At 58.7% G+C, this 105,372-nt stretch overlaps 6 protein-coding genes and 1 long non-coding RNA gene across 10 annotated transcripts; 5 read left to right on the forward strand and 2 right to left on the reverse strand.

Moving 5' to 3' along the window:
* The first annotated feature begins 4,574 nt into the window (after positions 1-4,574).
* Positions 4,575-31,853, forward strand: SEMA6B (semaphorin 6B). Its single transcript, XM_055344948.1, is given in 18 exon segments — positions 4,575-4,624; positions 20,985-21,134; positions 21,281-21,404; positions 22,941-23,001; positions 23,135-23,197; positions 23,468-23,569; positions 23,986-24,076; positions 24,438-24,557; positions 24,992-25,080; positions 26,482-26,699; positions 27,530-27,661; positions 27,879-28,028; positions 28,334-28,516; positions 28,602-28,748; positions 29,467-29,544; positions 29,626-29,684; positions 29,913-30,196; positions 30,199-31,853. Coding segments are annotated over 17 exon segments (2,709 nt in total). The 5' UTR covers positions 4,575-4,624; positions 20,985-21,013; the 3' UTR covers positions 30,886-31,853.
* LOC129522596 (uncharacterized) lies at positions 18,108-26,460 on the reverse strand. The gene is made up of 4 exons (XR_008666912.1): positions 26,334-26,460; positions 24,638-24,719; positions 24,409-24,520; positions 18,108-18,339 (listed from the first exon to the last, which is right to left on the reverse strand). It is a non-coding gene; the product is annotated as an uncharacterized LOC129522596 (long non-coding RNA).
* A 4,662-nt stretch (positions 31,854-36,515) lies between the features above and the next one.
* Positions 36,516-39,326, forward strand: LRG1 (leucine rich alpha-2-glycoprotein 1). The gene is made up of 2 exons (XM_055343733.1): positions 36,516-36,637; positions 37,619-39,326. Exons 1-2 carry the CDS (start codon positions 36,585-36,587, stop codon positions 38,628-38,630), a joined length of 1,065 nt encoding a protein of 354 aa, XP_055199708.1. The 5' UTR covers positions 36,516-36,584; the 3' UTR covers positions 38,631-39,326.
* An 833-nt stretch (positions 39,327-40,159) lies between these two features.
* On the forward strand, positions 40,160-47,654 carry PLIN5 (perilipin 5). 2 transcript variants are annotated; one of them, XM_055343928.1, is made up of 8 exons: positions 40,160-40,201; positions 41,334-41,409; positions 41,910-42,105; positions 42,852-42,931; positions 43,301-43,481; positions 44,870-45,069; positions 46,313-46,432; positions 46,634-47,654. In XM_055343928.1, the coding sequence occupies exons 2-8, from the start codon at positions 41,350-41,352 to the stop codon at positions 47,162-47,164; spliced, it is 1,368 nt and encodes a 455-aa protein (XP_055199903.1). In that variant the 5' UTR covers positions 40,160-40,201; positions 41,334-41,349; the 3' UTR covers positions 47,165-47,654. The 2 variants fall into 2 exon arrangements, with proteins under 2 accessions (XP_055199903.1, XP_055199904.1); XM_055343929.1 differs by lacking the exon at positions 40,160-40,201 and adding an exon at positions 40,593-40,839.
* A 2,762-nt stretch (positions 47,655-50,416) lies between these two features.
* Positions 50,417-62,384, forward strand: PLIN4 (perilipin 4). Its single transcript, XM_055343106.1, has 8 exons — positions 50,417-50,530; positions 50,638-50,708; positions 51,198-51,333; positions 52,189-52,244; positions 54,220-58,525; positions 58,637-58,824; positions 60,840-60,926; positions 60,999-62,384. The coding sequence occupies exons 2-8, from the start codon at positions 50,658-50,660 to the stop codon at positions 61,329-61,331; spliced, it is 5,157 nt and encodes a 1,718-aa protein (XP_055199081.1). The 5' UTR covers positions 50,417-50,530; positions 50,638-50,657; the 3' UTR covers positions 61,332-62,384.
* Positions 62,385-62,540: 156 nt separating this feature from the next.
* HDGFL2 (HDGF like 2) lies at positions 62,541-85,635 on the reverse strand. The gene is made up of 16 exons (XM_055343107.1): positions 85,473-85,635; positions 82,566-82,642; positions 82,334-82,472; positions 74,992-75,183; positions 70,164-70,280; positions 69,989-70,060; positions 69,000-69,168; positions 68,824-68,899; positions 68,433-68,736; positions 67,123-67,214; positions 66,088-66,161; positions 65,822-65,892; positions 65,147-65,248; positions 64,693-64,906; positions 63,924-64,056; positions 62,541-63,526 (listed from the first exon to the last, which is right to left on the reverse strand). The coding sequence occupies exons 1-16, from the start codon at positions 85,542-85,544 to the stop codon at positions 63,424-63,426; spliced, it is 2,007 nt and encodes a 668-aa protein (XP_055199082.1). The 5' UTR covers positions 85,545-85,635; the 3' UTR covers positions 62,541-63,423.
* Positions 85,636-86,166: 531 nt separating this feature from the next.
* Positions 86,167-104,252, forward strand: UBXN6 (UBX domain protein 6). 3 transcript variants are annotated; one of them, XM_055344807.1, is made up of 10 exons: positions 86,167-86,187; positions 96,948-97,111; positions 97,472-97,536; positions 98,191-98,319; positions 101,057-101,154; positions 101,804-101,879; positions 102,536-102,620; positions 102,710-103,060; positions 103,166-103,314; positions 103,706-104,252. In XM_055344807.1, the coding sequence occupies exons 2-10, from the start codon at positions 97,024-97,026 to the stop codon at positions 103,832-103,834; spliced, it is 1,170 nt and encodes a 389-aa protein (XP_055200782.1). In that variant the 5' UTR covers positions 86,167-86,187; positions 96,948-97,023; the 3' UTR covers positions 103,835-104,252. The 3 variants fall into 3 exon arrangements, with proteins under 3 accessions (XP_055200782.1, XP_055200781.1, XP_055200783.1); XM_055344806.1 differs by lacking the exon at positions 86,167-86,187 and adding an exon at positions 94,133-94,293; XM_055344808.1 differs by lacking the exon at positions 86,167-86,187 and adding an exon at positions 95,538-96,385.
* The last annotated feature ends 1,120 nt before the right edge of the window (positions 104,253-105,372 follow it).

The following is a 105,372-nucleotide window of genomic DNA, read 5'->3' on the forward strand; positions in this document are numbered from 1 at the left end:
GACAGGAAGGGATGGTGCAGCTGTGGTGGAGGTGACATTTGTGCTGAGACCTGAGGGGCGCAGGGTAGGTCAGATTGGAGATGGGGGGGGGACAACATTCCAGACGGGAAGAACAGCAAGTGCAAAGGCTCAGAGGCAGGACAGGCTGGGTGGGTATAAGAGGACATATTCAAAGACACCTCAAGCCCTTGACGGCTAAACCCCAAAATTTCAGAGCCACCTCCTCTTCCTCCAGGAAAACCTCCTGGACCCTCAGTACTTCCAGATGAGAGTGACACCCAGTGGGGCTGAAGAAGCAAAAGAGGGAAGGTGTGTGCCAGGCTCAGAGGGGCCCAAACACAGGGGCCATCAAGACTCCACTCACTTGAGTGGCCCCAAATCACTTGCCTTAAGAGTCTTCCAGGGACGCCTGGAGGGCTCAGTGGTTGAGCGTCTTCCTTCTGCTCAGGGCGTCACCCTGGGGTCCTGGGATCCAGTCCCACATCAGGCTCCCGCAGGGAGCCTGCTTCTCCCTCTGCTTGTGTCTCTACCTCTCTCTGTCTCATGAATAAATAAATAAATAAATAAATAAATAAATAAATAAATAAATAAAATATTAAAAAAAAAAGCCTTCCAAACTAAGGGGTCCCTGAGCTCCTGGAAATTATTAAAAGCCTGGGGTTCAAGTTCCAGCTCCATTCCCTGCTATGTGAGCAGCCAAGCCATCCCCCTCCCCCCGGGGGGGGGCTGTTTCCACACCTGAAAATGGGGTGATAGTAGTACCCCTGCCTTAGAATCCTGGAGCTGCACACAGGAGCTCATTATTATTTTTTTTTTATTTATTTATGATAGTCACAGAGAGAGAGAGAGAGAGAGGCAGAGACACAGGCAGAGGGAGAAGCAGGCTCCATGCACCGGGAGCCCGACGTGGGATTCGATCCCGGGTCTCCAGGATCGCGCCCTGGGCCAAAGGCAGGCGCCAAACCGCTGCGCCACCCAGGGATCCCGGAGCTCATCATTAGAATCAGTAATGCGCGCACCGCCCGGGGCGTTCTCCGCCCGCAGGCCCCGGGGTGCTGTGTAGTCTCAGGACAGGGCCACACCCTCTCTGGGCTCCAGGTCCCCCGAATCCTTCAGGAGCTCCGGGAGGGTACTGGAACTTGGGGAAGGGTCCACAGGAGCAGTCCCAGCCCACCCGGCCCTGCCCTGCGAGGAGGAACGAGGGTCGAAGGGCAGGGGGGCAGGGGGGCAGGGGGGCAGGGCGGGGGCAGGGCGGCGTCCCCCACCCCCAGGAGCGCGCGCGCACACCCCCCTACCCACCCACAATGGGTTCTAGGCGGTTAGCTCTGCGGAGGGACCAGCTGGGCGGATTTAGCCGGCGCATCTGCCGCCCGAGCAGCTGCCGTTCTGGGGGGGCTGGAGGGGGATATGGGACTAGGGAAAAATCTGTCCGAGGAGAATCGCGTCTGCGCTGCCCAGCTGCCGCCTCGGGCTGGGGGGACACCCCGAATCCGCCGGACCCGCGCCCCTCCCGTGCCGCGGCCGCCCCCACGTGCCTCTGGGGGAGGGGGCGTCGGGGAGGCCCTGACGTCACACGCGGCCTCGGCCAATCGGAGCCGCCCTTCCCGAGCCCCCGGGGGATTCCCGGGCCCCGGCCGCTAGTCGGGGCGCGACCCGGCCGCGACGACCCCCGCACCCGGGCTTAAGAGAGGGCCCGCCCCGGTTAGGAAGGCCGGGCTGGGGCCCCCGGGGCCGCAGCGGGGCCGCGCGCCTGTCTGAGCCGCCGCCTCCGAGCCCGGCCCAGCGCCGCCCAGAGACGGGCAGGGGCCGGCGGGGGTCACACAGCGCGGGGGCCCGGCCGGGAGCGCTCGAGGGGGCGCGCTGGCCGCCGGGCGGGGCTCCCCTTCCCCGCAGGCGCCAGGCCAGCCTCGGCCTCGGGGCCCCCAAGGCCGCCCGGGCCCCTCCGGGTCTCCCCCGGCCCCCTCGGACCCCGGGCCGCAGCCCGGCCGCGCGGGGATGAAGGTGTCGGCGGACGCGGGCGCCCGCAAAACCCGCACTGGATTCCAGGGTCGGAGCGGGACGGGAGCGCGGCGCCGCTCCACCCGGCCGCTCAGGAGGGGAAACTGAGGCCTGGTTGAGCTCAGACTAATTGCTCAGACTGATACAATTAGGAGGGTGTTGCTGGTGCTCGTGACCTTGGGCGAGGCCCTTCCCCTCCCTGGGCCTCCCTAGCTCCCCCCGAGGGCAAACTGTGAACTTCCTGCCACCCCCTCCAGGTCAGGGCTCAGACAGTCAGGAGCCCAGGGCTGGGGGGGAGGGAGCAGCCCGGCCTGACCTTGCCTTGGTCCAGGGCATGAAAGACCCATTCATGTCCTCCCAAGCCTGGGTGGCAGCTGAGCCGCCTGCGGGGGTGGGGCCTCCCTCAGGGCTTTGTCCCAGGCAGGCCCCTGTGCCTAGGGTAACCTTTCCGCACCCCTCCCTTGCCCCATAAGCTTTGTCAGATCTATCTATGGTCCTTCTATGGTCCCCACGTCACCTCCCTGTGGTCCTCCTGGACCCTCACTGGGTCCCAGGGCCCCGCCTATCTCAGTCTGGACCTGGACCTTGAGATCTGCAGCCCCTGGTTCTTCTACGGCCCTGCTAGTCTGAAGATAGCAGCGAGTCAGTGTGTCTTTTTGGCTGCTCAGCCCAGGACTTGGCATACAGTGGGTGTCCAATAAATGTTTGTTGAAGGAGTAGATTACAAAGGAGTCCAGTCTGGCCAAGGCCACAGGCAAGAGAGGGCATGCGAAGGGGTGGGCACCACACACGAGTACTGGTGTGGAGGTGGGAAGAGGGTGCAGAGCCAGGGCGCCAAGCTCAACCGACTACTGACCTAGCCCCCTCCCTTGTCAGGCAGGCCTCCTTCTTCCAGCAGGACAGTGGGGGGGGGGGGGGCAGGGGCTGGTGGAGAGCAGGTGCTGGCTGATTTGCCTGGGACTCTGGCTCAGCCGGAAAGCGGATCAGGGCAAAACCACTAGCAGGAAGGCCTGGCAGCCTGCGGAGGTTTGTGGTCTCCCGGCCGGCCCCTGGCTGATGGCTGGGACCTGGAAGAACCGGATTGTCTCCGCAGATGCCAGGGAGGCTGCAGGTTGCCTGGGATCCAGTGTATCCTGAGGATTGGGGTTCGGAGTCTGATCCCCACTTCCATGCTGCGTGCATGGCCAATTGAGCCCCATGATGTGTCTGAGCCCCCAGACTGCTGGGAACCGTGGAGGGTAAAGAGGGTAAAGCATACATAAAAGGTGCTCAGTAGCCAGCAGCAAGACGACCAATGCTTACTTCCCATCCATGACCTCAGGCAAGCTTCTGGACGTTTCTGTGCCTCGGTGTCCTATCTGGGGCAGCCTCGTGGGGCTTCCATGAGGAATGAATGAGATGATTTATTTATTCAATGTTCAGGAGACACCGGGCATGCAGTGTGTATGCAAGAAGTGCTACTAGATAAATGCATAATAGCGAAACATTTGTTGAGCACCCACTGCATACTGGAGATGCCAGGGGAGCAGGACAGTACACAGCCCAGTGGGGGAGACATACGCATACCCGTCACACTCACGTGTGGAGGTGCTTTGGACAGAGAATAATACCACTAGGGCTCTGAGGGTTCTCTTGCTCTCCTAAGGTCACAGAGGGTCAGGGAGGTTACAGGGAGGTCTCCCAAACCTGAACACGGGTTTGTCTTGGAGTCCGAAAGGGGAGGGGGCAGGAGTGCTCCCCACTGGCTCAGGGAGGCCTGCTGCCCTCTGTGAACCCCATTCTGGACCAGGCTGTATGGGCGCTGGACAGAGGAGACAGGCCGTGCAGGGGGTGATTTCTGCAGTCCGCTCGCCTAGGTTCAAATCAGACAATTTCTGAGTGACCTTGGACGAGACGCCTTCCTGTGCCTCCATTTCTTCACGTGTCCACTGAGTGTTGTTGAACATGATGCCCGTGGACTGAATAAATGACCTCACATAGGAAAAGGGCTACATAGACCGAGGGGTTCATGACGCCGCATCATCTCCATCACCCCCTTGGGGATGGATCCTGGGGATGCGAGTCTGGCCAGCGGGAACGAGTCCTGGAAGTCGGTGGTGGGGGTGGAGGGAGATCACTTAGGCCCCCCGCCTAGACAAAAGCAGGGTGCCTCCTGTCGGGTCGCTCCCCCACCCCCACCTCCGCCTCCAGCGCCTCCTGCCGCCCACCCGGCTCCTCTCTCCGTTCCGCGCCGCCGTAGCTCCGGGCCGGGTTTTGCGTGGCTCCGGCCCGGCTTTGGTGGTGTGGGGGGGGTGCCCGAGGGGGGGCGGAGGTGGCGGAGCCGCGAGTCGCAGCGGCGGCCGCGGCGGGCGGAGGAGATGCGGCCGCGGCGCGCCCCGGGTCCGGCCGCCGCGCAGCGCCCCCCCCGGAGCCGACGCCAGCGCGCCGGGGGCCGGGGCTGAGCCCCCTCCCCCCAGCCAGGCGCCGCGGGCCGGGGGCGGGGAGAGCGCGCGCCCCCAGCCCCCTCCCCGCGCGGGATGCCCGGCTGAGCCGGCCGGGCCGGGACAGGTGCGCGCACGGCCCCCCCCGCCCGCGCCCTCCCGCCCTCGCGCTCCCTCCCGCGCACTCGCGGCGCGGCGGCTCCGAGGTAAGCGCCCCGGGGCGTCTGCGGAGGGGGCTGGGGGCGGCGCGGCCCCGGGGTGTCTGTCGGCACGCAGCGGGGGGTCGACTCGTCGGCCGGGGCGGCCGGGTCAGGCGCCGGGATGGGGGCCCTCGGGCCCCGCCGCCGGGAGGGGGATGGATGTGGCCGGCGCGGGGCTTTGGGGGGGGCCATCGCGGGAGGATCTGTCAGCGACGCAACTGGGGAGGGGGCTGGATGGGGGGTCGCCGTGTGGAACGGCGTCATGGGGGTCCGGTGGCGACGCTCCGGAGGGGCTGGGGCTGGGCCTGGGGCGCTGAATGAAGCACCATCATGGGGGAGTCTAATGGCACCGCAGCCGGGGGGGGGGGGGCTGGATTGTTGCCTGGGGGCCTGGATGTGCAGCTATAATGGGGGTTCTGTCGGCACCGCAGCGGGTGGAGACTGTCCGGGGGGGCCGTGGGAGGCACAATAACGGGGCTCGCGGCTGCGCCGCTGGGGAGCTGGATTGGGGCCCAGGTGGGGGGTTCGGGCCCGACAGGGGCCTGCTGGCCGGGGGCGCGGGGGGTGCTGGGGGGCGGAGCCCTGAGCGCCGAGTCGAGGCGGACCCGGGACCGGTGCGGTGGTCCTGGCCCGGCGCGACCCCTCCGCCCCGCTCCGCGTCCAGCCGCCGCACCTTGGGCGCCCCGAGCCCTCTCCTGCCGCACGCCCGGCCCGGGAGCGTCCGGGGGCCCGGGCGGCGGGGGAGGGGCCGCGGTGGGGGCAGAGAGCCCGCGGGCCCGGAGCCCCTCGCTGCAGTGGGGGCCTGGGGGTTCGGGGCCCCCCAAGAGCTGACAAAGGGACAAAGAAAGCGTCTCTCTCCGAGCGCGCCGGGAGAGGTGGGGGCGCCTAGTGGGGCCCCCCTCCTGCGGGCGCTGATTGGTCCCCGGGGCGGGGGTCACGTGCCCCCCCTCTCCGCCCTGCTCTCCCCCTGCGGGCGCCCTCCGAGTTTAGGGCACCTCCCAGAGGGGGCGCTGCTGTAGGACCCCCCCCCCCCCACCCAGCCACCCCTGCCCCTGCCTGGGACCAGTAGGTGCTAGAGCTGGGAGTATTTGTAAGAGTCCCGGGGCTGGAGGCGATTCACGGCCCCTCAGCCCCTGTTGGGCCCTCTGAGGTCTTTGGCGTTCTCCCCGCCTCGCCCCACCGCCACCCCCTCCCACCCCTAGGGTGTCATCTTTGACCTGCAGCCTGGAGGTCGACTGAGGCTTGGAGTTCTGGGGAGGGGCCTCCAAGCTTTGGGGATCTGGCTTTGGGGTTAAGGAGGAAAGTGGGAGGGTGGCCCGCAGAGGGGACCCCCCACCCCATTTACAGAATTGCTTTTCTTCCTATTTCTCCGCCTTCCCTCAGCTTCTCAAGGAGTCCCCTGGCTGGAGCATCCCCTCCTCCATGGGCTCCCCCCACCCAGCCTCTTTCCCACCTCCTAGGACACGCCCCTGGGTTCCTTTAGGGCTGAATCTGGGGATGTATCTGGGCAATTGCCCCAACTTCTATTTAGAATGAGTGCAGGATGTGGGGAGATGGCTGGGGCTCCGGGCGGGGTCCGGGCCCACATGGGAGGGGGCCCCAAGCTCTCGGGGAAGTTGGCTGGGAGGTCACTGTGGCCTATGGGAGATCCGTTCAATGCTGGGGAGGTGGCAGCCCTGAACTGGCCCATTCCCAAGAGTAGATGTGGAAACTGAGGCCCAAGAAATTGGCGCAGTGGGTAGAGAAGGAAGCCAGACCTCTCCCCTCCTTCTCCCAGACAGGGCTGGGGGGAAAGGAGCCGCCTCGCCAGCTGAAACCCAGGAGCCCTCCGGAAGGTTACCCCGGAGCCCACCCGCTGTCCACTCCAGGCTGCGTGGAAATGTAGACCCGAGCTCCGGGTGCCCCAGCCCTCTCTAAAAGAAAAACTTCGGCGTAGAGGGAAAAACTGGGGCTAAGAGGAGGAGCACAGCTGTGTGACCTCAGACAGGGGGCTAGCCCTCTCTGGGCTGCCATCTCCCCCGGAGGCGATCTTTGGGTTTAGGGCCTGAGTGGAGGGAGATGAGGCAAAGAGAGGTCACCCAAGGATGCCCTGGATTTGTACCTCCTCACTCTCCCGCCAGTTCCTGCCTTCCTTGTGCCGGGGCTGAGCACCCACGGGTCCTCAGGATCCTGTCACCTCCTCTGCTTTAAGGTGAGAAGGTGTCTCTGAGCAGAGGTATTGCTGCCCCGGGAGGGGCCCCCTCCACCTCTAGATTTTTCTGTCTGCCTCTGTCCACCGGGCTAAGAAAGTGCTGGAGACAGGCTGCAGGAGGGTTTGTCCACCGCAGTGGCTGCCCAGGGCTTGAGGCGGGAGTTGCCGGGTTACCTGGGGCTGGACCTAGAAGATAGAAATCAAGCTGTCCTTGGAGAGGTGACCCTGACGTCAGCCCGCAGAACAGGTGAGCTGGGTCCCTGGAGGCTGAAGGACATGCCGGGCGCTCCCGTCTCCTGGGAAGGTGGTATCCCTGGCTGACCCCGGGGTGTGGCCCATCTTGTGTGCCTGGCTCTTTGTCAGGAGATGCTGGGGGTCCAGACAGGCCTCGGCCAGGCCTCAGGACAGGTGGAATCAGGGACGGCTGCCTGGAGGAGGGGGAGCTGGAATTGGACTTGAGGGATGGGAAGGATGTTGCCAGGAGAAGAGGGGGCCCGGGATTCAAGGGAGAGGGCGAGGCAAGCATAGCCACGGCAGGGCGTGTTGGGGGAGCCCTGAGTGGCTGGACTATTTTCGGGGTGGGAGATAATGAGCAATTGGGCCTGAGAGCTGGAGAGCGGCCAAGAATGCCAAGTTGAGCTTGGGCTTTATCCCAAGAGCAGTTAGGAGCCACAGGGCGTTTTAGAGCAGAGGAGGGAACGGCAACGATTTAGACTTTAAGCACCTCAAGGGAAGGGTAGCTACCGGGAGATGGGCTCCTGGAAGCCCAGTGAGCTGCTTGGAGTGGTGGTGAGTTGCCTGTCCCGGGAGGCAGGCAAGTGAGGTTGATAGCCCTCTTTCCAGAATCCTGGAAAAACAAATCTGGTATCTGTCGGGGCCCAGGCGCCCCTCTACGTTGCTCTGAAATTCCCAGCTACTGTGGGTGTTTTGAACTGTAACATTTAAGAGACGGTGCTTCTGAGACTCTAAGCTGCTTAAGGGGCTGGGGATTCTCAGCTTGACTCGTCCAAGACCCGGACCCGGCAGTGATGAGGGCTGACTGGGAGCGGGGCCTCAGTGAGCACAAGTGGGGGGAACGTGAGGCTCAGGGCAGCCCCAGTCTCAGGCCCCAGCCCCCTGCCCCACACCCTGTGGTTGAAGCACCCCCCACCCCCCCAGACAGGTTCCGCGCCTGGGCCGACAGGGCTGGACCGGGCCATACTCTCTTGTCATCACGGCCGTGGGGGATGCTCAGGTACAGCGACGGGCATTAGGATGTGCTGTGGGGGGCACTTGAGAGGCCGGGGACCCCTTTTCCACTCCTTTAGGTGGGGTACGGGGCCGCAGCAGCCCCCCTCCACGACCCTCCCCTGGTGGTCGACCCCAGGGCCCTGCAGGGAGAGAGGCCCAGGCCAGTGAGGACTACGTTTCCCAGGATGCACCTTGCCTCCCAAGGGCGGACCTAGGGGAGAACTTCCCAACTGCAGGAGCCCAGAGGAGGATTATGGGTTCTCAGAGGAGCCTGGGGGAGACCTGGCCCCAGGGCAGCTGGGGATATCGGTCACCCCACAGAAGCTCCCGTGTGCCATGTCCCACGCTGGGTGACGGGGGGATCCCAGAGAAGAAGGCTTCAGCTCCAGTGCCAAGTTGGCCCTCGAGGGGCTTCCCGGCCCGGAGAAGGGGAAACAGGCGGACCCTGGCCCTCTCTGCCCCAAGGAGTCAGAGCCCAGGCACAAGGAGCAAATGGGGCTGGGGCACGTCGGTCTCTGCCCAGTGGATCAGAGAAGATGAGCAGAGGAGGGGCATCGAGGCTGGGGCTATGGTGGATGTGTAGGAGTTCGCAGCACAGGGGTGGCTACCTACTTTGAATAGTTTTAGAACTTTCTCCCTTTCTGGGAGGCCAAAGAGTCAGAGCCCCTGGGTGGTTGAGACAGCCTCCCTCACTGAATTATTGCCCTTAGACATTGCCCACTCGGGTCAGCCCCACCTGGGCTTGAGTCAAGCGTCTTTGCTCATTCACTCACGCACTCATGCCCCCTCTTGAGACTCGGCTTTCCCATTTGTAAAGCGTGGAGGCTGTTCTCTGTCCCTTAGGGCTGAACATTTAAAGACGAGGACACAAGGGACCCGCCAGGCCTAGTCCTATTGTTTTGCTTACTCCAGGGAAAATATTAACTTTGAAAACCAGGAACTTGTGGCCTCTGGCCCTGATCTGATTTAGAGCTGTGCCGTCTCTGCGCTCACTCGAGATGGTTTAATAAGCATCTGCCTATGCTCTTGGCTGCTGGGTGCTGGGTGCTGGGTACCCAGCCATGACCGAGGCCGACGCGGCCCGGCCTTTGTTGGACCCACAGCCAGGCGGGGACACATGGATCCTGACTAGGGAAATAAAGTAAATTGACTCTAACACGTTTTCCTGAAGATAATAACAGTGGACGATGTAGGCGGGGAGGGCGGGGCTGTTTAGCCAGTGGTGTCAAAGAGCGCGTCCCTGAGGAGCGCATCCAAGCAGAGGCCTGGAAAGTGGGATGCAGCCAGTCACGCAGGGATCTGGAGGAAGAGCATTCCAGGGAGAGGGTGTGGTCGGTGCAAAGGGCCTGGGGCAGGACCCTGCCGGCTGCATTGGGTGCATTGGAGGCCTGTGTGGCTGAGCTGGGCGAGTGAGCAAGCAAGCAAGCGAGGGAGGGGGAGGGGGAAGGAGAGGCAGGCTTTGCCAGGCCTTGGGGGCCTCAGGGGAGGACTTGGGCTCTACCGCCAGCCAGCGAGGCTTGAACCTTGGAGGGGTGGGGCCGAGGAGGGCGGCACCTGACTCGGGCGCTCAGGGCCCTCTTCTGGCTGCTGTGGGGGCATCGGTCTCCGGGCCACTAGGGCCAGAGCTGGGCGACTGGGTGGAGGCCTCCGTGCTGGCCCAGAGGAGCCACGATGGGGGCCAGCGGGGCAGAGGCAGGAGGGGGGCGAAGGTGGTGGATAGAGGAGGTGGGGGACTTACAGAGCGGGAGGAGGGAAACGGGGCCCCTTCCTCTGAGGGGAGCGGCCCACTGTGGCCCAGAGTGTGGGGTCTACACTGTATGGCCTGGATTCCAGGCCCAGCCTGGCCGCTTCCTAGGTTGTGCAACCTTGGGCCTGTTGCTCACCCACTCTGGGCCTCAGTTTCCCCAACTGTAAAGGGCTAAGAGGAACCCACCCCGCCCACCCCACTAGTACTTTGTGTAAGGCCCACAGCACAGGACTTGGAGCACGACAGATGCCCCTGGGTGTTCGCCGTCACTGTCCTTTGAGGGTCCGAGCCCCAGGCTCCGGGGGGAGATGGGGCACAGATTGGGGCGGCAAATTCTCTGAGGTCAGAAGACAGGGGCCTCGGGCCCCCACTATTTTTCTCCATTAATGTGCAGTTCTCACGCCCCATCCCCCAGGGCCCATGTCCCTCTGCCAGCATCTCTGCCATTCCTGAGCCCTGACTCACCCGGACTTGTGGTCCACTCTGACCCCAGGGCTGTCCCCCAGGACCTATCTCCCTGCCTTTGTCTTTCGAGTTCATTTGCCAGGTCTTCTGTTCCCAGCAACAGGCAGCCCAGCCCTGCCTGCTCCCCGCCCAGGAGTTCTCAGTGGGGTCCCACTTGGGGATACCTATGGCCTCCCACACAAGGCCTCTGGGGGAGGGGCAGGTGGGCTAGAGGAATCCTGAGTGGAGGGGTCGCCCACCTGGGAGACACGAGGGCTCCCAGAATCCCGAGAAAGGAGGGCTGGGCTCGCCATGCTGTTGGACCCCAAGGGCGAGAACCAGGTTGTCCTCCCCAGAGGGGAGCCCCCTAGCGCGAGCCTCTCCTGCCCTCTGCCCCCCAGGAGCAGGCCCAGCTCACCAACGCGGGGCTGCGGACGGGCCCGTTGGCCCCAGGCCTGCCCAGAATTCCCCATTTGGGAACCGGTGGGTGTCCGCCCCGTCCCTAGCCCCACTCTGGATTCCCTGGGCACCCCCAGCCCCCCTGGGCGGCCCCCTCCTGGCCCTCTAATTACCCGCTGGGTATAAATGACACTTTAATTTTCTCAGAATGGTCGCCGCATCATCGTGGAGAAGCCAGCCCCCCCTTCCCCGTTCCTAATTACAAGTTGCTGCTTCCGATTTGCCTCCTGGCGGCCCAATTTCCAAACAGTGATTAAAATTAATTACCCAGGAGCCCCCCCACCCCCTCCCCGTCTGGGCCTGGAGCCCCAGGGGCCAGTCCGTGGCCCCCCCTTGAGGTCCTGCCCCTGCCACCTGTTCTCCACGCCGCCGCCTCCCCACCCCGAGTGGCCCGGGGACAGGACGGCCTCTCTGGGGTCTCCGCGGCTTGCCCGCCGACGTGCATTTGGGCTCCGCAGCCCGTGCCCACGGGCACGCAGCAAGGGGCGGCATAAGCCAGTGGGCCCGGGGTCGGGGATCCCTGCTGCGCCCTTCCGTGCTGCGTGACCTTGGCCGGGTGGCTTCACTTCTCTGGGCCTGTCTTTCCATCCGTGACCTCCCTGGGCTGGCGTGGGCAGGAAATGAGTTCCTGCCGGGGGGCCGTCGGGGCCACAGGCTGTAGGGGCTTCGAGAAATCTTAGCCGCAGTCCCCGTGGGCGGACGTGGAAGGCGGCTCAGGAACTCTTGAGCACCGTCCTCTTCGAGAGAGACACTCAGCACGAATGGAGTGTTTCCTGAATGCCCAGCTCGGGCCGAGCCCTTGACACGCAGGACCCTGGCAGGGCGCGCTGAACCTCCTGCCGTGCCGGTACACAGTAGGTGCTCAGCAGAGTCTCCCATAGACAGCTCCCTTGCAGCTCCCTTACGGGTGGACTGTCGGTGCGTGGTCACCCTGCCGGTATTCAGGCAGCGCCTACTGTGTGCCTCGGAGCTGATTCACAGAGAGGGGCAGCAGGAGGCGCCACTGTACCCCAGGCCGGCGAGGGACGAGTTAACCGGCATCCAGCAGCTTCTGGAGGGTGAGGGGCCCCTCTCCGCAGCCCCTCCTCGGCCGCGGCCCCAGGGACTCCCTCTGGCTGCTGTGCCAAGTTCCTAGACAGCCCCGAAGGCCCCGGCTGGGCGGCCACAGCGGGCGGGGGGGGGGGGGGGACTGAGGCAGCTGGAGGAGGCAGCTGTAAGCAGAGCCGGTAACCAGACCTGGAAGGCGCGGGGGCCCGGCTGCGGGGCTGGGTTACCCGATCCCCCCGGGGACGCCGGGCCCCTGGAATCCTGGGGCAGGAGCTCCTTCTCTGGAACTGGAAGCATCCGCCCCCCACCCTGGCCCTGGCGGGTGGAGCAGTGGGCTCCTGGCCTGGCCCGGAGTCCCTGCCTCAGTCCCCTGCTGAGGCGCGGAGGGGCCCAGAGAGGGCGAGCGGCTGACCCAAGGCCGCCCAGCCGGGCCGCACGCGCGTACCGGGCCCTGTCGCGGTGCCTTCCGTGCTGGGCGAGGACGTTGAGGCTCGGTGTCTGGTCTGGTGCAGGGGGAGCCTCCCGGGTCTGGGACCTTCCCCCTGTAACGGTTCCAGCCCCCAGGCCTTTGCCCACATGGAGCACCCTGCCCCACATCCTCCCCGCTGTCCCGTGTCAGCCTCCAGGCCTCCGCTGGAATGTCCCTCCTCCAGGTACCCCCCCCAAGCCCGTACCTGAGCAGCCCCTTTGCCATATGCCACTACCTCCCCTGCCTGATGCACTTCTGCTTGGTCAATGTTATCACAAGTCCCCAAGTTCCGTTATTTGGTAACATGTGTCCCTTCCCATCTCCCCAGTGGATGGAGGGGCCTCAAGAAAGGCAGGGCTTGGCAACAGTCTTGGTTGCCGCTGTGTCCCCATGCCTGCGACAGTGCCCAGCACACAGCTGGCGCACAATAACTGCTCGTGGAATGAGTGAATGAATAGCTCCCAACGTGGGGTACACAGTTGGTCCCTGGGGTGATGGGGTTGGGTGGAGCTGAAGGAGGTGTGGTGGGCTGGGGGAGCCCAGGGAAACCGAGGCTGTGTCAGGGGCAGTCAAGGAAGGCTTCCTGGAAGAAGGCACACCCACACGTAGCCGATAGAGATGGCCAGCAGGAGTCGGCTGTGCGGCTTTGAGCAGCAAAAGCAAGGTTACCCTGCCTGGGTGGTTGAGGGGCTTCCCGGGGAGCAGCTGGGCCTTGAGAAGGCAGAAGATGTCCCCCTCGGGAAAGACCTGGATGTGGCACTGGGGACTTCGACACACACCTGGCAGGACAGGAGGGCAAGGGAAGGGTCAGGTCGTTCCCAGGGTGGGAGGGGTCCTCGAGTGTCACGCGCAGAAGTCCGCCCGCTCTTCGGTGGGCACTGGGGAGCCACTGCAGGCCTTTGAGCCTGGTGCGGGCTGCACTGGCCAAGAGGTGCAGGAGGGGAGCAGGACCAGAGGGGAGGGTGGCATCGCTCTTCAACCCCAATTCTCAAAAAGCCCAAGTGGGACGTGCCAGGCCCCCAGGCCTTTAGCCGGTGGGAGCTTCTGGAAGCAAGAGGGATTTAAGGTAGATTGAAAGTAGAACTTCTGTGCTCGGGCAGAGGGGATGGGGGGATCCTCCGCGGGGGCGGGTTCATCCTGGGGGCGCATGTGGCCAGAGCCTCCAATGTGCAGACAGAGCGCGGTGGTGACACTGGTGACACCACGGTGGTCCTGCTGGTCGCTCAGCCCTCCCCCTGGAGCTGCGGGATCTCGCGTGTCCCGCCCAAATCGAGATGCGCCCTTAGTGTAAAACACCTACCAGGCTCCGAGGATTAAGTGGGAAAACCAGCCCTTGAAATGCCTCCTTGATCGTTTTTTGTGTTGATTGCTGGTGGGAATAACGCTGTTTTGGATCTAGGGACTTAAATAAAACACATTATTTAAATGGCATTTCCCCTTTTGAAGGTGCCCCCCCACACACACCGGAAACTGCAAACGACCCAGGTCGAGGGGGCGGAGGCGCTGGTCTGGCTTGTGTCCTTTAGTCGTCGTAGCCACATCATAGGTTTGGGCTTGTGGTCACCTGCTGCTTAGAGGTGGGGAAACTGAGGCCCATATGGGGTGGGGGTGGGGGTGGGGGTTGGGGTGAGCGTGGGAGGGCTCACAGCCGAGAGGAGGCAGAGCCAGGCTTTGAACCCCGGGCCCAGCAGTTCCGGACGCTGTGCCGCTAACCTGGAGCTCTTCGGCCAACTGCGTTGTGTGTCTAACCTGCATTCTGGGACTCAGTTTCCCCAACCCACCAACGAGATTAGACCGGGGATCGGCCCGCCTGTGCCCACAGTTAGTTGAGGCCCTCGGAAACTGTTTGATGGCCAGAATGCCATCAAGTGGGGATGGGGGGTGGCGGGCAGCAGCTTCAGGGGGGCGGGGCGGGGGGTGCGCAGGCTGACACTCTGTGTGTCGTGCAGACGGCCTGCCAGTGCGGGGGCGCGTGGGGGCGCTGGGGCTGCATCTGTAGATACATGAGAACACACAGAGGGTGTTACATGCTGTGGATGTCGGGGCCTGTGGACACTGGGGGGGGCCCACACCTGTGGACACGTGCGTGTGCGGACGGGGCGGGCCAGGTGGAACCAGGGAGGAGCCCCGTCTGGATCCCCCTCCTGATGCTGACGCTTGTTCGTTCACCTACAAGCCCTGACTGAGCACCAGCAGTGTGCCACATGCGGTGGGGACAGGTCGTTGACCAAGACACACCCAAGACTGCTGTCCCGGGGCTCACCGTCCAGGGGGGGCAGACGGGCTCTGAACAGGCTATGTGGGTGATTGTTTTACTTGGGGATCGCCCGTGCACTAAGGGCACACGGGTCCCTGCGAGGTTGGGCGGGTCTGGGTGGGGCCCGGGGCTCTGCATTTCCAAGGGCTGCAGGTGAGGCCCCTGCTGCTGGTCTGAGGGGCCAGGTTCGGAGTAGCAAAGGGTCTAAATTGGACCCTCGGAGAGTGTAGGAAGGGTGGAGGCCCCCGAGGGGGCTGTGGCTTTGCAGCAGAGACCTGAGTGAGGAGGGATGTGGTTATCCTTCCCCGGGGGCCCTGGGGCAGGAGCACACCTGCCCTGTGGGAGGAGGCCCATGTGGCTGGAGCAGCGTGGGCGTGGGAGATGGGGAGGAGGGGGCTGGGGCCAGATCCTGCAGGGTCTTGGGAGCTGCAGGGGGAGGCTTTGCCCTGGGGCTGTGGGCAGAGGAGGGCAGGGCCTGACTTGATGGCTCACGGGCGCCGTCTGCTGGCCGCCACGGGGAGCCTGGACCAGGGCGTGGGGGACACTGCAATGGTCTGGGCAGGGACAGGGCAGGGGCAGGAGTCGTCGGGGCCTCACCGGGACCGCGCTGGGAAGGAGTGAGATTTCCGGATAAAAGTGAATGCAGAGCCGGCAGGACTGGGGGCTGGGGGCCAGGGTGTTGGGGGAGCGGGGCAGGACTCCAAGGCGGTGCCTGAGGCAGGGGTGACAGAGGGGGCACCAGTTGCGGGGGAGCCTCAGCTGCCAGTCGGGAGGTCACCTTGATCCCCACCTTCAGCATCGTTCAGGTGAAAGTACCGATAGGTTTTATGTGTTACCTGTTTGGAACTTACGAGCTGATCCTAAAGTTTACACCGAAGTGTCGGAGGCCAGAGGCCCGAAGAGGTGCTGGGTGGGACAGGTTTTCCAGAACGAAACTGGAACCTGTGTCAAAGTTATAGTAACTACAGGGACGCTGGGGTGGCTCAACAGTTGAGCGTCTGCCTTGGGTCCAGGGCGTGACCCCGGGTCCCGGCATCGAGTCCCGCATCAGCTCCCTGCATGGAGCCTGCTTCTCCCTCTGCCTGTGTCTCTGCCTCTGTGCGTGTGTGTGTCTCTCATGAATAAATAAATAAAATCTTAAAAACGAAAAAAGTTATAGTAACTACGGAGCGGGGAGGACAGGAAGGTGGTCGGGCCCGGGGGCTCCCCGAGGAGCAGAGGCGCTAAAGCAGAGCGGCCCTGAGGGATTTCTGCCCCCGCCTCGGTCTTCTCATCTGCACAGTGGGCTCAGGTGCTGAGAGGTGAAGCGCTGGTCGAGGCCGCAGCAGAGGCCCGGCCGCAGCGTGAGGCGACCTGATGGGGGCTGGTGTGCTACTGCTCCACGACTGTCCCTCCATGGGACGTGGACGAGTGTGGGCGTGGACGAGTGTCCCTGGGGCTGCAGGAGGAGGCACGCCCCTTCCATAGGCAGGCGAACACGAGGGGGCCTGGACACCCTCCACACTGCAAGGCGCACCTGCTGGCCACACGGCTCCCCCCCGCCCCCCATCTGGCCCTGGTGGTGGCTCTCCGTGGCCAGGTGCTTGGGCAGGTGGTGGCGCTTCTTCCGGGCAGGCAGGCGCTGGGTGGCTGCTGGCAGAGGCGCCTCGAGTTTCATGCAGAGGCAGATGGTCTTGGGGGGGCGGGGGCCGGGGAGAGGTGCTGGGGCCTCCAGGAGCCCCAGGTCGGGGGGGAAACTGAGGCCAGGTGTAGTGAGTTGGCCCCAAAGTGGCCCAGACTCCCCCCAAAAAGAGCACGTGGAGTTCAGTTCTGTGTTATAATCAAAATAATATTAACCGAGCAGGTTTCAGCTTCAGCTCTGCTGCCTCAGTTTCCCCATCTGTATGGGGGCATATTAACAGCACCCACTTCTCGGGTGTGTTGTGTGGATTAAATGAATTAATTTAGGTTTTTTCAATACCTGGCACATAGTAAGCACTTGGTGTTTGCTACCTTTATTATTTTTTGAGCTCCCACTGTATGCAGGGCCCTGTGCGCAGGGTGCTGGGGACACAGTGGTGGCCAAGACCCTGTCCTGCCCTCTCCAGAGGCTCATAGTCCAGTGGGGAAGACAGACAGCTGGGCAGTTAGAAGATGGGGTGATCAGGACGCTAAGGGGGAACACGTGGGAACCTGGAGGAAACCCATCTGGGCTGATCTGGGAAGGCTTCCTGGAGGAGGTGTCTGAGAAGAACAAGTACCAGGTTACTGGGAGCGGGAGGAAGGTGTGCCAGGCAGAGGGAACAGCACGCGCAGATGTCCAGAGGTGGAGACAGGATGGAGGGAGGAGGTGCTGGGACTTCATTTGGAGGACGCTGGGGAGCCATGGAAGGGTTTAGAGCAGAAGTTCTCACCTGGGGATGGGTTTGCCCCTCAGGGGACACTGGACAAATGTCTGGGGAAACCAGTGGTTGTCACATGGGGGGTTCTCCTGGCAGCAAAGGGTGGGGGCCGGGGATGCTGCTCAACACCCTGCAGTACCCAGGACGCCCCCCCCCCCCTGAGAGAATGGTCACGCTGGATGTCAGCAGTGCCCAGGGGAAGAGACCCTAGTTTAGAGCAGGGGAAAAACAGGTGAGATTTGCGTTCTAGAAAGATGCCTGTGCCACCTTGAGGAAGACAGAAGGGGCAGGACTGGGGGCCAGGAGACCAGGTAGGAGGTGGGGGCTGGGCTGCAGAGCCCTCAGGGCAGGGGAGGGGATGGGGGGGAAACACCCCACTCTTTGGCTGAGGGATGACTGGGCTGGTGGGAGAGCCAGGCTCGAGAAGCCCAGGCTGGGTCCCAGGGGTCCCTGGGTGGACCTGTGGGGCTGGGGCAGGTGGACAGAGGGAGCAAAGACTCCTTCCCAGCCTCTGGTTGCTGCATCACAAAGTTGAGAAAACCAGGAGGAAGAGTTAGTCACCATCCCGTCCCGTCCCATCCTGACCCAGGGCCTCGGGTGTTAGGTGACTGCTAGCCTCTCTGGGTCGAGGGTCGAGGGGCCGCGCTGGGTGTCGTTGATCTCATTGTGGCCATTAGGGTGCTCGACACCTAGGAGCAGAGCCCTGGGTTCCACCCGGCGGCCACATCCTCTCTGGTGGGACCACAGCCCCCAAATCACACCCTCCGCTCTCACGTCTGCAGAATGGGCTGGATGCTACCCCACTGCTGCTAGAGCCAGTGGGGGGCTCTGTGAGGTAATTCCTGGAAGCCCCCCAGCGCCAGCTTCTGGCATTTACTATGCCGACGGCAACAACAGGAATCGTAATAATCAGCATTTACTGAGCGCCTGCGGTGTGCCAGGTGCTGTGCTAATACCTGCCACGGGCCTGTGGGGTCCGGACTGCCCATGCCCATTTTACAGATGAGGGGATGGAGGCCCAGAGGCTGGCGGCAACCTGGCCAGGGTCACTCAGCCCATCAGTGGCGGAGTCGGGATTTGAACCCTTGCAGCCTGGCTCTGGAGTCCTGCCCCAGATGCTGCATGGCTAGTGAATGGAAGCTTTGTTTGGGAGTTTCTTTTTCTTTTATTTGTTATTTAATTTAATTAATTTAAAAAATTTTTAAGGCTTTTATTTCTTTTCTTTTCTTTTTTTTTTTTTAAGATTTCATTTATTCATTCATGAGAGACAGGGAGAGGAGAGGCAGAGACACAGGTAGAGGGAGAAGCAGGCTCCCTGCGGGGAGCCCGATGTGGGATTCGATCCTGGGACTCTGGGATCACGATCTGGGCCGAAGGCAGACTCTTAACCGCTGAGCCACCTGGGCATCTCTGGAAGTTTCTTAAGTTAAATATTATTCTGATAGAACGTGGAATAAAATGCACAGGGCATCACCTCACAGCACTTAGGATGGCAACTACAAAAAAAAAAAACAAAACAGAAAACAACATGTTAGCAAGGATGTGGAGAAATTGGAACCCTCGTGGGCTGCTGGTGGGAATGTGAGATTGGGGCAGCGCTGTGGCCAACAGTCTGGCAGGTCCTCAAAGAAGTTAAACATAGAATTAGCATGTGATCCTAGGCTTATACCCCCGAGAATCGAAGGACAGGCCTCCAGGAGATGTTCACAAACCCATGTTCATAGCAGCATTATTCACGACAGCCAAGAGGCGGAAGCAACCCACGTTTCCATCGACGGGTAGATGGATAAGCACAGGGCGGTCCATCTGCACCCGGAATCCCAACCCAGCCTCAGGGAGGAAGGGACCCCAACACCTGCCCCCGTATGAACAGACCCCGAGGACACCGGGCTCAGGGAGGGGACCCAGACCCAGAAGGACTCCTCCTGCAGGACCCCACTCCCAGGAGGTCCCCAGAGGAGGCCCGTGCACAGAGACAGAGGAGGTGGTGGGACCAGGGGTGGGGCAGGGGCAGGGGGTCAGTGCTTCCTGGGGACGGGGCCTCCGTGTGGGGAGACGGAAGGTTCCGGAGATGGTGGTCGGGGAGGCTGCGCGGCGGGGTGAGTGTGCTTCGTACCCTGAGCTGCGCCCTTGGAAATGGTCAGGATGATAAATTTATGTTATATATATTTAACACAATATAGGCTCAGCGGGTTAAGCATCTGCCTCCCTCTTGGGTCGTGGTCCCGGGGTCCTGAGATCGAGCCCCACACGAGGTCCCCTACTCAGCAGGGAGCCTGCTTCTCCCTCTCCCTCTGCTCCTCCCCCCTGCTCATGCTCTCTCTCTTTGTCAAATAAATAAATAAAATCTTTTCAAAAATTTAAAATTTAAAATACTAAAGAAAAATGGGGCAGCCCCGGTGGCTCCGCGGTTTAGTGCCACCTTCAGTCCAGGGGTCCTGGGATCGAGTCCCACGTCAGGCTCCCTGCATGGGGCCTGTTTTTCCCTCCGCCTGTGTCTCTGCCTCTCTCTGTGTGTCTCTCATGAATAAATAAATAAAATCTTAAAAAAAAAAAAAGAAAGAAAAATGTTGAAAAAAAGAAGGACAGAGCACCTGAGAAGCCTGGCTGACCCAGGCAGGTGTTGTGGCCGAGGAGGCTGGGCCTGAGAGTGGAGCAGGCTGCGGGATGCTGGAGGCCACCCGGGGGCCTTGACTGCTGTGCAGTGGCTGGGGGGTCCCTGGGAGCCATGGAAGGCTGCCGAGCAGGGGAGGAGCCAGGGAAGGAAACTCTTAAGGAAGCAGAGGCATGTCCCACGAACACGTAGGATCCGGGCGTCTGCTGAGTCACAAATCCAGGAAGTCCAGGGTCACGAAGAGGAAGCTCTGCTGCTCCATGCAAGGCTTTCCTGTTTTTTGGCTCTGAATCCTCAGAGGCAGGCACTGTAGGGCCAAAGTCCTCATACCACCTTCACCTCCAGAGGTTCAGAATCTCGGAGCTCTGAGGCCAGGACAGGGCGTGGAGATGTCCCTGCTGCGCGCATGGGGAAACTGAGGCACAGGCCTTGCCTGGGGCTTCCCGGAAGGACGAGGCCGTAGGTTCCTTACTCAGGACCACCAGACTGCACCCCTGCTGGCAGGGCTGTGGAGGGCTGGGTTCCAGAGGGTGAGTTCTGCTCACAATTCCACCGACTGTCGATCATCAACCGGAGGAAGCCTCCACGCCGCACACCACCGGGCAGGTTCTCCAGATTCCCTTGAAGAAAGCTCCCTTGAGAGGTAGTGAGGTGCCTGTCACACAGGTATTCCAGCAGAGGCCAGGAAGGCCGGAGTGGGGAAGGAAGTCAAACTTGCCGGGGTCCCTCTGAGGTCCCCCGCCAGCTGGAATATTCTACGATTCTAAAGTATAGCAGTTCCCAGATTGTAGTTTATAAAATTCTGAGAGACTTTAAAAAAAAACATTTTTTTGAGCCTTTCATTTTAAGATTGTTGTGGGGTTTTTTTTCTTTTTTAAAGATTTTATTTAATGATTAATTTATTTGAGAGGGAGAGAGAGAGCGCGCGAGCAAGCGGGGGTGAGGAGCAGAGGGAGAGGGACAAGCAGACTCAGTGCTGAGGCAAACACCGGGCTGGATCATCCTCCCCCCGTCCCCCAGAAACCACGACCTGAGCAGAAATCAAGGGTCACTTGCTTAACACCCACTGAGTCACCCAGGCGCCCCAGGATTGTTGTGTTTTAATTCTAAGAATCCTTGAATATATGTTTTAAGATTGAACTATTCAAGTTCGTATTTCGAAGTGTTGTGTGTATCATTCTTATGATGCTTTTTGATTCTTTAAAATCATTTAATTTAAAAGTCATTTAAATATTGTCATTATGGGGGTGGTGGTGGTGGTGGTTAGAACCTGTTTCCGGAGTTCTCACTACGATGTGGTCAGAAAGGTCTTTCTAAAAAAAAAAAAAAAAAGAACTTTCTGATGATTCCTTAAGTGCTGTCGTTACTATTACTGCCCGCTTGGCGTTATGTTTTGTTACTGCCCCCGGGATGTTCCTGGGGTTTGAAGGCCCAGGCCGCTGCGGCTCGCGCGCGCCATCTCTTGGCGGAGGGCGGGACTGCAGGCCGCGCCGCTCACCGCCAGCGCCCCCCCCCCCCCCCCCGCAGGTGTCACTTCTCGTCGCCCGGACCTCGCCATGCGGACCCCGCGAGCGCCCCCTCCTCGCCCGGCCCCACTGCTCCTACTGCTGCTACTGGGGGGAGCCAACGGCCTCTTCCCCGAGGAGCCGCCGCCGCTTAGTGTGGCCCCCAGGGACTGTGAGTGGGGGTCCTGGGGGAGCAGGTGACCCGAGGGAGGGTTCTTGCTCCCCAAAGCTGGGTCTGCTTGCCCACTTCCCTGGGGGGCTCACCAGACCAGGCTCACCCCAGCCCTGGATCACACTCCTCCCCAAACCCTCCCCCAGACCTGAACCACTACCCCGTGTTCGTGGGCAGCGGGCCAGGACGCCTGACCCCAGCAGAGGGTGCTGAAGACCTCCACATCCAGCGAGTCCTGCGGGTCAACAGGACCCTATTCATCGGGGACAGGTATGAGGGATTGTCGGGCAGAGTGTGCAGGGTGAGGTGTGGGGAGCAGGTGGTGGTATTTTGGGGGCGGTTGGATGCTGGGCCATGTTGTTTGCCTGGAGTACAAATTGGCCTCCTTGGGGCTTTATAAAGGGTGCCGTCTCAACTCCACTTGTGGTTACAGCCAGAGTCGGCTATGGTGTGTTTGCAGGTGGGGACAGCTCTTTGGTCAAAATTCACTGGGTTTCTAGAGGGTGCTGATGCGGGGCTCCAGGGATTCTCTGAGAAGGTGACATTTGAGTTGAGACCTGAGTCAATCATGGGGACATCTTGGGGGAGAGGGAGAAATCTGGGCAGAGAGCACAATCTATGCAAAGGTCCTGGGGCAGGATCCGGCCTGGTGTATTGGAAAAACATTAAGGATGCCCAACTGGCTGGGGCAGAGTGGGTGACGGAGAGAGAGGGAGGCGGGGAGGGCAGGGAAGGGACAGGCAGGTTGTGTGGGGCCTTGTGGGCCTCAGGGAGGACTTGGGCTTTTACCCCAGTGATGGAGAGCCCCGGAGGGCTGGGGGCAGAGGGCCGACCAGACTCAGGTGCTCATGGGCGCCCTCTGATGGCTGCTGAGGGAAGGACGGTCGAGGGCCTGAGCAGGGAGGCCAAAGCGAAGGCGACTGCGCTGTTCATGGTGGACTGGGGTGGTGGCCCCGGAGTGCACGAGAAGGGGGTAAATTCTTGGTGGGCATTAAAAGCAGAGCTGATGGTATTAGCTGATGTGTGGGAGAGGAGGAGAGGCAGCAACTTGAGGATGACTCCCAAGTTGTGGCCTTTGCCCCTCGAAGGACAGAGTGGCCTCAGCTGAGATGAGCTATGGGGCAGCGTGGCCAAGCTGAGTGACGGACGTCCCGGAACCCCGGCAAGGGGATCTCCAGGGTCAGCTGACCTCAGGGTGGGGCCAGGCTGGAGACAGGACTGTGGGCATAGACGGGGTTACTCCAGAGGAGACCCAGCCTGGGCACCGGGGGGAGGGGTGGGAGACCGAAGGGGCCAGATGGGGGCGGGGGAGCCGGATCCCTAAGGAGTTCCCAGGAGAAGGGGTACCAGCCAGTCAGACCCTGCAGTGGGGGCGAGGGGAACAGAGAAGTGACTGCTGGACTTGGCACGAGGTCGTCAGTGACCTTGACCGGGGCAATTTCTGCGGCGGGGGGTGTGAGGGAAGAACCTGGGGGAGACTGGAGGTGGTGGGAGGGGCACCTGATGGCACCCGATGGCAGGGCATTGGACAGTTCACGGGGTTGGGTGTAGGCCCCTAAGGCCATGGGGTGTGTAAGCACGAGCTGGCGTTGTCAAGGCGTTTGGAGTGTGCTAGAACCCGTGGGTCATTTTCGGGCGTGGGGATGCGTGCGACGCATGAGCAAGCACGCGAGGGCATGTTTGGTGTTGCAGTTGCCCGCAGCTGCGGCCCCGGCTCACCCCTGCGTGTGACCTGTTGGAGAACGGGGAGTGGGGGCCGGGGGGTGATGGAGGCCCCCATCCTCACTGACTGTGCCTCTGCCCTAGGGACAACCTGTACCGGGTGGAGCTGGAGCCCCCCACGACCACGGAGCTGCGGTACCAGCGGGTGAGGAGGGGGCACAGGTGGGAGGGGTGGGGGCAGCCCTGGAGGCTCCTGCGCGGGGGCCCTGACGCGATGCTGGGGAGCAGGAATCGGGCGCCAGGGATCCCGCTCCCCTCACCACTCCCTCTGCTCCCAGAAACTGACCTGGCGCTCCAACCCCAGTGACATCAACGTGTGTCGCATGAAGGGCAAGCAGGAGGTGAGTGCGCCCTGGCCACGCCTCCAGCCACGCCCCCACCCGGCCGGAGCCCTCGGGTTGCCATGGCCACGCCCCGAGCCTGGCCACGCCCCCAAGTGGTCCTCAGGCGTGGCCACGCCCAAAGCCCCGGTCAGTCCTGGAAGCTCAAAGTCCCCAGACGGGGGTCCCAGTCCTGGCCCCGCCCACACCCGCCCCCGCCCCTGTCTAGCCACGCCCACACCGTGGCCACGCCCACCCCACCAAGGCTTCTCTCTTCCCGCCCCACCCCAGGGCGAGTGTCGAAATTTTGTAAAGGTGCTGCTTCTTCGGGACGAATCCACGCTCTTCGTGTGCGGTTCCAACGCCTTCAACCCCGTGTGCGCCAACTACAGCGTGAGTCTCCCCCCGGGACGCCCCGCCTGCCCCAGGTCCAACCTCCTGGCCTAGGCTCACCTGCCCTCGACTGGCCGTGCCCTTTCCCCAGGCCACATCACCTCCTACGGGAAGCCTTACTGGATATGCCCTCCTCCGCCCCGCCCCCCCCAGAGCCCCCTAGGAGGCTTCCAGAGGAGATCCGGGAAGCCACAGCTACTTAAGCTAGAATCCAGTTATAGGATTAACAAGGATTGACTCTTAGACCTGTTCGCAGAAGAGTAAACTAAGCCCTAGACAGTTTAAGCGGTTGTCCAAGTCACACAAGCATCCGAGGTGGAGCCAAGATCCCTTAGGGCCCAGGGTGCTGGGAGAGCGGGGGGCTGCCCGGTGTGGCCCGGTGCACTGTCACTCAGGCCCTGTGCCCCCCCCCACAGATGGACACACTGCAGCCCCTCGGTGACAACATCAGCGGCATGGCCCGTTGCCCGTACGATCCCAAACATGCCAACGTTGCCCTCTTCTCTGGTGAGTGTCCCCCAGCGCTGACCGTCTGATGGGCCCCCAGCCCTGACCAGTGGTGGCATTTTCTATTCTTGGAGTTGGGTGATCATGAAGGTGGCTGGGAGGCCATCTGTCTGTCCAGCTGTGAAACACGCAGGATCTTGGCCACAGTCAGCGCTCAGCCAAGGTCAGGGCTCAGCTGGGGCAGCTGGAGATCAGCCTGGGCTTGGGCTTAGGTGGGGCCCAGGCTCAGCCTACGGACAGGAGCTCCCTTGGGCTCTGGGCTCAGTCTTGGAACAAGATCAAGTTGTGACCCACCCTGCCCCTGGCCTCTGTGATCTGACGCAACTTCTCACCTGCTTCCCCCCAACTCACGCCCATCCAGAAGGGATGCTCTTCACCGCCACGGTGACCGACTTCCTAGCCATCGATGCTGTCATCTACCGCAGCCTGGGGGACCGGCCCACTCTGCGAACCGTGAAACACGACTCCAAGTGGTTCAAAGGTGGGGCAGGCATTCATCGAATCCCCCCCCCCAGAAGAGACAGGAAGGGGACTCCCATCCCATCTTTGGAACCTACTGACCTCTTAGAAGATAAAGTAGAGGAAAGATGTCAGTTGGATCTGAAGTAGAACTTGCTGGAAATGGGTGGTTTAGAAGCTTGAACTGGAACCACAAGAGGGGTTCAACACATGAAGGAGGAAGGTGACAAAAATAGTGGATGTTGCTGTTTGTGGAGGGTAGACATAGTGATTTTGGGATCCTGACACCCAGCATTCCCCCCCCAAAAAAATCTTTGAGTCTATTTTATTTTGCCTGGGTAATCGGCCAGTGTCCCCGCTTCTCTGTAAAATAATTCACACGAGCTGATCTGTTCACACCCCAGAAACTCCATTCCTCATGTCAGAGGCTCGGTTCTGACCCCTCCTCTCCTACAGAGCCCTACTTTGTCCATGCCGTGGAGTGGGGCAGCCACATCTACTTCTTCTTCCGGGAGATCGCGATGGAGTTTAACTACTTAGAGAAGGTAAGTCCCATCTCTTCCACCCCCGAGAGGCCCTGGTGGTGGGGCATGTTGCTGAAAGGCTCTGGCCATGGGAAGCAGGGAGTAAAGGTGGCTCCCTGAATCTCCACCTGGGGCAAGGGGTTCCACCCTCCACCTCTGGTCCTCAAGCCACTGGACCTCCACTCCAGCCAGGACCAGGCTTCCGAGGCTGGAAGACATTATGGAGCGGCCTTGGTGGGCATAGCCCTGGGTGAGGTTCATGGGTTTGAAGGCAGGTAACACCTCTGGGGTTCCAGCCCTCGGGTGCTTGCTATGACCTGTCCACCCACCGTCTCTCAACCGTTTATCCATCCTTCCTCCACTGTCCATCCATCTACTCACCCTCCTACTCAGCCACCTTCTCATTTACCCATCTGTGTGTTCTTCAGCCCACCCATAATTCCATCAGTTCATGTATCCATCTTTCCATTTACCCATCTGCCCACCCATTGACTCAACCATCCTCCAGGTAGCCAGCCATCTGCTCGTCTGCCCTACCTGCCTTTCATCTCCTATTCACCTATTTATCCAGCTACCGGTGCATTCATTCATACAGCTAAACCATCCACCTCTCTGTCCTACTCATTAGCTCATTCACCTCCTGCTCGCGCTTCGGTATATCCAGTTATCTATCCCCCCTCCCCTATTCATGCCATTCAACCTTCTGTCTACCCATCCACTCATCCATCTACCCATGCACCCGCTCATCCATTGATCTATCCTTATGTCCTTCTTCATCTGCCCATCCACTACTCCTCCTCCATGCAACCACCCATTTATCCACCTACTGTCCAACCATCCATCAACCCACTCACCCATGCACCTACCCACCTATTCATCTCCCATCTGTCCATTCATCCATACACACACCCTTCTATCCATCCATGCATCATTATCTCCTTCAAATTCGTTCATCCATCCATCCATCCACGCAACCATCCACTACTCCATCCATCCTTCATCCTGCCATCCCTTCATCCTGCTCATCTATCCTATTCCTCAGTCCATCCAGGCAGGTGGACGGTGAAGTGTGCAGCCTTCCATTTACTACTATTGTGACCTTGGGCCAGTCACTTCTCTTTCTCTGGTCCTCAGTTTCCCCATCTGTACAATGGGGATATCGGCCCCCTCCTTTGTCGAGTTTGGGAGGAATGTAGGAGATGTTGAGAATTATGTGCCTGGTACCTAGTGATCGATCCATAAATACGTAAGATCCATGACACGTGGAGACTTACATTTGACACCCCCATGTTTCCACTGGGGAATGTGATGCTCAGAGGGGTATGGGGTCCCCATCTGGGGTCCCACAGTGAGCCAGGGATGGACCCCTCTGTCCTGGCCTGGGTGATGGCTCAGGTCCCCATCCGCCTGCTGTTGCTCCAGGTGGTGGTGTCCCGCGTGGCCCGGGTGTGCAAGAATGACCTGGGAGGCTCCCCTCGGGTGCTGGAGAAGCAGTGGACGTCCTTCCTGAAGGCGCGGCTCAACTGCTCTGTGCCTGGGGACTCCCACTTCTACTTTAACGTGCTGCAGGCCGTCACGGGTGTGGTCAGCCTGGGGGGCCGGCCCGTGGTCCTCGCTGTGTTCTCCACCCCCAGCAACAGGTCAGAGGGCGCCAAAGGGCACAAACTGCGGGCACGGGGTGGATGTGAGTGGAGAGGTTCTGCATTCAGCATATGTTCCCTGGGGCCTGGCCTGGGCAAGGTTGGACTCCTGAGCGGCATCAGCCCCAGGCTGGGGTAGGACAAGGCCAGATACCAACCCTCCATGGCCCTTTGGTCAGAAGTGGGCAGATGGGGGATGTCCTCCCCATCTGCCTTTAGAGGAGGGGGTCAGGAAGGGCTTCCTGGAGGAGGGGAGATTGGAACAAGGCACACTTGGGTATGAGATGGCAGGAAAGGGAAGAGCATTCCAAGTTGGAGGAATAGCATGTGCAAAGGCCCTGAGGCTGCAGTGAGGTTGGGATGTTTAAACAGTAGGGAGGAGGCCTCTGTGGTTGAAGAGGAGGGGGTGAGCAGAGGATATGAGGGCGGAGAGGGAATGAGCCACTGGGAGGAGCCTGGACTGCATCCTGAGAGCCCCAGGGAGCCATGGGAGAGTGAGGAGCAGAAGAGAGACAAGATCAGATTTGCATTTTTGGAAAGCCCCCTGGGGGATGGGTTGAAAGGGGGCAAGAGTGGCATCTGGCAGACTGGACATCCAGGCAAGTGACAATGGGTGGCCATGGAGGGATGCAGGTGGCCATGGAGGAGGTGACCTGTTGTCCAGTCGGGACCCTGTTGAGGAAGCAGAGTGACTGGATTGGCTGGGTGGCCTCTCTGGCCCAGGGGACTGAACATCCGACAGCTTCACGGGGACAGAGACTCTCCAGCACGCTTGACCAAGGCAGTGCCCTCCACCAGGCTCACCGCTGCCTCTCACCTAACTCCCCCAGCATCCCTGGCTCGGCTGTCTGCGCCTTTGACATGACTCAGGTGGCTGCTGTGTTTGAAGGCCGCTTCCGTGAGCAGAAGTCCCCTGAGTCCATCTGGACACCCGTGCCGGAGGACCAGGTGCCACGGCCCCGGTGAGAGCCCCCTTGATCCCAAAACGGGTGCCTGGGTGGGGTCCCGCCCCTAGGACGAAGGGCCGGGACTGCCAGGTGGTTATCTGTCGCTGCCCTTCAGCCGCGCCCATTAGACAGATGCAGAAAACCGAGGCCCTGCGGGCAAGTCCGCTGGCAAATCAGAGCCCCTGCGTAGGGATGTCCAGGTGCAGCCTGACCAGCACTTCTCCCCACCCAGGCCTGGGTGCTGTGCGGCTCCCGGCATGCAGTACAATGCCTCCAGCGCCTTCCCCGATGAGATCCTCAACTTTGTCAAGACCCACCCCCTGATGGACGAAGCGGTGCCCTCTCTGGGCCACGCGCCCTGGATCGTGCGGACTCTAATGCGGTCAGTCCCCATGCGTGGCTGGGGCCCTGGTGGGGCGGTGGATGGTGGGGAGAGCCCAGGCCAGGGCGGTGGGTGGGGAGGAAGAACGGGGCCCCGGTGGGCACGAGGGCAAGGTGGAGAGCGGTCCTGCTGCAGCCAGACCCTCAAGCCAGCCGGGTATGCAGCACCCCGGGGGGGGGGCACGTGATGGGGACGGCGGGGGACAGGCCCAGGCACCTTGCCTGGCATGGGTGTTGTCTCTACATGACCCAGGGCCCCACAGGGACTGTGGGACCAGCCTGACCCCCTGCCCACCCTGGCCCCAGGCACCAGCTGACGCGAGTGGCTGTGGACGTGGGCGCTGGCCCCTGGGGCAACCACACCGTTGTCTTCCTGGGTTCCGAGGTGGGCACCGTCCTCAAGTTCCTCATCTGGCCCAATGCCAGCACCTCAGGCACCACTGGGCCCAGTGTCTTCCTGGAGGAGTTTGAGACCTACCGGCCAGACAGGTGGGGTGGGTAGAGGTGGGGAGGTGGGCCCGGTGGGCAGGGCAATGGGGCCCGCCCTTGAGTCTCACAGTCTCCTCACCCCCAGGTGTGGACGGTCGGGCGGCGGTGAGGCAGGGCGCCGGCTCTTAAGCCTGGAGCTGGACGCAGCCTCAGGTGGCCTGCTGGCAGCCTTCCCCCGCTGTGTGGTCCGCGTGCCGGTGGCCCGCTGCCAGCAGTACTCAGGGTGCATGAAGTGAGTTCCCCCTGGGGCAGGTTGCAGAGGTGAGGGGGAAGCAAGGGGAAATGAGCATGGGAAGCCGGGAGAGCCACGTTCAAGTCCAGGGCTCAACAGTGTCCTGACTCCTTGAACAATGAGCCTGATGAGCTGGGCAGGGGATATAGCCTGTGCAAAGGCCCTGGGGCAGGATCGGGCCTTGTATGTTGGAAGAACAGCAAGGAGACCCGATTGGCTGGAGCAGAGTGAGCAAGGGGAAGAGAGGGAAGGGGGGGCCCGGGAGGGGAGGGGGGCGGTCCAGCAGGGTGTTGTGAGCCATAGGGAAGACTTGGGCTTTCAGGGGCGAGAGCCCTGGAGGGCTGTGGGCAGAGGAAGGTACGAGATCTGCCAGACATCTTTAAGAGCCGCCGGAGCAAAAGCCGGGGACCAGGAAGACAGCTGCCTCCCTGCCTTTAAGGGGTGGCCAGATCAGATGTAAAGTCCTGGCCCGCCCCTAGGCTCAGCGTGAGCCCTCAACACGGAGAGATCCTTCCCTGAGCCCCCCAGCATGGCAGTAGTGATGCCCGGCTCTGCCACTTGGGCAGAAGCCAACTGGCCCGAGCCTTACCTACGAAGTGGGGGGAATAAGTAGCCCCTAAGTGCAAAGATTTGTCACAGGGCCTCCCGGAGCTGACGGTAAGAGGTGCCTGTGAGGGCCGGCGGCTGATGCACCCGCTGGGTCACTTGTCTGCCCTAGGAACTGCATCGGCAGTCAGGACCCCTACTGCGGGTGGGCCCCCGACGGCTCCTGCATCTTCCTCAGCCCTGGCACCAGGTACAGGGGGGGAGACCGGTGGGGGGGCGAGGATCAGGCTTGGCCGGCGGATTCTGCTGACCGCCCTTCCTACCCCGTCAGAGGCACCTTCGAGCAGGACGTGTCCGGGGCCAGCACGGCGGGCTTAGGGGACTGTACAGGTGAGCGGGGGGAGAGGGGGGCCACCAGGGTGTCCTGGTGCTGCCCAGATGGGGGGTGGGGGTGGCCTCGGTCAGGGCCTTGGCGGGGCAGGGTCGCACTTCCAGGAGGGGTGGCAGGGGAGGGACAGGGAGCGGCCAAGAGGCGGGGGCGGGGCGGGGCGGGGCGGGGGGCCGGGCTGCCCCGCCCCCGCCCCCCGCGGCGCCCTGACGCCGCCCCCTCCCGCCCAGGGCTCCTGCGGGCCAGCCTGGCGGAGGAGCGCGCGGGGCTGGTGTCGGTGAACCTGCTGGTGACGTCGTCCGTGGCGGCCTTCGTGGTGGGCGCCGTGGTGTCCGGCTTCAGCGTGGGCTGGTACGTGGGCCTCCGCGAGCGGCGGGAGCTGGCGCGCCGCAAGGACAAGGAGGCCATCCTGGCCCACGGCGCCGGCGAGGCCGTGCTGAGCGTGAGCCGCCTGGGCGAGCGGCGGGCGGCCGGGCCCGGGGTCCGCGGCGTGGGCGGCGTGGGCGGCGTGGGCGGCGCCGGGGGGCCCCCGAGGCCCTGCTGGCCCCGCTGATGCAGAACGGCTGGGCCAAGGCCACGCTGCTGCAGGGCGGCCCCCACGACCTGGACTCGGGGCTGCTGCCCACGCCCGAGCAGACGCCGCTGCCGCAGAAGCGCCTGCCCGCGCCGCACCCCCACGGCCTGGGCGCGCGCGCCTGGGAGCACGGGCACCCGCTGCTCTCGGCCTCCGCCTCGTCGTCGCTGCTGCTGCTGGCGCCCGCCCGCGCCCCCGAGCCGCCGCCCGCGCCCCCCGCCGCCCCCGCCGCCCCCGCCGCCCCCGCCGCCCCCGCGCCCGGCGAGCCCGCCCCCGACGCGCGCCTCTACGCCCGGCCCGGCCGCGCCTCGCACGGCGACTTCCCGCTCACCCCGCACGCCAGCCCGGACCGCCGGCGCGTGGTGTCGGCGCCCACGGGCCCCTCGGACCCCGCCCCCGCCGCCGCCGACGGCCTCCCGCGGCCCTGGAGCCCGCCGCCCACCGGCAGCCTGCGGAGGCCCGGCCCCCACGGCCCGCCGCCCGCCGCCCTGCGCCGCACGCACACGTTCAACAGCGGCGAGGGCAGGCCCGGAGACCGCCCCCGCGGCCGCCACGCGCGGCCCGCCACGGACTTGGCGCACCTCCTCGCCTACGGGGGCACGGACAGGACTGCGCCCCCCGTGCCCTAGGCCGCGGCGCCCCGCCTCGGCGGTGCCAGCCACGGGAACCAGGAGGAGAGAGCCGGCCCAGCTCCAGTGGGTGCTCAAGACCCCCGCCCCGCCCGCGCGGGGGGCCCCTCGGCCACACGGAAGCACAACGAGCTCGCCCCCCGCGCCCCCCGCCCCGCCCGGGGCCGCGGGACACTGAGGCGGTCTGGGGTTGCGGGGGGGCGGGAGGAAGGTGCACCGGATTGGAGGTTGACCTGCGCGTGGATTTGGGTTTGTTTTCCAATTGGCGTTTCTTTTGCAGATTTCTATCCAATTGCACAACTCCGTTCTCGGGGTGTCACCGGGGGCTTGGAGGCGGCGGGGCCGGGGAGGGGCCGCACCTGCGGACCCAACCTCCCCACCCCCACCCCCCCTTCCAGGCCCCTCCTCAACCCAGGCTCCTGGCGTGTGTGGGTGTGTGTGTGTGTGTGCATGCCGTGTTCGTGTGCAAGGGGCCAGGAAGGGGAGGGAGGTGTGTGTGTGTGCGCGCCCACGAGGGCTGCTGCCGGCGTGTGTGTGTCGCGGCGGGCCAGCGTGCAGTGTACCTGTCTGTGTGCGAGGCGGTGGCCCCAGCGGCCTGGGCGTTGGCTGAGCCGGCGCCGGGGCTTCCAGAAGGCCGGGGGGCCTCCGAGGTGCCGGTCAGGAGTTTGAGGGGGAGACCAGAAGGGGTTTCGGGCAGGGGGCCGGGAGGGCCTGCCCAGAAGTCCTATCGGCAGCAGCTGTCTAAAGGGCTTGGTGGTCTGGGGGGCGGGGAAGGCGGGCGGGCCCCACTGTAAATACGGCCCCAGGGTGGTCAGAGGGTCCCATGCCACCCGTCCCCCTGTGACCTCTCCCTTGACCTCCAGCTGACCATGCATGCCAGCTGAGTGGCCAGCTGAGTCCTGGACCCTCTCTGGAGTTTGCCTCCCCCAACCCCCTCCCCATCAATAAAACTGTTTACAACCACCGGCCCCCATGGCTCTGGGTGTGCTCTGTCTCCTGGGGTGGGGGGCAGGACCCCAGTGTTACCCAGGGCAGTTGGGAGCGCCCTGTGGGACTCATGGCCACAAGCAGAATTCTGGGGGAACTGGGTGTGGAAATGGGAGAGGAGCCGGCATCTTCATCTGGATGGGCCAGTTTCTGATTCACACTTGAGCAAATATTTATTGTGCTCCTGCTGGAATGCCAGGCATGTTTGGGACCAAGATCCCTGTCCTCCGTGGAGTTCACAGCCTGGGGCAGTTGAGGTGTGGGGGGGTGGGGGGATCGACCCCATACACACAAATTAGGACCGGATTTGTGGTTCGTTTTTTTTTTTTTTAAGATTTTATTTATTCATGAGAGACACAGAAACACAGGCAGAGGAAGAAACAGGGGTCACGTAGGGGGCCAGATGTGGGACCCATCCCAGGTATCCAGGATCACACCCTGGGCTGAAGGCGGCGCTAAACCGCTGAGCCACTCGGGCTGCCCTAGGCCTGGATTTGAAGTAGTGACATGCGCAGTGAAAAAGCCAGATAACGAGTTAGGTCTGGGGTGATGGGGTGGGGGAGGGGGTGATCAAGGAGGACCTCTGGAGGAGGTGACACTTGAGCTGAGAGGTGACATGTGAGAAAGCAGCTGTGGGGAGTTGTGCAGGCAGAGGGAAGAGGCGGTGCAAGGCCTGCAGTGGGGACCTGCTTGGAGGAGGGGCAGAGCGACCACAGTGGCCCCCAGCAGCGCAGGGAGGGAGGGCTGGGCAGGAGCAGGTGCAGATGAGGAGAGAGCAGGGCCAGGGCTCCAGGTAGGCAGAGCCTCACAGGTGAGGAATGTAAAATTCTTTGGTTGTAAAATCCACATAAATCTACATCAATTCAAATACACCATTGGTACATTTATTTATTTACTTATTTATATTTTTATTTTATTTATTTTAATTTTTTTGGTACCGTTTCTTAAAGCACACAGCTCAATGGCCTGAAGTCCGTTCACACCGCCGGGCACCCACCCCCACCATCCATCCCCAGAACTTTCGCATCTTTCCAAAGTAAAACTCAGTCCCCATTAAACATTAACTCCCCACCTCCACCCCCACCCCAGCCTTACAGATTTTATTTAAGTGCGACAGGGAACCATCAGAGGGTTTTAAGCAGGGAGCAGGATCTGATTTCACTTTAAGAGATCTCTTCAGTTATGCCTTTACGTTCACACTCCTCCCTTCCCGCCCGCGTCCGTGAAGCACCTGCTGTGTGCTGGGCTCTGGGGACCGTGCAGTGGACAGGACAGATCCGGTTCCCCCTTGTGCTGGGGGACACTGTTAGTAAACAAAGCGACACAAAGCACCGTGATGACTTCCCATTGCTCCTCCTGAACCTGTGTCCGTTTCTCCAGCCTTATTGAGAGAGGTTTGATGGACGAGTTCCAGGCGCACAACCCAGTGATTTGATGTGTGCACGTATTGCACGAGGATTTCCACCATAGATGCGTCTCCTCCCGTAGGTCCCCGGGTGTGTGAGTGACGGGAATATTGCAGATCTACTCTCTCAGCAATTCTCAAGTATATAATACGGTGGGATCCCTGGGTGGCGCAGCGGTTTGGCGCCTGCCTTTGGCCCAGGGCACGATCCTGGAGATCCGGGATCGAATCCCATGTCAGGCTCCCGGTGCATGGAGCCTGCTTCTCGCTCTGCCTATGTCTCTGCCTCTCTCTCTCTCTCTCTCTGTGACTATCATAAATAAATTTAAAAAAAAAAGTATATAATACGGTAACGTTAACTGTAGTCACCACGCTGTACGTGACCCCTCCTGGGTGTATTCATCTTAGAACTGCACATTTGTCCCTCCCTCTCTCTCTCTCTAGTAAATAAATAAAATTTTAAAGAAAAAATGGGGTTGAGGGGTGGGGGCGCCTGGGTGGCTCAGTTGGTGAATTGTGACTTCTTCGGCTCAGGTCATGATCCCAGAGCCCTGGGATGGAGCCCTGCCTCAGGATCTCTGCTCAGCGAGGAGTCTGCTTCTCCCTCTCCCTCTGCCCCTTCTCCTGCTGGTGCTCTTCCTCTCTCTCTCTCTCTCTCTCTCTCTCTCACAAATAAATAAATGTTTTAAATCTAAAAAAAAAAAAACTGCACGTTTGTACCCTTAGACCAACATCTCCCCATTTCCTGCACCCCGTAGCGCCTGGCAGCCATCCTGCCATCCTGCTCTCAGTTATGGGTTTAATTCCACAAATAAATGAGAGTATAGGGTATCTGTCTTTCTCGGCCTGGTTTAATTCACTTAGGGTAATACCCTCAAGATTCAATCACATTGTTGCAAATGGCAGCATTTTCTTCTTTTTTATGCTTGAATAATATTCCAGTGTCTGTGCATCACATTTTCTATTTACTTATTTATTTATTTATTTATTTATTTATTTATTTATTTATTTATTTTTAAGATTTTATTTATTTATTCATGATAGACATAGAGAGATGGAGAGAGGGAGAAAGAGGCAGAGACACAGGCAGAGGGAGCAGCAGGCTCCATGCAGAGAGCCCGACATGGGACTCGATCCCGGGACCCCAGGATCACGCCCTGGACCAAAGGCAGGCGCCAAACTGCTGAGCCACCCAGGGATCCCCTCTTTTTTTTAAATCACATCTTCTTTATCCATCCGTCAATAACCCATAGGATGTTTCTATGTCTTGGCTATTGTGAATAATACTCTGACAAACAAACGAATACATATATCTTTTCAAGTTACCATTTTGTTTTCTTTGGATAAATACCCAGAAGTGAGATTGCTGGGTCATATATCTCTATTTTTAATTTTTTGAGGGCCCTCCCTCCACACTGTCTTCCCCAGCGGCTGCACCAATTTGCTTTCCCACTGGCAGTGTGCAAGGTTTCCCTTTTCTTTTCTTTTTTTTTCTTCTTTTCTTTTCTTTTTTCTTTCTTTTCTTTTCTCTTTTCTTTTTTTTTAAAGATTTTATTTATTTATTTATTCATGAGAGACAGAGAGAGAGAGAGAGAGAGAGAGAGAGAGAGAGAGGCAGAGACACAGGCAGAGGGAGACACAGGCTCCATGCAGGGAGCCTGACGTGGGACTTGATCCTGGGACTCCAGGATCATGCCCTGGGCCGAAGGCAGGCGCTAAACCTCTGAGCCACCCGGGGACCCCCAAGGGTTCCCTTTTCTCCGCAGCCTCGCCAACACTTGTTATTTCTTGTCTTCTTGATTCTAATTATTCTGACAAGTGTGAGGTAATAGCTCATTGTGGTTTTGATCTGCAATTTTCTGATGATGAGTGACGTTGAGCATTTTCATGTACCTATTGGCCATCTAGGTGTCTTCTTTGGAAAACTGTCTATTCAGCTCCTATGCCTACTTTTGTGGGTATGTGTTTTTGCGTGTCTGCCTCTACAGATCTGTTATTCTGTCTGACGTGTCCTGCTTTGTCCGTGTGTCTGTGTGATCCTACACATTTTCCCCTCCGTGTGGTATCTCTACCTGTGTATTCACGAGGATATCCATCTGTCTTTTTTTTTTTAGATTGTATTTATTTATTTGACAGAGAGAGACAGAGAGAGAGAGAGAGCACAAGGAGGAGGAGAAGCAGAGGGAGAGGGAGAAGCAGACTCCCCACTGAACGAGGAGCCTGATGTGGGGCTGCATCCCAGGATTATGACCTAAGCTGAAGGCAGACACTTAACCGACTGAGCCACCCAGGCCCCCCTCCATCTGTCTTTCTTTATGCCTGTCACGATCAGCCTGCATGTATGTCTCTGAACCTGTGTGTCCACAAGACAGAACTCATATTCATTCTTACAGCTCAATAGAGACAGAACTCCAGAGATTGGCCGGGGAGAAGAGGCTATGGCCAGACGTGACCAAAGTCTTGGGTGCACATCACACCTGAATGTTTAGAATGCGACAAGAATGAAAGCACTGGATAGCCAAACCGGTGAGGTGCAGCCAAAGCAGTTCTCAAAGGGAAATTTGTAGCTTCCAAATGCGTTAGGGAATGAGAAGGATCCAAAACAAACAGCACATTAGCTTCAGATGAAGAAAGAAAGAGCAGAAGGGGCCCTTGGAGATTGAGTTCAACTCCACGGATATGGAAACTGAGGCCAAGAAAACTGAAGCCACTTGCCCAAGATCACAAAATAAAGCCATTCCTAGCGGAGCTGGGAACCAGAGCCAGGTTCAGTGCCTCCCAGGCCATTGTTCAAAGACTGTGGAGGCTTTTGGCATTGCTTACATTTGAAATCTAATTTTTAGAAATTATTTCATTTTTTAAAAAGGCCAACAACATGTCATAAGTTCAACACAAATGCTTTTTGTTCTCTTTGTTGAGCTTCCTGGTTGCTCAAATTTAGTGCAAAGAGTATCTCTTGCTTAAAGAGCTGTCCCCTAAAAATGGTGCCTTGTGAACCCAACCTCTGATTCCTGGACTGGAGGAAGCGGGGATTCAGCCCCAGAGACTCTTGGGTGCCCACCCTCCAAAAGCAGGATTCAGGGAAATGAAAAACTGGGTAGAAGCAGGGAAGGAAGGGGCAGGCAACTCCCTGCTGCCCTCCCACTGCCAGGAAGCAGTTTTGCAACTTTGACGACTCCGTTTCCCCTGCCTGGCTCAGGTCCAGCCACTAACGGGAACAGGATGTGGGTAAGGACTTCCCTGTGGTTGGCGGCCTTGTCCTCGGTCCAAGGGTATAAGGCTACCTCACCGGGCCAAGGGAACACAGATGGAAAAGAGAGAGGCCATTATGTCCCCTTGGAGCCCAGAGCGAAGCCAGAGGTGAGTCTCCCCCACCCCGGGCCAGAGAGAGAGGTAGAAGACCCCAGCACTGCCCGACCAACACCCCATCAGAGGCCTGCTGGGCAGACCAGGAGGCGCAGAAGCCCCAGCCCTCCGAGGATTATGGTGCCAACTGTAAACCACTCCATCCCAAGGCCAAAAGCCTGCCCCAGATCTGCACAAAGCAGAATACACTTTTCAGGTTTAGAGTTCCTTTCTGAGGCCTGGATTGTTCCAAGCATTTTGGAGCAAGATGGAACAGGCCACAGAAATATAACCTTGCTGGGCAGCCCTGGTGGCGCAGCGGTTTAGCGCCGCCTGCAGCCCAGGGCGTGATCCTGGAGACCGTGGATCGAGTCCCACGTGAGGCTCCCTGCATGAAGCCTGCTTCTCCCTCTGCCTGTGTCTCTGCCTCTCTCTCTCTCTGCATCTCTATGAATAAATAAATAAAAATCTTTTTTAAAAAAAGAAATATAACCTTGCTGGTTCAGGGCCAGACAGAAAGAGACGGACCCCAGAGGGGGAACCTTGGGAAAGTCAGAGAAAACCTTCATGGAAAAGGAAGCATTGGAGCTGGGGCTTTGCAGGCTAAGTAGGAGTTCGCTGACTCTACCTTCAAAGTATGGAGCCAGGGAGATAGAAAATGACCCAGAAAACAAGCTAGAGCAGAAGAAATTAGCAAATGAGACTGTAAATAATTAACAGCCCGATGGGGCTGAGCTGCCAATGAAGAAGGGTAGCAGTTATGGGTCTGACTGAGAAACTCCTTTTTCAGAGTTAGACTGCTCTGGGGAATAGCAGCTACTTCTGGCAGTTGGGGGAGGGATGAGGGGGAGGCCAGGGGAGGAGCCGGAGGTGATGCCCTAGTCGAGGGGAGCAAGGAGGTGGCATGGTCCAGGATGGGGGAAAGTGGAGACAAGAAATAGCTGATTCTTGGGACACTTTCATCGAACTAGGTGTCTCTTCTGTCACTGTCTACAGCCCGGGAGGTCTGAGCTCCCATCTTTCTAGAACACTGCTCCTGCTGCTGTTATTCGTGGCCTCAGCCCAGGGGGTCACCCTGGACCGTGACACCTGCCTGGTGTTCCCGTCCAGCAACGGCAGCTCCGTCTCCTGCCACCCACCTGCCAAACTCCCTCACCGCTTCCCTTCCGACACCGTCCACCTGGTGGTGGAGTTCTTCAACCTCACCCAGCTTCGGGCTGACACCCTCCAGGGCGTCTCTAACCTCCAGGAGTTGCACCTCTCCACCAACCAGCTGGAGAGCCTCTCGCCCAAGCTCTTGCTGCCGGTGCCTCTGCTGAAAGTGCTCGACCTGACCCGCAATGCCCTGACCCATCTGCCCCCCGGCCTGTTCCGGGTCTCGGCTGCTCTCCACACCCTGGTACTGAAGGAAAACCGGCTGGACGTCCTGGAGCCCTCATGGCTGTGCGGGCTGAAAGCCCTGGGGCATCTGGACCTGTCCGGGAACCACCTCCAGACACTGCCCCCCGGGCTGCTGGCCAACTTCACCGCCCTGCGCATCCTTGACCTCAGTAATAACCAGTTGAAGACTCTGCCCCCTGACCTCCTGAGGGGCCCCCTGCAGTTGGAAAGGCTGCATCTGGAGGGCAACAGGTTGCAAGTGCTTGAAGAGGGGCTCCTGGCACCCCAGCCAGGCCTGCGCTACCTTTTCCTGAGTGACAACAAGTTGGCCACGGTGGCTGCCGGTGCCTTCCGAGGTCTGCAGCAGCTGGACATGCTTGACCTCTCCAACAACTCGCTCACCAGCGTGCCCAAGGGGCTCTGGACATCCCTGGGGCAGCCCACCCGGGACATGGAGGACGGCTTTGACATCTCTGGTAACCCCTGGATCTGTGATCACAACCTGGACGACCTCTATGGGTGGCTTGTGGCCAACAAAGACAAGATGTTCTCCAGGAACGACACCCGCTGCGCTCGGCCCGAACCCTTGAAGGGCCAGACGCTCCTAGAAGCAGCCGAGTCACACTGAGGCTGAGGCCTGGGGCTGCGGTGGGGAGACGGGCCTGGCAGGACGCTGCATGCTCCTTGGCAAATCATTCACCTTCAGCTTTCCGGAGCTGCTGGGGCTGGCTTGGCTCACGCTTCCTAAAACACACCGTGGGCTCTCTGGCCTCCTTGTACCCTCTTCCAAGAATCTTTCCTGGGGGCACCTGGCTGGCTTAGCTGGTAGGGCATGCAACTCTTCATCTCAGGGCCCCACACTGGGAATGGAGCCTACTTAAAAAAAAAAAAAAAAAAAAAAGAATGTCTCCCTATTTTCCAGATCTCCTGGTCTCCAGGCTCCCCCAGGCCTCCCGCTGGCCAAGCCCTGGCCACGCTGGGTTGTCTCTATCTGGCTCTGCTCCCCCACTTCAGGGGGCTCTCCAAATGCAGGGACTGGGACTGGGTTCCCTGGTAGCCAGCATCTCTCAGTTTGGAGACGGACCTGAGGGGTTAATAAGTGTGGAATGGGATTGGACTATTGGAATTCACTGTGTTCCCAGCATCTCCGAGGTTCTCTTCTTAGTCCTCCAGAGGAAGGAGAAGGAAAGAAGAGGCCTGATCCAGGGTCTGGGGTGTAGGACGTGAGCTTCCAAAGGGATAACAGTTGGGATCTGATGGCCCTCGGCTTCTCCTCTCCCTCCCCCCATCCAGGACTTAACTGGAAATAAAACTCTGACCATTGCCCAGAGTGTCATTTTACCGGTGGATTCCTGCCAGAGCTTGTGTCCTGGGGAAGGTTTAAATTAAACCAGATTGCTTCAGGTCTCCAAACAATTTGTCATGCTGGCCCATGGCAACCCAGGGGGATAGCCACCCAGGGCAGGCCTGGGCAGGTTGGGTGGAGCTCAAGGCATGGGCAGAGGCCTGGAGCCTGTGTTCTTCCAACTCGGAACCTTGAGCCACGTGTGGACACAGGGCTGGGCATGCTGGGAGCCAGAGTCCGATTTGGGGGGGACCCCTGGGTGTTTGGGGACATGCTCCCTGGAAGAATGGTCATGCCCATGATGGTGGTCATTCCATGATGATGAAAGCCAGGGAGGGGCCTGGAGTCTGGCAGAGCGGGGTTTGAATCAGATCCCTCAGTCTGCTCATCTGCAAAATGGGGATCCAAGGGCATGGGCCAGCCGGAATCCTGGCCGAGTTAAAGGACAGATATTTTAAAACAACAAGAAAGACCTTGAGGACTTACTCAAGGTCACGCCTCGGCCCGAAGTCGTGGGGGCAGTGATCGTCCTCTACCGTCTCCGCGATGACAGCAGGGTGACAGGTGGTCAGATCCGGCCAACGGAAGTAGCTCAAACCTGGGGCATCCAGCGTCCGCAAGTTACTATGACAACCGCGGAGCGCCCCCGGGAGCCCCAGAGAGGAGCGCGGGGTGGGGAGGGTGGGCTTGGAGCCCCGCCCCCCGGGGACACGCCTCCGCACGGCCCCTCCCCATTGGTCAGTACCCGAGGCCCCGCCCCCCGGCTGCTATAAGGGGGCCGGCGGTGGGCGGAGCCTGGAGCCCGAGTCCGGGGTCCGCCGCGGTGCTTGGGGGCAGGGGCTGCGCGCGCCCAGGTGAGTGCCCTGCGGAGGGCGTCCGGGAGAGCCCCGCAGGGCTGGGGGCTCCGGATCAGGTGGGCAGGAAGGGATCCAGCGGTGTGAGAGGGGAGGGGGATGACGGGCCGGAGCAGGTGGCCGAGACCCTTGGCCCAGTTGGCTGAAGCTGGGGACCCAGTTGGGCGGGGACCAGGGCTCCGAGGGCGCAGGGTGGGGATGGGGAAAGAACTGCGAGGGAGCGGGGAGTCTCAGCTCGAACTCCCCACCCTGAGTCTGCTTACATGAGTGGCCTTGGAATTGCCACGGCCGCCTCGGTTTCCCTGTAACTCTGTGCGTTTATTGGGAATCGGCAGCTTCCACCTCCACCCCTGCCCGGGCCTGCTTGTGCAGTTTGTCGGGGAAGGATGAGTTGGGGGCTGGGCAGGGGCAGCAGGGACCTCCCCTCCTTTGCAGAAGAGGAAACAGCTCAGAGAGGTGAAGGCATTTGCCCAAAGTCACACAGCAGGTAATGGCAGGATTTGAACCCAGGTCTTTCCATCTCCAGAGTCCATGCTTTGAATCACTACAATATCCCCACCTTGCAGAGCTCTCTAGTGTGCACCTACTGTGTACAGAGCCTGTGCATACATTGTCCATGTCCCTCGCGATGCTGGGAGGTAGGTATTATCATCATCCTATTTTTTTTAAGATTTATTTATTTGAAAAAAAGTATTTATTTATTTAAGAAACAGTATGCACAAGCCAGGGAGAGGCAGAGGGAGAGGGAGAGGATCCTCAAGCAGATGCCCCCCTGCGCGCAGAGCCCAACATGGGCTTCCAACTCAAGACCCTGAGATCGGGACCCCTGGGTGGCTCAGCGGTTGACCATCTGCCTTTGGCTCAGGGCGTGATCTCAGTCTGGGGGGTCGAGTCCCACATCGGGCTTCCTGCGAGGGGCCTGCTTCTCCCTCTGCCTGTGTCTCTGCTCCCCCCACCCCGATCTCTATGTCTATCATAAATAAATAAAATCTTTAAAAAAAAAAAAACAAAAAACTGAGGTCCCAAGAGAGAAGAGTACCTGCCCAAGCCCAGCAGGACAGACCCCAAGGCCTAGGTGGGACCCAGGAGGGCTGGTGTGGAGAGGCCCCTCTCACCCTGTCCTGCTTTGCAGGGTGTTTGCAGCAGGTATGTCAGACCACGAGGCTGCTCAGCCCCCCACAACCAGCTTGAGTGAGCAGGACCAGCAGGTGAGGGGCTGCCCCCCAGCAGAGCAGGGGCACAGGGAAGGGGGGTGGGGATATCACTTCTGGGACAGTTTCAGACCAGGTGCCCCCGCCCCTTCCTATCCTCGCTGGACCATGGAGGGGGCTCAGAGCTGCACAGTGAGGCCCCGGGGCGGGAAGCATTCCCCCACCCCCGCGCACCTCCACCTCTGGGTCTCTGCGGCTACCCGTCCCGTGTCCAGCACCTCGGCGCGCTCCACGGCAGCAGCACAAAGGACAGCAATCACGCCACATGTCTGCATCAGTCCCTGCTCCCCGCACTTCACGCATGTGGGCTCCACGTCTCACCCAGCCCTAGAAACCCATTTTACAGATGGGAAGGCCGAAGCCCCAAGTTAAGCCTGCAGTCCCTCAACCCTCCCGCCCGCCCCTCATCCTGGCCTGGGGAAGGAAAGCAGGACAGAGGTGCAGCGGAGCTCCCCACACCCTCAGGGGACCCCTCTGATGCCCCCACCTCCCCGCAGAACGCGGTACAGCGCGTGGTGGCCCTGCCCCTGGTCAGGACCACGTGCACCGCCGTCTTGGATGCTTACAGTGCTGCTAAGGACAGGCACCCGCTGCTGGGCTCCGCCTGCCGCCTGGCCGAGCACTGCGTGTGCGGCCTCACCACCCGGGCCCTGGACCACGCCCAGCCGCTGCTCAGCCACCTGCAGCCCCAGCGTGAGCACCCCCTGACCCCTGGGTCCTGCCCCACTGCCCCCCTCCATGCTCTGGAGTGCACCTGCTGAGGTGGGAGCCCCGCAGTCCCACCCATGTGGATGCCTTTAGTCCGTGCACCTGCTTGTACCCCATCCACCCGTCTGGTCCTTCCTCATCCCGCCAGCACCATCTCCCATTCCCTGCCCCCCCCGTCCCCCATTCTACCTACACCCCAGCCCCATCATCCCTCTCCGGTTTCATCTCCCGGACCTCCACCCTTAGCCGTTTGTGGAGGTCGTCCCTCATCCAGCGGCCTGGTGAACCTCCGGTTCCTTCCTGTCCACCTCCCTCCCCCATCTGTCTCTCTGTCGTTGCCCCCACGGCGACCTGAGCCCCACATCTCCCCAGGCACCTGTGCCAGCTGAGGGGCCCAACCTGGCAGAGGGGTGGGGGTGGGGTGGAAAGACCCCTGGCTTCTGGTGGACCGAGGTCCCATCCCAGCCCTGGGCCTCCCCACCTCCCCGGCCTCCTTCTCAGCCAGTTTGTGTGACCTTGAGCCTGCCCGCTGGGCCCTCCCAGCCGGCACTGGGCAGGAGTCACCTTGGCGCTGGCAGCAGCCAGGTGGCAGGGCTGAGGCCAGGAGGGCAGTGGGGGTGGGGCCCAGCCTTGTGTCTCCCCCCATACCCTCACAGACCCCCCACCCCACCCCGTGCCTCCCTCCATCCTCCCCGCCTCCCTTGCCCTCACTCCCTGCCTCTCCCCTCCAGTGGCCACAGTGAACAATCTCGCCTGCAGGGGGCTGGACAAGCTGGAGAAGCTGCCTTTTCTCCAGCAACCTTCGGACATGGTAGGGTGGGGACCCCTACGGTGGGGACCCGGAGAGGGGTGGCGGTGGGAGGGAGCAGCGCAGCCTCCTCCGGGACCAGCCCAGGACCTGGGCCCACAACACTGGGGCTGAGTCGGGTTTGGGGCCCACTCAACACCAGCCAAGTTACAATGATCAGCCCCCGCCGAGCTGACCGAGCACTGAAGATGTGGCAGTGGGTGCCCATAATCCCCTCAACAACCCCGGGAGGGGGAACCTCTATTTCCCCTCATTTTACAGAAGGGAAATTGAGGCCCCACGCCAGGAAGGGCCAGGGACCCCTGACACCCAGCCTTGAGGAGCTGGGTAAGAGAAGGGAGCCAGAACCTGGAGGGGGCCCCCTCCCACCAGGTGGTGACCTCAGCCAAGGACACGGTGGCCAGCGGTGTGACAGGCGTGGTGGGCCTGGCGCGTCAGGGCCGCCGCTGGAGTATAGACCTGAAGCGCTCCATGAGCCATGCCGTGGACGTCGTGCTGGGCAAGTCGGAGGAGCTGGTGGACCACTTCCTGCCCATGACTGAGGACGAGCTGGGTGAGGCTGGCCCCCCTCCCCACTGCTCCCCAGTCCCTCTCCCAGCCCGCATGCCCGGAGGTCACGGACCACAGAGCTCTGGCACTTTGCGCAGGGCCACACCGCAGTCCAGCGGGACGCAGGGCGGGGAGCCCAGCCCTGACGTCCCGTCCACCCCCGCAGCCCCCGACCCGCATCCTCCTAGAAATCAGACCACGCAGACCCTGAGAGGGCACGGGGCTTAAGCACGTGAGGGCCACAGCCTCGAACTGGCGGCCCTCCTGCTTGCAGCGCTGGCCTAGGCAGGGCCTAGAGTGCTCTAACTCATCCCGTGCATCTAACAATGAGATCGCGCCCTCCCGATCCCAAGCTGCGGCCTGTCCTCCAGCGCGAAACACTCGAGCTGAAAGGCATCTGCCCTCTCCTGGGGCGCCTGGCAGGCTCAGTCCGTGGGGTGGGCCACTCTTGATCTTGGGGCTGTGATTTTGAGTCCCATGTTGGGGATAGAGATTTCTTAAAAAATAAAATCTTAATTAAAAAAAAACCCAAACACACCATTCTCCAGCTTTCTACATCTTGCCTGACCCTGGAGACGATCTGACTTCTCAACCCCCTTGCCTTATAGCACTTGGGGGACGCGTCAAGGCCCTCCATCCTCCGCAGAAAGGCTGTGAGGCATTTATGAAACACCTACTGTGTGCCACACACTTGTCAAGTGTATTCCTTTTTTTATTTTTTAAGGATTTTATTTAGGGTAGCCTGGGTGGCTCAGTGGTTTAGCGCCTCCTTCAGCCCAGGGCCTAATCCTAAAACACGGGATGGAGCCCCATGTCAGGCTCCCTGCATGGAGCCTGCTTCTCCCTCTGCCTGTGTTTCTGCCCCTCTCTCTGTGTCTCTCATAATAAATAAATAAATAATCTTTTAAAAAATATATTTTATTTATTTATTCATCAGAGACACAGAGAGGCAGAGACATAGGCAGAGGGAGAGGGAGAAGCAGGCTCCATGCAAGGAGCCCGACGCAGGACTCGATCCCGGGACTCCAGGATCACGTCCTGGGCTGAAGGCGGACCGCTGAGCCACCCGGGGCTGCCCCATCAAGTGTATTCTTTTTTTTTTTTTTCATCAAGTGTATTCTTAACAGACCATTTAGTAGAGGGGTCAAGGGTGCCTGGGCTGGAATCCCAGGTCTGCCTCTTGCACATCGTCTCCCTCTGCCTCAGTGTTCCTCATCTGTAAATGGGGCTGATAGCAGTGCCCACGTCATAGGGTCTGGGGAAGGTTAAACGAATTGATAGCAGTAAAGGAAAATGATAAATTTGGGAGCCCATGGGCTTGTGAACCCAGAGGGAGGGTGAGCAGATGTGCAGAGGCGACCACGCTGACCTCTCCTCCGTCCCATCCTCCAGCGGCCCTGGCAGCCGAGGCCGAGGGCCCAGAAGTGGGCTCGGTGGAGGAGCAGAGGAGACATCAGGGCTACTTTGTGCGTTTGGGCTCCCTGTCAGCACGGCTCCGCCACCTGGCCTATGAACACTCCCTGGGGAAACTGAGGCAGAAGAAACACCACGCCCAAGACACGCTGGCCCAGCTGCAGGAGACGCTGGAGCTGGTGAGAGCCTCTGTCCACTCCCGCCCTGAGACGCAGGCCAGTAGGCATGGATTGAGTGCCAGCTGCGTACTTGGCCCTGAGCTGGTCTGCAGCGGGGAGGCACAGCCGGGCCCCGCTGCCTCCAGCCGCGTGTGTTCAGGGCTGGGGCAGAGCGGGGACACGGGGCTGGGGCAGCTCGGAGGTGGGGGTCAAGGCTCAGCCTGGGGAGACAGGAGGGGGTTTCGGGGGGAAGGAGAAGTAGGACCCGGAATTTATAGACCGGGTAGCTCAGGAGAGAAAGCACCGCTTCCCCCGTGCACCTGCCACCCATCCCAATCCTCCGCAGCCTGTAGGTTCTAGATGATTCCCTCACTGTCCATCCCTCCCTTTGAACTGCTGAGTTCAGATGCCCCTGGCCTGCTCCTCCTGTGTCTCAGCCTCCGTCCTTGCAGGGGGGTCAGGTCAAAGCCCGGGAGCAATCCTCCATTCCCCTCTCTCCTCCGCTCCCACGCCCCGCACAGCGGCCGGTGCTGCAGCTCTGCCCACAGCCCCCCCTTCCTCTTCCTGCGGCCTGGTCCAGCCGGTCCCCCAGCTCCATCCGGGACCCCGCTCTGCCCTCCCCGCAGCCGCCACCAGAGGGCGCCGATGAGCACCTGAGGCCGCTTACGTCCTCGGGCACGCTGTCCTCAAGGTGCATCCACGTTGCAGCAGGTGTCAGGATGTCCCTCCCTTCTAAGGCTGAATCCTATTTCCGGAGCGCGGATGGACTCCAATTTATTTCTATTTATCTTCTGATGCCTGCCTTGCCCTGGGCACCGAAGAGGGCGCAGTGGCCCCCTCAGGACACTCACAGCGCAGTAGGGGGATCAGGGTCATGATGGAGAACATGGAGGTGCTGTGGAATCTGCCCAGCCAGGAGGGGAGCAGGGAAGACTTCCTGGAGGCGGAGGCATCTACACTGAAACTTAAACTGGAGTGAGCCAGACAGGGCTATGGGGTGGAGGGAAACCTGTCCCTGGCAGATGGAGCAGCACGGCCAAAGTGAGTCTGAGCTTCAGGGGAACCACGGGGCGTAGGGTCTGGCCAAGAGCAGAGGAGAGACCGGGCAGGTGGGCCAGGCTAGATCAGTAGGCGGGGAAGGCTGCAGGGAAGAAGATGCTCTCTAGATGTTCATCGAGACCAGATCCAGGCTAGGGTGCTGGGCCCCCCACCCCCGAGCCCCCAAATCCTCCAGCTCTCACTACCACTGCCTCCGCCCCCTCAGATCAACCTCATGCAGTGCGGGGCGACCCCCACGGCCCCGGCCCGCCCTGGGAAGGTGCACGAGCTTTGGGAGGACTGGAACCAGCACGCCCCAGAGAACGGCCGCCGCCGCCGAAGCCAGGTAGGGTGGCGGGGAGAGGGTGACCAAGGGGTGTGTGTGGGGGGGAGGGGGGTGCCTTCTGGATCTGCCCAGGGTTGCCAGTGGCCGGGCTCCAGCTGTCTCAAAACAAGTGCTGAGGCCAGCTGTTGGGAGCATCCATGGGGAAACTGAGGCAGGCAGGGCGCTGGTCTGGGACACTGAGGCCCCGCCCCTCTGCCACAGGCGGAGCTGGAGACGCTGGTGCTGTCCCGCAGCTTGATGAGGGAGCTGCAGGGAACGGTGGACGCGCTGGAGACCAGTGTGCGGGGCCTGCCCCGGGGCGCCCAGGACAAGGTGGCCGAGGTGCGGCGCAGCGTGGACGCCCTGCAGTCCGCCTTCGCCGACGCCCGCTGCTTCGGGGACGTGCCGGCCGCCGCCCTGGCCGAGGGCCGAGGCAGCGTGGCCCGGGCGCATGCCTGCGTGGATGAGCTGCTGGAGCTGGTGCTGCAGGCCGTGCCGCTCCCCTGGCTGGTGGGGCCCTTCGCGCCCATCCTCGTGGAGCGGCCCGCGCCCCCGCCTGACCTGGAGGCCCTGGTGGACGAGGTGGTGGGGGGCCCTGACCCCCGCTGGGCTCACCTGGACTGGCCGGCGCAGCAGAGGGCCTGGGAGGCCCAGCACGGGGACGGGCCGGCCCCCCCGGAGGACGCTCCCCAGGAGGAACCCCCGCCCCCCGGCCGCCCCAAGCACACCCTGATGCCAGAGCTGGACTTCTGACCATGTGGGGCCAGCGGGGCAGCAGAGGCCACGAGGGCCAGTGTCCCGGGATCCCTGCTGCCCCCTCGTGGCCGCGCGTAGGCGCTGACAGCCCACGTGGTGACCTCGCCCTGGGGGACAGGGTTGGGGGTGGGGCGAGCTGAATTCAGAATCCCAGACCCGCTTCACTGCTCTCAGACTCTCCCCAGTCCTTCCCTGGACAATGGGGACTGGAATCCAGTTCGGGTCCCACTACCCCCAGCTGGGTTCAGCTGACTGCGGCCCCCATCCCTGCACCCCAAGAAGCACATCAAAACCCACAGAAGCACATGTTTTGCCCAGTGGCCTCTGGGGTTTTGAAATGTGAGCACCCCCCACTCCCCCGCCACCTTGTACATCCTCGACTCAGGGTCCCCGAGGATATGCAGCTGTATCAGCCGGACCTGCACGTCCACTTGCTTTGCCCTTTGGGGTTCGTGCTCTAGAATAAAGGTGCTTTGTGTTGTCCAAAGGCCTATGGCCTCTGTTCAGGCCTGGGGTGGGTCTTAGCTGCAGGGTGCCGGGTGTGCAGTTGCTCAGGTGTGGGACTGTGTGGCACAAGCCAAGGTTCAAGATTCGAAAGCAGTGAGAATGCCTCTCTGGCCAGCCTGCCAGCCTGTCTGGAGTCCCCCCCACCCCCACTAGCGCCCTCCCCACCTGGGTTAGGCACGTGGGTGTAGCTTCCTGGGATGGAAGCTGTTCACACTTTAGTATAAATGAATTTCTCGGAAACTGGAGAACAGGATCTGAGGGAAGAAGTAGTCAGATGGAGCAGCCCCTCCCATGCCAACCTCCCTGGACCCACAGGGGCTGATCCTGCTGAGTCCTCCAGCTGCACTGGCCAGGATGGGGGCACACAGAGGTAGGGGAAGGGCCACGGGCCAGTCTCTGGGGGGGCCCTCCCGTCCTTTGACTGAATTCTTGGCCGCCCCTCAGACTCCCCTGTGGCCGGGTGGGGTGTTAGGAAAGCACAGTGTAACGTGGTGAGGTCAGGGTGGCCCCTGGCTTCCCTAGGACCTGGCCCAGGGGCAGTGCCGGGAGGCTGAACTACCGCCCCCTAGCAGCTTCCCCTCCCGGCCCCTGCTCAGGACACTCCGTGGCTCCCACTTGCCCTCAGACCAAACATCCAAACTCCTCGCCGGGGCAGCTGAGAACTTCTGGTCCCTCCAGAGACGCTGCTGGAGTCCCACCGGACTGTGCACACCTCCCCACCTGGGGGCCTTCGCCCCGGCCGTGCCTGCAGTGCTCTCCCACCCCACCACCCATCTCGTGGACACATCCCATCCATCCTCAAGCCCCAGCCCCAATGCCACCTCCTCCAGGAAGCCTTCCCTCACCCCAGCGGTTTCCCTCTGTGCGGCGGCCGTGCTCGGTCCCGGGACATGCTTGGCGCTCGGGAGCTGCCATTCACTCATTCATTTGTTCACTCAACACATCCTGTTGTGCACCTGCTGTGTGCCAGGAGGGCAGCGAACCAGGTAAAAATCCTGCCCTCTGGGCCTTGATAGTGCAGCTGAGAGGCGACAAATAGGACAAATACATACATGATTTGCCTTAGTTTTAATAGATGACAAAGAACATGCAAAGGACGGAGGACGGGGGGCGTGTGAGGGCAGGGAGAGGGGTGTATATTTTTAAATTGGGGGAGTAGGTCTAAGAAGACCTCTTGGAGGAGGTGACATATAAGCAAAGGCCAATGGGGATTCTGGCAGGTGCAGCCCGTGCAAAGGCCCTGGGGCAGCACCGGGACTGGGTTGTTGGGGGAAGAGCAAGGAGGCCCATGTGTCTGGAGCAGGGTGAGTTGAGGCGATAGAGGAAGGAGGGGATGACAGGGAGGTGACAGGGGGCCAGGGTCGTGAGGAGGACTCAGGTCTCATCCGGGGAGATGGGAGCCCCAAAAAGCTGTGGGCAGAGGAGGGTGGATCCTGATGCGCGTGTTAATGATCACTTTTGCCGCCTTTGCTGGGCTTCTCCGCTCTCCCTGGGCTGTGGCAGCCCCGTGGGCAGGGGAGGGCACACCCAGTGTCCCCCCCCCCCGCCCCGCCACCTTTGGGAAGCATTGGCAGGAAGGACAGGATTGGGGGATATCTGCAGTTTGTTCCCCAAGTGTTTGGCAAACACAGCGGAGGCTCCAAGGAGATGACCTAGGGCTCATTGGGCCATGTCCAGACCCCCCTCCTCCCCGCTCGGTGCCCAGGGCCACCCACGGGGTCTGCCCCCCAATCCCCCAGCACGCAGCTGGGATCCCCATCCCAGGAGTGGGCAGGGGACACCTAGCACGGGGACGGCTGGCCTGTGCATCTGCCCACAGACGGCCCACTCTGCAAACACCCTGGGGCTGGGTTTGAATCCTGTCTCTGCCACTCTGGCTCTGTGGCCTCAGGCAACGGGATGCCTCCTCCAGGAAGTCGTTCTGGGCTGTTCCCAGCGCACCAGGCCTGCATCTCACTCCCAGGATCCCCTGGCTCTTTAGACACCGTGTTTCCATCTATTTGATCAAGGGAAGTAGTCCCTGCTGGAGAGTGACGCGTCCCCTTCCCACTTAGGGGGGATCCTGCTTCTCCCTTTCTGCCTGGACAAGGCTAAGTTAGTGTTGGTTGAGTACCTCTGCTGGGTACCAGGCACTGGGGTGAACAGGTCACATGCTTGACCACGTTTCACACTCAGAACTATCCTGCGAGTTGGCCCATTTGGCCAAATGCTTATTAAATGCAGGGCGTGTGCCAGGAACAGTTCGATTGCAGAAGACAAGCTGGGAACAAAACAGGCCTGAGGGAGGGGAGGGAGGGCACTGTGTGCTGTGGGGAAGGGCCCTCCAGCATGTGCAAAGGTCCTGGGGCAGCACCACACCTGGTGTGTTGGGGCAACAGCAAGGTGCAGAAGAATGCGCGAAGGGGAGAGAGCTGCAGGAGGTGAGGACAAAGAGAAAGCGGGACCTCGTGGGCCATAGTGAGGAGTCCGGAAGGTAAATCGAGGCCCAAGGGTGGCAAGTGGCTGAGGCGTCTCAGCAGAACAGAGATCTGAACTGGGTGGAAGCGGGCGGCCGTGTGAGCACCCAGGCAGGGCCTTGGGGACGTGGGATGGCCCGAGAACCCTCAGCCTGGTGGGGGTGGGAGCTGTGGGCAGAGGCCGCCTGGTGCTCTTAGCGGGGGAAAGGTGCTGGGCCCAGGGCCCACGCTGGGCCGGGCCGGCTGCACGTGACCGCCCAGGGCCCTCCCCCAGCCCGCTGGCCGCCTGCCTCTGCTGCCGGGCCCGCGCCTGCCCCAGACCCTATAAGGCCTGGTAGCCGAGAGCTGAGCCGGCTGCCAGCTGTGTGCCTGTGGCTCCGAGGGACCCTCCACGCCCCAGGTGAGCCACTCCAGCATGCAGCTGGGACTAGGGGTGTGGTCGGGGGGCTGCGTGGGGTGGGAGGCCTGGGGACCCCGACCCACACGCCCTCTCGGCCCCCCTTCCAGCTGCTTACAGTATCATTACCATGTCGGCTCAGGACGAAGGAGGCCGGGATCCTCCCAAATCCAAGGGCAAGGTAAGGGGGGGCGCGGGAGGGGGAGATCCCTTCTGGGGCCTGGGAGCCCCCAGACCCTTGGGAAGGTGACCACATGGTACTGGGGTCCGGAAGGGCTTCCCGAGGAGGACGGGAAGGCTCCCAGAGCCATGGCACCAACTCTTCCCTCCTGTCCCAAGCTGGAGGGTGAAGGAGTGGGGAGCTCGGGCAACCCTCGGCTCCTTCCTTACTGTGTGACCTTGAACCAACCATGGGCGTCTCTGGGTCTCAGTTTCCCTTTCTGTGAAGTGGGGGCGGTGGAGGGAATAGGTCTTTGGGGCCCTGGGAGATGGTCTTCTCAGCTGTCTATGGGAGGCAGGCTGACTCTGCCCATTGCCCAGGCAAGGAAACTGAGACTCAGAGCGCTAACTGTCCCTGCTGGGGTCACACAGGAGCCCAGGGCTGTCTGATGCTTTCCCCCGCCCTGCCCCAAGGCCTGGCCCTGCCAACGCTGCCCCCTGCCCCCTATAGATCCTGGGGAGCTTCCTGGGGTCCTTGCCTGGCTTCAGTTCTGCCCGGAACCTGATGGCCAGCGCCCACGGTTCGGCGAAAGAGGCCCGGCCCGCCGCCGATCCGGCAGGTGCTTCTGCCCAGCCCGGGAATGACGGTGAGCGGACAGCACCACGGAGGTGGGGGCTCTGGAGGCGGGTCCCTGGAGGAAAGCCCCCTGCAGGGGCTTCTGGCCACTTGGGGGTGGCTCTTATGGGTCAGAGTCGTCTCAATAGACGCTGCAAGCTGGCATGCTCATTTGGTGCCAGATGTGGAAACTGAGGCATCAGTATGGCCAGTGAGTGGCCCAAAGCAGCATAAGCAGCAACAGTGGGGTTGTGAACACAGCCTGTCTCCCAGCAACGACGTCTCCTACCTTCTCAGCCCCTCCCCTGTCCCCCACCCCATTCCTGACGCATGGCGGGCCAGGGGCTGGGTGTTCCCCATGTCTGAGCTCATTGACGGTTTCCATCCTGGTTCCCAGAGAGACACTGGCTTCCGGGGGTGACACGGGAGGGGGGGGGTTCTCCGCCTTGCTGGGACAGCCCTGGGGATGCAGAGGGTGGGTGCAGGGGAGCCTGGAGCGGGGGCGGCTCCTGGACCGGGCCTCACTCTGGGCCCGGAGCCCTGGGCAGCTGACTTCTGCTCCACATACCTGGCCCGACGGGCAGCGGGCAGCTGCCGCAGGGGCGGGGCGGGCCCCAAATCCTCTTCCCGCGATGCCCCTGGGGGGAGTGTCCAGCACCCAGGCACAGAAAAGCTCCAGAGAACTTCTGCTCCAGGAGCCCAAGGAGCTCCAGGACTCAGGGTCAGACTGAGCCAGACCCATGGCTGTCCCTGGCAGGGTGGCTGGGACATTCCTGACCTTTCAGGCTGTGCCCACCGGTTGCGCAACGGGCATGGGGGTGGCTGACGCCGGCCCACATCCCTCGCCCTTCCTGGTGGCCTGACCAGCTCCTTGTCCCTGCAACAGCCACCGCCTTGGAGCATACGGCCAGCGGGGAGAAGCTGCCGCCGCCTTCAGACAAGGTGAGAGGTGCTGGGAAAGCCTCATGGCTCCCACCTCCTCCTGGGGGCCCTCCTAGGATGTTCGGGTGCCTGCCCCCTGAGGGGCTGTGCTGTCACAGGCCAAGGAAGGGGCAGATAGCCTGGTGTGTCCTGCTGTGGGATTCCAGCCATTGCTGCCCCTCGGCGCTTCTGTTGCCACGTCTGTGAAATGGGAGCAGCACTGCCTTACCTCCGAGCACGGGCCCCAGAGAGCGCCCCCGCCCCCCAGCACCATGGGACGGAGAACACTGGTAACTCACCTGTGTCAGGCTTTGGGCCACGTGCTTTCTGGGCGCCGCTTGCTAGTTAATCGGCCCTGTGAGGGAGGAGTGCAGTACCCTGCACAGCTGAGGCACAGAGAAGGCGAGCCACCTGCCAAAGGTCACACAGCAAGGCGTGGTAGTGGTAGTGTGGTTCCTGAGCCTTGGGAGGTTGGAGGCTGCCGAGACGATGGGGACCCCCCGCGCTATCACGTCCCCAAGGTCTGGCGGAGCGTAGGAACTGATGTCATGGCAAGGTGCCAGAGCCCTGTTACAACTGTCAGCGAGCACAAGCCCCTACCCTGGAGTCGTACTGCCGCTCCTCTGCCCTCAGCTCAGACAGACAGAAACGCAAAGGGTGAAGCGCGCCACAGGCCCCCTGGCCCAGATTAAACCAGACCCTGGCACCCACACCCTGTTCCCTCCCCACCGAGTCCCTATAGCCTCTCTACTCACATTAGTTGAGCACCTACTCCCTGCAAAGTGCCTCAGGCACCTTGACTCCAGTCCTCGGTCCTCCACAGTCCTCCACAGTCCTCGGCGGAGGTGCTGTTTTAGCCACCGTGCCTTAGACAGAGCTCGGAGAGGGGGCTCGCCCGAGGTCACACGGCAGGGGCTGGGGGAGGGGGAGCAGAGAGCTGAGATTCAAACCCAGGTCTCCGTAGGCATGGAGTCCAGATGCCCACTTGGGATGATGCGGGGCAGCAGGTGCTCACTCTGTGCCCCTCCGCCTCAGCACTGTGGCCGTTTGGAGCCAGATTGGGCTTGGTTGTGGGGCATCCCAGGGTTTGCACAGCATCCCCGGGCCTTGCTCGCTCCATGCCCGGAGCTCCCTCCCCGCCCAAGTCGAGGCAAACACAGATGTCCCCTGGAGGGCAGTATCGCACTGGTGGGGGAAACTGTACTGGCAGCTCTGAGGCCATCACGGCCCTTTGTTAGTTTGACTGACGAGAAAAACCGCCTTCTGGGACGTCAGAGATGATGCGAATCATTGACAGGATCCCAGAACTCAAACCCAATGCTCGTCCCTGTCCTTTTACAGGTTATTATTCTTTTTTTTTTTTTTAAATTTTTATTTATTTATGATAGTCACACACAGAGAGAGAGAGGCAGAGACACAGGCAGAGGGAGAAGCAGGCTCCATGCACCGGGAGCCCGATGTGGGACTCGATCCCGGGTCTCCAGGATCGCGCCCTGGGCCAAAGGCAGGCGCTAAACCGCTGCGCCACCCAGGGATCCCCTATTATTCTTTTTTAAATGCTGTTACTTGAATATACTCATTTTAATGAGCAATGTGGTCTACCTGCTGTAACAGGGAAACCAGGTTCAAAATCTGCCAAAAGTTAAGAGTAGGCAGGGTGAACAACTATGTCATTCAATGACAGGCACTGGCTGAGCCCAAGTCCAGGAGTCTTGGCAAGGGTTCCGGAGGTGTAGGGACCTGCCATCAGCAATGGGGACCTACTGAATCACGGGGAACCGTCTGGCACTAGGACAGGGCTGGTCGAGGCTGGGCCCTGGGAGGCCCTGGCTGGATAACAGTGTGCGGGGAAACTATGTCAGGGTGGGGAGTAAGAGGCAGGCTTTCTGGGGGACAGTCCCCATCCCTAAGGCACACGAGAGGTCAGGTTAGCTGAAGTCTGGGGTGCAAAGCATCTCCAGTGCTCCTGTTGATGACATGTGTCCTTTCTTATCAGATGATCTCTGGGGCAAAGGACCTGGTGTGCTCCAAGATGACCAAGACCAAGGGTGCCATCTCCTCTGGGATGGCCAACATGGTAGACACAGCTAAAGGTGTGGTGCAGGGAGGCCTAGGCATGACCCGGTCTGCACTCACAGGCACCAAGGAGACTGTAGCCGGTGGAGTCACCGGCGCAGTGAATGTGGCCAAGGACACTGTCCAGACTGGCATGGACACCACCAAGACAGTCCTGACAGGCACCAAAGACACCGTGTGTACCGGGATGACTGGTGCCATGAACGTGGCCAAAGGAGCTGTCCAAACTGGAATGGACACATCAAAGGCCGTCCTGACTGGCACCAAAGATGCAGTGTCCACTGGGGTGACAGGGGCCATGAACATGGCCAAGGGCACTGTCCAGACTGGTCTGGACACCACCAAGACTGTCCTGACAGGCACCAAAGACACCGTGTGTACTGGCATGACAGGTGCCATGAACGTGGCCAAAGGAGCTGTCCAGACTGGCATGGACACATCAAAGGCCGTCCTGACTGGCACCAAAGACACCTTATCTACTGGGCTCACCGGGGCACTGGGTGTGGCCAAGGGCACAGTCCAGACTGGTCTGGACACCACCAAGACTGTCCTGACAGGCACCAAAGACACCGTGTGTACCGGCATGACTGGTGCCATGAACGTGGCCAAAGGAGCTGTCCAGACTGGCATGGACACATCAAAGGCTGTCCTGACTGGCACCAAAGATGCAGTGTCCACTGGGGTGACAGGGGCCATGAACATGGCCAAGGGCACTGTCCAGACTGGTCTGGACACCACCAAGACTGTCCTGACAGGCACCAAAGACACCGTGTATACTGGGATGACCGGGGCCATGACCATGGCCAAAGGAGCTGTCCAGACTGGCATGGACACATCAAAGACTGTCCTGACTGGCACCAAAGATGCAGTGTCCACTGGGGTGACAGGGGCCATGAACATGGCCAAGGGCACTGTCCAGACTGGTCTGGACACCACCAAGACTGTCCTGACAGGCACCAAAGACACCGTGTGTACCGGCATGACTGGTGCCATGAACGTGGCCAAAGGAGCTGTCCAGACTGGCATGGACACATCAAAGGCCGTCCTGACTGGCACCAAAGACACCTTATCTACTGGGCTCACCGGGGCACTGGGTGTGGCCAAGGGCACGGTCCAGACTGGTCTGGACACCACCAAGACTGTCCTGACAGGCACCAAAGACACCGTGTGTACCGGCATGACTGGTGCCATGAACGTGGCCAAAGGAGCTGTCCAGACTGGCATGGACACATCAAAGGCCGTCCTGACTGGCACCAAAGATGCAGTGTCCACTGGGGTGACAGGGGCCATGAACATGGCCAAGGGCACTGTCCAGACTGGTCTGGACACCACCAAGACTGTCCTGACAGGCACCAAAGACACCGTGTGTACCGGCATGACTGGTGCCATGAACGTGGCCAAAGGAGCTGTCCAGACTGGCATGGACACATCAAAGGCCGTCCTGACTGGCACCAAAGACACCTTATCTACTGGGCTCACCGGGGCACTGGGTGTGGCCAAGGGCACAGTCCAGACTGGTCTGGACACCACCAAGACTGTCCTGACAGGCACCAAAGACACCGTGTGTACCGGCATGACTGGTGCCATGAACGTGGCCAAAGGAGCTGTCCAGACTGGCATGGACACATCAAAGGCCGTCCTGTCAGGCACCAAAGACACCTTATCTACTGGGCTCACCGGGGCACTGGGTGTGGCCAAGGGCACGGTCCAGACTGGTCTGGACACCACCAAGACTGTTCTGACAGGCACCAAAGACACCGTGTGTACTGGCATGACTGGTGCCATGAACGTGGCCAAAGGAGCTGTCCAGACTGGCATGGACACATCAAAGGCCGTCCTGACTGGCACCAAAGATGCAGTGTCCACTGGGGTGACAGGGGCCATGAACATGGCCAAGGGCACTGTCCAGACTGGTCTGGACACCACCAAGACTGTTCTGACAGGCACCAAAGACACCGTGTGTACTGGCATGACAGGTGCCATGAACGTGGCCAAAGGAGCTGTCCAGACTGGCATGGACACATCAAAGGCCGTCCTGACTGGCACCAAAGATGCAGTGTCCACTGGGGTGACAGGGGCCATGAACATGGCCAAGGGCACGGTCCAGACTGGTCTGGACACCACCAAGACTGTCCTGACAGGCACCAAAGACACCGTGTGTACCGGCATGACTGGTGCCATGAACGTGGCCAAAGGAGCTGTCCAGACTGGCATGGACACATCAAAGGCCGTCCTGTCAGGCACCAAAGACACCTTATCTACTGGGCTCACCGGGGCACTGGGTGTGGCCAAGGGCACGGTCCAGACTGGTCTGGACACCACCAAGACTGTTCTGACAGGCACCAAAGACACCGTGTGTACTGGCATGACTGGTGCCATGAACGTGGCCAAAGGAGCTGTCCAGACTGGCATGGACACATCAAAGGCCGTCCTGACTGGCACCAAAGACACCTTATCTACTGGGCTCACCGGGGCACTGGGTGTGGCCAAGGGCACGGTCCAGACTGGTCTGGACACCACCAAGACTGTCCTGACAGGCACCAAAGACACCGTGTGTACCGGCATGACTGGTGCCATGAACGTGGCCAAAGGAGCTGTCCAGACTGGCATGGACACATCAAAGGCTGTCCTGACTGGCACCAAAGATGCAGTGTCCACTGGGGTGACAGGGGCCATGAACATGGCCAAGGGCACTGTCCAGACTGGTCTGGACACCACCAAGACTGTCCTGACAGGCACCAAAGACACCGTGTGTACTGGCATGACAGGTGCCATGAACGTGGCCAAAGGAGCTGTCCAGACTGGCATGGACACATCAAAGGCCCTCCTGTCAGGCACCAAAGACACCTTATCTACTGGGCTCACCGGGGCACTGGGTGTGGCCAAGGGCACAGTCCAGACTGGTCTGGACACCACCAAGACTGTCCTGACTGGCACCAAAGACACCGTGTGTACCGGCATGACTGGTGCCATGAACGTGGCCAAAGGAGCTGTCCAGACTGGCATGGACACATCAAAGGTCGTCCTGTCAGGCACCAAAGATGCAGTGTCCACTGGGGTGACAGGGGCCATGAACATGGCCAAGGGCACGGTCCAGACTGGTCTGGACACCACCAAGACTGTCCTGACAGGCACCAAAGACACCGTGTGTACTGGCATGACCGGGGCCATGAACGTGGCCAAAGGAGCTGTCCAGGGAGGTCTGGACACTTCAAAGAGTATCCTCACTGGCACCAAAGATGCAGTGTCCACTGGGGTGACAGGGGCCATGAACATGGCCAAGGGCACTGTCCAGACTGGTCTGGACACCACCAAGACTGTCCTGACAGGCACCAAAGACACCGTGTGTACTGGCATGACTGGTGCCATGACCATAGCCAAAGGAGCTGTCCAGACTGGCATGGACACATCAAAGGCCGTCCTGTCAGGCACTAAAGACACTGTATGTATTGGGATGTCTGATGCCATGAATGTGGCCAAAGGAGCTGTCCAGGGAGGTCTGGACACTTCAAAAAGTATCCTAACTGGCACCAAAGATGCAGTGTCCACTGGGGTGACAGGGGCCATGAACATGGCCAAGGGCACTGTCCAGACTGGTCTGGACACCACCAAGACTGTCCTGGCAGGCACCAAAGACACTATGTGTACCGGGATGACTGGTGCCATGAACGTGGCCAAAGGAGCTGTCCAGGGTGGTCTGGACACTTCAAAGACTATCCTAACTGGCACCAAAGACACCCTATATACTGGGCTCACTGGGGCATTGGGTGTAGCCAAGGGCACTGTCCAGACTGGTCTGGACACCACCAAGACAGTCCTGACAGGCAACAAAGCAGTTTCCACTGGACTCACAGGAGCAGGGAGTGTGGCCAAAGGGGCAGTGCAGACCATCCAGAGTTGGTTACCAGGTACCCAGGACACCATCTGGAGTGGACTCACCAGTTACAGTGGCCCAGACAAAGGAGGGGAACAAACCATCCTGAGACCCCTGGAGGCTCTATCCTCTGGAGTAGCCAGTGCCCCAGACACCCTGTGTGCAGGCCTGGACCTTGCCAGGGAGGCCACTGCTGTGGCAACATTCACTCAAGGGGCCTCGCTGGGCAGGGAGGATGCAGGGCCTGCGGCCACCACATGTGTCCCCGAAGGAGCCATGAACTTTGCAACGCACGGGGCTGAGCTGGGGGAACTGGGGGATATTTTCCACCCCATGGATGCCAAGGAGCAAGGTGAGAACAGCACAGCTGGGCCCCACTTCCCATGGGCCTGGCTTCTGTGAGACCCAAGCCCTGGATTCTCCAGGGGCCTCTCAGATTGAGTAATCCTGTCTTCCTTTCCAGCTCAGCTTGCTGCCTCCGAACCTGGGCCAAAGGTACTCACGGCCGACCGGGGCAGCTACTTTGTGCGTCTGGGCGACCTGGCCCCTGGCTTCCGCCAGCGGGCTTTTGAGCATGCCCTGAGCCACCTGCAGCACGGCCAGTTCCAGGCCAGGGGTGCGCTGGCCCAGCTGGAGGACTCCTTCCAGGTGGTAAGAGCCTTCCCCTCCCCCTGGCACCTTCCTCAGATTATCTCCCCCTGCACCCCTAGGCACGTGCGGTGACCGGTAAGCATGTACAGCGCGAGGATCCGCTGGCACAGGCCTTCCCCACGGCTGACAGCTAACACTTGTGCCGCTTCTGCTGCACCAGGAGCGCTGAGCTGCACAGTCCGGCAGCAGCAACCCGCAGTGGCTGAGGCAGGTGGTGAGGGACCCCTAGCTCTGAGGACCTCCAGGTTCCTGAGGTCATGGGTCATGGGTTTTAGATGTTCAGCTACATCAGCCCCACTTACACATGCAGTGAAAAGCCTGGCAATGCTGCCTGAATCAGGATCCCCGGGGTGTGCCCGCACAACTGTGTTTTTAATTGGTGCCCTGGGGGCTCCGGTGAGCCCCAGTTTGAAGACTATTGGTCCATTCCAGTGGGAACAGTCGCAACAAGGATGATCAGGCCCCAGGGACGCTGGGACATTTGTAGCTGTCACAACTGCAGGAGAAGGTGCTTCTGACATCGAGGGGGTGAGGCCAGGGATGCTGCCCAGCCCCCACCCAGCACCCAGGACTGAGTGGTGGCCTGACCCAACAGGGGTTTTGCTAGGGTGTCACTCTGGCTGCTGATGGGAGAATGGGCTGGACCCAGGAGATCAGTGAGGTTTCCACAAAAATCCTGGCAACTGTTGGATGGTGGGGCCACCAGGGAGGGGCAGGGGCAGCGAGAGGCACCCATGTCCTCCTGCAAGTGCCTCCGAGGCAGGGCTGACAAGGTCTACAGGTGGGCTCCATAGGAGCCATGGGAGGCATGAGAGAGAGGAACCCTAAGACATTTTGGAGGCTTAAAAAATTTTTTTTTCTTTGAGTATTTTATTTAAGTAATGTCTACACCCAACAGCCCGCTCGAACTCACAACTCTGAGATCAAGAGTCGGCCAGGCATCTCTGCTTGGGAGAGATTTTTAGCAGGGGACCCTGCGGGAGGTGCTGAGTGGGTTGAGGTGAACACGGAGAGTTTGGTTTTGGGTGGGGCACTGGAGCTGACCAGCAGGCCCCAGATGGGAGTTCCTGAAGGGTGAGCTGGGAGTCCACACCTGGCCCACACTCTGCCCACCCACTAGCTGCTGGGACAAGGGAGATTGTTTAACTGGTGGTGGGGTGGGGAGGCTCCTACGTGCCGGGGACCCAACAGGATCCCTGGGTGGCTCAGAGGTTTAGAGCTACCTTCAGCCCAGGGCGTGATCCTGGAGACCTGGGATTGAGTCCCACATCGGGCTCCCTGCATGGAGCCTGCTTCTCCCTCTGCCTGTGTCTCTGCCTCTCTGTGTATCTCCCATGAATTTAAAAAAAAAAAAAAAACAATCTAGGAAGAAAAGCTGCCAAAAGAGCTTCCACCCAAAGGGGGGGGGGTGCGTAGATAAACAGCAAGGAAACAAACATCCAAAATCCACAGTAACTCAACAGAGATGTGCCTATAAGGAGAATAATGAAACCTGACAGGGAGGGACTAGGGGCCACTGCACTGGGTGGCCAGAGAAGGCCTCACCTGGAGCCAAGACTGGATGGGCACCACGTGAAAGGCCAGAGGAAGCATACTCCAGGCTGAACAGGCAGCATGTGCAAAGGCCCTGAGGCAGAGGCATGTTGGAAGTGGTCAGAAGACAAAATGAGGCCAGTGTGTCCAGAGCGGAGCGTGACAGAGTGTCAGTAGGAGATGAGGTCTGGGAAGTTCCAGGGAGCAGACCCTGTAGGCCACGGTGAGGAGCTAGATTGTATCCAAAGGGCACTGGGGAGCCATGGAAGGATTTTGAACTGGGAACTGATGGTTTGTTATTTGGTCTCTGACAAGCCCAAAGAGAATATGGATTATTGTCTATCCTGGCACAGCTGGCTCTAAACTTGTGGCTTTTCCACCATGGAAAGGTCTGGACACAAGGCCCCAGGGCCAGGGCCAGGAATATCCCCAGGGCAGTGTGTGAAATGACCCTGCTGAGAAGCTGTAATTTATCTTTCTAGATTGAAAAGGCCCAGCAGGCTCCAGAAGACCAGTCATGGCTGGACCAGAGTCCGAGCAGCGGACTGGAAGAAGGCATTCCCCAAGAGGTGTGTAACAGAGGGCCACGGCTCCCTCTCCTCCCTCAACCCCAGCTTACCTCACCACCCCGTCTCCCACAGGTGCCGAACTCCGGGGCTCTGTCCAGGGCCTGCAGCCTCATCCAGCAGCTCCACGTGGCCTACAGCTCCCTGGCCTCCGGCCTCCAAGGCCTCCCCTCTGAGCTCCAGCAGCAGGTCGGGCGGGCGCGCCACAGCCTCTGTGAGCTCTACAGCCTCGTCTCCTCGGCCAGCTCCGTGGAAGAGCTGCCGGCAGAGCGCCTGGCCCAGAGCCGCGGGGCTGTGTGCCAGGCATGGCGGGAGCTGGAGCAGCTGCTGGAGAGTGTGCAGCACGGCCCGCCACTCTGCTGGCTGGTGGGGCCCTTTGCCTTGCACCCCACTGGGCAGCAGCTGTAGGTCCCTCCTGCCCACAGAGCCCTCTGCCGAGCCTTCTCTCCAGCCCCCATCAACTCCCTAAAGGTCCGGACCCTGCAGGCTGGCGCTGCCTGGCACCAGCAGGAGCACCAACTACTGGAGTTCGGCCGTGTGCACACCCAGCTCTGGCCCTACCTATGCCATCCACCCTTTCTTCCCAAGGACCCCTGGGCCTTCTCCTGGCCTAGGGGCCCAGGGCTGCTATGACTGCTGACAGAGGGCCTTTGCCTGAAGGTCTCAACCAAGCACTCCAATTAGGAAAGAGAAGTGGAAACATGCGTAGGTCTAGAAGGTTCTCCATTCAGCAGCCTCCATTAGGAGCCCCTTTATCTTTGGGGCACCCCAGTCTGGGTCCATCCTGGGCTCCTGGAGCTTTGTCCTCACCCAGAAGCATACACCCTGGCTCTCAGCAACCATGTTCTGTTATACCAGAAAGTACCAGAATATTACTGTCACCTGGCGGCAGGCTCCTACCGCCTCTGCTGATGCCCGGTGTGGCCGAGGGGCTCTGAGTGTGATGCTGCAGCAGGCACCAACTATGCTTATGCACTGGCCCAGCTGGGGGACCAGACTGGGGGGCCCTGCCGCCTCAGCACATCCCCCCACCTCGCCATGCGCTGATGTTTTGTGGTCCCCAAGGCCCCTGGGCTGAGGCTAAGGAAGGAGAGGGCTTCCCCACGGGGTGGGAGTGGGGCCCCAAGGGTAATGAGATAAAATATGCTCAACATGGTCCCACAGTCAGCCCAGGCTGGAGAATAGGGGCTAGGACCCCTGCAGCATCCCCTCCTTCCTGGCTACACTGTCCTCAAACGCCCAGGTAAGCCACGTGAGATGGATGGCACGTGGGGAAGCTGAGGTGCTCCCTCACTGGGCTTCACCTGTCCTCCAGCTGGGGGGAACCCTGTCAGGCAAGCCCTGCTTCCTGGAACCATATCCCACCTACAACTCCCGCATTAGGCCGCCTCCCTCCCTTAAGGGGACTTGAGGTGCCTTCATACCACCCTCTTCTCAGAAATGACTGGGGGCTCCAAGCTCAGGACGAGAGGCCAGCCTTCCCCAAAGGGCTGCTGTTGGCTCCTGGGAGCCAGCCGTGGTGAGACCAGCAGGGGGCAGGGGGGACAAGTCAGAAAGCCCCTCAGGCTTGTCCCTCCTCAGTCTCCACCACGGGTGGAGGCGCTGGGCACACAGTCATTCACACAAACTGAGCACAGTGACTGGAGCTTATATCCAGCCAGACCAAAGAGGGGATGCCAGGCCCAGGAAGTGCCACACTGCACCATGACCTCGGCTGAGATGGAGGCACTTGGCCAGGGGCAAGGTGGAGGACACACAGTGGACGCCACTGTTTAACCAGCAACTGCCGTGTGCAGGTACCTGGCTGGGAGCTGCACACAGGTCTGTCTGCCGACCCTGGGTTCACTTTACAGGTGAGGAATGAGAAGCTCAGAATGGGAGTGCCACTTGTCCAAGGTCACAGAGCAAGGCCTGCCCCCAACACTCATACCCTCTGAATGGCAAGGACAACGGCTAGCTCACAGCAACCCCAAAGCCTGAATGGCTTGAGTGCCCCTGAGCTGCTGCTTCGGGGGCCCCAGAACCACCTGCAGCCTGGGTAGGAACAGGAATGGGAGCAAGGCTCTGCAAGACTGTCTGGGGTCAAACCACAGCCTCCACTTGAGGCTGCATTACTTCTGAAAAGGCCTCCCCCTCCCCTCTCCCCTCTCCTTCACCGTCAGCCCTGCAGGCCCAGACCCAGCAAGGGCAGTGTCAGAGCATTTGCTGTGAACAGTGACCTTGTGGCTTAAACCCTTTGTCCCTGGACGAGCCCTGGACAGCTGTACCAGCAACACTAGAAAATCGAGCCAATAAAAGTGACTTTCATTAAAAAAAACCCTTTATAGTCATTTCATGTCGGTTGGAAATCACAGAAGTTAGGCAGAAAAACAACCCAGGGGACAGATACAAAGGGACAGCATGGCGTTTCCCCAACAGGTCTCTGCTCCGCAGGTGGCGGGTGGGGGCCGGGGCAGGCCTGGGGCATCTACGCGTGACAGGTGGGCCTGGCCGCCAGGGCTCAGCTGTCCTCCTCGTCCAGGGACTCTGAGTCCATCCGCACCCTTGCACGCTCCTGCTGCTCCTTCCCGGGTGCATCCAGCTCGGAGCCCTCCCGTGCATTGCTGGTGGGAGCACAGCACGGTGGGGGTGAGCCCTTGGCCTGCCACCGCCAGCAGACACTCGAGCACCCTAGGAGCACAGCCCATGTCCAAAGCCTCCCACACCGCCCCAGCCAGGCCCCCGCCAAGCACAGGCAGGCCCAGGGTCCTCAGCACGGCGACGTCAGCTTCAAGCAGCTCATGGTGCCCACTCCCGGAGTGCCAGGAGGAGGCGATCCTCCAAGGGGCCGGGCCCAGAGCAGCTTGGAGCTGCAGAGCAATCTCGATGGGGGACCTGAGGGTCAGCTGCAAAGGTGAGGGTGGAACAGGTCCCTGTGGCCATCGCCAGAACGAGCAGCCCACACCGTGGAGGCCTTCTCGGGAAGCAGCCTCTGGAGCCATGGCCCTTGGCAATACTTACTCATTGTGTAATGGCTCTTCAGAGGAGCCACAGCCCAGCCCCTCCTCGGAGTTCTGTCCTCCCTCCTGCTCCTTGTCTTCCATGCTCTCCCCTTTCTGGGATGTGGCCTCACCGTTCACCGGGGCCGAGAGATCTGGCGGGAGAAAGGCTCATGGGACCCTGTAGCCCTGTCTGCCGAGAGCAAGCAAGTGAGCTGGTTTGGGGCCAGGGGCCCTGAAGGAGCCTCCACCGGCCTCGAGGTCCCTGACCCCGGGCATGCCCACATCCCCCACCCCTGCACCTCTCAGATGCACCTCCCAGATGGCCCCAGCCCATATAAGTCTAAAGATGAAGAAGCCAGTAAATGAGTGGCCAAGGGCAACAGGAAAAAGCTTGCTAGGTGCTTGGACAGAAATAAGGTGATGCCCCCTGCAGGGCATCCCTGAGCCATCCTGCCCCAGTCTGAAGGAACACCTCTCAGCAGCAGCATGGGCACCACATAACCCCAGCAGGAAGAAGGTTCTCCCATTTGGTAAGGACCAGTGCCACAGCCCCTATGGGAGATAACCTCTTTCATCCTAGCAACGCTCCCACACATGGCCCACCCCACTGTACACATGGCCTACAGTGCTGCCTGGCTCTGAGGGTCACTGAGCAGCTCAGGTGTGTGTGCGCACACCAGACCGCAGCAAATGTGAGGACACAGCCAGGCATGCAGAGTGCCAGCAGGAACATGCCACTCCCACTATGGGGCACGGGGAATGCAGAGGGCTCTTGCCCTGCTCCTTACCAGCATTCGCCTCGTCCTCTACCCTCTCCATGGGAGCCTCTTCTCCAGCCAGCGCCTCCTCGGCCTTCTCCACCTCAGCCCTTTCCTTCTCCACCCCAGCTCTGGTCGCCTTCTGGATGGCCTCAATCTTTGGTCCCAGGACCCGAGATTTGAGCCGGGTGTAGACCTCCGCGGCCTTCTCCATCACCTCCTTGTTGGCCTTGTAACGGCGGATCTGGCCGGCAAGAGGCCTGGCTCAGGAGATGCAGCTGGTCTCACCCCCCACCAGAGACCCGCCCCCAGGGCTGCCACCCCTGGCAGTGCCTCCCATGACCACAGCACAGCGCACTCCTGCCTGCCGGCTCACCGGCGTCCTCCTTGACCAAGAGCTGCTGTGGCCAGGAACCCAGGCTCCCTGGGCACACCCCTGCCTTGCCCGCCACCAGCCCCTTCCAATGCTGGGATGCCACCGTACCTTCTTCAATGTGGCCACCACATCTGTGTTCTTCTGCAGGATCTGTGAGGTCACCTGTAGGGTTCCTAGCTCCTCTAGTGCGTTCAGACACCTCTTAACATCCTGGGGGGGTGGGGGGGTGAGTGAGGAGGGACAGCACCTAGCTGAAGAACCCTATGGGGCCCCATGGGGCTACCTGGGTGGCAGGGAGGGGAGGGAGTACCAGGGGACCCCAGGGACAGTGGCTGTGCTGCAGAACTTGGGAGGGCTGGCTGGCACCACCTTGTGGAGATGCTAAGCAATGCACCTGAGGTGGCCAACTTGGGCCCTCCGTGAAGACACCCAGAAGAACAAAGACCCTGGGTTTGCCTTGGTTTCCTAAGACTTCTTTTTTTTTTTTTTAATTTTTTTTTTAATTTATTTATTTATGATAGTCACACACACAGAGAGAGAGAGAGGCAGAGACACAGGCAGAGGGAGAAGCAGGCTCCATGCACCGGGAGCCCGATGTGGGATTCGATCCCGGGTCTCCAGGACCGCGCCCTGGGCCAAAGGCAGGTGCCAAACCGCTGCGCCACCCAGGGATCCCAGTTTCCTAAGACTTCTAAGGGAGCTGCAGACATGAGGGACTGGGGTACTCCCTGGATTAGAGGATGTGGCTGTGCCGTGGCCTCGGGGCCCCGACAAAGACCTCACCGGATTGTCAACTTTCAGGGCGAACTTGATCTCACTGTGCAGCTTCTGTAGCTTCTCCTCCACGGAAGGTTCTGCAGCCAGGAGAGAAGGCAGCAGCTGGGCTTGCGCAGGGCCAAGGGAGCCACCTGGCCTGGACCCCCACACCCAACGGTTCCCACAACCCCTTTGTCGGTGCTGCCTGAGGACCTGCCCCAGCACCACCGAGGTGACAGGAGCCAGCTTCTCCTCAGCACCATCTCCTCCCTTTCAGTGATCCGGCTCCTTACCTTTCTTTTTCTCGACCTTCCGGTCAGGTGGGAACCCTTCTGACCGCTTCCGGGTTCGCTCCACCTTCGCAGGCCTGTGAAGTCACACTCCTTAGTCCCGCCCATCCCGGCCACTGGTGTCCTTGAGTGTGTGGTGATGGACCCACAGCCACTGTGAGGGACACCCTCAGGGGGCCCTGGAAGCTGGGATGGGGTGGGTCAGGCCCATCATGACCTGGTCTAGGCAGGTACCTGAAGCGACCGGGAAGGTGACCCAAGCAACCTTGGGTTCTTTCCAGCAAATGACATCAAGTCTTAGAATTACCATTATTAATATGCAACTGAGGGTTAGTTGCTTCTTTTTTTTTAAATATTTTATTTATTTATTCATAGAGACAGAGAGAGGCAGAGGCACAGGGAGAAGCAGGCATCATACAGAGAGCCTGACGTGGGACTTGATCCAGTGTCTCCAGGATCACACCCTGGGCTGCAGGCGGCGCCAAACCGCTACGCCACTAGAGCTGCCCGGGTGAGTGGCTTCTTAACAAAAACCTGGGTGAATGAATTACGGAAAGGTAGCCCAATTTGACACCCGTTTCCATCAAGCTCAGACTTGATGTTCTACTTGGCAGCTGGCTGCCAAATCCCATGGGCAGGTTCACTAACTGATGCCGGAATCCCACTTGGCCAGTGAGCAGGGAAAGGAACAGTGTCCTGCCTTGGTGGGCCTTGGTCTCAGAACCACTGGTCACTTTCCTGGGGAGTGTCCTGGCCCCACCTTGATGCCAGGAGCACCCTCAGTGTGACACCACAGATATGGAGTGGTATCCCCTGGGGGTGGAATCTCAATCCCAGAGCAGTGCCTCCTACATAACCTGATGGGGCCCCAAGAATGGGACACTTAGATTGGATCTGAGACTAAATTTGGAAATTGGGTCCCTTCCAAAAGGGGTGAGGGGTAATGGGTCCCCAGGAGGCTGAGAAGCACAGGGACCAGCATGGGGCAACCTGGACCCCCAGGTAGTTGTGGCAGAAAGAGGCAAAGCGGGTGCTGACCTGGCTCGGGGCCTCTCCTCGGGGCGCCCTCTCTTCTCCTTCTGGCTGGGTCTCCTCGTAGGCTCTGTGCTTTGTCTTGCTGTCTTCTTTGCCTGCAGCGGCCAGAGAAAGGGAAGGCTGGAATGGCGGGCAGTGGGGGCTCTCCTCCTTAGAGATATAGCCGGACACTTCCTGCCACCACCTCTGCACTGCTGGGAATTGGTGCAATGGGCAGGATGAGGTGGGAAGGACTCGTGTCCAGTCTGTCCCCAGGCAGTGGCCTCTTAGGCCCTAAAAGGACTACTCCCTCAATGGGTGGGGCAACCCCACCGCACACATTTCTCCTGTGGCAAGGGTCTTGGTCTCCTTTTTGTGATCAAAGGAAGAGAGAAAAAGAACAGAGTATTGTCTTGCTTCCCCCGTCCTCCTATTATATGGGGCTCCATCTAAAAGGTGACAGGCCCAGAAAGTCAGGCTCAGATTCAGGTGGACCACACAGTGGGCAGTAGACAGGCCTGCAGGGACTGCAGTGCCTGATGGTCACTACCAAGGCTCATCAGAGGCCTCCTAACTGCTCCGGGCTCACCCAGAGTCCCGCCTCCCCACAGAAGCACCAGAGGGCGCCTGTGAGCATCTCAGTCAAGTCCTCACCAGCCCACAGCCCTCCAGGGCTCCCACTTCACTGAAAGCCCAAGTCCTCCCCTCTGTCCCCAAGGCCCCGCTCAACCTGCCCATCCCCTCCCTATGCTCCCTGACCCCCTCTCTCCCCTTCACCCACTCTGCTCCAGCCACACGAACTCCTGGCTAATTCTTCCAATATACCAGGCCCATGCCGCCCCAGGACGTTTGCATGGACTATACCCTCTGCCTAGAGTGCTGTCCCCACCGGGTAGCTTTCCAGACCACCTCTCACTTTGTCCCGATCCTTACTTAATGGCACCTTCTCAACTAAAGCCTTTAGAGTTTACCCTACCTAAAACAGAAAACCTCACCCCAACAGCTTATGCCCCCCGACCTTGCTTTCTTTTTTTTTTTTTTCTTTCCAACCTTGCTTTCTTGTTCTTAGCAAGAACAGTCTGAAATGCATCTCATGTTGTCCCATCTCTCCTGCTTGAATGTCAGCTTTCATGGTGGGGGTCTCTGTGTCTCATTCATTGCTTTATCACTACATCCCTGGCCCTTAGGTCCTAGCACAGCACCCAGCACACAGTTGGTGCTCATTCAATGTGTGGAAGTCAGGAATGGATTTGCCGGAAGGGGTGGGTGTGACAGAGAAGCCCGTTGGTCACTACCCTCCCCAGGAGTTCAGGACGCACTCCAACAGCACACACCTCTCTCTGCAGCTCAGCCTCAGGCCCCGAGTCAGAGGAAGACTGTGGTCCCCGGCCCCGGCCCTTGCGGCCACGTTTTCTGACGGGCTCATCCTCGTCCCCCAGCTCATCTCCGCTGCTGCCCCCGCTGGCTGGGGCCTCCCCGCGTTCACGCTCGCGCCTCCGCTCCTTTTCTTCCTTTTCCTGTTCGCGGAGCCTTCGCAGCTCCTCCTCCTGCTCCCTGCGCCGCCTGGCTTCTAGCTCACGCCGCCTCTCCTCATCCCGGCGCTTCCACTCACTGATGCGGTCGACCTCATCGCTGTCACTGGGGGTGCATGCTAGTTAGAGGACCAAGGTGCCAGGCCCACCCACATAACCCTAGCCCATCACCCACCTGTTGCTGCTCACCCACCTGTCACTACTTGAGCTAGTTGGGGGCCGCTCAGGCTTTGGCTTCCGCCCACGTGGTTTTGGAGGTGGCTTCTCCGCTACAGCAAAGGAGAGTATGGCTTTGTCTACCCAGGTTCTCTTCCTCAGGGTGGCCCCCTAGGCAGTCAGAGGTGAGGGGGCACCCCGCCGGGACCCTACCTGGCTTCCTGCCCCGAGGAGGTTTCTTTACAGACACATCCGAGTCGGAAGAGGAGGAAGAGGAGGAGGAGGAGGAGGAGGACGGCGCTGACCTGGCCACAGCCACTGGCTCGACCTTTGCTCCATCGGATTCTGCTTTGGAGTCGGAGTCGGAGGCCGAAGGTGCCTTCTAAGAGGGGCCAGGGCATGGTCAGCAGAACACAGGCCAAGGACAGTGCCAGTCCCTTGCAGCCCCTGACCTACAAACCTCTGCCTTCCTCCATCTAGAAACACTTCATGTTGGCCAGGAATCACAGGCAGCCCCAGATGTGCCTGCAGCCACCTGATCATTCAGCTCAGTCATGGTGGGTGATGCCCCCAGGCCTTACCCTCTCCTTGGTGAAAAGGGGGAGGCAGAGAGAGCCACTGTTGTTTCCAGTGGTTAAAACTCTTTCTAACACAAAATTTGGCCTGGAGGCCCAATTAGATGAGCTCCCCTCCTCCTGCTATCTCTGCCCACCTCCTATCCCCCCCCCACTCATGGTACATACTCACTTGTGCACACATGCATGTAACATACATACTGGGACACATGCACACACTGCTCACATCATCTGTGCATACACATATACGTGACAGGCTTGCATTCTCTTCCACACACACACACTCTCCATCTCTCACGTGGGGCCCCTATGAGCACCTTGCTACTTCCTTCCAGAGCCAAGGTTCTAGTATCCCGGTTCCCAAACCGGTCTCTATGTTCCTCTCGGGAGCAGTAGTGGCCTGGCGCTCCTCGGCTCCAGAAAAGTGCTCTGCACACACCTAACTCAGAAACTATGGGTGAGGCCATCAGTGGAGCCAGAGGTGGAAGATGGTGGTCCCAAGGGCACTATGGCCTGTTCTCTACCCTCCTCCAAAAAAGACTGACTGTAACCATGGACAGTGCCTGGTGACCATGGAGATCTCTCAGGGTTTCCTAGAGATAAGCAATGGGAACAAAACACCTCTACCTTTTTCTTCCGTCCTGCAAGGGGGCCCCGCCGAGGTGCCCGGACCACAGCTTTCTTCTCGGGGGTGAAGTCCTGGGTAGAGAGAAGGGGCCTGAGCATGGGTCCCTCTGGCTGGCCACTGCTCAGCTCCCATGTGTGCATGTCTGCCCGCCCACAAAGCCAGCCACCTGCTCACCTGGTCACTGGTCTTCTCTGACTCAGATGAGCTTTCTGAGTTCTCCTCCTCAGAAGGGGACACACTGGCTTGATCCAGGTCACTGGAAGCCTTTCGAGTTCGTTTTGAGACTGACATCTAGAAGGCAAGCAGCCCAAACAGATCAGCCATCAGAAAGCCTGTGTGTTTTGCTGAGCTGTCTCCTGCCTGGCCACTTGCACCCTGGAGAAGAGCTGAAGTTCTGGAACCTCTGGGAGGAGGCAGGGACTGTTTTGAGGATCTGATTAAAAAACAGGGATCTTGGGATGCCTGGGTGGCTCAGTGGTTGGGCATCTGCCTCTGGCTTAGGTTGTGATCCTGGGGTCCTGGGATTGAGTCCCACATTAGACTCCTCGTGGGGGGGGGGGCTGCTTCTCTTTCTGCCTGTGTCTCTGCCTTTCTCTAAAAAAAAAAAAAAAAGGGTTCTTGAATCATGAGGACATCGTGCTCAGAGAGGGGAGTCAGACCTAGAAGGACACCTCCTACATGACCCCACTCCCCAGAAGTCCCCAGAGACAGAGAGGAGATGGTGGGAGCCAGGGGTGGGGCAAGGGTTGGGGAGTCAGTGCTTCCTGGGGACAGGGTCTCCGTGTGGGAAGATGGAAATTTCTAGAGACAGTGATGGCAGTGGCTTCACAGCGGTGTGAGTGTGCTTCATGCCACAGAGTTGTGTACTTAAACTGTCAAATTTTATATTATGTGTACTTTACTTCAATAAAAAAAAAGGAAGAAACCTGCCCCAGATATCCTTTCCCCAGAAGAACACCTATGCATACGATCTGGAACTAGACAGAGGAGGCAGCTGCACAAAGGCTGGGAAGAGACCGTTCACCACTGAGCTGCACACCATAGAATGGCTACTTTTTTTTTTTTTAAAGATTTTATTTATTTATTTATTCAGGGGAGACACACAGAGAGAGGTAGAGACACAGGCAGAGGGAGAAGCAGGCTCCATGCAGGGAGCCCGACTTGGGACTCGATTCCAGGTCTCCAGGATCACACCTCGGGCTGCAGGTGGCGCCAAACCGCTGTGCCACCGGGGCTGGCCGAATGGCTACTTTTTAATGGGAATTTCACCTCAATAAAAAATTAAAAACACACATATACACACATACGTGCATATAGCCTGGATTCAGTTTCAGGGCTTCATGCATTCCCTGACATCCACCGAAAGAGGCTGACAGGAGAACTTTCATGAAGAACAAACCAAGCTTTAGAAATCTTGGCCAGGGATGACCTGGGTCTTCCTAGCGGGCAACTGTTGAGTTACTCAACACTTTCCCTCTGTTGTGTCACACCCGAGACACGTTAGTTCTCGTAACAATAGCCACCTGAGCATCTCCTCTACTCCAGGCCCTGTCCCCCTAAAATTCCTATGTTGAATCCCTGACCCTCAGGAGCTCAGAAGGGTACAGTATTTGGGTACAGTGATCTTTAAGGATGTAATTAAATTAAAATAGTGTCACTGGGGGCAGCTGGGTGGCTCAGTTGGTAGATATCTGCCTTCAGCTCAGGTCATGATCTCAGGCTCCTGGGATTGAGCCCCACATTGGGCTCCCTGCTCAGCAGCGAGTCTGCTTCTCCCTCTCCCTCTGTAATATCTCTCTCAAATAAATTTTAAAAAATATTTAAAAATAAATAAAAGATGATGTCAGTGGAGTGGTCCTAATTCAGTAAGACCTATTTCCTTATAGGAGGAGGTCAGGACAGAGACACAGAAGGGCCAATCACATGAGGATGGGAGGCTGCTGTCTGCACGCTGAGGAGAGGCCTCAGAAGGAACCAGCCCTCCTGACACCTGATCTCAGACTTCAGCCTGCAAGGCTAATTTTTGGTGTGAAAGCTGTCTAGTCCATACGACCTTCCTAGGCCAGTTGGCACACCTGTACACTCTGACACACCAATGGGAGATTAAAGGGCCTACCGTCGTACAGTTTATATTCTAGTCAGGAGAGGCAAACTGGAACATTCCATGGGAATCTAAGGTTACTCTGGAGGCCAGAGAGAAAGAGGGACAGATGGAAGAATGGAAGAGATAGCATGTATGAAGCCCCATGGGTAGAAGGCAGCAAGGCTGGTGATTGGTCAGGGAAGGGATGGGGATGGGGCCTGGCTGGGGCCAGACCTGCAGGGCTGTGTGGGCTGTGTCTGGAGCCTGGAGCTACTTCACAGGTAGGTGAGCCAAAGCTCACTGAACTTCACACTCCCCACTCCCTCTCGGGGCAGAGGCAGTCTATGGCCTAGGAGCACTGCATCTTTCTCTTCTTAGCCCACTAGCACTCTAACCCAGGCACTCAGGGACTCCAGTTAGGACAAAAAGGCAGGAATCATGAGGACTAAGATGACCCAGGACCCTCTCTCCCGATATCCACACACCAGGGTACAAGGGGAGGCAGTGGGGAGGGGCCCCGAGCAGCGAGATCTTGAAACCCTAGAGAACAGATCCAGGGGTGGGGGGCAGGCAATGCTGAGCTACCAGGGCGCTTGGGGCTGGGGTCAGGGCCTGCCATACAGTCCTCATGAAGGAAGTTTTTGTTTGTTTGTTTGTTTTAGATTTTATTTATTCATAGAGACACACAGAGAGAGAAGCAGAGACACAGGCAGAGGGAGAAGCAGGCTCCATGCAGAGAGCCTGATGTGGGACTCGATCCAGGGTCTCCAGGATCACGCCCTGGGCTGCAGGCGGCGCTAAACCGCTGCGCCACTGGGGCTGCCCCATGAAGGAAGTCTTAAGAGTCATCCAGAGGATAGATGAGAAGAGCAGAACGTGGATCCACAGGAAAACACCAAGTTAATGCTAACCAAAGAGAGAACATAGAAAGTCGGCCCCACAGGAAAACCACCGCCCCTCGTGGATCAGGGAAAGGAGAGCTGTGGATGTGCTAGTGCCATGAGGCTAGCAGGAAAAGGCAGGGAAAAGGTCTCTTAAATGTTCCCTGGTGTGGTTAAAAGGTGTTGTAACAAGAACTTAGATCAGTTTGGGACATCTGGTGCCTGCCTTCGGCTCAGGTCGTGATCCCAGGGTCCTGGGATCTTGTCCGGGTCGGGCTCCCTGTGGGGAGCCTGCTTCTCCCTCTGCCTAATGTCTCAGCCTCTCTGTCTCCCATGAATAAATAAAATCTTAAAAAAACAAAACAAAACAAAACAAAAACCTCAACCCAAAACCTCAGATCAGTTTAATGCAAAGTTGGTCAAAAAAAATCTAAGTAAGTACTGACTTACAAATAGGGGTTTACCTCTAAGGGGTGGCATGGGGGGGCTGTTTCCTACACCCTCCTGTTTAACATCCCCAGCAACTGTAAACAGAAATCACAGGGAACTTTAAAAAATGATGCCAACTATATCATAAAAACTGGGGAAAAAGCCAAGAGTCTTAATAATAAATTGGTTAGAAATCACCCACGTCACAAACTATGTCTCAACTGCTGAAGGCCACGACTTAATATTTAACGACAAAGAAATGCTCAGCAAAACACACTGGGTGTGTACGATCACCAATTCTGGGCTTTATGCAGCCATACCCTGTGTGAAGTACATGTGGGATTGCGAAGAAATACATCTGGGTGCTTGTGGTCCTCGGCATGGAAGGCCCCACGTAACATGGGCATTTTCTACTAGCTTCTCCACACTTTTTACATCTTACAACTTATAATGAGCATGGTTTATCATTACAATTGGAACCAAGAGCAAATGTTATGTTTGTAAATAATAAGAGGAAAGTATTACTCTGCCAAAGAAGTTGATGCTAGATCCTAGTCCGTTCTATAACTGAATGATTAGAAGCAGGCAAAAGGCAGACAAGACAAGGCAAGAAAGAGGCTCCTTCCAGGAGAACCAAACACTCACATCCCCACAGACCTACACACACACATACTCAGCGATATGTTCATAGCAAAGGAGACACAACCCATATGTCCATCAACTGATGAACAGATACAATGTACCCACCATACACCTGGAAACGTGACTGGCCATGAACAGGAGCAAGATGCCCATAAGCGCCGCCCCAGGGACAGACCCTGACTCCATGATGCTCAGGGAGGGTACCAGACACAGAAGGCCACATGGTGTGTGAGTCCACATGTGTGACACATCCAGAACGGGCTCATCCATGGATGGGAAGGGGGGTTGAGGGGGACGGGGGCTGGGGAAGGGGTGGGGAGTGATGGTTGATAGGGACAGGGTTTCTTCTGGAGTGACAGAATGTTCTGGAACTAGCCAGTGGTGGTTACACAGCTCTGTGAATGTACTAACAACCACTGAATTGTGTATCTTGAAAGGGTAATGCTGTGGCATGTGAATGATATCTCGATTTTTAAAAAGCGTGTTAAAAAAAAAAAGGTATGTTAAAACATGCAGAAAAATTATTTGCATATTCAGACTAAGGGGATAATTTCAACTAGGAGTCTCCTGGGAGGGAAAAGCCAAGAGCAAGCACATGCATTCTAGTTTTGCCAGTATCTGTTCAGTCTGGCTAGTGTTGAGTAAAAGGTCGGGTTAATACAGGAAAGCATTTCAACTGCACACCAGAGAGCTGCGCTAAGCACACAGCCCTTCCCGAGATGATAATCTACAAAGTGGAAATGGTAATGTCTACTGAGCAATATTATAAAGATTAATAAGTTGACACATGTAAAAGAATAATAAATAAAAATAAATAATAAAGTAAATCGGAATGAAACTGCATATCAAAAACAAGAAAGGCAGGGTGGGGAGTGCAGGCTGCCAGAGGCTTAGGGTGGGAGTTGGGGGAGATGGAAGGGCCCAAGCCGCGCCCCACCCCCTACCCACCCCCAGGGGCCGCCCCTACCTTCAGGGCTGCTGCCTTCCGCTTCAGGCCACTGTTGTCGCTGCTTTTGTCTGAGTCTGAGTCACTCTCCATCCTGTCGCTGGCCGCTGTGGCAGTCACAGCTGTGACGGCCATGACTCCCCGGACCTCGTCGTCCTCGCTCCCACCTGCCGGGTCAGCTTCAGGGGCCTCACTGTCAGAGGAACTCACCGGCTGGGGGTGGGGCGGGGGGCAGCACAGACTATGAGTCACCACCAGGCTGGGGTGGATTTCCCAACCAGAACAGTGACCCAGAGGGCTAAACCCACAACAGGGTCTCAAACGTCAGGGTCTGGTCTCCTCACTTTCCAAGGCCCAGAAAGTCCAGAGAACTAAGGCTGGAGGGCAAGATGGACAAGTGTGGTAGGTGCTAGGATTACAGGTCAAATCCCAGGCCAGTGACAGCCTCTTGGTGCCTCAGTTCCCAATCTGAGCAATGGGGATGACACCATTTTGGCTTCACAGGGCCGTGGCCAAGATAAGGCAGTAGTGGTATGTGACATACCAAGGACAGTGCCCACCCAGACTGGCCAGAGGTCCATCCCAGAGTTTGCTTTTTCTATTACTAATACTTTCATCATTATGAACACAGGACCTCCAGGCTTGACCTGCCAGGGACTGCGATTTCTTTTCTTTTTTTAAAAAATATTTTATTTATTTATTAATGAGAATACACAGAGAGGAGAAGAGAGAGAGAGAGAGGCAGAGACACAGGCAGAGGGAGAAGCCGGCTCCATGCAGGGAGCCCGACGTGGGACTCGATCCCCTGTCCTCAGGATCACGCCTTGGGCTGAAGGTGGCGCTAAACCGCTGAGCCACCAGGGCTGCCCGGGACTGTGCGGGTAGGCAGAAGAAAAGTTGGCGGGCTGAGCTGGGGCTTATGCAGGGTTATGGAGGATCTAGGGCACCTGGTAGATGGCACAATGACGGCCAGACCCTAGGGCTTGCTCAGGCCAGTTTCTGAACTTGTTTGGGATGTCTGATGTTCATGGGAGGAAAACGGACGAGCCCCGGTCATATTTCATCATCACTCCTTCGTCCAGAGCATGCCACAGAACACTGAATGTATATGGCCCTGTGCTGAAGGCCTGGCCTAGACATGAGCCAGACTACACCCCTGCCCTCGGGGGAGCTCATGGGCTAATGGGGAGACTGATTAGGAAATGCACAGCGGGGGCGCCTGGGTGGCTCAGTGGTTGAGCATCAGCCTTTGGCCCAGGGCGTGATCCCAGGGTCCAGGATCGAGTCCCACATTGGGCTCCCTGCGTGGAGCCTGCTTCTCCCTCTGCCTGTGTCTCTGCTTCTCTCTGTGTCTCTCATAAAATAAATAAATAAAATCTTTTAAAAAAATGCACAGCAAATAAATAAATATAAAAATAATAATAAAAAAAAGGAAATGCACAGCTATAACATGGCACGAGGAGGTGCTGCAACGTCTTGGGGCATCCACTGCAGCCAAGCCTGAATGCAAAATCTGATGTTATTTCATGGTATTTCTGTATAACTGATTTCTCTCTCTCTCTCTCTTTTTTTAATGAAAGAAATTGATATTTTTTAGAGCTACATTCTCTGCAAATGACCCAAATGTCCCCCTACGGATAGAAAAACACAACATGGGACGGCTATAGGATCGAACACTAATCAGCCATAGAAAGGAATGAAGCTCTGATACAGGCCACAGCACAGATGAACCTCCAGAACATGCTCAGTGAAAGAAGCCAGGAGCAAAGGACCAAATATGAGTCCATTTATAGGAAATATGTGGAATGTGCAAATTCACAGAATGTGATCAGTTCTTAGGGCTAGGGCATCAGGCCAGCTCAGTCAGTAGAGTATGCCACTCTTGGTATTAGGGTCATGAGTTCAAGCCCCACATCAGCATGGAGCCTACTTAAAAAAGTTCTGAGGGGATAAGAGAAGGGGAGAAATGGGGATGACAGATAATGGGGAGGGGGCTTCCTTGTGGGGTGGTGGAATGTTCTGAATTAGATAGCAAGGATGATCGCACAACACTATAAATGTATAAGAGCACTGCAGTATTTGCTTAAAATGGTTAAAATAGTGAATTTCCCTAATTCAGCAACAAGTCACATTCCCTTGGTGTAATCACTGCCAGGGATCAATGGGTCAGAGTGGGGCATGCATGCTGGCCAAGAAAAAAGAAAAAAGCAGGGAGGCCAAGAAGGGAACAAGAACACGTGTGAGATCCACCATAGCCACACCAACGGGATGCATGTGGCAAGACCGGGACCAAGAAGCAAGAGAAGCAGAAGCATGAGCCGCTAGGAGCCCAGGAAGGAAGGGAACCTGCCAGTGCTGGACAGAGGACAAGGCAAGGCACATAACGTGGAAATGCATTAGAAGACTGGAAACGTGGGTGCCAGGGTGGGGGCGGCCAGAGGTAATGGGAGGGAGGGAACCCAGCCTGTCCATGATCTCTTGTAGGAAGCCCCAGTCCTTCCCTGACTGAGGGGATATAAGCCTACTCAGCCTTTACATGGTTGGGTCAACAGGTGAGAAAAATAAAGGCCAGGTGTTGGCCAGACCTCGCACTTGGCATTGAGCACCTTTTGTCTTCCCTGTGGCATGATGACAGGGCCTGATCTGTATAACAAAATTAAAACAGAAGAGTGTAATACTGTGTAGGTCAGACCCCAAACCTAAAACGCTGGGAGAGGATAATCCTACTTTCTCGGTGGACTTCCATCACACCTCCCGCCAGGGCACGGTTTCTCTTCATGACAGCCCAGGCAGGAGGAAGGGAGATGTGACCCCTGTCTTCCACAGCAGGGGTGGCAGAGCAGCTTGGAAGCTAAGTGACCGAGGCCCAAGGCTCTTCTGCAGAAAGGTCAGTTTCGTGGCAGTAAGAGCTGGTGTTAGTTCAGTGTGAGCCCCTGCCCCAAGCTTACTATCTCTCTGTGTGTACTGGGTATGAATTGTCACCCTCAGTTTGCAGATGAGGGAAAGGTGGCAAGAAAGTTCATAGCAAGTACGTGACAGAGGCGGGATGCCAGCCAGGTCTGCCTTGGCCTCTAAGCCCAGGCCACCAGATGCAGCTACTGCTAATTAAAACCCCTCCTTGCTTCTGCCAAACTCCTAGCCAACTGGGGTCCAATTTGTGCCTCTCATATCTGGCCAGGTGCCTTGGGCCAACAGGCCTGTCCCACAACTTGAAAAACGGACTCTGGAAGGTAAGTGACCAGCCCTACATTGTGCCTGTAGCTAAAGCCAGGAACTCTGGATCTCCTGGGGTCAGCCCACGGGATCTACCTGCTGGCAAAGGTTTTGAGAAATCTGATCCACACAGAGAAGCATGGGGTACAGAGAGGAACCAGGAGACAAACACCAAGAGCCAGCCAACCTCCAAGCATTCCCAACCCAATGGTCAGGTGAATGAGGTGAGCATTCATTTCTCTCACTGCCTTAATGGCTCAGGAAGGTGACAGGTGGAAAGGGAAGGACATGTTCAGCCTGGCCTCACTCCCAACTAGCACCTCATCACCTGCTCAGCACTGTGTTCCTGTGTTGGGTGCCTGATGCGTGTTTGCTCATGGGGCTCCCCCAGCAACCCTGTGAGATGCTGACACCACCATGACCCTCTGTCTTAGATGAGGAGACTGAGGCTCAAAGAGGTGAGGTGGACCCTCTAGGCTCATGGTAAGCAAGTGCTAGAGCCAGGACTTGAACACAGGTCCCTGAGCTCACACAGCAGGGCCCTTAACCCCAGACCCACAGTGCAGAGGTTATTCTCTGGGCCCTCCTCCAGCCTGGGACATGGGAGGCCTGAGCTTTAGCTGCAGCTTACTCTCACCAGCTTGAGAACCGTGAACAGGCAGGTATCTGTCCCTCTTCCTCTATCAAGGGACAAGCATCCATTTCTACACTCCTCCTAAGTCAATGGTTCTTTTTTTTTTTTTAAAGATATTATTTATTTATTCATGAGAGAAACAGAGAGAGGTATAGGCAGAGGGAGAAGCAGGCACCCCGTGGGGCACCTAATATGGCATTCGATCCCAGGACCCTGGGATCACAATCTGAGCCAAAAAGGCAGATGCTCAACCACTGAGCCACCCAGAATGTTTCTCAACCAGAAATGACTTTTGTTCTCTTGGAGGCATTTGGCAATTCCTGGGGACATATGGGGCTGCCAAAACTGGGGTGCTCTTAGCATCAAGTGGGTGAGGGCCAATGATGCTGCTAAACACCCTACAGTGCCCAAGGAGGCCCCTCCCCACTTCTGCCTGAGAACAATCCAGCCACAAATATTGAAAAACCCTGGTCTAAGTCTAAGAGGTCTCAGATTCTAGCCGGGTCACTCTGGGCCAGTTTGCTTATCTGGAAAATGGAAAAGGCCACTCTCAGGATTACTGTGTGGACATTGAAACCACACTCAGATACCACTTCCATCGCCTTGGCAAGGAGATGTGGGAACCGGGTTTGCCATCCTCTCTTAGGGGAGAACTCAGTTAAGGTTGTCGGAAAGAATGAGGCTGTTCTCTGCGTGTAGACCAATAATTGACATATATTTTGGGGGTGCCTGGACAGCTTGGTCGATGGACCAAACAACTCTTAACTCGGGGTCATGAGTTTAAGCCCCATGATAGGTATAGAGATTATTAAAAATAAATAACTTACAAAGAAAGATAAATTTTGGAGAACAATAAAGTTAAGAATTCTATGCTTTAGGGGCACCTGGGTGGCTCAGTTGGTTAAGCATCTGCCTTTGGCTAAGGTCATGGCCCCAGGGTCTTGGGACCCACACTGGGCCTTCCTGCTCAGTGGGAAGCTTCTCCCTCCCCATCCCCCTTCCTTGTGCTCTCTCTTGTTATCTCTCTCAAATAAATAAAATCTTAACAACAACAAAAAGAATTCTATACTTTAGAAAGGAAAGCTGTGGAGAGTGTGATATGAATACAGAACCTTGGAGGATATACAAGAAATGAAGAGCAGTGGCTATCTTGACAGGACATCACACCAGAGTGACCAGGAGGCAGGGCTGACTTCTCACTATTCTTATGCACCTTTGTATCTTTTCAATTTTGAACCGAGAATTTGTGTTCCCATTCAGATGGAAAGATAATTGAGGAACTTGAAGGCTGAACAAAGAGACTGTTCAGGCACCTGGAGAGTGTCTCTTCCACAAGTACCTGCGACCTGGCTCTCTGTTAGAAACACTTAGGCTGGGGATCCCTGGGTGGCGCAGGGGTTTAGTGCCTGCCTTTGGCCCAGGGCGCGATCCAGGAGACCCGGGATCGAGTCCCACGTCGGGCTCCCGGTGCATGGAGCCTGCTTCTCCCTCTGCCTGTGTCTCTGCCTCTCTCTCTCTCTGTGTGTGACTATCATAAATAAATAAAAAAATTAAAAAAAAAAAAAAAAGAAAGAAACACTTAGGCTGATGCATGGTTATGGAACACATCAGGGGTCCCAGGCCTGATCCCTGAAACCAAAGTTTCCACAGGCAGGGCCCACAAATCTGCATCTATTTTTTTTTTTTTAAAAGACTGATTGATTGATTGATTGATTTGAGAGAGAGAGAGACAGACAGAAAGAGCGCATGCAAGGGTACACAAGCAGGGGAGGGGCAAGAGGCAGAAGGAGCAGGGAGCCCGACTCCGGACTTGATCCCAGGACTCAGGGATCATGACCCAAACTGAAGGCAGATGCTTAACCTACTGAGCCACCAGGTGCCCCACAAATCTGCATCTTAAATAGACGTTCTATTTGGCACCATAGGCTCCTCAGACAGCCAACAGCAAGACAAGCTCTCACACTAAACAGCTACTTCTCAACCCGGGGAGTCTGTGTGGGGCCAGTTTAAAGTCAAGGTTGAACCATTTTTTAGTTTATTTCCTCGAGGGCAGGCATCTACACAGCACTTAGTAAGCCGTGGGCGTGTAATAAATATTAAATGGTGTGATGATTCACCAGCAGCAATAAGGTTAGGACATAACCAACAGTACTTGAGCCGGGGCCAGAAAAGGATCACAGAACCCAACTCACTTGAAGACCTTCTGACCCATTCACCCACGAAGCCGGGAGGCGCAGCAGGCACCAAAGGGGGAACCTCCTTCCCCTAGACCCACCCAAAGAGTTAAAAGTAGAACATCACTAACATCCACTAAACATGAGCCTGGCCCTGATAAGGGGGTGCCAAACTCTCAACACTCAAAAGACAGGGTAAACAAACCCGGAATTCTGGACTGTGAGCTCCCAGGGGGTAAGAAGTGGGCCTGCCTCCCCTTGGACTGCTGATCCCTCAATACAGCAGCACCTACTGGGACAGTGGTGGCTGAGCCGCAGGAGAGGCACAGGCTGGAGACCCCAAGTTCTCATGCAGGATAAGACACTAGAGAGCTCCTTGGTTTCCGCTCACACACACACCAGACCCTTTCTGCCTCCTGTGTCCCTCCCCAAGGACTAGACAGCGGACCCTTTCCTTCCCCAGGAAGGATGCTCTGCCCCCTGCCGTCTGCCCCCCTGCAGACTGTTTGCTTGGCCTCCCAGCCAAGCTGACACCCACCCTGCCTGAAGCCAGACTACTCTGCATCCCTGTGCCTCCTGCAGAAAAAAAACAAAAAAACAAAACAAAACAGTGGCTAAAAGCAGAACAGAGAACCCCAGCCCAGCCTCCCCTCATCTGCACCTCAAACCAAATTGCCCAGAATGAGGTAGCTCTCTGCAACCCTTCTGCAGCCTTCCAAGGCTTTCCATGAATTTCACTTCAACTTTTCTCAATTCCTTCTTTCCCTGAACATTTCTGGACACTGATCTACCACTGCGATGCCATTTCTGTGGTTCTTGGCACTTTCTTCCCACCTAAGCAAGAACTCTTACATCTATTAACTACAGCCTTCTCCCAAGCCTAAAATCTCACAGGGAAAGAGAGGGCTGCTATTGAAAAAAAACAAATTAGTTCCCTGAGAAAACAAAAGGTTTCTTAAGAGCGATAATAACACTATTATAAATCCAAGTTTACTATAGAGCAATGGGTTTCACCAGAGCCGGCCCTCCAGTCCTCCACCCCACCCAGGGGCACTCTGGCAACATCGTGTTTGAGTGTCACGACTTGGGGGAAAGGGAGATGCTACTGGCATGGAGTGGGGAATGCCAGGGATGCTACTCACCCTACAGTGCCTGGGACGTCCCAGGATACCCTGACAGAGAACGATGGCTGATGGTCAGTAGTGCCAAGGGAGGATGAGCCCTTGCTCCTTTCCTATGAGGCAAGCTAAGACCACCTATGGTGCCCAGGGTGCACAAGTGCCTGGCATGACTTGGACTTGGCAGATGCCACACCAGCCGTCCCCCATCCCCAGGTACTCACCAGAGGAGCACTGTAGCTGGCGTGGGGATTGTTCTGGATCTCCCACAGTCCCTCATTGAAGCCTTTCCTCTTGTTGGGTTTCCCGTACTTATCTTTACATTTGTCGTAAGGAAACAGGTCCTTGGGTCCCAGGAAGGCTCTGGAGAAAGGCACCATGGGGCCAGTCCCAGGTGAGTCAGGTCACCCAGGAGGCACCAGGTGGGAAAATCAAGCCCCACCTGGGGACACTTACGTTTCGTGTGTACCAAAGAAGAAGATGGGGTACTTGTTAGGGGGGGGCTTCACAGCACCGTCGGCGATGTCATCGATCTGTAGTGAGAGGCAGGTCAGGAGGTGGCTGGGGGACAGCTTCACCCACTGGCCCAGGAAATCAAGAAATCAGCTAAGTTACTTGGGGAAAGCATGCTGAGAGGAAGGAAGCCTTCAACTGAGGGGGACACATCACCTTCCAGTTAGGCATCTGCATTCTCTAGAAAACCCCCCTCGGTGCATACCTGTCCCCTCCCCCCAGAGTGTTCTCCGCCTCCAGGGTAGGTGCTTCACCTGAGCAAAGCCAAATATGGTCCCCTGAGCAGCCAGGAGGTGGGGCCAAGCCCAGCTTCTAAACACTCCCAGGGCCCTCCCACAGAACCCCTCCCGCAAAGAGGCGATCGGTGGGTATCCCAGAAGCTGCAGCTGGCAGCTCCAAGGATGCAGAGGGTGGGGGGTGGGCTGCAGGAGACAGGCCCTGAGCATCCAGGAAGTCCCACCCTCTCCCTACAGGCCCATGGGCCCCGGCAGCTGTCAGTCACCTCCCCACAGGAGGCTAGCAGCCCCTTCACTTCCAATCAGGTGCTTGGAAATGTTCCGGGCTTAGAGAGCTGGCAGGAGGGGCACAGAGGAGAGGGAGAAGCTGGTACTCTGGGAGGAAGGGAAGTGCCTATAAAGTTTCATGGCTCTAGTGTCCCCCAAGAAAATAAGCCCAAGCAAATCAGGTTAAAGTGAGTTTTCTGGTCCCCATTAATTCTTTCCCATCCTCTTCGAGGCCTGGGGGCTGCTGGAACCTTCCCCCCTCACCCAACTTCTTTCCTCAGTTCTCTGGGCTACTTTTCAAAGTCCTTGATCCCTGGGCCTCCGCCATCCATCTCAAGCACCCCACTCCTGCACAGAAGCTTCTCCAAACTTCATCACCCTGAGCACTAGCCTGCCACACCCTCCAGGCCAGGCTTGTGCTCTGGGCTCACCAAGGACCTGCCTCTGAGCCTGAGGCTTGGCCATCCTAGCGGTGGCACCAGCTCCAACTGTTCTCAGGACATCTGGTCAGTATCCCTGGGCCCCTTCCTGGCCCGTGGCAGCCTCTCTGGACCCAGACCCCCAACTCTGCCTGACGCCCTTCTGCTTACTCCCACCCAGAGGGAGCGAGGCTGAAACCTCCAATGGTCTCATAACACAGCCTGGAGCTGTGCTCCTTCAGTTCCAGCCTCACCCTTCCCATGCCCCCTGCTGCTGCCTGGGCCTCCCACCCCCCACCCCCAAATTCCTTCAGTCCTATCATGCATATTCCACCAACCTAGGTTCTGGGGTGACTTTATCCCTATGGCCTGGGGATGACAACCTCCAGGTCCCTCCTCCACATCAGCCTGCCCTGGATAGTGCCTGAATTTCCACTGTGGGAATTCCAGGCTCAGGACGCCCTTCAGACCTGCGCCGCCTTCAGACCTGCGCCCGTCAGACCTTCTGGGTCCCCTGGATGTCAACTCCTACATGGAATCCCCAAAGTCCCCTGGACTCAACCTCTTCCCTCAGATGATCTCTTTGGGTTTGAGCCCAAAAAGGTATCTGATTCAAGTATCATGGAGGACCACCAAGATCTCCCTCAACTCCACCCCAGCCAGCCTCCTCCACCCCAGGAGCAGAGAGGAGCTCCTCACAGGGCACCAGCCCCCTGGGTCCCGCAAGCGAGGCTTGCTCCAAGCTCTGGTCCCTGGCAGCGCACATTATCAGAGGAGTCCTCTCAGCCCCAGTGACCTCGTGAACACAGCCCCCAGCCTCATTTCTGGCCCTGGCCTAGAAGGGCCCACAGGCTCCACCCTCAACCCTTCTCCCTTACTGCAGCCCTGGTCCCTAGCCGGCTCCCAACCAGGTCCTCAGCCTGAGGCACGCCCCTCCCCTCAGCGCGATTCCTCTGCTTAAACCCCCCATGTTCCTCAGCTCCCCTCACACCATCCACTCTTTCAAACTCGAACCCTGCCCCCTCAGGCCCCAGGTCCCTCAAGCCCCACCTCCCTTGGCTCTGGGCCTCCCCACGGCCCCCACATCCCGGGGGCAGGCTCCCTCAGGCTCCAGGACCCCCAAACTCCCCCCACGGGCTTCCTCTGGCACGGGGGCCCCTAGAACCCCAGACCCCCAGCGCGGTTTCCCTCAGGCCCCAGGACCCTCCCATCCCGGCGCAGTTTCCCTCAGACCCTGGGACCCCCCCACCCCGGCACAGTTTCCCTCAGGCCCCGGGACCCCCCCACCCCGGCGCGGGCCCCTCAGTCCCCCTCCCCCGCGCGGGTCCCCACAGGCGCCGGGACCCCCACCCCCCACCCCGGCGCGGGTCCCTCAGGCCCCGAGACCCCCCCACCCCGGCGCGGGCCCCTCAGTCCCCCCCCACCCCGGCGCGGGCCCCCACAGGCGCCGGGCCTCCCCCCACCCCGGCGCGGGTCCCTCAGGCCCCGGGACCCCCCACCCCGGCGCGGGTCCCACAGGCGCCGGGCCTCCCCCCACCCCGTCGCGGCTCCCCACAGGCCCCGAGACCCCCCACCCCGGCGCGGGTCCCTCAGGCCCGGAGACCCCCCACCCCGGCGCGGGTCCCCACAGGCGCCGGGACTCCCCCCACCCCAGCGCGGGTCCCTCAGGCCCCGAGACCCCCCACCCCCACCTCGGCGCGGCTTCCTTCAGGCCCCGGGACGCCCAGACCCCCGGCGCAGATTCCCTCAGGCACGGGGACCCCCAGACGCCCGGCGCGGGCTCCCCCAGGCCCGGAGGCCCCCAGACCCCGTTGCGCGGGTCCCTCAAGCCCGGGGGCCCCCCCGGACCCCAGCTGCGCGGGTCCCTCACGCCCGGCGCCCCTACTGCCCCACCCCCCCTGCCTGGCCCATCTCCCGCGCGGCCTCACCCGGGCCGGCCAGTGCGGGTAGCCCTTCATCTTGGCGAACACCAAGTCCCCGGGTTTGAAGGCATGCGGCATGCTGGCGGCGGGAGGCCCAGGCCGCAGGAAGCGGCGGCGGCGGCGGCGGCAGCGGCGGCGGCGGCAGCGGCTGCGGCGGCGGCAGCGGGAGGCGAAGCCGGGGGCGGGAGCGGGGCGCCGAGGGGGCGGGGGGCGGCCGCCTGGGCAGAGGGCCGGCGGGTGCTTATTGGACTGGGCGTCTCCGGAAGTCCCGCCCTCCGGCCGTCACGGGCGGGAGACGCCGTCGCTCAGGACCACGTGCGGGGATAGAGGAGCACGAGGACCAATGAGAAGAGGGGTTGGAGCAGAGCAAGTTAACGGGATTGGGTAACGGGTGGAGCCAAGGGGCGTGACCCAGAGGCCTAATGGGAGCGGGGCGGAGGTTATGGGAGGTGAAAGGGGAAAGGTGGGAGGAGGGAAACGGAGGCTTTCGGGGAGCGCTGAGGCGGGCCGCCAGGCTTCTCCGGGGCGGGGCTTGGGGCAGAGGGGCGGGCCAGGAACCTCCGCAGAAGGAGGGCCTTTAAGCTGGAGGCCGGCCATTGGCTACCACTGGAAGGGGGCCTAATCCACGCAGGGGGCGAGGCCCCGAAAGCCTCCCGCTCCGCGGAGCCGGGGCTCAACAGAGAGCCGCAGACCATTGGCTACCCCTCGGGAAGGCCTCAAGGTAGGGAGCGGCCATTGGCTACCGCGGGAGGCGGGGCTTAAGCAACTCTTCGCCATTGGGTAAGGGGACAGAGGTTCAACTCAAAACAGGGACGCGCCGTTGCCGGTCCGAGGGGCGGAGGTCGGGGGCGGGGCGGGGCGCGGGGCGGGGCCCGCAGAGGGGCGGGGCGCGGGGCGTTCTTGGGATAAACAGCCTCCCAGCGACGCGAGGATGCCCTGCTGGACTCGTGGAAGGGTTTTGAGCACCGGTTCTAGGGCCGCAAGATGCTCGATATGCATGTTCATTCAAAAAAAAAAAAATGTGGGGGCGCCTGGGTGACTCAGTTGGTTAAGTCAGTGCCTTCGGCTCAGGTCATAATCTTGGGGTCCTGGGATCGAGCCCCCAATCGGTCTCCCTGCTTAGCGGGGATTCTGCTTCCCCCTCTCCTCCCTACTTGTGCTTTCTCTCTCTAATAAATGAGTAAGACCTTTAGAAAAAACGTGTTGTGCGCCGCGTGGCCACGTTCCTTAACCCCTGTGCCTTCCTTAGTCTACCCACCTACAAAATGGGTAATGGTACCAATCTTGGAGGGGCGTAAAAGTGACTTCATCAGCCCTAAAGCCCTCCGAAATGCCGGGAGCACTAGATGCCTTCAGCCTGCCCCGTTCATTTCTGTGCAATGAGGACCCTTGATAGGTACTCGAGGTAAGAGGCAGAGCGCTTAAAATGCTGAGTAGTGGGGGGAGGGACCAGAGAGCGCTTTCTGGAGGATGCAGTTCTGCTGGAGATGCAGGGTGAATAAAGATTGGCCCAGGGATCCCTGGATGGCGCAGCGGTTTGGCGCCTGCCTTTGGCCCAGGGCGCGATCCTGGAGACCCCGGATCGAATCGCACGTCAGGCTCCCGGTGCATGGAGCCTGCTTCTGCCTCTGCCTGTGTCTCTGCCTCTCTGTGTGTGTGTGTGTGTGTGTGTGTGTGTGTGTGACTATCATAAAAAAAAAAAAAAAAAAAGATTGCCCCAGGGATGCCTGGGCGGCTCAGCGGTTGAGTGTCTGCGTTTGGCTCCGGGAGTGATCCCACGGTCCCGGGATCGAGTCCCACATCCGGCTTCCTGCATGGAGCCTGCTTCCCTTTCTGTCTCTGCCTCTCTGTGTATGTGTCTCTCATGAATAACTAAATAAAATCTTAAATAAAAATAAAGATTGGCCCAATAGAGTAAAGTGGATACTGAGAGGGCACTTAGGGCAGAGGGGATAGCAAATGCAAGCCTCTAAGCTAGAGACGATGGAGCAAGTGAGTGGGGCAGGCAGGGAAGGCTATAGGGGTCCACAGAGGACCTATCCCAGGGCGTTGTGGACATTTGTGAGAAGTTTGGCTTTTATTTTTAGCTTCTTGGGATCCCTGGGTGGCGCAGTGGTTTGGCGCCTGCCTTTGGCCCAGGGCGCGATCCTGGAGACTCAGGATCGAATCCCATGTCAGGCTCCCGGTGCATGGAGCCTGCTTCTCCCTCTGCCTGTGTCTCTGCCTCTCTCTCTCTCTGTGACTATCATAAAAAAAAAAAAAAAAAAAAAAAAAAAAAAAAAAAACTATGATTTTTAGCTTCTTGGGAAAACTTTGGAGAGATCTGATCACAGGGCACAAAGATAATACTTTGGCCTCAAGATACATCCTTTTTTTTTTTTAAGATTTTATTTATTTATTCATGAGAGACACAGAGAGGGGGGTGCAGAAACATAGGCAGAGGGAGACGCAGGCTCCATGCAGGGAGCCCGATATGGGACTGGATCCCAGGACTCCAGGATCATGCCCTGGGCCAAAGGCAGGCACCAAACCCCTGAGCCACCCAGGGAGCCCTCAAGATACATCCTTATGCATGTGAAATAGATCTCAAAAATATATATATATTTTAAGTTAAACATAGACTTACCCACATGACCAACTGATTTCATCCCTGGATATCTACCCCAGAGAAATGAACACACACTCCCCACAAAAACTTGTACACTAAAACTCATTCCAGCATGATTCACACAGCCAAAAAGTGGAAAGACCCAAGTATCCATCGACAGGTGAATGGATAAACCAAATGTGCCATATCCTTTCAAGTAACACCGTTCAGCAATAAAAAGAAAAGAAGCGCTGACACACACGCACTGCAACCTGGATGAGTCTCAAAAACACTATACTCAGTGAAACGAGCCAGACAAAAGGTCACATATTCTCCCAACACCATATGCCATTTGATGGAATGTCAAAAAAAGGCAAAATCTTTCAAAGCAAAAAGCAGTTACCGTGAGTTAGGGGTAGGAATCCAGAGTTAAATTTATAATTTCATACAAAGGGGTATGAGGTTTCTTTTTGGAGTGATGGAAAATTCTAGATTGTGGTAATGATTTTACTACTTTGCAAATATATAATGAAATTCATTGAATTGTATCCTTAAAATAAGTGAAATTTCAGGTATGTAAATCATATCAACGAAGCTGTGTCTAACAATGATTCCTCAGGCTGAGAAGGGCTGTGAGGTAGAATTTTCAGATAATTCAAAGGCCTCGTTGAATCTGAATTGCAGACACACAACAAATACCTTTTCAGTGTATGTTCTGTTTGTCTCATGGAATATTTGTGACATACCTATACTAGAAAATTACTTGCTACACATCCTACAACATGGCTGAACCTTGAAGACATTATCCTCAATGAAATAAGCCAGACACAAATCACAAATCCTGCATGACCCCACTCCCAAGAGATTGCTAGGGGAGACCCATCCGCTGAGACAGAGAGGATATGGTGGGAGCCAGGGGTGGGGAAGGCAATGCTTCCTGGGGACACGGTTTCCCTGTGGGGAGATGGAAGGTTCTGGAGATGGATGGTGGGGGTGGATGCATGATGGTGTGAGTGTGCTTATGCCGCTGAGCTGTGCACTTAGAGATGGTTAAGATGGTACATTTTATGTTGTGTGTATTTTACCACAGTAAAAATATAACTTTTTTTAAAGATTTTATTTATTCATGAGAGATACAGAGGGAGAGAGAGGCAGAGACACAGGCAAGAGAGAGAAGCAGGCTCCATGCAGGGAGCCTGGCATGGAACTTGATCCCGGGTCTCCAGGATCACGCCCTGGGCGGAAGGCGGTGCTAAACTGCTGAACCGCAGAGCCACCCGGGCTGTCCTTATATTTGCCAAATCACACAGGGGACAAGCGTGGAAGTCAAACAAGGAGTGAGGAAGATGGTGTGGAGGGGCCTGAATTAGATACAGAGATGAGGCCTGAGGCCCTGGGGGGGGGGGGAGGGCATGCTTTGCCTGAGGTCATACATGAGGTCCAAGGGCTCAAATGCCACTTCTGTGCATCCCCATTTCCAAAGCCCTCCTGGTTCTGTGCACACATTTCCCCCAGACCTTGAACTGGTGCAGAAAACCAGACCTCCTGCCCAGACCTCACTGAGCTACATTGAGCAGCTGGGAAATGATCAGGTTTTGATGAAAGCTGGGGCCAGCACCACCCCAGAAGGTGGGGAGGGCCCACCAAAGTGGCAGGCTGAGGCAGGATAGGATCCATGTCTTTCTGCCAGACTGGAGGCCAGTGAAGACAACGGTTGAGCAGTGAGTCATCACCTGTGGAGGTGAGGTTACTTCCTGTTCCCTAAGAAATGGGGTCTGGCACCTGGTAGAACAGGCAAGTTAGAGAGGATGCCACCGTTGCCACCCAGAACTACAACAGCCCCCTCTCACCAGCAGATGGCCTAAGCACCTACTGTGTGCTGCAGGCCTGGTCCCAGTTTACTGGGGGTTGATCATGAGGAAATATTTATTCCACACTTAGCCAAGAACAATAATAAGTAACATTCAGGGGCACCAGCCTGGCTCAGTCCCTAGAGCACATGACTCTTGATTGCAGGGTCATAAATTCAAATAAAGATTAATTAAAATCTTTAATAAATAGGCCAGCCTGGGTGGCTCAGCGGTTTGGTACCTGCCTTCAGCCTGGGGCATGATCCTGGAGACCCAAGATCGAGTCCCATGTCGCACTCCCTGGTGGGGCCTGCTTTTCCCTCTGGCTGTCTCTCTGTCTCTGTCTCTCTCTCTGTGTATCTCTCATGAATAAATAAAATCTTATGGGATCCCTGGGTGGCGCAGCGGTTTAGCGCCTGCCTTTGGCCCAGGGCGCGATCCTGGAGACCCGGGATCGAATCCCACATCGGGCTCCTGGTGCATGGAGCCAGCTTCTCCCTCTGCCTATGTCTCTGCCTCTCTCCCTCTCTCTCTCTGTGACTATCATAAATAAATAAAATTTAAAAAAATTAAAAAAAAATTCAGTAACATTTCTTGAGTAGTCAATATGTTCCAGGCACATTATCATTTTAATTTTAATAACTTTTAAAAAAATTTTATTTATTTGACAGAACAAGCAGGGGGAGTGGCAGAGGGAGAGGGAGAAGCAGGCTCCCCAGCCGAGCAGGGAGCCAGACATGGGGCTCAATCCCAGGACCCTGGGATCATGACCTGAGCGGAAGGCAGAAGCTTAACCAACTGAGCCACCCAAGCGCCCCTTTAATAACATTTTGAATTATTTCCCTAAATGTTCTTTTTTTTAATTTTTAAGATTTATTTATTTATTTGAGAGGGAGCATGTGCAAGTGAGCAGGGGAGGGGCAGAGTGAGAAGCAGACTCCTCACTGAGCATGCAGGGCTGGATTCCAGACCTCTGAGATCCTGATCCAGTCTGAAGGCAGATGCTTAACTGACTGAGCCACCCAGGCGCCCCTCATATTAAGTAACCTCTACCCCCAATGAGGGGGGCGAGAGGTCGCTACCCTGAGATGATTTGCATGCCCTGCCATCTGAGCCAGCCAGGTGCTCCCAAGCCCTATTATGTGGTATGTTATTCACATAGTTAATTTCACTCCCATGTCAGTTGTTTGTCAGCCCTGATTCCAGATGAAGAAACTGAGACAGAGGGGTAGTACCAGGGGTTGGAACCCCCCAGAGTGTTGGATTCTACTTACCCAAGAGCTGCCCCCTATCTGAGCTGTAGGGGTAACATAATCATTTGTTATGAGCCTGCTCAGCGCCAGGGGAAGTTCGTCCCCCTAAAACAGCCTCCTGCACTCTTGCGCGAGGGTGGGAGGTAGAGGGGATGGGGATGCAAAATCATAGCCTCCTCAAGACCTATGCATCAGAATGTGCATTTAAACAAGCTTTCCGTGAGACTCGAGTGTGCATTATGATTTGTGAAGCACTTAACTAAAGTATCATTAGATCTGCTGGTCCTGGGTTTGAATCTTCCCTCTGCAAGTTGTGGGACTATGGACAGTGTGTTTAGAACTTTGCAACCTCCCTTATAAATTGGTAAGAAGGGGATCCTGGGTGGCTCAGCAGTTCAGCGCCTGCCTTTGGCCCAGGGCGTGATCCTGGAGACCTGGGATCGAGTCCTGCATCAGGCTCACAGCATGGAGTCCGCTTCTCCCTCTGCCCTGTGTCTCTGCCTCTGTCTCTCTCTATATATATCATGAATAAATAAATAAAAATTTTTAAAAATAATAAATTGACAAGAAATATCAGAGCTTATTAAGAAATAAAGAAATAGGGATCCCTGGGTGGCGCAGCTGTTTGGCGCCTGCCTTTGGCCCAGGGCGCGATCCTGGAGACCCGGGATCGAATCCCACATCAGGGTTCCGGTGCATGGAGCCTGCTTCTCCCTCTGCCTGTGTCTCTGCCTCTCTCTCTCTCTCTCTCTCTCTCTCTCTCTGACTATCATAAATAAATAAAAATTAAAAAAAAAAGAAATAAAGAAATAGGGTCCCACCATCTAGGGGTTGCTTTCCTTATCTATTGTTTATGTAAGAAATTACCACAATTCAGTGTCTTAAAATAATGCAAGTTTACCTTCTCCATTTTAGAGAGTCTCACTGACCTAAAATCCATGTGTTGGCCAAATGGTGCTCCTTCTGGAGGCTCTAGGGGAGAATCCCTTTCCTTCCCTTTTCCAGCTTCTAGAAGCTGCCTGCATTTCTTAGCTCAGGGCTCCTTCCTCCATCTGAAGACATCTTTCCAAAGAAAACATAAAAAAAAAAAAAAAAAAAAAAACAAAGAAAACATATAGATGGCCAACAGGTACAAGAAAAGGTGATCAACAAGGTGCATTAAGAAAATGCAAATCGGGGATCCCTGGGTGGCGCAGTGGTTTAGAGCCTGCCTTTGGCCCAGGGGACGATCCTGGAGACCCGGGATCGAATCCCACGTCCGGCTCCCGGTGTATGGAGCCTGCTTCTCCCTCTGCCTATGTCTCTGCCTCTCTCTCTCTCTCTCACTGTGTGCCTATCATAAATAAATAAAACAAACAAAAAAAAGAAAATGCAAATCGAAACTACAAACTTTCACCTGACACCTGCTAAAATGACTTATCAAAAGGACAACAAACAAGTGTTGGTGAGGATGTGAAGAGGAAGCCTCATCCACTGCTGGTGGGAATGTAAATTGTTATAGCCACCGTGGAAAACAGTGTAAATAAAGGCCCCTAAAATATTAAAACCCGAAGTATCGGGGGTGCCTAAGTGGCTCAGTCAGTTGAGCATCTGACTCTTGGTTTTGGCTCAGGACATGATGTCAGGGCTGTGGGATGGAGCCCTGCATCAGCTCCAAGCTTGGTGCAGAGTCCGCTTGTCCATCTCTCTGTTAGATAGATAAATAAAATCTCTCAAATATTAAAAAAAATAGAAGTAATGTGACTCAAAAATTACACTTCTGAGTACCTGAAGAAAACAAAAACATTAATTAGAAAAGATACACGCACCCCCCACATTCATTGCAGCACAGTTCACGATGGCCAACTATGGAAAGAACCCAAGCGCCCACGATGGATGAATGGATAAAGAAGAGGTGGTGTGGAAATAGAGCGGAACATCGCTCACCCGAGAAAAGAATGAAATCTTGCCATTTGTGACAACATCATTGGACCCCAAGGGCAATAAATGAAGTAAGTCAGAGAAAAGCAAACAGTATAGGATCTCTCTCATATGAGGAACAGAAACAAAAGTGAGGACATGAGGAACCAACCCCAGCGAGCTCATCGATAAGGAGAGCAGGTGGGTGGGTTGCCTGGGGCAGGGCGTGGGGAAAATGGATGAAAGCTTTGAAAAGAGAACAAAACCCAAATGAATCGCAGCTACTGGTGTGCTTCTCCTAAAAATGAGTCTGCTGAAGACCCTTTATATCATCTGATGCCCAGACACCCTGCATTTCGGCGGCCGCCCTGCCAACCTTTTGTCTCGTTCCCTGCGTCCACCTTTTCCCTTGAGCACCTAACCCCACCTGCCCTGCCGCAGACTTGACCCGTCGACGCCGCCGCGAGGTCTGCGAGGTCAGGGAGTGGTTTCCCTCCCGGCTAACAAGGCCGACTCCCAAATAGGAAACGAGTCATTATAACGGGTGACATTTATTGAAAGCTTTCTGACGGCATCATGAGCCCCGCAATCCTCCTCCGAGGCGGGCGCTTCAGGGAACCCAAGCTCCGCAGGGTCAGTTGGGGCTGCACCGGATTTTTCCCGGAATCCCAGAGGCCCCAGGATGACGTCAGGGCGCCCCGGCCCTAGCCCCGCGGGGCCGCGTCCCCCAGCGCGTGTGCCCGAGGGAACCCCAGCGCCGGGCACGGTCGTGGCTCCACTCGGCCCCGACGCCCCACGCAGGCCGAGGCTCGGTGGCCCGGTCCCACCCTCCCCCATCGCCGGCTCGGAGAACGCGGTGCAAGGAGCTCGGGCGCAGCCTCCGGCGGGAAGCGCGCTCGTCGCCCCTGGCAACAGAGTATCCGGAAGAAGCACCGAGACGCGCCGCGAGCGTACGGAGCGGCCGCCGTGGGCCAGCGAGGCGCGGAGAGCTAGAGAGGCACGCCCGGTCGATTGTCACGTGGGCGGCCGCGCGAAGGCGGGACTTCCGGCAGCGAGGTATTTTCTTTCCGGTTGCTCGCGCCCGCCGGCCCCACCCCGACTGGGCCCTGTGCCCCCCGCCCCCCGCGGCCCCCCGCCGCCGGGCCCGCCGCCACCATGAAGAAATTCTTCCAGGAGATCAAGGCTGACATCAAGTTCAAGAGCGCGGGGCCTGGTCAGAAGCTCACGGAGTCCGTGGGGTGCGTGACCTGCGCTGGGTGTTGAGGCCCGGGAGCAGGGACGGGCGGGGGGCCAGAGGGGGCTAGGGGCGGGGGGGAGACCTCTGGGGGCGGGGCACGGGGGGCGAGGGTCGAGGGGGGTGGGTAGCCTCCGGGGGCGGGGCGGGGAGCGAGGCTCGAGGGGGCGGGGCTGGCGGGGGCCGGGGGGCGGGGTTGCAGGGAGCGAGGTGGGGGTCCGCGGAGCGGCCGCAGGGCCGCGGGTGGGCGGGGAGGGCCTGAGGGGCGTCGCCTAGATTCGGGGGAACCCGAGGGTTTGGAGGTCGCAGCTGGGGTTGTGAAGATGCAGAGGCGTAGCGTCCGCGGCGGTAGCGGCCCGGCCCTGGTGGTGGAGGGAGGACGGGGTGCCCGAGGCGGTGTTGGAAGAGGTCTCGGGGGGGGGGGGGGGGGGGCGAGGAGCGGGGGTCCGAGCGGTTTAGGAAGGTCGGGGAGGGACGCGGAGGCCGGCTGGTGGAGGTGCGGAGCTCGGGGCCTCGTGCCGGGGGACATGGGGGCCTTGTGGGCGAAGGCTGAGTCAGGAGGGAGGTCCTGAGGCCGACGGAAAGAGGGAAGGTCGGGGGAGTACACGCGCAGGCCTCTGTGGACGGAAGGAAAGGGCCTGGGGCCAGTCTGGAGACTCGGTGGGGAGGAGCCGGAGGAGCTGGAGCAGGGGCCGTCGGAGGCGGCCCCGGTGGGCTGGGAAGGAAGCTCCTCTGGGGGTGGCACGAGCAAAGGGGGTGTTCAGGGATGGGGGCCCTGGGGACTGAGTGGGGTCTAGGAGGGAAGTGGTGGAGAGGGAGGCTGTGAGGGGTAGGCGGGAGAGGCAGGGCCGCAGGGGAATCGTGGGGCAGCGGGGGTGGGTGAGGGAGAGTGCGTGCATGACATCAGGGCATCCGTCATGGGGATCCAGGGTTCCTGGGACTGGGAAGAAGGAGCCCCATGAGGGCCAGGTTCCTGAGTCGGGGAGGGAGGCCCGGTGGACTGCATCAGGTCCTGGGAGAGAGGAGGGCGCTTAAGAGAGGGCCCGGGGGGATCAGAGGGGGAGTGGACCAGACGAGGGGGTCCACTCGGCGTTCAGCAAGTAGAGGAGGGAGGGGGGGCTGGCGGAGCAGGGATTGAGCCTTCCAGGAAGGGGGGGGGGGCCGCGGGGGCGATGGCTGTGTCCACCAGGAGGCCTGGGAGGAGAGAAGAGGGAGGTAGCGTGGAGATCCAGGTTTCTGTGACACACTTGGGGCAGGCCTGGGGCTCAGAGTGTGTGACAAGGACTGTCATGGGTGTCTCGGGTGTCAGTCTCAGGACTCGCCTTCCAGTAGGGAGAGATGGACAGATAAACCAGTGCACATGTGGTGAGAGATCAGGTGGTACTCAGGGCCAGGAAGAAATATAAGCTGGGTCAGGGGACAGCAAATGAGGTTGGAGACTGTTAGGGCATCCCAGAACACCTCTCTGGGAAGGAGACATCTGAGCCAAGAGCTGGAGGAGGTGAGGTTCAGCCATGTGGAAAGCAGTCTCCTTCACACATACACCCTGAAGCAGCCCCAGCAGCTCCCAGACCTCCTTCCTCATCTTACATGCAGACAGAACATTCCGGGCAGAAGGTGCAGAATGTGCAAAGGCCCTGTGGTAGGACCCAGTTGGGCCTGTGGGAGCAACAGCGGGAAAGCAACGTAGATGGAGAGGTGTGAAGGCGGAGAACGGGCAGGTTGTGAAGGGGGCCTCAGGATTGTGTCGGGCGTGTGGTGGAAGGGCTTGGTGCAGGAGCGACAAGCTTGGGCTTAGGTTTTAGAAGGCTTCCCGTGGCTGCCCAGGGGAGCCTGGGATGGCAGGTGAGGTGTCTTAAAAATGGTGTTTTTATAGAAGTAAATGTCACATGGGGCTAGGGTGGGGCTACAGGATTCATCTTTTCTGCAACCCGAGGTGGTCAGCTGAGGGCAGAGGGGCAGGGATGGACAGGAAGCAGGTCCCAGAGGCCTTGGGTCATGAAAAGCGGGCCACCTGTGTGTCTGAGCAGAGCAGGAGGGGTGAGGCCACGAAGCCAGAGCCTTGGCTAATCAGAAAGCTCTGCGGTGTAGTACAGGTAATTCCAAGTTGTGGGGTCGGGAGAGGTCTGGAGGGAAGGAGGAGAGGCAGGTGACTCAGCGGGGTGTGAGGGAGGACTTTCCGCAGGGGAGGCAGGTCATTTCTGTGTTGAGTGCACCCGGGAGCACGCAGCCCGAGCTTGTTTCCCAGGTGTGACCATGCGGCCTGGCACAGTTCTGGGCACGCGGCCCGTGCGCCTGGCTGTCCTGGCCTGGAAGGGCTGCTCTCACTCAGGAGGGGGAGCCAGGAGAGGAGTGACGTCTTTGAGTCTCATCGGTTTCTGAAGGCGACAGGGCGTCTGCTCACATGCTGCACCGGGTGGCCCATGTGCGGGGCTGCCATGACCCGAGGCCTTGCCCACGCAGGATGTGCCCTGAGGGGCAGAGCTGGGAGCAGGACTGCCATGGGGCCGCGGGGGCTCTTCTGTTAGAACCCTCTAGTGGCCGCGGGTGGCCCCTGGGAAAGAGGGATGGTGTGTCCAATGGGGCAGGAGTGGGAGAGGGACAGAGGCGCTTCTGGCTGATCCCCTGTCCCCTCACTCTCCCTCTGTCTCTCCCCAGGGAGAGAGCCCCCAAAGAAAAACCCAACCAGCCAGCAGTGCGGCAGCCCCGCCAGGGACCCACCAATGAGGCCCAGATGGCGGCCGCAGCAGCCCTGGCCCGGCTTGAACAAAAGCAGCCCAAGGCCCGGGGCCCCACGTCTCAGGAGTCCATCCGGAACCAGGGTGAGCTGTGGCGTGCTCCCAGGCAGGGCGGGGAGGTGGAGCGAGGCCTGTGCTTGGCCCCGGGTGGGGGTGATTACATGACTAGCAGCTCTGGAGGCTTGGAAGTCTCAGGCTGTGAGAGCGGGAGGTGCCAGGGCTCTGGGGTCTGGGGTCTGGGAGCTTGAAGAGGGCGGAAGGGAGCCGGGACAGGGTTGCCATCAGGTGGTCAGGTGAAGCCTTGGGGTGGCTGGGAGAGGCTCAGGCAGGGGGACCATGAGGGGGGAAGGACTAGAACTTGACCCACTTCTGTCTCGGGGGAGGGTGGGGGTGCCTGGGGACAGAGCTGAGCCGACAACCCGCCCGTCTCTGCCCTGTTTCCAGTGAGAAAGGAACTTCGAGCTGAAGCAACTGTCAGTGGGAGCACGGAGGCCCCCGGCACCAACATGGTAAAAACCTCCGCGTGGCAGCAGGGCACCGAGGGGCATCCCGGAGCAGGGTCTGGTCGGCCATCTCCTCGTTACCAGTCGGGTGCCCAGCCCGGGGCTGTAAGCTCACGGTGCCGGGGTGGGTAGAGGTCACGTCTGGCCTTGTGCACAAAGGCAGCATGGGGAACCCTGCCTGGAACGGTGGAGGCAGGCTGCCGTTGAAGTGGTACTGACTCCTGCCCTCAGCCGCTTTCCGGGGAGGTAGGAGGGCTCTTCGGAGACTGGTGTAATCAGGGAGGCCTTGCTGGGGGAGGTGGACTTTAAAGGCCAGTGTGGCAGAAAGGACCTGAGCAGCCTGACCCTTGAGGTCTCACTGAGGTTTAGGTGGGAGAGGCCCTGAACAGGGCGTAGGGACCGAGGTCCAGAGAGCGGTCTGGGCTCATCTAGGGCACGATGAGTCCTGCCCCCCCCCATGAGCGTTGGCTCCACGTCCAAAGCTGCCACATGCTTTCTGTTCCCACCTCTTTCAGTTCTGAGCTGGCCCCGCAGAGCAGTTTTATGGAGCAGAAGGCGGGCTCGGAGGGGCTTGGGTGCAGGGCCCGGTGTCCCTGGGCTGTGGCTCGGGCCGGCCTCTGTCCACAGTCAGACTCCGAGCCTGCACCCCCATCCCCCCAGGTGCCCAAGCCCAGAGAGGAGGGGTCAGCCCACCTGGCTGTGCCCGGGGTGTGCTTCACGTGCCCGCTCACAGGGGCCACGCTCAGGAAGGACCAGCGGGACGCCCACATCAAAGAGGCCATCCTCTCGGTGAGTGCCCGCCCGTGTCCTGCCCCCCTGCTCCCCCCGGCCCCCCATGGTTCCAGAGCCGCTTCAGAGAGCTGGTGGCACAGGTCCCTGGTGACGCCGCCGCCTGCGTGGATGGTGTGTGTTCCTGTCTCTGAAGAGGCAGTATTGGGCGGGTCTGAGATTCAGAGTGTGCCAGGGTGGGTGGGCAAGAGCCACCTGTCGGCCACCCTGCCTGGAGGCCACCAGTCTAAGTGGTTTCCAACCCTTTTCAGAGAGAGGTTCCATATACGCAGAGCTGTCAAACCTCTGAGCCCCCTTCACCCAGGGTACGAGTTTCCTGTCACCGGCATAACTGTAACGAAGCTGGTGGCTCTGAGCAGCACCCATTCCTCACAGTCCTGGAAGCTAGGGGCACGCCACAGGTCACCCTGGGCCAAAATCAAGGTGGCAGCAGGACCGAGTTCCTTCTGGATGCTCCAGGGTGGAGTGCGCGGCCCGGCCGTGTCCGGCGTCCAGGCCGTCCGTGGTGCCTGCCTCTGTCCTCACAGCCAGCGAGGCCAGGCCCCGTCTCCACCTGTCTTCTCTTCCCCTTGAAGGGACCTGGACGTTACACGTGGCCAACCAGGATGATCCAGGCTAATCTCCCCGCTTTAGGGCCCTCCCATTAGCAGCCTTAATTTTCCATCTGCCTCCTTACTGCCCTCTTGCTGAGGAGCTAAGCATAGTCACGTGACCCAGGACTGAGGATGGGGATGCCTGTCGCCCTTCCCCAAGGTCCCAGGTGTTAAGGATTTTCCCCAGTACTCTATTGCCCCTTTCTAGTTTTTTTCTGAACCATCTGAGGGAAAGCTGTAAAGCTGTGCGTTCTTGCTAGTAACCTCACCTGAGTCCTGTAGCCGTGTGGCCGGCCCCTTGCTGAGGAGCACATGGAGAACAGTTGGGTGACGGAGCCTTGGCTGCTCGTTGCTTGGAGCTGTGGGCCAGGTCCCGGGGAGGGAGCCCCGGAGGAAGGAGGTGTGTGTGTGGGGTGTGTCTCTCATGAATAAATAAATAAAATCTTTAAAAAAAAAAGTTGTTTTTTTTTTTTTTTAAGCCAAGCCTACCGTGGCAGCTGTCCCCATCCCGCTCCTCCAGCAGCGCCTCACAAAGCACCTGCGTCACTGCGGATGTGCAGACTCTTTCTCCCTGCCCGAATCAATAGGTGAAAACATCGTGGGATAGTTTTAATGTGCATTTCCTACATTTTGGCTCAGATTGGCTGTTTTCATAGGAGAATGCATCGTTTGCTCATTTTTCTGTTGGAGTTTTTTTTTTTTTTTTTAAGTAGGCCCCATGCCCAGTGTGGAGCCCAACACAGGGCTTGAACTCGCAACTCTGAGATCAAGACCTAAGCTGAGACTAGACAGTCGGACACAACCAACTGAGCCACCCAGGGCCCCTGGACTTTTTCTGAAGTTGATTTGTAGGTGCCCTTTACAGGTCAGGGAAACTGGTCTCTTACCTATAACATGAACTGTGAATATTTTCTTTTCATTTTTTACTTTTTGATTGCATTTGTGGTTGCTTCCCCGCGTAGAAGTTTTTGATCTTTGTAATTAAATGTGTTGGTCCTGAGGCTTCTGCGTGCTGTGGCACACTTAGAAATGTCTTCCCCACTTTACAATTAAGATGATTCTTCTGTTTTTCTTTGTTTTTGTTTTTGCTTTTTTAAGATTTTATTTATTCATGAGAGAGGCAGAGACACAGGCAGAGAGAGGGAGAGGCAGGCTCCTTGCAGGGCGCCGGATGTGGACTTCATCCCAGGACCCCAGGGTCACGACCTGAGCCAAACACAGACGCTCAACCACGGAGCCACCGAGGTGTCCCTTTTCCATAGTTTTTCTAGTGTTTTTCTGTTTTGGTTTTTGTTTAAAGTTTAAAACTTTGATTTGTTTTGTTTTAAAGATTTTATTTATTTATTCATGAGAGACACACATACACAGAGGAACAGACACAGAGGGAGAAGCAGGCTCCTTGCGGGGAGCCCGACCTAGGACTCGATCCCGGGTCTCCAGGATCATGCCCTGGGCTAAAGGCAGGCACCAGACTGCTGAGCCATGGGCTGCCCAGTGTTTTTTTCCCCTAATAGCTACCCAACCTCACCCCCCTACACCCCCCCTTTAATTGAAAATATCTGCTTTTTGGTCCTAGCTGCAAAATCTATCTTTATCACAAAGTAGATTCTTCTATGGATTTGCCTCCTTTCTGGACATTCTGCTCCTTTGTCCTGTGTCCTGTGAAGAGCGGCTGCTCTTCCCTGGGGGGGTGAGGGTGGGGTCTGCAGAGGTTCCGAGGAGGCTGGGGTGGTCACTCGGGCCCGGCCACGTCCTGAGAATATCCCCCCTCTCACTGCTGTGTGTCCACCTCTCCTCTGCAGACCTGTTTTCTCAGCCATTCTACGTCTGTGTCCCCTCCTGTCCCACCCTGGCAACTGAAATGGAAAACTGGGCTGGCAAAGGTCTGTCAGGTGGAGCACCGGAGGTGGCATGATCTGGGCTGTGACGCCCCCTCCTCCCTAGAGGGGAGGGCAGGGTGAGGCCTAGGCTGGAGTCACTGAAGGGGGTCTTCTTCTCTTCCTTTGCCTAGAATGCACAGTTGAGTTTATTTCAGTGAAACCCTCATGGCCTGCCACTGGACTGACTGTTGTCACCTGAGTAGTGAGACCGGGCTGCTGGGAGGAGGGAGGGGATGCCTGATGCATTTCTGTCCCTCCCGCCAGCACTTCTCCACCGACCCAGTGGCTGCTTCCATCATGAAGATCCACACATTCAACAGAGACCGGGACAAGGTGAAGCTGGGCGTGGACACCATTGCCAAGTGAGCATGCTGCTGCCCTCTCACCAGGGTGTCCCTCCCCACCCCTCCCGGCACCTGGGGCCTCCACCACAACCTGCTGGGGGGGCCTGGAAGGCGCACAGCACTGGGAGTGCAGCCAGGCCCCACCCGGCACTCCCCAAGCCCTCAGGAAAGGGGCTTGGCCTCTCAGGGCCTCAGTTTACCTGTCTGTAAAACGAAGGGGGTTTACCAAATTGGGGGGGGGGTCCCAGCCCTGGCTTTCCTTGGGGATCATCATAGCAACGTGTGAAGGGGGCCGGGTAGCACCCACTCTCACCTGTTCAAGCAGGCCTGGGGCAGGACGGAATGCCAGGAAGTCCGTGTTCCTCCAGCCCCCTCGCCCCTGGGGACCCATAGACTCTATGGTCCATTTCTCTGGATGCACCTGCTGCACCCCACTATTGTGTGTTGCTGCCCTCAAGGGGAGGCTGGACCAAGGAGTAGGCCCAACGACGGTCCCCCGTGGGCTGTGTCGGGGGCAGCAATGGGAGCTGTCAGCACCCAGAAGCGGTGGTGGGGAGGGGGCTGCAAGGGGTGGCCAAGGTGCAACGGCACCCCTCTGGGGTCACTCCCACCACAAGGCCGGGTACGACTCTCAGTTGCTGCTCCCTCTTCCGCCAACGCCACCCAGGTACCTGGACAACATCTGCTTGCACCCGGAGGAGGAGAAATATAGGAAGATCAAGCTGCAGAACAAAGTGTTCCAGGTGAGGCTGCCACCGTGGTGGCTTCAGTCCCTCAGGGCCTGTGCGGGCCCGGCCCCAGCGAGGGTGGAGGCAGCTAGGTGGCCCGCCGGCCGCCAGCTGGAGGTGGGCGGCAGGTGGCAACCGGGGAGCCAGGGCTTTGTGAACACAGGTCGCGCATATTTTGTCCACACTGCCTGCCGTCACTGGCGCACCTTGACTTTGATTTCAATTAGTGGGGAAGACGTCGTCGGCACTGGTGAGATTTCTTCTGCAAACACAGACTTGTGGTTCCTGTGGAGAAATCTGGTCCTGCCGCCCTGGTGCATGTACCACTGGCAGGGTGCCTGGCGTCTCCTGGTGGCTGTGGATGCCACCTGGCCCCTTCCTGCCTCCAGGGTCACACGCCGCCTGTCTCCCCCACCTCTGGGACCCTTCTCTTGCCCTTTGGCTCTTCAGTTTCCTCCTTCACCTGGTGGTTGACCTGGGGGTCCCATGCCCTCTGCGAGCAGCTGGTGGAGGCGAGCATGTTCGTGCTCAGGTCTGGAGACGGCTTCAGCAGGTTCACCCTGCTAGCAGTGGCTCCAAGACAGGGAAGCCTGAGCTGGGCAGGGTGGGCAGTGAGGCCAGTGGCCTCCGGAGGCCCCAGGCCCTTATGTGACCTCTGGCTCCACTCCCAGGAGCGCATTAACTGCCTGGAAGGGACCCACGAGTTTTTTGAGGCCATTGGCTTCCAGAAGGCACTGCTTCCGGTTCCCGATCAGGGTAAGGGAGGCAGAGCAGGGTCTTGGCTTTGCTGGGAGGGGGTGGGGGCTGTCCCTGCGGCAGCAGAGTGACATCTGTGCGCACCCCAGAGAGCCCAGAAGAGTTCTACGTGCTGAGCGAGGCCGCGGTGGCCGAACCCCAGAGCCTGCAGAGACACAAGGATCAGCTGTTGGTCGCCGAGCCCGTGCGGGCCACACTGGCCCGCCAGCGCCGGGTCTTCCGGCCCTCGCCCATGGCCTCCCAGTTTGACCTGCCCGGGGACTTCTTTAACCTCACGGCGGAAGAGATCAAGCGGGAACAGAGGCTCCGGTCCGAGGCCGTGGAGCGGCTGAGTGTGCTGCGAACCAAGGCCATGCGGGAGAGGGAGGAGCAGAGAGAGCTGCGCAAGTACACCTACACGCTGCTGCGCGTCCGCCTCCCCGACGGCTGCCTCCTCCAGGGTGGGTGCCCGTGGGGGCCGGCGCTGTGGTGGGGAGGCTCCGGGGGGCTCCCTGGGAGTGGGTGCTCTGTGGACTGTAGCCCCACTGACCGTGCCGCCCACCCAGGGACCTTCTACGCCCGGGAGCGGGTGGGAGCACTGTACGCCTTCGTGCGGGAGGCCTTGCAGAGCGACTGGCTGCCCTTTGACCTGCTGGCTTCGGGGGGGCAGAAGTTGTCGGAGGAGGACAGCCTGGCCTTCAACGAGTGCGGGCTGGTGAGTGACGGGCTCCCAGGGCGGCCACTCTCATCACTGGGCGCTGTAAGAGCAGGGGGCCGGGGTCCTGGGTTCCAGTCCCACCTTACCCTGTTCGTGTAGCGTGCCCCCAAATGACATGTCTGTGCCTGCTTCCCACCTATCGACCCGGAGTTCTCTGGAGGGCAGAACCATGGCAGATGGGGGATGAGGGACGCCCTGGGAGGAAGCAGGAGTCCCGCCGGGTGCCCGGTGCCCGAGCCCGCGGGAACAGGCTGTGGCAGCTGCCGTCACTGGCAGGGAGCCGCCTGGGCGAGCATGGCCCCGACTCCAGCACGAGGGCCTGAGCGTGGAGAGGCGAGCTCCATCACCGAGGCTAGAGGGAGACTTGAGGCTTGTCGCCCCACCCCAGGTGCCCTCGGCCCTCCTGACCTTCTCGTGGGACGCAGCTGTGCTAGACGACATCAGGGCGGCCGGGGCCGAACCCAACTCATCTATTCTGAAACCGGAGCTCCTGGCGGCCATCGAGAAGCTCTCGTGAAATAAAAGCAGGGTTGGCTTTAGCCCGCGTGGGTCTGTCTCATGCTCTCCTGCTTCCTCCCCGTCCCCCCGGAACCCCCCCTCCCACAGAACTGCCTGCCCTGGTGGGTGCACAGAGCACTGCGGGCACCGGGGAGGAGCACGGCCGAGACCTGTGCCTGGGGCCGCCACCTGGAGAGGGCTCCTGGGGGGCCGCTGCCTGTCGTCCCCCTGGGTGCAAGCCTGCCATAGCCACCTGTTGATGAGCCCCTGGGAGGGAGAGTAGTTCTGCCGCGTGGGCCAGGTGGCCACCCTGGCCCTGATGCTGAGCCACGGGGTTGCTGGAGACAGTGACAGCAGAGGGAGATAGATGTAGGGCCTGTCAGGACATGGTTCTGTGATAACTGAATCTGAATCCGAATAAACAGGACATCTGACTAGTCTCCTGGTGCTGAATTAAGGCTGTGCCACGCAGGGTGGGGGCCGCAGCTGCCAAGCTGCCCCACGGGGGGGGGGCAGGTGGGTACCCGCTGAGCACTGGCTGCCCAGGGGCCTCTCCCAGGCCCTGTTCTCGGTCCTTACTGTGCGGCAAGGGCCCCTGGGGTGGCGCGGCCTCAGCCCCATCCCTGTGGTGGCAACTATGTGACTGTAAAGGAGCTGTGCGTGCGATTGACGTCACCACGGGGTCCTAGCATCTGGAAGGGGGGGAAGGAGGCAGAGAAGACACCAAGCAGATGTGAGGTGGAGGGGCCGCAAGGCAGGCCCGTGGCTGTCCCCCAGGGCTTCTAGAGGGAACTGGTCCTGCCCGCGCTGGTTTGGTTTGGTTTTTTTTTTTTAAAGATTTATTTGAGAGTATGAGAGCACAGGCTGAGGAGGGGCAGAGGGAGCAGACTCCCCACTGAGCAGGGAGCCCCACAGGAGCTCAATTCCAGGGCCTGAGCTGAGCCTGAGGCAAAGCTTAGCAGAACCTCCAGGCACCCCACTCTGGTTTTTTTTTTTTTTAAGATTTTATTGATTCATGAGAGAGAGAGGCAGAGGTGAGAGAAGCCGGCTCCATGCAGTCCATGCAGGGAGCTTGATGCGGGACTCGATCCCAGGACCCCGGGGGTCACGCCCTGGGCCACAGGCAGGCGCTCAATGGCTGAGCCACCCAGGCGCCCCCCCCCCCCCCGGCTTCTAACCCGTGAGCCTCATGTCAACTTTTCACTCCCAGAACCGTAAAAACAAGTTTGGCTTCAAGCCAAGTAAGTGGTGATATGTTCCAGCAGCCCCAGGAAACGAGTAGGCAGGGAAGCGGAGTCTGGAGCACAGGAGGTGCTGCCCCTGGTCACACCCCAAGGGGAGGTAACCCCTCACCTAGACCATCCCCCACTCTAAGCCGACCCTGGCCCCAGCCCCAGCCCCTTCCAGACCCTCTCCTCCCTGCACAGAGGCCTGTGGTGGCTGCTTCTCTGGCTGCCACCAGCTCGGTGATGGACAGACTTGAAGCTTTGAGGCCCCAATGTGATTTCCAAACCAAAAATGCCCCGTAGGCCCTGGCCGGCAAGTAGCCCCTGCATG

This window comes from Nyctereutes procyonoides, unplaced genomic scaffold (assembly GCF_905146905.1).
Source record: "Nyctereutes procyonoides isolate TBG_1078 unplaced genomic scaffold, NYPRO_anot_genome, whole genome shotgun sequence".
Lineage (NCBI taxonomy): Eukaryota > Metazoa > Chordata > Mammalia > Carnivora > Canidae > Nyctereutes > Nyctereutes procyonoides.

What these genes read in the sequence shown, in the direction of transcription:
- LRG1 (XM_055343733.1), top strand. Translation starts at nt 36,585, where the DNA reads ATGGAAAAGAGAGAGGCCATTATGTCCCCTTGGAGCCCAGAGCGAAGC. An exon ending in AGCCCAGAGCGAAGCCAGAG is followed by an intron (nt 36,638 to 37,618) that starts GTGAGTCTCCCC and finishes CACTGTCTACAG; the next exon opens with CCCGGGAGGTCTGAGCTCCC.
- PLIN5 (XM_055343928.1), top strand. Translation starts at nt 41,350, where the DNA reads ATGTCAGACCACGAGGCTGCTCAGCCCCCCACAACCAGCTTGAGTGAG. An exon ending in TGAGTGAGCAGGACCAGCAG is followed by an intron (nt 41,410 to 41,909) that starts GTGAGGGGCTGC and finishes ACCTCCCCGCAG; the next exon opens with AACGCGGTACAGCGCGTGGT. An exon ending in GCCGCCGCCGCCGAAGCCAG is followed by an intron (nt 46,433 to 46,633) that starts GTAGGGTGGCGG and finishes CCTCTGCCACAG; the next exon opens with GCGGAGCTGGAGACGCTGGT.
- PLIN4 (XM_055343106.1), top strand. Translation starts at nt 50,658, where the DNA reads ATGTCGGCTCAGGACGAAGGAGGCCGGGATCCTCCCAAATCCAAGGGC. An exon ending in CATGGATGCCAAGGAGCAAG is followed by an intron (nt 58,526 to 58,636) that starts GTGAGAACAGCA and finishes CTTCCTTTCCAG; the next exon opens with CTCAGCTTGCTGCCTCCGAA. An exon ending in AAGAAGGCATTCCCCAAGAG is followed by an intron (nt 60,927 to 60,998) that starts GTGTGTAACAGA and finishes CGTCTCCCACAG; the next exon opens with GTGCCGAACTCCGGGGCTCT.
- HDGFL2 (XM_055343107.1), bottom strand. Translation starts at nt 85,544, where the DNA reads ATGCCGCATGCCTTCAAACCCGGGGACTTGGTGTTCGCCAAGATGAAG. An exon ending in ACCCGCACTGGCCGGCCCGG is followed by an intron (nt 82,643 to 85,472) that starts GTGAGGCCGCGC and finishes CTCTCACTACAG; the next exon opens with ATCGATGACATCGCCGACGG. An exon ending in GGAAGGCAGCAGCCCTGAAG is followed by an intron (nt 70,281 to 74,991) that starts GTAGGGGCGGCC and finishes CTTGCCTTCTAG; the next exon opens with ATGTCAGTCTCAAAACGAAC.
- UBXN6 (XM_055344806.1), top strand. Translation starts at nt 94,211, where the DNA reads ATGAAGAAATTCTTCCAGGAGATCAAGGCTGACATCAAGTTCAAGAGC. An exon ending in AGGCCCCCGGCACCAACATG is followed by an intron (nt 97,537 to 98,190) that starts GTAAAAACCTCC and finishes CCATCCCCCCAG; the next exon opens with GTGCCCAAGCCCAGAGAGGA. An exon ending in GGCGTGGACACCATTGCCAA is followed by an intron (nt 101,155 to 101,803) that starts GTGAGCATGCTG and finishes AACGCCACCCAG; the next exon opens with GTACCTGGACAACATCTGCT.